The 122,532-nt window shown below is 33.4% G+C and overlaps 3 protein-coding genes and 1 pseudogene across 3 annotated transcripts; 2 read left to right on the top strand and 2 right to left on the bottom strand.

Moving 5' to 3' along the window:
* Positions 1-9,114: 9,114 nt before the first annotated feature.
* On the top strand, positions 9,115-22,895 carry LOC145265744 (S-crystallin SL20-1-like). Its single transcript, XM_080121798.1, has 7 exons — positions 9,115-9,289; positions 11,918-12,013; positions 15,806-15,921; positions 17,642-17,678; positions 17,712-17,746; positions 21,302-21,409; positions 22,731-22,895. The coding sequence occupies exons 1-7, from the start codon at positions 9,157-9,159 to the stop codon at positions 22,893-22,895; spliced, it is 690 nt and encodes a 229-aa protein (XP_079977924.1). The 5' UTR covers positions 9,115-9,156.
* A 19,867-nt stretch (positions 22,896-42,762) lies between these two features.
* LOC145265743 (S-crystallin SL20-1-like) lies at positions 42,763-60,308 on the top strand. Its single transcript, XM_080121797.1, has 6 exons — positions 42,763-42,946; positions 50,392-50,487; positions 52,309-52,424; positions 56,852-56,878; positions 57,667-57,774; positions 60,003-60,308. The coding sequence occupies exons 1-6, from the start codon at positions 42,814-42,816 to the stop codon at positions 60,165-60,167; spliced, it is 645 nt and encodes a 214-aa protein (XP_079977923.1). The 5' UTR covers positions 42,763-42,813; the 3' UTR covers positions 60,168-60,308.
* A 4,945-nt stretch (positions 60,309-65,253) lies between these two features.
* On the bottom strand, positions 65,254-95,608 carry LOC145265742 (S-crystallin SL20-1-like). Its single transcript, XM_080121796.1, has 6 exons — positions 95,476-95,608; positions 87,752-87,847; positions 80,774-80,889; positions 80,685-80,717; positions 68,727-68,834; positions 65,254-65,463 (listed from the first exon to the last, which is right to left on the bottom strand). Exons 1-6 carry the CDS (start codon positions 95,606-95,608, stop codon positions 65,299-65,301), a joined length of 651 nt encoding a protein of 216 aa, XP_079977922.1. The 3' UTR covers positions 65,254-65,298.
* LOC145265874 (U2 spliceosomal RNA) lies at positions 87,325-87,462 on the bottom strand (annotated as a pseudogene).
* Positions 95,609-122,532: the final 26,924 nt, after the last annotated feature.

Raw genomic sequence — 122,532 nt, 5'->3', positions numbered from 1 at the left:
CCCAATATATCCAGATTCCTATGCGATCGTGTCTTTTGCGGTACTCTCCTTGGGCCAGTCCACTACACCCTGCTGGAAGTGTTGTGTTGTTGTATCATAAAAGGGACCGTGGGTGATCGTCTAGTTGTTCTGTCTATTTGTTCATATGCTGTACTGTGTGTGTGTGTGTGTGTGTGTGTGTGTGTGTGTGTGTGTGGCACATGTATTTTTCAACATACCTTCGCGCGTCGCCGATGTTGATATATCTGGAATCATCTCGTGTCTTGGAGGGAGGCTGGTACTTGTTTTGGAGACCAAGATTCAATCACTCCAAGACAAGGAATTGGTGTTATAGTTTATTTTACTTTCCAGATGTCTCGCAGAAGGATGGAAAGTGAATCTCTGGCTTGTGTGGTACACGTCAGCGCCCCCCCCCCCCCAGTGAAAGGGAAAGAGGCGTCTGGTGAAGCCGTCCGTCACCATCCAAGTTCAAACCAAATCTCAACGATTCAATTAATCTGATCACGCGACTCACACGCAATCCGATCAGCTGATCCTGACTTCCGATGAACGTGTCTCACTATAATTTACACACCTCCCCTCCCCCTCTCTCTTTCGATCCATTCTCTAACATAAGGTGCTCAATTGACTCTGAGGTCTTATCACAAATCCGGCATTCTGCAGCAACTTCCTCTCCTAGAACCACTTTTTATAACAATCGTGTTCCTAATGCCTGCCCTTGTGCTGCACAAACAAAAGTTTCAGTACTCTTAGCCAGATACCGAGCTCTAAGCCATGATCTTTCATCAGCCACTTCTGCTATATCCTGGAAGAACCTTCCATACATTTTCTTCCTAGCCAGTCTCTTTGCCCTTCCTCTATCCATACGTTTCACATAATAAGCCTTGGTCTCACCTACCTCCACTTCATTGGCCACAACCTTAAGCATCCACTTAATAATAATAATAATAATAATAATAATAATAATAATAATAATAATAATAATAATAATAGTAATAATAATAATAATAATAATAATAATCTGGAAAATAAAGAAGTTAAAGATAACACCACTAATAGTAGGAGCGCAAGGAACGATACCGAAAAACTTTGAAAAAAGAACGGGAGAAATTGGAATCAGATGGTCGAGAAGATACAACGAATTTCCATAATGAAACTGCAGAAATATTAAGAAAACCTTTTAATGTGGAGACCAATATCACACATAAACTACACACAAACACAGAACCGGTCACAGATGCAAAACACAAAGAAACACCACATGGAATCATGAAAACTGAAATTGCATAATTAAAAAATTCTGATCTTTTTTCTCTGTGTCACCATAAACAGGCACCACACCAAATAATGAGGGTCAAGGACGATGGAAAGACCGAGGAGAGAAAACAATAGTCAGACCTTTGCTGTAAGAGTGAAAAGAGGACTGGGAGGTTGGGGAGTGTTACTGTCACAAAAATTCCAGTGATGACCAATGGCCGCCGCCAACGAGAAATCAATGGTAAGTGACTGTTGCGATACCGTAAATTCTTTTGCAAAGGTTATCGAAAGAAGTTGAAAGCACTGGAAATCTGGACAGACTTGTTGTCAGTCAGATCCTAGGGAACACCACATTGTTCTCAAAGAGCAATCTTTGGTGATGACTTGTTGGACTACTTTTTGTGAGCAAATTATAATAATAAGGTTCTCAATACTAAAAGATGTTTTAATGATGAAATAATATTTCTTAAAAACCAAATCAGGCTGTCTGAAGATATTGGCTTCCTGAGACGAAATGCGCCTAACATCGATGCTTTTTGTTTTTCTACTTCCTTTTGAAAAACCAAAACCAAAAACAACAATCCACCTTTTCCCCTTTTCTTTATCCCTATTTCCTCATTCTCCTTCCAGTCCCCCCACTTCCTGACTGGTTTTCTATCTTAAAATGTACCAAACATTAATACTGTAACCCTTTCCCCTCTCTTATTACAGAACTCATTCATGTTCTGCAGGGCAGAAAGCAAAAACAATAAAATCCACTATAAAGCAGCCAAACCAAACCAAGCACTACAAACAAGCGACTGAAGATACAAAACGTTTGAAGATAAAAACCTTCTACAAAATAACTGGATGTCACATGAATACTATTTCCACAATAGCTGGAGTCGGCATTCCGAAAAATGATATGCCGTTAATAAAACAAGCAAACCAAACCATACGCGACGGAACCTCACGAGATCGGTATAGTTTTGAAACTCAAAGTCTTCGACGACAAATATCGAAAAATTGGCCGTAAATATTAATTTATTCACCTTCAACTACGCAGTTTTGTATAAGGAGGGGTCGCTTTTTTATCGATATTTTCGCGTCGTCATCTCAGTTGAATTGACTTCTGGTTGCGCCATGGACGAATCGGCTAAGACGTTAGTTTGTTTTTCCTCCTTCGCATTACGGGTTCGCGCCTGCCTGCTTACTACCACTTTTTTTTAGCAACACCCCTAACTAATAAATCTGATAGGTCCTGAATTGGCATCTAGGCTTCAGCCTCTGTCCCATCGACGAAATGTTGCATCCCTCTGCTTGTTCTAAGTATTTTAATGGTGAATGCTCTGGCGAACTGCAGACACTTGTGCCCCCACGACGTAGACGCCCCCGACAAACCTGACAGGCAGCTAAATCCCACCCGCACACATTAGAGATCCCTAGATATAAAATATCTTTCTATTCCAGTAGTTTCTTCCCCAGAACGGCTAGACGCTGGAATACCATTCCGGGTCCCTGCTTCCTCAACTGTACTGGCACGCAGAAGTTCAAATGTAACGTGAACCGACATCTTGCTGCCAAAATCCCTACATAGTACCCCAGTAGTTGTTGACCCTGATAGTAGCCCCCTACACCAAAGTGGTAATTTGCCTTGTTTGGGATGAAAATGTAAAAAAAAAAATTAAAATTAAAAAAGCTACCCGGGCTGCCTACTGTTGTATTGACCCCCACCCCCGTTACTACCACTTTTTTCGAGGTTCCTTACACATCTACACACTCCCGGGAAACGCTGGAGACGCCGTTAGTATAATATAATCGCCCACAAAAAAAAACAAGAAATACCTAAAATAAACAAAATAAGACATTATCAATGAAATATCTAAAAAAAATGTACTAATGTCTCTAATAATAAATATTCCAAGAATAAAAATGTATAAATAATATAACAGGGTTAATAAAATATAAATAATGTCTACTTATATATGAAATCACTTTAACTGTGTACGTGCGTGTGTGCGTACACGCGTATGTGTTCCCTACTGAATCGTACACGGTTGGGCTGTGTTTTTTTTTTAATTTCACACAAATGTACATTGTGTGTCTGGCAGAATGCTTATATAATTTTTTTTCTTTTACTGAATGTTCTCGATAGATATCAAAAATCAATACTCGAAAAATCAGGTTAAGGAACAGTCACATTTTGACCAAAGTTAACACTTTCATGGAGCCTTATATCAAAATTCAATTTTGGAACAGTAGGTTCTTTGATATATTAGGAGTGTGTTCGAAATAAATGTTTCTATTTAGAGTATAAATGAGCCATACTACTTAACTTTTGCATTTTAAATTTCAGTTCAAGCCATTATATATAAAAATAATTTTTATAAAATTAAAAGTAGGTTTTCTACAGTACAATGTAGACTACAATATATTGTAGACTAAATCACTGCAGGTGGGTACGTGAAGCTTCTTTCCATAGCATCGTAGCAGGCCCCAACAAGGGCAAACAATCAATAAATTTGGTTGAAAAAATGGGACATTTTAGCGATGTCGATAATAATAAAAGTATTTGAAAGTTTGAAACATTCTTTAATCCTTATTCAGTCACGGGCAACGTCAGGTTACCCTAATAGTATAATATGAAATAAATAATCAAATATAATAAAATATAATAATAAAATAAAATATGAGAGTATAATATGAAATTAATAATCGAATACAATAAAATATAATAATAAAATAAAATATAATAGTATAATATAAAATAAATAACCTAATAAAAATATAACATTACAATAAAATATAATAGTATAATATAAAATAAATAATCTAATAGGATAAAATATAATAATAAAATAAAATATAATAGTATAATATGAAATAAATAATCTAATATAAAAATATAATAATAAAATAAAATATAATAGTATAATATAAAAAATAATCTAATATAATAAAATGTAATAATAAATAAAATTATAATAGTATAATATGAAATAAATAATCTAATATAATAAAATATAATAATAAAACAAAATATAATAGTATAATATGAAAAAAAATTTAATATAATAAAATGTAATAATAAAATAAAATATAATAGTATAATATAAAATAAATAATCTAATATAATAAAATCTAATAATAAAATAAAATATAATAGTATAATATAAAAAAAAAATCTAATATAATAAAATGTAATAATAAAGTAAAATATAATAGTATAATATAAAAAAAAATCTAATATAATAAAATGTAATAATAAAGTAAAATATAATAGTATAATATAAAATAAATAATCTAACATAATAAAATGTAATAATACAATAAAATATAATAGTATAATATAAAATAAATAATCTAATATAATAAAATATAATAATAAAATAAAATATAATAGTAAAATATAAAATAAATAACCTAATATAAAATTATAATAATAAAATAAAATATAATAGTATAATATGAAATAAATAATCTAATATAATAAAATATAATAATAAAATAAAATATAATAGTATAATATAAAATAAATAATCTAATATAATAAAATATAATAATAAAATAAAATATAATAGTATAATATAAAATAAATAATCTAATATAATAAACTATAATAATAAAATGAAATATAATAGTAGAATATAAAATAAATAATCTAATAAAATAAAATGTAATAATAAAGTAAAATATAATAGTATAATATAAAAAAATTATCTAATATAATAAAATGTAATAATAAAACAAAATATAATAGTATAATATAAAAACAATAATCTAATATAATAAAATGTAATAACAAAACAAAATATTATAGTATAATATAAAAAACAACAATCTAATATAATAAAATACAATAATAAAATAAAATATAATAGTATAATATGAAAAAAATAATCTAATATAATACAATGTAATAATAAAATAAAATATAATAGTATAATATAAAAACAATAATCTAATATAATAAAATATAATAATAAAATAAAATATAATAGTATAATATAAACAAAATAATCTAATATAATAAAATGTAATAATAAAATAAAATAAAATAGTATAATATGAAATAAATAATCTAATATAATAAAATACATTAATAAAACAAAATATAATAGTATGATATAAAATAAATAATCTAATATAATAAAATATAATAATAAAATAAAATATAATAGTATAATATAAAATAAATAATCTAATATAATAAAATATAATAATAAAATAAAATATAATAGTATAATATGAAATAAATAATCTAATATAATAAACTATAATAATAAAATGAAATATAATAGTATAATATAAAATAAATAATCTAATATAATAAAATGTAATAATAAAGTAAAATATAATAGTATAATATAAAAAAAATTATCTAATATAACAAAATGTAATAATAAAACAAAATATAATAGTATAATATAAAAACAATAATCTAATATAATAAAATGTAATAATAAAATAAAATATAATAGTATAATATAAAAACAATAATCTAATATAATAAAATATAATAATAAAATAAAATATAATAGTATAATACGAAATAAATAATCTAATATAATAAAATGAAATAATAAAATAAAAAATAATAGTATAATATGAAATAAATAATCTAATATAATACAATGTAATAATAAAATAAAATATAATAGTATAATATGAAATAAATAATCTAATATAATAAAATGTAATAATAAAGTAAAATATAATAGTATAATATAAAAACAATAATCTAATATAATAAAATGTAATAATAAAATTAAATATAATAGTATAATATGAAATAAATAATCTAATATAATAAAATATAATAATAAAATAAAATATAATAGTATAATATGAAATAAATACTCTAATATAATAAAATATAATAAAAAAATAAAATATAATAGTATAATATGAAAAAAATAATCTAATATAATAAAATGCAATAATAAAATAAAATATAATAGTATAATATAAAAAAATAATCTAATATAATAAAATATAATAATAAAATAAAATATAATAGTATAATATGAAAAACATAATCTAATATAATAAAATGTAATAATACAAAAATATAATAATGTAATATAAAAACAATAATCTAATATAATAAAATATAATAATAAAATAAAATATAATAGTATAATATAAAATAAATAATCTAATATAATAAAATGTAATAATAAAGTAAAAAAATAGTATAATATAAAAACAATAATCTAATATAATAAAATGTAATAATAAAAAATATAATAGTATAATATGAAATAAATAATCTAATATAATAAAATGTAATAATAAAGTAAAATATAATAGTATAATATAAAAACAATAATCTAATATAATAAAATGTAATAATAACATAAAATACAATAGTATAATATAAAAACAATAATCTAATTTAATAAAATGCAATAATAAAATAAAATATAATAGTTTAATATAAAATAAATAATCTAATATAATAAAATATAATAATGAAATAAAATATAATAGTATAATATGAAATAAATAATCTAATATAATAAAATGCAATGATAAAATAAAATATAATAGTATAATATAAAATAAATAATCTAATATAATAAAATATAATAATAAAGTAAAATATAATAGTATAATATAAAAACAATAATCAAATATTATAAAATGTAATAATAAAATTAAATATAATAGTATAATATACAATAAATAATCTAATATAATAAAATGTAATAATAAAGTAAAAAATAATAGTATAATATAAAAACAATAATCTAATATAATAAAATGTAATAATAAAAACATATAATAGTATAATATGAAATAAATAATCTAATATAATAAAATGTAATAATAAAGTAAAATATAATAGTATGATATAAAAACAATAATCTAATATAATACAATATAATAATAAAATAAAATATAATAGTATAATATGAAATAAATAATCTAATATAATAAAATATAATAATAAAAAAATATGAGAGTATAATATAAAATAAATAATCTAATACAATCAAATATAATAATAAAATAAAATATAATAGTATAATATAAAATAAATAATCTAATATAAAAATATAATAATAATATGAAATATGATAGTATAATATAAAATAAATAACCTAATATAAAACATATAATAATGAAATATAATATAAAATAATAATATAAACAATCTTATAGATAGACTATAATAATAAAATAAAATATAATAGTATAATATAAAATAAATAATCTAATATAATAAATGTAATAATATAATAAATATAATAGTATAATATAAAATAAATAATCTAATATAATAAAATGTGATAATAAAAAAATATAATAGTATAATATAAAATAAATTATCTAATATAATAAAATATAATAATAAAAAAAATATAATAGTATAATATAAAAAAATAATCAAATATAATAAAATGCTATAATACAATAAAATATAATAGTAAAATATGAAATAAATAATCTAATATAATAAAATGTAATAATAAAAAAATATAATAGTATAATATAAAATAAATAATCTAATATAATCAAATGTAATAATAAAAAAATATAATAGTATAATATGAAAAAAATAATCAAATATAATAAAATGTAATGATAAAATAAAATAAAATATAATAGTATAATATAAAAACAATAATCTAATATAATAAAATGTAATAATAAAATAAAATATAATAGTATAATATAAAATAAATAATCAAATATAATAAAATGTAATAATAAAGTAAAATATAATAGTATAATATAAAATAAATAATCTAATATAATAAAATGTAATAATAAAATAAAATATAATAGTATAATATAAAATAAATAATCTAATATAATAAAATGTAATAATAAAATAAAATATAATAGTATAATATGAAATAAATAATCTGATATAATAAAATGTAATAATAAAATAAAATATAATAGTATAATATGAAATAAATAATCTAATATAATAAAATGTAATAATAAAATATAATAGTATAATATGTAATAAATAATCTAATATTATAAAATGCAATAATAAAATAAAATATAATAGTATAATATGAAATAAATAATCTAATATAATAAAATATAATAATAAAATAAAATATAATAGTATAATATTAAATAAGTAATGTAATATAATAAAATGTAATAATATAATAAAATATAATAGTATAATATGAAATAGATAATCTAATATAATAAAATATAATAATAAAATAAAATATGATAGTATAATATAAAATAAATAATCTAATATAATAAAATGTAATAATAAAATAAAATATAATAGTATAATATGAAATAGATAATCTAATATAATAAAATATAATAATAAAATAAAATATGATAGTATAATATAAAATAAATAATCTGGTATAATAAAATATGATAATAAAATAAATATAATAGTATAATATAAAATAAATATTCCAATATAATAAAATGTGAATAATAAAATAAATAAAATATATATATTATAATCACGTTCAAAATAATAACTTAATAAAGCACTATTAATAAAAATCTCAATGATAATCAACTAATTTAAACTTAAGTCGGGCAAATTCTTTTTTACACTGTTTTCCAGCACTGCAATTTAATTAATCTTTTGAAGTCCGACATCTTCTAGTTTTACTTATTCAGTTTTAATTAAACTCGCGATTTTTACACTCTATGGACAGACAAAAAGGCTTTCTTAATTGCCACGTTTATACATTGTTCTCAATTGCAGTATTACACAATTAACGTCTACAGTGCAATAGGCAATTGGAGAACATTGAATTGGCGTCCTTGGACGGAAGCAACATGTGTAACGAGCCTGTTAACCTGTGACTCAAAAATCAGTATAAATTCAACGGTGTTTCTTCGCTTTGCATTCAGACGAGAATCAAAGTCAAATCCAAACGTTTACCTCCGTGAAGCACCAACAACTCTCTTACCATGCCTAACTACACTCTGTACTACTTCAATGGCCGCGGCCGTGCCGAGATCCTTCGTATGATGATGGCCGCTGCAGGCGTCAAATACATGGACAAGAGGTTCGAATTCAACGAATGGGACAAATACAGGAACGGTAAGATTATTTTTATTCTCCACCTCGCTCACACACCCTTTCTCTCTCTCTCTCTCTCTCTCTCTCTCTCTTTGATTCTTATATAAGGCAGTCACCACTTATCAAGGTCAAAAGGCAACTCAAGGATAAGAGTTAATGTATTATGGTGATAGTTTAGCAAGGTGTAAATTGGGTAAAATTGTTATTATTTAAGGGAATTGCTCAAGAAGAACTTGCTTACATTAGACTTGAAACCTAGCATATCGTAATCGGTCGGGAAGCAGCTAATGGAAGATTGTTTCCCATGCGAGCAGCTCTTTCTAACAAAGAAACTTTGTTCATGGAATATCCGCTTAGAATTTGGCAGAGATAGAGTGATTCTCGATATGGTAAGTATATGATGTTGGATGTCTGTCCGTCGAAACGCCGAGAATCATCTAATCGTCTTGAAGGGATGATATATGATTCGCGTTGAATCATGGGTTACAAAATCTCTGACCACTCCTCTCCTGAGTCGACACTGTTTGACTCCAGCGGCAAGGAGATATTCAGGGCGACTGGTAGCAATGTTGAGACAAACGCAAACCATTCAGTATCTACTATTCTCGAATGACCACACATTGTAGAACTGACCATGCTCAATAATGCTTAACCTGACCAACATCATTATATGCAATAGAAATAGAATACATTTTTCTGTTTGACACCATTGCTGTTCGCTTTCCTGACATATATAAAGCCTTTATTTCTCATCTTGTCTATAGCCATGCATGGTAGCCTCATCGATTAGCTCATTTGGAATTAAAGTTGAATGTGACTTGTTTTTTCTCCAGGTGGTTAGCTGGACGAAGAGGTATTATTGAATAAATGATATTTATATTTCATTTAGCCAACGTATTGACGTTTTCTTTTATATAAAAGAAACCTCGCTTAGAGTAAGAATAAAAAAGTGATAGGGAGAAAGGAAGAACCGCAAAAAAAAAACGAGAATAGAAAAATAGATAGACGGATAGGAAGATAGACGTCTTAAACAATATGATTTACACATTGGTCTCGGACAACAACGAGTAGCTATGTTAGAATATTATAACCCACAAGAATATAAAATATATGACATAATATGATAAAATTCCAACATAATGAATTGTTTGTAATATATTTAATTATTCCATAAATTTTGCATTGTTCTCAAATATAATTCTTACTTGTTTTATGTTAATTTGGTTCGTTCTCAGAATTCAAAGCAGTATTTTTCTATAATGATAATGAAGAATCATATTTTCTCTGAGTATTTAATAAATACAGGTTTATGTCATCTGATATATAAACAGATATATGCCTGTCTGCCTGTCTGCCTGTCTGTGGGTCTGGCAGTCTGTCTATATATTTTCAAACTCTATCTCCACCGAAATTAAAAGTGGCAGAGCGACGCTAGAGACTTCAACTGTCATTTTATAGTTCTTTAGCCGATTAAATATTTTATTAAGGGGTCAAAATGGGTCAAAATTGAAAAAAAAAAAACTTTAAAAACTTGTACATTTATCTTTATTTATTATTAGTTTATATTTAATTTTTAATTTTTAATCACTTTATATGCGTGTCACGTCGGTACAGTGATAACGTCACCAGCTTTGAATGCTACAGTTTCGGTTCTAGTTGATGGCATCTAAATACATTTAATTACTTTTGAAATCACGACTATAATAATATATACGAAATCGGGACAAATTTAAATATCCTATTAAAGCGTTATTTACGCCCGGGCAAATCCAGGCGCCGCCCACCGTAGTGTATTGTTAAACTAGAAAAATAGATTTATTTATCTCCGTTGGTTTTCATAATGGTGCCGATAATGGCGGCAATATAACAACTAAAAGTTGATTTTTTAATGAATGTTGGATAGATGACGGGAACGCCCAAAAATATGTAACGCAGGTGCACACTTAATGACAGCGATTTACGATTGCTGAGCGATAACGTCAATCTACATTCTAATCGAGAGTTGGTGGTCATGGAAAATGACCTAAAACGGAAACAATGGGACGTCCTACATTTTAACCTGGATTGGAATTACTAAAAATACAAAACAATAAAACAAGAATGTCAATATAAGAGCAACACATTAATCAACACACAGATAGACGTAGAACACAGAATAGCGTGGGTATTCCGTCGTCAAACAACCACATTTATTTCACATATCGTTCGTTTTCTCTCTTTCTCTCTCCTACGTTAACTTCGAAGCGATAAGAGTAAAAATAAATTGTATTGTTTTAATTTAAATGTTTCACTGTTGTGAATTTAATAACCAACCGAGGAAAAAGAAGAACAAACTATGTGTATATGATTTCGCACGCATTTGACAAAAGTGCGACCAAAAATTATATAGATTTTCTAAAAACATAAGGCAACGTTTATCCGACTAACATTAAAACAAAATTACTGGATGGATTATCGTAAATTTTGGTGAACAATATTTATTTTCTCTAACAAGTACATAACCCGTTTTTTGTAATATTCAATGCAGGTGTGACGATGAGGACGCCCATTTTTTATCGGATCAATTCATTCGTACACCGCCGAGTACATACAGGTTTTATGTTATATTTTTTATATCACTCATCGATTTACTGCGTTTCTCTTTTACAGATATGCCCTGCATGCGCGTGCCCGTCTTGGAGATGGACGGTGGCATGAAGATGCCTGAGACCATGGCTATTGCCAGGTATTTGGCCCGTGAACACAGTGAGTATTTTAAACATTTTTATTAACGTTTTATGCAGTTTAATATTTTTTAAATATTCTAATTAAAAGCAAACTTCAAGTTAGTGGATGCATTTGAAGTCAATCAATTCTTTCTACAAAATGATTTTTATACACATGAATACTCTTCTATAAGAGCCTCTGGATTCATTTCCCCAATAGTTAGACAATTGTATTACGTAAACGTGCGGTGCCAAGTAAGTAAATATCGTAATTCGTGGCAGTTGTAGCCCCAGAATCACGACGTGCACTTCTGTAACGTACTTTTTCTAACTATACTACTCTGTTTGTCTTGATCATTACTAGACTGTATTACCACAACACTTCTGTAATTCAACATATTTTGTACAAAAACCTTGATTGCTTTACTTCTCCATCAGTTTGGAGCCATTAATATCTTACTGGAAACGTATTTTCGTGGTCTAATTATATACTATTATAAGAGACAATAGGAAATAAACCCTAGGAATGCAGCAATGTCAGCAGAGAACTGCAAGCACTCAAATGACGCCGCTCTTCTCGGCATATATGTATTCTAGCTAATTGTCGCTGAGATGAGTGAAGCGATCGGCTACACAACTCGCGATTCCTAAAAAAACATGGGTGTTTACTGACGCGCAACCAATTGGCATCGTGAATTAAATTGCAATTACAAGTGGCTCTTTAACGCAATAATAGTGAAAACAACGTGAACCTGCAAGAGCAAGTCTGTCAAAACATCATGACATCGAATGAAACTTTCTGATACTTACATAATGGTTTTCAAACATGATATTTTATTATAGAACTTTTATTTGCTGTTATCTTTTTGAAGTGTTCTGAAGTGTTACATTTGACAGTTTCTCCTTATATATATATATATATATATATATATATATATATATATATATATATATATATATATATATATATATTGAAAATGGTCAATCTTGTCTGCTTTGTTTTTACTTCCGATTTCTGATATTCACTTCGCTGGATAATTAGACATTGTCACCTGGAAAAGAAATCCATTTTTAACATATGAAAAACGATAATCAAGGACCATGCCTTGCTTTTGACCGTTGTCATGTCTACAGACAGAAATCAGGTGTCAAGCCAACAGACATTTTAGATTATAATGGAACGTCTAATTTTTATTATATGTTTCGAATGGGCACATATATCACTCAACGATATATATTCGTTCACTGGCAGGATGATTAGCTGTATCACATTTCTTCAGTGCGGTTAGACTACCACCACTACTTAGTAATGATCGAACATTAAAAAAATGTAGCTGATAGCCTGCAGCTCTATCTATTCGGCCATGAAAGAAGCGGTCGTAAATGATATCTGCAATATTCCTTATATAAAGATCAACTCGCCGTGCTCAATTTATTTAAAAAGAGCATTGCATTACACCAAGATGCAGGAGCAGGCATAAACCAACGATAGTACTCGACTCGAATAGAGTGGTTTCTATAGTCATCGACATATAGACTGTCTCGCAGTACTCGATTACGTATATAAGAGCATATAGAAGAGTATATATAAGAGCATACAAGAGTATATATATATAGTCATCCACATACATCACTGTATCGCTGTATCACCGCTCATCAGTGCGGCTAGACAGGCAACTACCTCCAGCCAAGATCAAAACCCGACCACCCAAACGACAGTCAAGGCTTCTTATTATTATGCTATTCGGCTGCTGCTGTGCGTGTAGTGAATTAACGATGTTCGTACATAGTCCAAAATGCCTAAAACGGCGAGATCTGACGTTGCCCGCAACTGAATGAGCGGCAATGAATTTTTCACACACACCCTTTATTTTATTATCATCGAAATTGATGAAATAGCACATTTTAAAACCGAATCGATTGATTGCTCGCTCTAGTCGGGGACTAACCGAGGCGCAGTGAAAGGAAGCTTCACGTGCCTCCCGGTCTACAGTACAGTGTACTTTACATTGCACTTAATTAACATACTGTTGATTTTATAAAATTATTTTATATATAATGGCTTAAAGTAAAGTTTAAAATTCCAAAATTAAGTATCATACTTTAATTGTGCTCTAAAAAAAACATTCATTGCAAACGCGCCTCTATTATATCTAAGAACCTACTGTTGCTTTTATATGCCTGGCCTTACTGGTTGTACGATTATATTGGCTTAAATTTCAGATTAAAATACAAAATTTAAATATCATAGTTCAATTGTGCTTTCAACAGAAACAGTTCGAACGTTCCCCGTTTTATATCAAACCAACTGCTGTTGATTATATATGTCGAGCCTTTCTGCTTGTGTTATAATAAAACATATCAAATACACTTATAAGAGAAGACTTTGGTAAAAATCGGCTGTTCCTTCTTTCATCCAATTATTTCGATTATCGATACATATTGAAGATATTTCGAAACAAAACCTATCTAAGAAAACTGCCAGTTAAAAAAAGTGCAGTCGTATACAACGTTCCCAAAATCTGCCCAGCAGTTTTCGAGTCTGTAAGGAAAACTTCCCTTTACATATAATCCCTATATATATATATATATATATATATATATATATATATATATATATCCTCTTACACACACACTATTTTTAGTTACTATATTTACCCCATCTTACGGTGTTATTTATAATCTTATTGGATTATATACATGTGTATTATTTACTGTACTGTGTTTTGTTACTAATTTTTAATGTCGTATTCCGGGATTCTACTGTACGTGTACAGGATTTCAATTGCCATTAGAGTTACTGTATAAGGCTCTACTCTTATCTATTGGATAAGAAGCCGCATTTGTCACCGGACAATCTATAAAAACACCGTTTGGCCAAATTTTCATATCCATTTTGTCTTGTTCGAACGCGTTTTTTTTTCCGGTTGTTGATGATGATATTACGCGTAATAAACAGTCGCCATATGATATGTGATATAAGAAATTTTATTTGATTTATTTATTGAGAACATAATTTATTTGTCTTAATGTTATTTGTGTGTAATTTGAACCAGACTTTATTCAGCGTATTATCTGCTTTCCTCGGAACATGACGTTATGCGCTCGGGTTTATATAGTAATGTGATGTAAGACGTCGGTCAGCCAATCAAAGCACTGCAAAGTAGCAGACAAACTTTTCGAAACAAAAAAAGGAAGGAAATAAAATTCATTAAGCAGCACCCGCTTGTAACAGTCCTTTTCTGAAAACTGTAACCAAAAAAATGAATATCTCCAGTTTGGAAAAATAGTTGATGACAACGAAACAAGCCGTCTCATATTGTCAAGAAAAAAATTAATTGCTGAAAAAAAATCACAAGACAAAACTCAGCTTTAGCTGTAAAGAAAAAAAGGTATCTTTATTTGTTACACAAAAACATTTTAAAAAACTAAAAAAAAAAACTTTGCATATCTGCTTTGTTTTGGACATTTTCGTTGGTCATAAAAAGAAATTACAGTAAAACAAAACTTATTATATTACGAAAAAATAAAGCAAAAATCTTGTTACGGTAGGTTGTTTTTTTCTTGGTTTATTTATTTTTTTATTTTACTTTGTTCATTTCTTCTGTTCAAATTATTATATTTACATGTTTCCTTTATGTTTTTATGCAGCGTTTGTTACGCTTTCATAAGCGGCGAAGCTCGGCGGTTAACGGCGTGTTCCGAGTAACGCCGATCGGACGTTGAGTTACGCCAGGTTCAAATTATGCACAAGTACCTTTTTAATAAGTGACATATAATTTATAGCTTGTTTATTAAAGTAATTGTAAATTTCTCATTGTCTATCCATTAGATTTCTACCCCAAGAGCAGCATGGACATGATGAGGTGTGACTACATCGCTGATTGCTTCTATGAAATCATGCACGATTACATGAGGTACTACCATTGGAAGAATGGACGTTTCAGGGTGAGTACTTTTAAATTTATTTTACTTATTGGTAAAAATGTTACGGCTGAGTTACCTGTTTCGTTTGATTAAAAACATAAGTACCGAATTGAGATAACGTTCCCTCCCTCTGATTGATTTGTAGTCATCGACATACAGTCCTGTTTCGTTGTATCACAACTCATCAGTGCCGCTAGACTAGCATCTCTCCAAAACCAAGGATTGAACCTAGAACCGTCGTGTTGACAGTCGGCAATTCTCCCACTCGGCCATGGAATCGACGCCCGTAAATAACTCGTTGGAATGTCTATTTAAATAGACACCCGACACCACTTTTATAGTGCTCAAATCGCCTGTTCGTAAACAAACAACGAGCTTAGCATTTTCAGTCAATTAAGTAGCGGGTGATATATATATATATATATATATATATATATATATATATATATATATATATATATAATCTTAGTCATTCAATGAATTTAAACATTTATGACGTGAAATGTTTAAATTTCAAATCAAAAGATTTTTATTATTCTATGTAAGACAAAGAATACATATGAAATATTATAACTCCTTATCCTATGGGATTTCGATGTCTACCATCTCTTCAGAGGAGAAAATATTAGCAAATGGTTATAATTGTTTACGCCTTATTTGTTTAAGTCAGTTAGACATGGGAAATCACAATTAAAAGTTGCTTAAGTATTTAAATGTCATAGAGTAAGGGAAGCCAATCAAAAGGATATAAAAATTCGCATCCAAAATGTACGGGAAAATCCGGAGTGAATGTCTTTGATAGCAGTGTGTTAAAATGATTTTTATATTCATTGAATGACGAAAATTTGATTTATTTACTCTCTCTTGTATATCGAGCAATTTTTCTTTAGATGGGATGGTACTTATAGATTATTACTGCCAATAATATTTGTAAGACTTATAAACACAGGTGTCCATACCAGTTGATTGTTAGATAATATATATATATACAGTTTTGAAAATAATAAGCGGAAGTTTCTCAAGAGCTCTTTCGGCTATCATCTCATCAGGAGAACATAGATAGAGTACAAAATAATATTGTGTCGAAAATAAAGAGTTCTAATGGTGAACTTATTAAATGTGCCAAAAGTACGGGGACACTAAAATAAATTTATTAACGTTTAAAAAACGATTAAAATATTGGCACAATCTTTTCTCCCGTTTTTTTTTCTCCCTCGTTGTGCCAATATATATATATACACACACACACACACACACACACACACACACACACACACACACACACACACACACACGCACACACGCACACACACACATATATATATTTATATTTATATAGATATAAAATTTAATTGCAGAAATTCGCCTCTGGACAATATTAGCGTAGGTTTGCAATAACAAATGTCACATACAAATTTTATTTCTAAACTATTATCCACCATCTTATGGAATTGTAGAATGCCGTTTCATACATATTTATTCGTTATAGTAAAATCCTACAATCCATTCTAGAAGCGCCACCAGCACTTTCGTCACGATCTACAGAGGAAGTAGTTCGATGACACCCAAATCCTTCTTTTTATTTTGAAATCACCACACTATAATAATATGTACGAAATCTGGACAAATTAAAATGTCATATGTCAGCATATTTTACGACCTGGACAAAGCCGGGCGCCTACTCCGCAAGTAAATTCATAAATCATAGATTTTTCTTAAATGGGTTTTTTATTCGTTTCAGTTTGGTAACAATGGAATGATGTCTTCCGACATGGGAGGTAACTCCGGAATGATGTCCTCTAACATGGGAGGTAACAGCGGCGATATGATGAGCTCTAACTACGATGTAAGTATACGTTTGGATTTTTGTATTTAATTAGTTTAGATAGAATTAACCCTTCTCTCCGACAAAGATATTTGACCTCAGCAGTTACATCCCCCGCCTATAAAATAAAACCTTCAATCTGAAAGGTTATAAACTAGTGTGGTTAGAACCCGTCGGTATGTTCATGTCGGAGTACATCAGGTCACCCGCAATAAACCAATCTTTATCAAAAGTATACCTGGGATACTGTGTCCTTTTGACTCCGATTAAATTGTTTAATCTGGATGGTGTTTGTAGCAAAGATATGAATCAGAAATATTTACACTTTCGTTTAAGAAAGTGCTCCCTACTCGGCGGTGTACCCTGAAAATCTAGCCACTCAGTATTTTATGTTTTAACCGTATGATAGCATATAATTTATTTTATTTCTTTCTATTTAATTAAATTAAAAAATAATTACTTGTAACAATAAAACAGGTATCCATTTTCGACAAAAATGCATTCATCATAACAGTAAATTTCTAATGCAAATTTTCCAACTTTTGAACAAATTTACTTTTATAAATATGGACGTTAAAAACATTCATTCGAGTATTTGAACAAAAGGAAACATCCCATTACCCTTTTTTTATTTTTTTCCTATTCATAACAATAATAAATAATAAAAAATGACGCTAGTGAGGTTTATTATATACTCAACATAATTGTGTTCATCCAGGACAGTTCCGTCTGCACAAGGTAAGATTTAACGGAGCCACTTTCTTCCCATGTTATTTATTACTTTTTAAAATTTTCTTTGAAATTTTTAACTGCGAAGTGTAACTATTTTTATTTCTCAATAATTCTTCCTACAAATAAACAGATTTCAAAGAATCGAATCAATTTTCACATTTTGTCAGGTGTTGGCTTACATATGTTTTAAATATAGAATTCACAGGGGTAAGATTTTTAAGGTAAACCGCCGGGTGGGGAACTCTTTTATTAGGAGAGTTTGGCGTATATTGGGCAGCATGTCCTTTTGCACAGGTTCCTGGTAACAAATACATATAGGAGTTAAAATTAAAAGGCATGTGAATCAATCGATTTACGTCATCGTATAGCTTTGAGAGTTTTGACGCTTCTACACTATTGGGACGGTTTCAAAAATCGTAATACTGAATTTCAAATGAAAACAATGGTATCGACGTATTCCTCGTATTCCTAAGATGATTATATTAAAAAAATTATGAAACTCGATACGGTAGAAAATGATTTATTAAAGTAAATAAAACAAAGAATTTGATGAAAACGATCGTAAGAGACCAGATAGTTCAAAAAGGATGAATTTTCCGTTTTGATTCAAGCAAGATGTCGGCAATTTTTCATCTGCTGCCATGATTAAAAAATTGTTTTGTTTAATAATTCAGTAATATTCAGGTAATTTCGACTACAGAATTTGGAAGCTACCAATGTAATATATTAGAATTGACAAAAAATAAGTTTAAACCATTTGTTTTTATCTGAAAACTCAATTAATAGACTGAAATAATATCGTGCCAGTTCTGTAGAAGCGCCAGAATTTTGGACTTTAGTAACGTTAACATACAATAGAATTGCGTTGGAGAAATATTTGTAATAAGCCAAAGCCATCAGAAGCAATCTCACTAGACTTTATTCTATCTACACTTCAATTTCTGGTTCCTCTTTATAAAAAGTGTTAATACGACCCAGCTTCAAATAATTTCGCTTTTTTACTGTTTGACTTACGCTAAACACAATTTCCATGAACGCAGTTTCTTTCCAATAACTTTCTCAGGCATGTAAGTAAGGTTCAGTTTCATAAATATTATAACATGATCATCTTCAAATGAAATGGCAACAATGACTTGCAATACACCCTTATTGGGGGGGCGGTGGCGAAGGGGTTGGCTGTGGCGAAAGGGTTAACGACAGGGATTAAACACCTGGGCGTTTCAAATTTAAATCCAGTTCGTTTCATAGCAAAACACTTAAACCAACACTTGACTTTGTGTCTAGCCTACTAAAGAATAGGTAAATAAAATAAACCCTTGTCACCAATTGACATCGCATACATCATTTCATTCATCGCATACATCATTTCCAATTCTCATTCTTCATCACTCTACCGAAATTCTTTTCCTCTTCTATCCCGACGGTCACCGCATGTTGGAGCATAGCAACTAACGAGTGGACGTCCTTTGTAAGGTCGCATGAGATAGTTAGACATGAACGATTTTACCGTTAAAGACGAAGCTCTTCTGTGTAAAGGAATATTGCAACGCTCTTCTTCGTCAATGTTGCCGGTTGCTTTAGTATGTTAATAGGTATATACATTGTGATATGCGGTTATATTTGGGGTAGTAAATCCCTTTCTTATTTGAGGATTTTTGTAAAGGTTCAGAAGTGTATCCGTTATTTAATTGGTCCCAACTTTTCGTATCTGCAATATTTCTCTCACTGACCTGAGGTTCTTTTCTATAACTATAGGCATGTGTTCTTCAGAATTCTTTGATCTGTTCTTTACTTCCTTTGTTACAGCTCCTCTGACACGTTGGTCTAGCAGATACCTCATTGTAATACACTTATACTATTCTCTTTCTGCTGACTGTTTTCCTCCTAATTACAGCAATGACTAAGATTAATAAACATCCCTTGTCTCTGCAAAATCATATTTCGTTCTTGCTGTCATTTGACATCAAGTGACGTCAAGCCTTGCCGAGAACTATTTCCATAAAAAATAATAAAATAAAATTAATAATTCGCCATAGACGACAACTGGTAGGTTCCTTTAAAATTGGCATTCGAGATGTAGGGGCCAGCGCCATTATGTTGTTGGGTTACTTCATTTACTCTTTATTCTTACCGTTTAATTCTGAATATTTTGCAAATGTTATTTTTGTTAGTGTTTTGTATAACTTATGAACGAACCTACAATTAAACACGAAATATACATGAATTAAACATGTACCATTTAGAAAAACACAGGATTATAGTAAAATTTGTCTCCTAATTTTTACTTCCGGTTTCTACTCCGCAGATTGGACAACAATAATAAACAAAATATGTTTTGTTCATTGATTATCTTTCTATCAGTTAGTGTGAAAGCTACCCTTTCCCATGTGTAATTCTCCAGTCAAATAGATAGCAGGAACTGCAAGTAAAAAAAAAACAGTCAATCTTGACTATAACCAACACATTTATATTTGTTACAATGACAACTATAATATATTTGAAAAAATGTGACTCTTTTGTCCATCTTTTGAGAATCGATTATTTTAATCAGTAAAGAATGAGTTTGCAAAGTTGTATAATTTGAAAATAGGCATGATAACATCTAAAATAAGCTTATTTTTGCTCGTTATAGACCCCCTCTCTCTATTTCTTCCTCTCTCTCTATTTATTCCCCTCTCTCTCTCTCCTTCTCTCTCTCTCGTTCTATTTCTCAACCTCTCTCTCTCTCTCTCTCTCTCTCTCTCTCTCTCTCTCTCTCGCTGCCTCTATTTCTCCCCTCTTTTGTCTCTCTCTATCTGTTTTAATTTAAGGTATATCATAATAAACCATTTTTTCCAATTCCAGAACTACCTGCAATGGAGGTACATGAACACCTTCAACCGTATCATGCCGTTCATGGAAAGAACACTGAGCATGCGCGATGGTGGTAACAAATTCTTCATGGGTGACCAGGTAGGTGTTTTGTTATTCTCTACATTAAAAAAGTCCATAGACTTGTGAATCCATAAGTTTGATGTAGCTTCTGATGTACATGTTCCAACAGGACTCTTACCTTCTCATATATTAGTTTGGAAAATAAATGAGTTTATTTTATATAATTCTTAAATGAGTCAAAGAAATACTGTAACACTCCAGATATCGTTGTTTCCGAGATATATCCTTAATCTCGATATGTATTTCTTCAACTCTGACTGACGCATATTCTCATTATACTCCTAACCATAACAATAACCTACTCTCTGTTTTTATCACCCGTATTATTTATGTGTCAAGTAAGAGTTTACCATATTTGAATTCCGAGAATAGACTAGTAAATAAAGGAATACATAAAAACTTTTGTTATTTGTTATTGACATTCATTAGGTCTGGTTCAAAAAGTAATTTCCAATTCTTTTAACGTGCAGCTATTTACTCCCTTAGAGAATCTGATTTATTTACTAATAAGGTAGACGGAGTCGGGGGACACTACCCTATTCCAGTGTTGACTCATCTCACTGCTATCATCACTAGGTTACAACATTTCCTAGAAAACCTAAATTCATGCTAGTCTGCTCGTAAATATTAAAATAGTTACATTTTTAAACAGAGGGCAATCATGGCAGTGAGCATTTATTATTTACGGTGGCAAATACCCACGAAAAATAATCACGTTAAAAGATGGGTTCGGCGATTTCAAAGTGGGGCGGAGATGTGAGTAACAAAATGCGTTGCAGACTCTCGTGCACAGCCACAACCTCATCGCTCAAATATTTGCATTTAAAATTGTACGTACTGTGTATGAAAATAAATCTCGGGTACAAAACCTCGCCAGTTTTAATGGTAGTTCTCCCGTCTTCGTAGCTCATCTTTTTTTAGTTAAAAATTCAGATGCATTACTTCTAGAACGACACTCGTAAATACAAATGTTGTTTCGATTTCAACTACCAATAACCTAGCTGGCCATTGTCCCGGCATTTCCCGGGAAAGTAGATTACGTCAAGAAATTACATACTCCACCTTGAACGAATCGGCGCGGTCGCATTAATGTAACTCAGATTGTGTGTACTAAAAAATGGTGTTTACTTTAACAGGATAATTTCCTTATTGAATATTAATGTCAAAATGAAACCTGTTCTTAACATGTAAACCATTGTCTATTTCCAAGTAACGCTTTACAAGACGAAATACTTCGTCGAATCCTATGGTAATTTTATTTAAGCGAGAAAACTGAGCTAACTTTATTATATATATATATATATATATATATATATAACTTTTATGCTTCTCTTTATAGATGATGTGGTGTGATATGATGTGCCATGCCTGCCTGGAGAACCCCTACATGGAGAACCAGTCCATGTTCAGCAGCTACCCCAAACTGATGGCCCTGAGGACCCGCGTTTCCAGTCACCCGAAGATTTCTTCTTACTTGAAGAGCCGTTCCAACACCAACTGGTAGATAACGGATCCCACTTTCACGAAATCATCCATTGAATATGGAACAAATACAAATGCGAGGAATTGATTATATGACTGAGATTTCGGAATACATTGAACTAAAATTGTATTTTTGAAAATATTTAATAAAAGTATTCTATCATGAAATATTTTTTTCTTTGAAATTTTTTTTGAGGACTTTATGCTTCCTTAGCTGTTTCTACTCGGGATTGCTCAGAAGTCGTTTTCCTTTAAATTTTTAACAATTTTTTAGCGTTTTTATTAGAGTATATATATATATATATATATATATATATATATATATATATATATATATATATATACACTCTAATAAAAACGCTAAAAAATTGTTATATATATATATATATATATATATATATATAGTTTGTCGAAGATGTTGATTGTGTATTGTCCAGTTCAGTGGGTAGCGCCCGTACACGCGCAAATATATAGTATTAGTAGTAATCCACTTTTTAGAAGCACAGAGAAAATGAAATTCAAAGTATTTAGTTAGAAAGAACGATCACGTGCGGACATGTATTTATATTAAAGAAACAAATATTTATTTATTTATTTAAAGTTCATATTTTCGGCTTATAACAACGCCCTCATCAAACAAACCCTGCCAAACGACATCATGGCAAGAAAGAAAAAAAACAATGAAAAAAAATGTATTGTATTGTTTTTTTTAATTTATACATATATATATATATATATATATATATATATATATATATATAAACTTTAATAATATTTTTTACCACTAAAACCCTTTGTTACATATGTCTGGAGTAGGTACTGAAAGTCTGTCATAGATAAATTAAATGACATCATTCGAATTAAGGATAAGATTATTTGGCTTCGAGCCAAAATAGAATTTCTCAAGTCCTGTTTAAACTATTATGTCACCCCGAGGTATATTTCTAGGCGTATTGTCAAAATTAAAGCTATAAATATTATTAACTTGGAACGTGATTCTTAGCAAAGATGAGTGTGTGAACTTTGAACTCATTCTTATTTAAACTGTTGCCAGCTGTCGCCGTTCATGGGCCTCTGACTCTGCCCTTTTTGAACGTCCTTGGAGAAAGGACAAAGAATCATTTTAGTACAAATATATACAGGAAGCCGACATTAAAAGGCCTTAATATAAGTTGGGATTCTATTACTCCTATCAAGAGAAAAATCAGTTTGATGAAGACTTTGGTCCACCGTGCCCTCATGATTAGCTGGACTAGCAAAATTGATAAGAATGAAAGAAAATAACTTATATCCTTGCGAAAAATGGTTCCCCTGAGAGTATAATCTCTAAGCATATTCGCCAAGCTCTGGCAGAATTTATCACCAACCCTTTCTTTGGCCCGGCTAAGTGTCTAGTTTATCTGAAACTCCCTTATATCGGTTCTATAAGTAAAAGGTATGTCGATAAGATTACTTCGGTTATATCCCACTGTTTCTATGCGGTGCAGCCTCGTGTGGTGTTCGGCACTAAAACTGCCTTCCCAGCTTTTAAGAAAGATCCACTTCCCACACAATAAAATGGTTTAGTTGTATATCAATTTAAATGTCAGTGTGATGCTGACTATGTGGGTCGTACGTTTCAACGTCTGGGAGTCAGATTGGCACAGCGTGTACCTGCGTGTTTTCAAAAGTCCCGGCGGTCTAGAAAAAACATTCTTGAATTCATCCGGACGTTCAAAGAACACATCCGGGCATTTACAGAGCACATCCGAGTGCTGACCAATTCATGAGTCATCAATTTTTGCGCACTTGTATAACAATAAAGCATATAGTGAAGTGTATTCGGATGGCTGTTTTTGCATTGTCCACAAGGCTAGTTCCAGACAGCAGTTTAATATTTTGGAGGCCGTAAGTGTAGCAGACCATACGCCGTAAGTGAGCAGACCATCTGTAGGGAAAAGAAGTTGTTGCATAAATAAGATCTGTTTAAAGAGCTCTAATAGCTCTAATTTCTTCAGACCAGAAAAAAATAAATGCCTACAGTGCGTCAATTTTCCTTGTTCCACTTATTTGCAGACAAGTCAATTTTTTCGAGTTCTGAAATATGGACGATATATAATGAGTTATTCATTCATTCGTGTAGTCTTATTTTGATTTTGTTTCATCCCTCCCGCTCGCCTCCATTTCAATTATGTGCACATTGTTTTATTTTCATGGCTACCGCCGTCATCTCTTGAAAAATGTCGGTCGGAAGGTTTTCGAGGTTCTTTTTTTTCAGTCGAATAGTCTGTTGGCTATATTTTCCTGTATGTTTCTTTTTAGTTCCCCCCAATTGATCTTCCTCATAATTCTAATAATAACTCCACTTATTCTTTTTAGAATTTTCATGAAATTTTGTACCACTAAAAATCTTTGTATATATATACATATATATATATATATATATATCATATGATTGCTAAAATTCCCCTGTTGACCAAAGTAACATAGGTTTTCAACAACACATGCCACACACACATTTATTATGTCTAAACTATTATCCACCATCTTATGTACCTGTAGAACCACGTTTTCAACACATTTTTTCGTTATAATAAAATACTGCATTACATTCTAGGAGGAACACCACCACTATCGCCAACATCTTTAGAGTGAGCAATTCGTATTTCCCCCCTGATTCTTATGTCCTCCCATCGCATTTAGTCATTACCGGGAAGAAACACATACATTATTACTGTACTGACCTTGCACTCTTCATAATTGGATAACAAACTCATGTACAAATCATTAATTTTTAATTCCCCAAACCAATTTTTCCCTTCTGAAATTCCCTCATTTCTCATTGTCTGAGGCCTGACAAACAGGTTATTACAGATTACAATACTTATTAATATACTTATCGCACTATCTGTAAAACACGTGTTAACAGCGGGTAGATGAAAATAAGACGTTAAATTTTTCTGCGTTTTTCTTTATTTTTACTTTAAAAAATATATTAAAAATGAAAAAATATTATAGTAGCCCTCACCTTTCCTTATGTCTTATATGTCGTAATAAAATAAAATACATATACGTTTAAAAACATGTCTCGTATCTCCAATGCTTATCTCCAGCAACCCTCTGTTATTGAGGTTACCATTGTAGAATCGCGTAAAAAAATTCTTGCTGGAATCAATGTTAGGTACAATAACGCCCATTGTTAGTTTGTTTTTGTTTTCATTTTTGAAGATTTACACTTTGAATTAAGGGAGACAATTTAAAGAATTTTTTAAATTTTGCCAGAAAATTTATTTGGAAACGTTTAAGTTTCGCGTAATTGATTGCTAAAAGCAGAGCAAACACTAAATAAACAATTTAATCGCACATTGTACAATAGTAATTATCGGAACATTTATTGAATTAAAATAAAAAAAATGTTTGGTTTCGTAAAAGCATTTGGGTATTTTTAAATGTATGGATTTTTTTTTTGCTTGTTTGGTTTGTTTTTTGCTTCAAACGAACTTTTTAATAAAAAAGCTTTCTAAGAAAAGAAAATACTTAAATATTTGAAATGTTTACTCAAATGTAAATGTATGATTTAAAAATACGATTTTTTCCATAAAACTCAATTTTCGTAATAATAAAAAGGGCATTAAAATTTATGAATAGTTTAAAACAGTCATTGGAAAAATTTTAGACTAATATTTATTCAAAACGAGAGCACAAAAACGTCACATGCAAAAAGAGTATCCTCTAAAAATAACGTTTTATCTCGTTGATGTGTAACGGACTAAGAGCGAAAAAGTAGGCTCCGACTAGAATTCATGTTGTTTGCGTAACTTTCGTTACGTGCACCTCTTTGATCTCCTAAAACTTTTATATATACTACTATAGTAGTATATATAAAAGTTTTACCACAAAAATGTAAATACAAATAAGCAGATTAGAAATTACATATTGTGATTTTTTAAGCAAGGACATTTTATTGGTGCAATGCATTGACGAATAACATTTTATCAGCTTTATGTCATTAAAGCTATTCTGGTCAAATGCACAAGGGAACCTGGCCTTTAATTTATATATAAGTTTAAATGTTGTTTACTCAATACTTAGTAACAGTAAAATAATGCTTGAAATTTTACATGTTAGACTGTGAATGCTTCGGTTTAAGTGATATGATTGGTTGAACAATATTTCACATTATGCTAAGGAAAGATTTTTATATAAGCACCTCAAAATACAATATAGTCTTACATATTATTTTTATTAGAATCCTTTGAGATGAGTAATTTGTGTATTTATTTATTTGCGGGTTGTTATCCTCATCTTCATAGTCGTTCTTTCACTACGTTTCGGACAAGTTAGGGCCCGTGACGTAGGCGTTGAATATCTACTTTTTCAAGTGAGCATTCTTTGAAGATAGCGGTTTCAATCTTACCCAAAGCAGGCCAGAGGTTTAGTTGGTCAAAACTTGGTGAGACTATAACAACTACGGAGGCAGTAATTACTGGGGATAGAGTTATGAGACTCGGCCAGAGGATAAGTCGGCCGAAACGTTGTGAAAAATGAGGATAACATTCCGTAAATGAATACATATGACATATGGGACTTTATTACAGCATGCTCATGGTCGGCGAAAAAAGCAGACGTAAATTATTATGAAAACAATCAAACAAACGACTTAATTATCATGAAAACAACCAAACAAACGACTGTGACATTATTATTTTACTGTGATGTTATTATTTTACTTAACATCGATCTTGCGAGTCAGAGTAAAAAAAAATAACAGACTTCAAAATGAAGGGAGGGATATCCTATCTTTCCTACAACATCATACAAATTATGCGCCTTCAGTATTTCTGCACTCTATTGTTAATTTCATAGCAGATGCTCAACTGAGCTCTAATCTTCTACTTTTAAACATTCACACTAAAAACTCGTTTTCTGCAACCACTATAAATTTTTCTTTCCTTTTTTTTTTTTTTTTTTTTGCAGAGTCCAAAACAATCACCAATATTGAGTGGGCCCTGTTCTATCTCTCTTTTAATAGTAGATGCTCCATTGAATTCTAATCTATGATTCGCTCACTGAAATATAGTTTTTAAAAAACTCGTCTAACTACAACCACTGTCAATAATTTCTATTTCTCCCTGTGTGCCTAAAATTAAATAAAGCTTCCACTAACAGACTTTTTTTTCTTAAAACTACTCGCATGTAAAACGCTATAATACCTTTCTTATCACCAGCTGCCAATCCTATACTTGTTTTCAAGTTTCATGCAAACAATTTTTTATTAAGCTGTCCTTTTAAATAACAAATTTTGATCAAGTTCCTATATCGTTTCAAATCATTACCGTGAAAGACATTAACTTTTATTCCTAAGTGATGTTTCAAGATTTTTTAATAATAAAAGAAAACACCCAGTAAGAACTTTTTCTTTTTTTGGTCTCTCGACAAAAGGAACCTGTAAATTCACCCTTGTCCGTTCGTCCGGTCGTCTGTTCGCATATTCGTCCGTTCGTCTGTTCGCAGTTTTCTAATTAACTACACCTTGGATTTTTTTTTTGAAATTTTGCACAAACATTAAACATGATATGAGTAAAAAAAAGTGACTGAACGGATTTTCCGGGAAAACTACGGTTTCCACCCCCTAAGGGTGCCTTTCAGGTTAAAATGGCTAAAATTGACACTTTTGTGCTTATTAAAAGAAAATGATGCCTTGGATTTTTATAAAACTTTCTGAAAAGATCTAACTGATTTCTATATAATTGTGTTTGTCTATACTTCGCAATAACTCTTGAGTGTGCCCCAGAGGCTCTTTTGGGGACTATTTTACCATATTTGTCCAAAGTTTTCTGTGTGTGTCTATTTAGTAGTTTTGTACGGCGCTGAATTCAAATTTAAATATGTTAAGGCCTTGAGGAGTTTTGGGGTTAAACGGGGGTGCAAATGATAGACTTTATTTCTTTTTTTGCATGGTGCAGAACTCACATTTACAAGGCCTAAAAGTGCACCGTTTGTTCACCTTCACCAGGATTTGACGTACCCTGAGGACTTTTAGGGTTAAATGGGGGGGTAAATGCTGAATTTAGTCATTTTTTATGCGTCGTTCACTGTGCACTCACGGGGGACCATTTTACGCCTTCTTTTAAGCATATAGAATTTGTTATTAAGACCAATGTTAGAGATTACAGTCGAGTATTCGAATCTTCTGTAATGCATTAATTAGTTTCCTGTTGTTATGTTTTGAACAATTTTTTTTACAAGGGAATCATCAATTATCAAGGCCCAGATGCCACGCGTGAATAAGAGTTAAAGCGCGTACTGTGGTAAAAAAGACAATATCAAAGAAATCGTTAGAATGTAAATTTGGTAAAATTGAATTACTTAAGGGGAACGACTCATCAAGAAGTTGTTTACATTGGACTTGAAGACGGCCATATTATAGTCAGCTGGAAAGCAGGTAAACGGAAGAGAATACCACAGGTGCGCAGTTCTAAGAAAGAAGCTTTTTTTCATGGAATCTACGTTTAGGTTTTGGCAGAAATAAAGAGAGGGGGAAATTATAGATAGTGGTATCAGACAAACGAGTGTTACTCGTGAATGTTTGGCGAGGTGGGACCATAGATTGGGGCTCAGACGAGCACTTGCTATGAGAATAACGATAAATCAGAGACAGGTTCGCAAAAGATTGTAAGGAGTTGAATAGATTTTTTAAAACTTGCAACCAAGTAAAAATAAAGCCCAATTGTTGGCTGATTGTATCGGCCGAAATTATGATTACTTCCAACAGATACGATGGTAAGGAGAGAAAGAGAAAGGTGTCCGGTTATATTAAGATTAGCATTTTGTTATACCAATTTAATTTCTGAATTTTTAGTTTTGATTTCAAATAATGCATTTTCAAATAAGTTTTCGTTATAATACCTTTACTTTATATATTATTTTAAAGAGCCTTTTTCACTCGATCCAATCTTTTAAATAACAATCGTTTTAAAACAGTTATGTCTCCTTTTCAGAACGTTGAATACAATATGGAAAAAGTACATTCGCGCAATTTTCTTATTTTAATTCAAGCTAGGCCGAAAAGCTGCTGAAATAGCTCGCAATATGAACAAAGCGTTTAGCCCATGAACCACTAATGAACGTACAGCACAATGGTGGTTTTAGAAATTTCGTGGCGGCGACGAGAGTCTTGAAGATGATGAGCGTAGTCGTCGGTCATTGGATGTTATCACTGATCAATTAAGTCAGTCGAAGTTAATCTACGCCCAACTGTTCAAGAATTTGCTTCTAAATTAGACGAAACGTATACGACGATTTCAAACCACTTAAGAGGGATTGGAAAGACAAGAAAACATAAGTGGGTTCCTCATGAAGTGAAGGCCAACCAAAAGAAACGCCATTAGGAAGTGTCAGATTCCCTTCTTTTACGCATCAAGAACGACTCGTTTCTCGAGAGGGTTGTGACTTGCGATGAGAAGTGGGTTCTTTACAACCATCGACGCTCAGCTCAGTGGTTAGACGCCGACGAAGCTCCACGGCACTTCCTGTAACCAGAATTTCACCAAAAGAACGTTATGCTGACTATTTGGTGGTCGGCGATCGGTCTCATTCATTACAATCTTTTGAATGCGGGCGAAACCAGTACGTCAGAGCAGTTCTGTTGACAAATTGATTAAAAGCACCAGAAATATCGACAACAACAGCCAGTTTTAGTTAGTAGAAATAGTGCAATTCCTCTCCATGACAATGCTCGACTGCACGTAGATAAACCGACCCTGAAGGAGTTGAACGAAGTGAATACAAAACTCTGCTTCATCTGCCATACTCTCCCAACTTCTCACCCACCGACTTCGACTTTTTCAAGCATTTCGATAACGTTCTACGTGGGAAATGCTTTAAAAACGCTTTAAACGACTTCATCGCCACCGGAACCCAAGATTTTTATGTTACTAATATAAATACACTTGTTTCGCGGTGGCAAAAGTGTGTTAACTTAGATGGTGCTGGTATCGATTAGTAAATTTTTGTTTGAGCCGAGATATGTTCGTCTGAATTTAAAAGTCAAAAATCGCAAGAACTTTCTTATCAACCTGATAAAACATATCCTGCTTATACAGGAAGTTAGATCCAAATTTCGATCGAGTATATGCGCTGTTCAATAATCTAATTATTTATTTATAAATTTCATTTTCATCAATTGTTTAATCAATTTCTTTATTAAAGTGACGTCATTATTTCCGTTAGTTGTCGTGGGCGTGTGTGACGGTCTCCTGTCAAACTGAGAACAAATACGTTTAAATACATTTCAATTAATATTGATATTAGCTAACGCAACCAAAAATATTTAACTGTGCTACGTGATAATTTTTGACAAAGTAACAAATTACCTTCTTGCTTCGGGCAAAAGACAAATATACAACAGTCGATGCAATTTTCTTCTTTTAATTATAACTTGTAAAATTAAGATTCTGAAGCTTGAGAATTGTGGAATTCATTTTCCTTTGGAATATATTTAATCTTATCCACCACATGTTTTATTTTACTTCAGTCGAAGTTCTCAGAAATCAAGGGGCCCACAACCTGAGACTAAGACTTGAAGTCTATATGAGATACATAGATATTCGAATGTTCCACTTAAGTTCTTTATTTCTCAAACACTGAGTTAGTAAAGAAGTTAAGAACATAATTTTACTCTCCCCAATTAACCATTTTCATACGTGGTTGTATATCTTTTATTTTGGTCTCTTGGTATTACTGGATTCCAGGACAAGAATTTATCTAGTCTGGTGGAGTATCCAGCTTCGTGCTATTACATGAGGTAACATCACTTGGGGAACGTGCACCATTCCTCGGAAAAGCTAATGTGGGTTAGCCATAGTGAGGAGATTTTATTTGGGCAGCGAATACTATGTGATTTTGAATATTTGGTCAAGGTTTACTTCTAGGAAAAAAGTATCCTCATGCCAAGTTGTTCTGACAAACCCCTGTACAGAGAGACCTTAGACACTCGAGGACAGTGTCTAATAGGCATTCAAGTTCTCTTCTGTTTCGGAAATTGATCGTCTTGTGAGTTGCAAAGTCAAAATGGAGAGAGATAACACAAAGAAAGAGACAGAAAGAAACGATACTTATTTTATACATAATACATAATCCAATGATTGCCAGACTTGTAATATATTTCACGTCTGTATTTTTATTCATATTCACTAAATTCTTATCATCCATCACGTTTTATTCTTTCTGTCTCTCGTTCTCTCTCCTCTCTCTCTCTCTCTCATTTTCTGTCAGTGTGTCTGTTTGTCTCTTTCTCTCTCTCTCTCTCTCGTCCTTTTTTTCTCACTCTCTCTCTCTCTTTCTATGCTAACACGTCTGACATAATATTTAGATCCCTAGATGTAAGAAGTCCTTCTAATCTAATAGTTTCTTCCCCAGAACAACTAAACTTTGGAACTCCCGTCTCAACTGTACTGACATGCAGAAGTTCAAGTGTAATGTGAACGGATATCTCGCTGCTTAACTCTCTACATAGTATTCCTGTAACGTATGTCCCCGATAGTAGTCCCATACATCAAGCATTGTGCTTTGTTTGGGGTGAAAATGGAATAAATAAAAAATAAAAATAAAATAAAAATGAATATCGCTTCCGATTCTCACAAACTCAGCTTATCTTCTGGAATAGCAATCCCGTATCCCCAGCCTGTGCTCCTCGATCGAGGACATATCCTCTTTGTGTAGCGTGACTGTTACATCTTAATTGTGCTGTTACATTTCAACTACCGGACTCGGACGCTGTCTGAGACTTCGTCGCAAAGAAACAGATAAAAAAAAAGGAAAGAAATAAAAATTCGACTCGGCATTTTTAAAATGCAAATGAAATGCGTTTATTCGTGAGACTTTCAAAATAACGCATTTCATTATCTTCCAAAGTCTTTTCACACACGTTTTACAACGCTCTGCCGTACAGCATGTGCTTTTTAAAAGTCTCTCTCCATGCCATCTCACGCAAGCGAATTCACGTCCGTCTTCCTCGGTCGCACTTTTTTTCTGCTTCACCATATATTATATTTTTCCCCTTTCTCCCATTCTTCTCGTGAGGTCAACAAGTGTACACTTGCCAATTTACATAACGCTAAAGCTGCTGCTGCTGCCAATAGTTTCGCTAGTAAGCTATCTTATGACTGCTGCTGATTTTGTTCGTCAACAATCGGTTACAGTAAGAGCGCACCGCTTCGTTACATTTATAAAGCTAGACGCATCCGTATGAATATAATTGAATTCAAGTTTAAATAAGAAAACGTAGTCATCAGTATTTAACAGTGTTCAGTAAAAGCTTGCTTGATGAGGATAAAAATAAATATATCCCAGTCCATAAAACTTTCTTCTGTATTGATAAAAATGTAAAAATGGTGAAGCTTTTTGATTATTTAAACTTAACCAAATTAACCGACGTTTTCAGTTATATAATCACCTTTATTTTATACTAGCATTTCAGCCTGGGGTTGCCCGGGTGTTTGGAGGTGTATATTGACCAAAAAAAAAAGTGGTAGTAGGAAGGTAGACTCGAACCCGTACCGCGAAGGAAGAAAAAGAATGGGGGAAAACGTGACGTCTTTGCTGTTACGACCACCGCCAATCCGGAAGTGGCGTAGGTTAAAATTAAGGCTAGGCAATCGAAAAAGGGGATGACTTTCGACAATATCGGCGAAAAAAGCGACCCCTCCCTGTAGAAAAGTGCCCAATTGAGTGTGAAGAAATTAATGTTTTTAGTCAATTTTTCGATATTTGTCGTCCGAAAGGTAGAGCTAAAAACGATACTGATCTTGTGAACGTCCGTCGCCTCTGTCAATTTTTTTAGGCAGACATGCAAACATACATACACCCTTTATGTAAGATTTCAAATGTTTAGACCAGAAATTGTCTGAGTAATTTGGAAGAGACCGTGGCGGTCAGTTATTTTTATGACGAATTAACATTTATTGTTTTAGGCCCAGTTATTAAGTTAGATCTATGCCCAAGGAACCTATATCAAAAATTTCAAGTGTTTAGACCTAAAATTTTCGGAGGAGTTTGGTAGAGTTTTCAAAGGTCAAATCGTTGAATTTTTACCCTTAACAGATAAGTTTCTACCCGCAAACGGATTACATAGTTTTTCCCAAATCTCCATACCCTATATATAAAATGTCGAATCTGTATACTTAAAATTGACAGAGTTATTGCGTTGGAAAATGTATATAGACACACACAGACATAGAGAAACGTTCACTTATATATATATACAAGCATTTCAGCTCGGCGTTGCCCGGATGTTTGGATGTGTATGTTGAGCTATCAAAAAAAAAAAATTGTAGTAGGAAGGCAGGCTCGAACCCGTACCGCGAAGGAGGAAAAGAACCGGAAAAAACTAATGTTTTGCTGTTACGTACACCGCCAAATCGAAAGTGACGTAGGTTTAAATTAAGGCTAGACAATCGAAAGGAGTGGATAAAAATATCGGCGAACAAAGGGACCCCCATGTAGAAAAGTGCCCAGCTGAAGGTGAAGATATCCATGTTTTTAGCCAATTATTCGGTATTTGTCGTTTGAAAGGTCCAGCTTAAAAACGATACTGATCTTGTACAAATCCGTCGCCTCTCTCGAAAGTTTAGGCAGACATGCACACCTATATGCATACACACATTTATATATTGGTAACAAAATTTTTCGATCAAACCGATTAAAAAGCTTTTCCTATCTCTTAATACCCTTTCTGTAAAATTTGAAATGTTTAGACCAGAAAGTGTCTGAGTAATTTGGTAGAGACCGCAGAGTTCATTTTTTTTAAATATGACCTTTATTATGACCCCTTAACATGTATTGTTTGGGGCCCAAATCAAGTTATTAAGATAAATCCATGTCCACGGAACCTATATCTTAAATTTCAAGTCTTTATAACCAAAATTAGCAAAGGTGTTTGGTAGAGTTCTCAAAGGTCAAATCGTTGGACTTTGACCCCTTAACAGTAAAATCTCTGGCTGAAAACGGATTACAAAGATTTTCCCAAATCTCAGTACACGGTATATCAAACTTCTAGTCTATAGACTGAAAATTAACAGAGCTATTACGTAGGGAAATGTACACAGAGAGACAGACACACAGACAGACACGTTCACTTTTAATATATACTAGCATTTCAGCCCGGCGTTGCCCGGGTGTTTGGAGGTGTATGCTGAGCAAAAAACAAAAAACAAAAACAAAAGAAAGCGTCAATTCTTTTAATTTTGACCCCTATTATTACCATTTAACGTGTATTATTTTGGGCTCAAATCAAGTTATAAAGTTACATCCATGTCTAAGGAATCTGTATCTAAAATTTTAAGTGTTTAGACTTAAAATTATCGGAGTTTGTTAAAGTTCTCAAAGGTCAACTCGTTAAACTTCGACTGCTTAACAGCCAAATTTCTGGCCGAAAAAAACCGATCAGATCGATTTTCTCAAATCTCAGGACCCTTTTTATCAAATTTCGAGTCTGTAGACTAAAAATTGATAGATATATAGATTATATTATTTACTAGCATTTCAGCCGGGCGTTTCGTGGATATGTGAATGTGTGTGCTGAGCAAAATCAAAACAAAAAAGTGGTAGTATAAAGGCAGGCTCGAACCCGTACCGCGAAGGAGGAAAAGAACAGGGGAAAAAAACCTGAAGGCTTTTCCGGTTACGACGACCGCCAAACAGGAAGTTTAAATTAAGGCTAGACAATCGAAAGGAGAGGATAACTTTAAAAGATATTGGCGACAAAAGCGACCCCGCTCTGTAGAAAAGTGCTTAGTTAAAGGTGAAGATATAACCGTTTTTAGCAAATTTTTCGATATTTATCGTATGAATGTCCGACTTTAAAACAATACTGATCTTAAGAAAATCCGTCGCCTCTACCGAAAGTGTTGGGCAGACATGCAAACATACATTTATATATGGGTAACTAAAACTTTTCAACCCAAACCGATGAAAAAGCTTGCGCTATTTCTGAATACCCTTTATGTAAAATGTCAAATGTTTAGACCAGAAATTGCTGACTAATTTGGTAGAGGCCGTAGAGGTAATTATTTTTTAATTTCACCCCTATTATGACCCCTTAACATTTATTGTTTTGGGCTCAAATCAAGTTATTAAGTTAGATCCATGTCCAAGGAACCTATATCTAAAACTTTAAGTGTGTAGATCCAAATTGTCGGAGGAGTTTTGTAGAGTTCTTAAAGGTAAAATCGTTGAACTTTGACCCCTTATTCGCGAAATTTCTGGCCAATAACCGATCACATCGATTTTCCCAAACCTCAGTACACTGTATATCAAATTTCCAGTCTGTAGACTAAATAATTGACAGAGTTATTGCGTAGAGAAATGTACACACACACACACACACGCACTTTCACTTTTATAGATATATAGACTAGGATTTAAGCCCGGCGTTGCTCGGGTGTTTTGAAGTGTATGCTGAGCAAAAAAAAAAAAAAAAAAGGTCAATTTTTTTTATTTTGACCCTATTATGACCCCTTAAAATATATTGCTTTTGGTTCAAATCAAGTTATTAAGTTAGATTCATGTCCAAGGAACCTATATCTAAAATTTCAAGTGTTTAGACTCCAAATTGTCGGAGGGGTCAGGAAGAGTTCTCAAAGGTCAAATTGATGAACTTTGACCCCTTAATCGCCAAACCTCTGGCCGACAATCGATGTGATCGATTTTCCCAGACCTCATTACCCAGTATATCAAATTTCGAATCTGTAGACTTAATATTGACAGAGTTGTTGAGTAGGGAAATGTACACACACAGACAGACACACAGATACACGGACAGACAGATACACAGGCTCGTTCACTTTTATATATAGATAGAGATTATATACTAGCATTTCAACCCGGCGTTTCCCGGGTGTTTGGATGTGTGTGCTGAGCAAAACAAAAAAAAAGTGGTAATAGAAAGGTATGCTCGAATGCGTACCGCGAAGGACGAAAAGAACGGGGGAAACCCCTTTGTCGTTGCGACTACCGCCAAACAGGAAGTGGCGTAGGTTTAAATTAAGCAAAGACAATAGTAAGGATAGGGTGACTTTCAAAAATATTGGCGAAAAAAGCGACCCCCCCTGTTGAAAAGTGCCGAGTTAAAGGTGAAGATATTAAGTTTTTTAGCCAATTTATCGATTTTTGTCGTCTGACAGGTCAAACTTCCAAACGATGCTGATCTTGGTAATATCCGGGTCCTTTGCCGAAAGTTTTAGGCAGACATGCAAACATACATACATACATACATACATACATACATGCATACATACATGCATACATACATACATTTATATATTGGTAACTACAAATTTTCGACCCAAATCGATTAAAAACTTCTCCTTTATGTCAAATTTCAAATGTAATTTGGTAGAAACCGCAGAGGTCAATTTTTTTAAATTTTGACCCCTACTATAACCCATTAACATTTATTGGTTGGGGCTCGAATCAAGTTATCAGGTTAGATCCATGTCCAAGGAACCTATATCTAAAATTTAAAATGTTTAAACCCAAAATTGTCGGAGGAGTTTGGTAGAGTTCTGAAACGTCAATTTTAATAGCCAAATCTCTGACTGAAAAAGAATTACACAGATTTTCCCAAATCTCAGTACAGTGCATATCAAATTTCGAATCTGTAGACTTTAAATTCACAAATTGTTGCCTAGGGAAATGCACACAGACACACAGACACACAGACACACACACATACACACACATACAGGTTCACTTTTATAGATATACTAGCATGGGTTCCCGGCGTTGCCCGGGTGTTTGGAGGTGTACGTTGAACGAATAAAGGGAGAAAAACGGTCAATTTTATTTATTGTTTTGGGCTTAAGTCCAGTTATTAAGTTAGATCCATGTCCAAGGAACCTACATCTAAATGTTCAAGTGTTTAGACAGAAAATTGTCGGAGGAGTTTGATAGAGTTCTCAAAGGTCAAATCGTTGAACTTTGACCCCTTAATCGCAAAATTTCTGGTCGAAAACCGATCACATAGATTTTCCTAAATCTCAGTACCCTGTATATCAAATTTCCAGTCTGAAGACTAAAAATTGACAGAGTATTGCGTAGGGAAATGTACACAGACGCACACACAGACACACAGACACGTTCACTTATATATATATATATATGTATATATATATATATATATATATATATATATATATAAATAGAGAGAGAGAGAGACTAAACAAAATATGTACGTATACATGAATATATATGGAAACAATTGTGTTTTTACTATAAACTTTTTACGCAAATATTATACAATATCTGCATGAATATAATTACACGTGATAGTTAACTAAAGATGTCCATCCCATAAGAAACCAAAAAACTCATAGAGAATTAATTAAAATGAATGTTTAAAAGAATATGCAAATTAGCTACATCTTTTGCTAGTGAATGCAATCCCACAACCCATACAAAAGGAAATTGTATTTTCTTTTAAAATAAATATAAAAGAGGTTTCTTTTTTTCTGTTGTTCTTGGCCTTCGGACCGGGATCAAAATGTAGTATCTGTTCTGCAGATGCTGCACTTAAGATAATTTGTACCAGTCAACAGAGGGGAAACCCTCTATACTGGGGCAATTATTATTTTTGGTAACCAGAGTGCCCCCTTTTTGCCTACTTTTAGGGGATCTGAGTTTTACCCCACATTAAAAATGGCCTTGTGCCTAATTTGCTTTGGTGGGGGAAATTAGTGATAGTGTTTTCTGCTAGAAAGGTGTTTCTTGTGAAAATTTGGCGAGGGGGACCATAGAATGCAGCTCAGCCGAGCACTTTCCATGAAAATAAAGATAAAGCAGAGACAAACTCGCAACATCTCTTCTGTGAGAAAGAGTTTGCAGGTAAGAGAAAAGGACATCTACGGAGTCTTTTTTTAACTCTATCAAGGCAGGATAAGTCTTTTCTAGCAGCTTCTGCCAAAATGTGGTAACAGTACTCCATCCTAAGACGTAATTGGTTCTTATATAGATAGAGAATTGCATCACCAGTGAGATATCTACTGGATCGATAGAAGGAACCGACCATCTTTCCGGCGGCTTTGGCAACGGATTTAATGTATGTGTTCCATTTAAGATCATGAGTAGAGGTCAAGCCCAGAAGCTTGTTAAAACATGAGGCCTCCCCATGACGAGAGCCATTCATTTCAATTGATGCCAGATGGAGATCAGAGCGTTTAAGATGTAAAGATAAAAGCTTGGTTTTAGATGCATTAAAAGTAACAAGCCACCTCTTTCCCCATTGTACAACGTGTTCAAGATCAGAAGAGAGAGAATCAGAGAGAACTTGGTCGATTACGGTCTTACATGTGCTATCATAGATAGTAGTGTCATCAGCATAGATGTCTACGAAGGATGTGATTTGGAAGATCATTAATGTAGATCAGGAAGCGAGCTGGACCCAGGATGGACCCCTAAGGGATTCCAGCATTAATACTGAGAGCTTCTGATTTCTGCCCAACTGCTTCCTGATTGAATACAACATAGTAACTTTCAAATCCAATGTAAACAAGTTCTTGTTAAGCCGTCCCCATCAATAATCAAATTCTACACAATTTACACCATTAATGATTACTACATTCATTAACCGTAATCCTCGAGTGACCTTCAGGCCTTGATAAGTAGTGACTACCAAGTAAAAAAAATCAGATAACTCGGTTTTAGTATAAATTGTCATGAAATGATTAGAAAAGAATTTATGTATATATGTCTATATAGCATCAAAAGTTCGCTTGTAGTAAGTCAGATTTGGTGTGATCAGAGAAAACGGGGCTATAACTTTTTCCTCCTAATTTTGATTATTTCTTTTAAAAAAATGTGTCTGGTTTAAATTCCAAGAACGATATCATTGTTCTGTCTGCAAAAAGACTTCGTATCCACTAGATATTGTGTGGCATATTCCATAAACTATGTCTGCGTTCTATATGTGGCTATACGCTTATAGATAAAGTCCCAAAGTATAATTATTTTTATAGTAAGATTAGAGGTATCGAGGCATTCCATTATCCAGACATAGCTTTACTGTTTTGGCCACATTGTCAGAATGAGTGATGAACTACTACTCTTATGAGCCTATCAGAGAGAAATGATTTATTAATTGAGACATTTCCAGCTATACCGTAGCTTGACATCTTGTAAAGTAAACCTTTATGCCATACCCTATCAAAGGCTGTTGATATGTCAAGAGAAATTGCCCTAGAAAAGAAGCCTCTGTCGAGAGATTCGCTAATCCTATGAGATATAACTGTCAGCACATCTGCTGTAGATCTAGCAGAACGGAAACCATATTGCGTGTCACTAAGAAGGTTATTTTTGCTGAGATGGTTTATTACTTCTCTATTTAACAGAGATTCAAGCAGCTTACTCATAACGCACTGTGAGGGTAATGAGCAGTCACCTGAATTCTTAAATACAGGGCATATTGATGAGATTTTCCAGGGTTACGGGAAGCAACTCTCCTTAAGACAACGTTTAAACAGTTTTGTAAGTCTGGGCGCAAGTTATGGTTAAAGTCTTTCGAGTACTATAATTGGAATACCGTCAGGGCCGGTTGCTTTACTGGAATCAAGGTTTTTAATTAGCTTGGCAACATCACGTACAGATATTTGTATATTACACAGCATGTTTTCTGACACAGGAGGAAATATTGGAGGTTGGCAGCCTTGGTCGCAAGGGTTAGAATCAGCTGCAAAATTCTTGGCAAAGAGTTTGGCTTTGTCTGATGCTGACGAGATTATCTCAGGTCCATATATGAGAGTTGGGATGGAGCACACGCTTCTGTTCAGGATTCTGTTAGGTTTTTGTTGGAATTTTTTCGAGCGTATGAAACGGTTTATACCTACAATTAACCATTATGTCAGGTCTGATACTATAGAGGACACATCCTTTTTAAACATGGAACGCAGAGATAGATTTGATATAAAAGTTCGTAAGCTATCCCAGTCAGCCATAGAGTATCGATATACTGTACGATGGAGAGGTACATCTGGGGACTTATTACATTTCATTTTTATCTTAACTGATACAACTGAGTGATCGGAAGATCCAAGTGGAGACAAAACAGAAGCTGACCACAGTTTAGGGTAAGTTGTGAGAAAGATGTTAAACTAGAATCAAGAATTTACGCTGGTTAAGACATCCATCTACGGCACTGAAGCATCTGAGGTGTATGGGTATATATATATATATATATATATATATATATATATATATAATATAAAGCTGAATATCTGTGTGTGTGTGCGTGTGTGTCTGGTCACGATTAGGCTCCTATATGGTTGACTATTTTAAAACACTGATTACATATAATGGTAGAAGATGTATTGAGACACAGGAATGGGTATGTCTGATCTGGCAGATCGGTGGTTCATTAAAATTGTGGGGTCTGCGTTCGCGCCTGGTCCACAAAGTATGGAAATAAAAAATTAAAAATTAAAAAAAAAACATTTACAATGTTTTTGATAAAGATGTACATAAGAACCTTTTGATAAGTATGTTTTAACTTAAATATGGATGGTATAATAAAATTGTGGGGTCTGCGTTTGCGCCTGGCCTCCATAGAATGGAAATAGGCACACAGTTTAATAAAGACTTTTTATATCTATCTGCGTAAGTATACTATGATAATTATGTTTCAGTTTGAAGAAATATGGTATAATAAAATTATGGGGTGTTCGTTCGCACCTGACCTCCATAGAATGGAAATATGGCACAAAGTTTAACAAGTTTTTTTTTAACATAGATCCACAGAATATTGTGATAAGTGTTTCAGTATGGACAGGTATGGTATAATAAATTATGGGGTTTATCTATTTTATTTTTACTTTCATCATATTTTGCTTTGGTTTTGATACCCCCACATTCGAAGCTATCTCTTTACAACCTTTCCTTTTCATAAACTATCATTTCTGTAGGCTGTTTTTGAACCCAGTCAACGACAAGTACTTTTGCTAGTATATATATATATATATATATATATATATATATATATGGGGGGGGGCAGAGAAACATCCGGAGATCATGACCTCCCTTGATTGTAAGGAGTTATTTTTTATTTTATGAAAAATATTTCTTGTAATTTAAAATATCCCCCATGTATTTATGCACCTTGTGAAACTCTAGGTGACTACGAACGTACATTTCAGCGAGAACCGTTAACGCGCGATCGCGCGTAACGTTAATGAGAACGGTGAAATGGCACAAAAAGTCTCAGGGTCCAGGGGTTAATAGTATGCACACGGTAAATTTGCGATGAGTTTGAACATTAGATCCGTTGTCAGCGACCCCGAAAATCCGTAAAAACCAAATTTTATTGGCCGGTGTTCTGTTGTAGTTAAAGTAAACATTTACCAACATGCGAGAACGTCAGAAAATGTCTGAAGTAATCAAACAGTACGAGTCCAAAATAGGGTTGATATGCCGTAAAACATCAGGCAAACCAAACACGAATTATCCACTAATGAGTGATGACACATTTTAAGTACTTTCGTTTCATTACCTTTTTAATTCATGCAAATCGTAGCTTAGATAATAAAAACAAAGCAAATACCATTTCAACTAAAAAAGAATAATAGCCAGACCCAACTTAACTATTCGCACTAATACTACAAACAAAAAAGCTGTTTTACACTTTTTGAGGTCGTTCCAACATTCGAGCATTGTATTTGACCATTGAAGCCAATGCACTCCAAATTACACATCTCACTTTCAACGGACCTCCCATTCCAAATACAACTCTTAAATCGTACTTTGAGACACTAGACTAATCACTTGCATTGTTTATTTTTCTATTATTCGAAATAGTTTATTGTTTGTTGATTCAGTATAAAGCCAGTGACTTCGTTTCTTCCGTATCATTCGAGCCGGAGAGCGTCTTGCCCGATCTAACTAGAATCAAGAATTTTGTCCGTTCTGCATTGACCAGCATGCCTAATTACACTCTCTACTACTTCAATGGCCGTGGCCGTGCCGAGATCCTTCGTATGATGTTCGCCGCTGCTGGCGTCAAATACACGGACAAAAGGTTTGAATTCAACGAATGGGACAAATACAGGAACGGTAAGAAATTTAGTCGAGATATAAAAATTACACACGTTTAACGTGAACGTATTTGTTATAATAAAAATAGAGTGTATTTTACAATCTACAGAGATTTGACAAGGTGGCCAAAATATAAATATATAAAAAATAAATGTGATCCAAGCTAATCGACTTGTTTACCTAACTGGAAAAAATAGTACTTTTACTTATTTTAAAACGTTTATTCAGTTCGAAAAAATCTAGTATTAAGGTAAATGTATAAAGTTTAGATAATGACGTAAAAATAAAAAAATATACAAAACGCTTTTAGAAACCCACCCGATATATGTTAATGTGATATATATTTGGTAAGTTTCTAACAGTGTTTTGCTTTATTTTTAAATGATTTTCAAGATTTAAAATATTTAGGTGTTAATTCACGGTGATTTATCTTGTTCTTATGTAACGATCGACATTATATATTTTTCAATTTGAATAAACGTTTTAAAGTGGGAAATCACTAAAAAAATTTCCAGATAGGTAGAAAAGTAACCTATGCTTTGATGAAATTTATTTGTTATATACTTTAATGTTTGACCACATTTTTGCATCCCTGTGAATTGTAAAACATACACTAAAAGTTATCTACGTATACACCAATTACGATCAACCAACAAATTTCACTTGAAAGAACGAACGTGTAATTTATTGGTTGATTGTGTGTTGTTTTTTTGTTTGTTTGTTTGTTTTTTTTATTGCGGGTAGATAAAACAAACGCCGATGCGAGTTATAATTTCATTTGCGTCCAGGCTAATTTTTATATATAAAAATATCTTCATTTCTTCATTCTTCTGAGCATTGTTCCCATCTTGAGGGTTATTTTCACAACGTTTAGGTCGATGTAACCTCCGATCTTCTTCCAGTATATTCTGTCGAACTCAGGAGACATTTTGTTGAATTTTTCTGTTGAATTCGGAATACCTTCTGTCGAACTCGACAAACAGCACAGAATTTCAAACGATACCTTTTTATTAAATCCACGAGAGTGGAGGTAGAATGTTCTTGTTCCGTCAGTCATAACTGCGTAAAAGTTCTAAACAATACAAAATTGCATTTTTAGTGTCGTCCACACTGATGATAAGACCTTAAACCTCCGGAAACATGTAACTTATAACCGAATTTAGCCAAGTATCGTATCCATTACGTCACGGCGTAGTGGCTAAAGTAATCAGTAAAATTCAGTTTTAAGTTACACTTTTACGAAACGAGAGCATGCTACCCCCGTGGATTAAATAAAGTGTTCGATTCCAAATTACGTGCAGATTCCCGAGTTCGACAGAAATATTATCGAGTTCGACAGAAAGAGTCTCTAGTTGTACTATGCACACTTAAAGAAGGTTGGAGGTTACATCGGCCGAAACGGTATGAAAATAAAACTTAAGATGAGAAGAAAGAAAATAATACGAATAGTCAACCGTCATCTAAAAAAAAAAAATAGAAACATTATAAGATTAATTGATTGCGATTGTCGGACTTACTTCTTCATATTGGTTGTTATCGTCACAACGTTTCGGCCGTTTTGCCCTCCGGCCTTCATCAGGTGTTTTGTATCGAACTGGGGAACGGTTTGTTAGGAGTCTCAAATCAAACCCTTTATTATTATTACAGGGGTACCGTGTTCGGACTCCAGCTAGGCTCTGGGACATAGTTGCTGAGTCTCTGTTTTGAACGTTACTTTTTACTGCCTTCGTTTAGGATTGAACTCAGCACCTTTGGGTAACTGTAAACATTTGATACAACGTCTAGGACCACTCGGCCATATGTCATTAGGACAGATATAAGATTAACTTTTAGATTAAAATGCATGCTACATGTTGGCCAATCTCCGGTTAGACTTTTACTTCAGTTGAAGTTCTCAGAAATCAAGGAACACTAAATGAGATACATAGATATTCGAATGTTCCATTTAATTTCTTTCTCGGCCAAACACTGAGAACATCATTTTCCTCTCACAGATTAACCATTTTCATATCTTGTAGTATATCTTTTATGTGGATCTATTGGTCTTACTGAATTCAAGGACAATAATTTATCTAGTCTGGATGAGTATCCAGCTTCGTGCTGTTACTGGAGGTAACATCACTTGGAGAAAGTGTCCAATTCCTCTTAAAAGCTAATGTAAGTAAGCCATAGTGAGAAGATCATGCCAGGTTGTTCTGACAAACACCTTTAAAGAGAGACATTCGAGGGAAGTGTCTAGTAGGCGTTCAAGTTCTCTCTAGTAGGCATTCAAGTTCTCTACAGCAGGCCTTGCGTACTAGCATGACAAATAGGAAGCGAGGTATTTGTTTGTAACGCCACACGACGATATCCCCTATTTCTGACTATTTCTGTCAGGTGGAACGATAAAATTGTCGCCCTATTTTAAAACTTTATTGAAAAAATCAATTGAGGTAACTTGATTGTGTAGTGGAGCTGACATCTATTCAATGTAGCCACATTCAGTCTCACTCACCGCCTAGATACGATGATTAAATAGTTTCAAGAAAAAATGCACGTATAAACCCGGAACTCCAACATCAAACGTAGACCCCTACTACTATGTCTCCTTCTCCAACATCAGAGGTCTACGTTCTAACCTTGCAGAGGTTGAAGTCCAATTACAGGAGACTAAACCAGACCTTTTATTTGTAAGCGAAACTGGCATTCGACAGACTATTTCCCTAAATGCGTTCGTAATTAAAGGATACTCTAACTTAAATTCTAAATCTGACCCTCCAGAACGCTATGGGCATGGAATATGTGCCTATATTAAACATGGCTTTCCATGTGGTAGGGACATCTCCAGAGAAGATCCTAACTTACCCTATATCTGCTTCCGGGTTGCACTAGCTCATACTACTGCATTTATATTTACTCTCTATCGTCCCCACAGCAGCGGAGTTACTATCTTTAAAAGCATGCCCTGTATTTTAAGAATTCAGGTGATAAGTCATCTCCCTCTCAGTACATACCAATAAGCCTCCTGTGTATTATGAGTAAGTTGCTGGAATCCATATTGAATAGAGAAATAGTCAACCACCTCAGCAGAAATAATCTTCTTAGTGACACACACTATGGCTTCCGTTCTGCAAGATCTACCGCAGATGTGCTAACAGTTATATCTCACAGGATTAGTGAATCTCTTGACAAAGGCTTCCTTTCTAGGGAAATTGCTCTTGACAATTCAAAGGCCTTCGACAAGGTATGGCAGAAGGGCCTACTTCACAAGATTTCCAGCTACGGCATAACTGGAAATGTTTTCTCAATCATTAAATCCTTTATCTCCGATAGGCTCATAAGAGTAGTGGTCGATGGACAAAAATAAGAGGCCTGCAGTATTAATGCTGGAGTCCCTCAAGGGTCAATCCTGGTCTCAACTCTCTTCCTGATCTACATCAATGACCTCCCTAAACACGTACTTAAATCATTCGTTGACATCTATGCTGATGACACGACCATCTACGGCAACACATCAAAGGCTGTAAATGACAAAGTTCTCTCTGATTCTCTCTCCTCTGATCTCGAGCGCGTGGTTCAGTGGGGGAAGTCGTGGCTAGTTACCTTTAATGCATCTAAAACCGAGCTCCTATCTTTACATCATCAACGCTCTGATCCCCATCTGGCATCAATTGAAATGGATGGCTCTCGTCTGGGAGAAGCCCCATGTTTTGACAAGCTTCTGGGTTTGTCCTTTACTCCTGATCTGAAATGGACACGTACATCAAGTATGTTGCCAAGGTCGTTGGAAAGATGGTGGGATCCTTCTACCAACTCCAGAAGATGTCTCACTACTGATGCAATTCTCTATCTATGTAAAAGCCAAGTGCGTCCAAGGATGGAATACTGTTGCCATATCTGGGCAGGAGCTGCTAAAACAGTCTATCCTGCCTTGATAGAGTACAAAAGAGACTTCGTGGCTTAATGGGGGATGCCCTTTTCTCTACCCTGCAACCTCTCTCCTACAGAAGAGACGTTGCGAGCCTATCCTTGTTTTATCGTTATTTCCATGGCAGGTGCTCGTCGGAACTCCAATCTCTGGTCCCCCTCGCCAATCTTTTACAAAAAACACCCGTCTAGAATCCACTGTGAAAAATTTTCCCCACTCTTTATCTGTGCCTAAATCAAAACGTGGATTCCATGAACAAAGCTTCTTTCTTAGAATTGCACGCCTGTGGAACTCTGTTCCGTCTGCCTGCTTCCCACCTGACTACAACTTGGATGTCTTCAAGTCCAACGTTTACAAATTCCTAATGAACCGCCCTCTTAAGTAAACACTTCATCAAATCTCCACACTAACGTACTGTACTTGCAATAACCCTTATCCCTGAGTGGCTTCCGGTCCTTTATAAGTGGTGACCACCGTGTAAAAAAAAAAAAGAAAAAAAAAGCATATCTGAGAAAATTGACCAAGTTCCATCAGCTCATCCTTCAGCTTACATTCACGTATGTGGAGACTTCAATGTTTACAATGTGGAATGGTTGCCCACTCAAACAAGGCCGATGATGAGGGGAGGTTCTGTCATGATTTCTCCATTGCTTATGACCTTACTCAGATTGTTCACGAACCTACCCGTGTGTCCGACAATGACGGCCAGTATGCGAGTCTCCTAGACCTTTTTCTCACAATTTGCCCTGAACTATGTTCAGTTTCTGTTCTTTCTCCTCTTGATCTTCCGACGACTCAGTTGTATCAATTAAGAAAAAAATGAAATGTAATATGTCCTCAGACGTACCTCTCCATCGTACAGTATATCAATACACTATGGCTGACTGGGATAGTTTCCGTACATTTATATCGGATCTAACTTTGCGTTCCATGTTTAAAAAGGATGTGCTCTGTATAGTATCAGACATGGCAGAATGGTTAATTGTAGGTATAGACAGTTTTATACCCTCAAAAAGTTCCAGTAAAAACCTAATGACCAGCCATGGTTCTCTCCGGAATGTGCTGCTGCCATTGCGCACAGAAATCACTTTTTCCATTGCTTCCAAAGTAATAGATGTATGGAAACAAAAGCCGTTTTCAGGAATGCCAGCAACCATTGTAAGAAAGTAATAAAGAACGCAAGAGTATGCTCAGTCTGTCAAGTCGAAAGTAGCTGAGCAGCGGCTTGGTTCCCACCAGTTTCCGTAAATAAAAAAAACAAAATCCTGAACAGAAGCGTGTGCTCTATCCCCACTATCATCAATGGACCTGAGTTAATCTCGTCAGCATCAGACAAAGCCAAACTCTTTGCCAAGAATTTTGCAGCTAATTTTACCCTTTGCGACCAAGGCCTCAACACCCAATAGTTCCTCCTGTATCAGAAACACACTATGTGATATACAAATATCTGTTTGTGATGTTGCGAAGCTAATCAAAAACCTTGATTCCAGTAAAGCAACCGGCTCTGACGGTATTCCAATTATAGTACTTAAAAGTCTTCAACCAGAACTAACGCCCATACTTACAAAACTGTTTAAACGTTGTCTTAAGGAGAATCGATTTCCATCACCCTGGACAATCTCATCAGTATGCACTCTAGTTAAGAATTTAGGTGATCGCTCATCCCCCTCTCAATACAGTCCAATAAGTCTTCTGTGCGTCATGAGTAAGGTGCTGGAATCTGTGTTAAATAGAGAAGTAATCAACCATCTTAGCAAAAATAACCTTCTTAGTGACAGACAATATGGTTTCCGTTCTGCTAGATCTACAGCAGATGTGCTTACAGTTATATCTCATAGGCTGAGCGAATCTCTCGACAGAGGCAACCTTTCTACGGCAATTGCTCTTGACATATCAAAGGCCTTTGATAGGGTATGGCATAAAGATTTACTTCACAAGATCTCCAGCTACGGTATAGCTGGAAATGTCTTCTCAATTATTAAATCATTTCTCTCTGATAAGCTCATAAGAGTAGTAGTTGATTGGCAAAAATCAAAAGCTCACAGTATTAATTCTGGAGTCCCTCAGGAGTCCATCCTGGGCCAAACTCTTTTTATGATTTATATTAATGATCTTCCTAATCCTATCCTTACATCATTCGTAGACATTTTTGCTGATGAAACTACCATCTATTGTAGCACATCTAAGACAGTAAACGACCAAGTTCTCTCCGATTCTCTCTCCTCTGACCTTGATCACGTTCTACAATGGGGAAAGAGGTGACTTGTTACTTTTAATGCATCTAAAACCAAGCTTCATTCTTTATATCATCAACGTTCTGATTCCCCTTCTGGCATCAATTAAAATGAATAGCTTTCGTCTTGGAGAGTCCTCAAGTTTTGACAAGCTTCTGGGCTTGACCGTTACTCTTGACCTTAAGTGGAATAGGTACATCAAATCTGTTTCCAAGGCCGCTGGAAAAATGGTCGAATCCTTCTATCGATCCAGTAGATATCTCATTGCTGATGCAATTCTCTATCTATATAAGAGTCAGGTACGTCCAAAGATGGAATACTGATGCCACATCTGTGCTGGAGCTGCTAAAAAGGGCCTTCCTGCCTTGATAGTGTTTAAAATAGACTTCGTGGCCTCGCGGGTGATGTCCTCTTTTCTTCGCTGCAACCCCCCATCTCACAGAAGAGATGTTGCGAGTGTGTCTTTGATTTATCGTTATTTTCATGAAAAGTGTTCGACTAAGCTTCAATCTATGCCCCCCTCGCCAAACTTTCACAAAAAACACTCGTCTAGCTGAAAACAATATCAATAATTCCTCCCACTCTTTATCTGTGCCTAAACCTAAACGTATATTCCATGATCAAAGCTTCTTTCTTAGAACTGCACGCCTGTGGAATTGTCTTCCGTTTTCTCTCCTTTCCAGCTGTCTATAATATGGTTGTCTTCAAGTCCAACGTGAACAAGTTTCTGATGAGCCGTTCCACTTAAGTTAACAAATTTATCGAACTTCCATTACTATTGATTACTATATTGTCCTTTTGACTACTCTACACTCTTTAACCCTTATACTTGAGTGGGATCTCGGCCTTGATAAGTGGTGACGCCTATAGAAAAAAGATACGGGTATAAAGACTTTAAGAAATGACGTTATTTAAAATATAAATCTCTCTTTGCGCATGTGCAGAAATTACTCATTGATTTAACTTACACCTGGAAAGTTCCATGTATTTCAATTTTGATTCGATAGCAGTTGTTTTTACCGGCTGAAAACCGGATCGAATTTGTTTCACAGTTCAAAATTATCTATATATAAAGATTCAGGTGTAGATTAAAGATTGATACCGTAGGTTGGTAGAGACGGTACCTTACACAGGCAAACAAAGTCATTTATATATACATACATATATACGAGTATATATATATATATATGTGTGTGTGTGTGTGTGTGTGTGTGTGTGTGTGCATGTGTGTATGTATGTATGTATGTATGTATGTATGTATGTTTATGTCTGTGCGTGTGTGCCCACGTGTAAATTATTCATATCTACGATCTTACTTTCAGATATGCCCGGTATGCGTGTCCCCTGTTTGGAGATGGACGGTGGCATGAGGATGCCTGAAACCATGGCCATTGCCAGATACTTGGCTCGCGAATTCGGTAAGTAGCAATCTGATATATTAGTCCATTACTATACATTTATTTTTAAAATTATATATATTTAATGTGTAATATTCGCATCTTGAACATCAATAATATTCGCATATTGAACATCAGTAATATTTTCCAAACCTTAAAAAAACATAATTATGTTAAAAAAGGCAATTATAAAAATACCTTGGATATATTTATGTTATTTAAGGATGTCCGATCAATTTTGTTGTAAAGTAAACTCATTTAAATGGCATATATTGCTTCGTATTTTTTTTGTTTTTCGGACTATTGTTCTCATCTTTGGCTGTGTTCTTACGACATTTTGGACGATGTAAACGTCATCCTCCTCCGAGAGACTTGCCGAAGAAGGTAATGTTATTACCAAACTCGGGGATCTGAACAAAATTTCGAACGTGATCAGTGGCTCAGCTGAGAAAATGCTTGGTGATAATCAGTTCTATGTAACAGCTTACTTAGTGCGTATGATACTAAGAATGCGGTCAGCTAAGACTTCAACACGGTCGTTGCCGAAGGGACGACATCAAATGCCTCCGTAGATTAAATAAAGTCTTCTGTTCGACATTATGTTCTGATTCCTGGGTTTGAAATGGAGATACCTAAATTCGACATGGCCTACATAAAAAGGTTCGAGGTTACATCGGCCGAAATGATATAATGCTACGAGTAATGAGAATTCAATTCATATGGATTCGAGTTAAACGATTCATTTAATATTTTTCGGTTGGGTTCCCGAATTTGACGTAATATTGTCGAGTTCAAAAATATCAACATGAATAACATCGGAGGTTTCACCGGTTCAAACCTTAAAAATTCGATATAAATATTTTTTTAAATACGACTAGAAAGTTTCCAATTTAAAAAGACACAACTGAAGAAAATTAAAGCTTACATCGGCTGAAACGCTGTCGGAATAATATAAAATATGATAATAATAGTCCGAATGATTGAAATAATATAAATCGTCAATACTCATTTGAAAACTTCCTACACAAAACCAAGGTATTAATATCACAACAATATATGTGCATTGAAAGTCCGTGTATATGACACTCCGGATATGTGGCCTCCATACATGAGGTGGTTTGTAGCATTTTCTACATTAAACTTTCGAATTGAATCGATGAAACTAAAAGCATTCTATGTTTGAATATTTTTTAAGAACACCAAATTTTTTTGTTTTTTTTTTCTTTTAAAAGAGATTCTTTTAAACAGGGAGATATATAAATCAAACTTTCGCCCAGATTTCGTTTTGTTAATCTTTTAATCTCCTAGAAGATGTAAGTATCTCTCTGCGTAATCTTCCATTGAGTTGTTAAATGGGCAGTTTTACATTGTTTACAAGTGCAAATCGCAGCTCACATGACAATGTTATCATAAATGGGATGGCACTTTTTTTGTAAAATATCGTTGATTGAATATTATTGCTTTTAAAGAAAACAAAACAATATAAGTTTTTTTTTTCTTTAAAAGATATGTTTATTTATCTTGAAAGAATATAAATCAAACTCTCTCTTCAAACCGGGCTTTTACCAGTTAACAACCTAATAGACTATTTTTACATCTCCAAGTAGAAAAAAAATAATCAATAAAAAAAAATCGCTTGATAAAGCCCTGGCTGGGGCGAAAGCTAGTCTACTATATTTAAAGGTAAATAAACATATCTTTAAAAAAAAAAACACTTATATATATTTTTCTGTTTTTCTTAAAAATGTTAATCTATATACATTAACGATATTCAACAAAAAAGTGCTTTACTATTTCTGATGACATGTTTGTTTTGACTTTCACGTATTTTCTAATAAATAGGTTTTTACGGCAAAAACAATATGGACATGTTCAGGATTGACTACATCTCTGATTGCTTCTATGAAATCATGCACGATTACATGAGGTACTTCCATGAGAAGAATGGTCGCTTTAGGGTAAGTATTCAAAAAGTTGGATCGGACTTTTTATTTATCATATATTAATACGAAATGTTTATGTAATAACTGTTTTTGGTACAGCAGTATTGCTTCCCACAAAGGCTTCAACAAATGATAACTGAAGCCAGGCTCGGTTTCAGGACAAAAACATCATTTAGTATTTCACTTCGTTGGACTGTCCTCATTCTATTAGATTGCTATATCCACTCTGATGCGGATAAAGCCTTCCTACTATTTTAATAATTTGAACTATTTTCACTTTTAGTGCTATTTTCACAAGGTTCTGGTCGCTGTAACCTCCGACCTTCTTCCGGTATGCCTTGTTAAACTCTGAAATATTTCCGTCGAACTTAGAAAATGCACAGATTTTCGAGCTGAACACTGTATTTAATCTATGAGCGTAGCATACACTCGTTCCGTCAGCCATAACTAAGTAGAATTTTAGTGTCGCCCGCACTAAGGATTGTACCTTCAGCTGTCAGAAGAGCGTATCTTACAGAAAAAAATTACCAAATGCTTTATTCACTACGCCACTAGTTCTTGCAGCAACTTAAACTTTGTTAAAAAATAACACTCAAGATGAGAACAGTATTTTAAATAATCAAAATAATTCAAATTATTAACCTTGATCTAAAAGGTCATCTTGAATGTTCTTTATGCAATTTTTGTCACAGAGAGAAAGACTAATAAATGAAATGTATTGTTAAAACTTTTGGCATCTCCTTTTTGTACTTAAAACCAAACAACATTTCCATGAACAGAGTTTCTTTCCAATATTATGTGACAAGGAATAATTTGCCCGGTGAACTAATTCGCACAAAAGAATTAAAAAATAAAAAATAATAATGATAATGTCATTAATCAAATTCCGTCTGTGTTTCTTTACAATCTCACGTCAGCTGATATTGGGGTTTGATTATGAATGCCCTGGAAAAGTAACTCTTTATTAATGTTTAGTTTAAAAATGTGCAAGCAAATAAATGATTTGCGGCGATTTTAAATGATAACTCGTAAATTGAACTCATTAATAATAAAAAAAAAATTAAATTAAATGATGAGATATACCTGGGCTTGAATATGAAACAACACCTCACATCTCCCGATAAAAGCCTACAGTCGTCCGACATTAGAAATATCTTAACAAACAATACTAAAATTCGATACCTTTACAACTACACACGACGACTAAAATTACTAGAAGCGATACAGCCCTTTTTAACCGGATCTCATTTAACACCGGGACAAATATATTAACAGTATTGAATAACTAACAAAAAACTAAATAAATAAACTATGAAATAGAAAAATCGAAATTAAAAATAAAAATAATTCGTCCCTAACCTTCCTGTGCCCACCTTTGTAAGCAATTATAACCACACCAAGCCTCAAAGAAAAAGAAACAGATAACAACAACAATCGCTCCTGATGATAATCGGATGCGCCGATAGAAAGCACTTGAGAAGAATATGGCTGAACAACAAGTTTTGGGCGTCATTTTATATAACATGCCAGCTGAAATTAAAAAGACCGCTCGGCGAATGGAAAAGATATCAAGAAAAATAGGAAATAAATAACTTTGTTCTGTTCTATCAGACGTGCACGAATAATAACTTGCTGCCAAAATATACATCTGCAGTCGAATACTCTAGCACTGAGTTATATCTTCAAACGACAATAGTTCCGTTTTCTTTAAGAACAAATCATTTACTGAGAATTTGATCCTCCTTGATTTCCTGAGAATTATCTCCCTTGACCGGGGTAAACGAAAACTATTCTGCTGTATCTTTTTTCATCTATTAGAAAGAAAGACGATTTTAAGGATCGGATTATTTTCGATTTTCGATACTTATCGGAATATTTTCTGTACAAAACATATCTAAGAACACTTCCAGACATATGAATAACCTTTGCAAAAGATAGGCTCAACTGTTTCGGAATCTATGAGGAAAGAAATTGACACACACACAAAGTGACTTTTATATAATAGCAGAGATAGAGATTGTGACGATTAGAAAAAATGTTATACTTTGGATCACTTATTCCGTGCAGAATGGGTTGTTTGCATCAAGAAAAGGGTGAGTGTTCAAGTTAAAATAATACAAAATAAAACCATAGAATATATACGAGGGGCATTCCAAAAGTAATGCAGCCTATATTTGAACTAAATAAAAAGGTTGAAGAGTTACGAAGACGAGGTTGGTTGCATTAAAACCAGCGACATTTTGTGCTCCAATTTATTTATTATTCTTTTTTTACATAGTCATAACAAATTTCAATGCACTTTTGCCATGTAGGGTGGTGATTACTTTGTCCCTCACATCTCTGTCACCACTCTGAAATAAACAAACTCGTCCCCCTACGGTGCCATCACCTGCATCTGCTTCGTGAACATTCAACAGGCACCGATGAATGTTAAGAGGTCAATTTTTTTTCTGTATGGAAATATCCAATGACGTGTATCTGCTTCTGATGCGCGTTCATGGTTTCTTATTGTAAATATCTGCAATAGAGAGATGGAACATTTAGTTCATGAATGCATGAGTTCAGTCATCATAACAATACAGTTTCACTCCCATCTAATTCAATCGGACTAATTAAAAAAATAGGAGGAATTACTTTTGAAACACTCCTCATATATCCGTGTGTATTTGTGCAGCATTTATTTTCTTTGAAACATGTTTAGTTAAATCACTACTGAACGAACTATTTGGGTAAAATATAAAAAATAGACGCCTTTACTTTTGGAACGGCTCTCGTATGTATGTATGTATGTATGTATGTATGTATGTATGTATGTATGTATGTATGTATGTATGTCCTCGCCAAAGAGCGAATGAACTCTTTTTCTGGGTCAACGGCCAACTAGCACCGTGTATATTTGTGTGTGTGTATATGTGTATTGGGGTGTAGAGGGCTCCCGTAAGCCGTGGTGAAGGCAACCTTTCTAGGAGAAGCAAACCTCTGATTTAAAAAACCATAAAGCGGGAGACCAGTACCCGCATTAAGCTGGTCTGCAGTTTAATTTGTTGCTGGCTATCTTGCTCTTGCTTGTTGCTGGATCTCAACATTTTGAACCGAAAGAGAGACTTAGCTGTCGTACAAAGCTAAGACTCTGTAACATCATCTTTGTATAGATACTCCCTCAGGCATTTGGGCTCATGGCTTTTAAATGTCAGAGGGAGTGGCACTCGTCTGACAAGACGTTGCAATCATCATGTATGTATGTGTGGGTGTGTATTTGTGTGTGTTCATCATTTTCTTACAAAAATATATTTCGTTAAATACGACAGATAAGTTATGTCTGTCCTACTTTTATTTATATATCACAGAATGAAATGTGTTCTGTGATTGTGTTCTGTTATAAAAATATGTTAAAATTGCTTCCGATTAGCTACCTCTACTATTTATATAAAAGTAACGTTCTTTGTATGTGTGTGTGTGTAAGCAGGTTCCCTACGTACTCAAAAACGGCTGGGTCGATTTTTATGAAATTTCACACGAAAGTATTGTTTGTGTCGGCCAGTGTTGTAAGATATATATTGTATCGGAATATCTTCAACAATAACGACAATCGATAATCGAAATAATCCGATGAGATATTGAATAAAGTTAACACCTTACACAGCCTAACATCGCACATGCATTTGATAAGTTTTATTACCACACAAGCAGAAAGACCCGACATATAAAATAAACAGCAAGTTCTTCGATATGACAAGAGCACTTTCGAAATGAATGTTTCTATTTAAAGCAGACTTGCACCATGATACTTAACCTTTTCATTTTAAACTTAAATTTAAGCCATTACCAACGCACATGCAGTAAGGCAAGGCATGTCAAATCAACAGTATGTTCTTTATTATGATAAGGGCGCGTTCGAAATAAACGTGTCTGTTTAGAGCACAATTGAAGCATGATACTTAACTTTTACATTTTAAACTTTAATTTAAGCTATTATATATAAAAATTATTTCATGAAATCAACAGTAAGTTCTCTACAATGCAATGTAGACTAAAATGTATTGTGAACTAAGTTACTGTAGGGGGGATGTGAAGCTTTCTCCCGTTGCATCGCGATGGGTTCCCAACCAAATCAATCAATCTCTTTGATTGAAAAATGGACGATTTCACCAAATTTCGATGGCAATAAGATATGGGAATATGAAATATGCGTTGATCATCATTTAAACCCGGACAACGGCGAGTCTCCCTACTAGCTATTTATAATTATTTGTACTAATTTTTCATCTTTCGTTATGCATTTTTTTCTTAATATAACGATTTTTTTTTATTTTTCTTGCATACTTCTGTATATCCTTTTGTTTTTACAGACTTCCATGATGAGCAGTTCTGGTGTCTCGAGTCCTAGTAGTTCCTGTTCTGGCATGTCGAGTCCTAGTATGATGAGCCCTGACATGAATAAGGGAGATATGATGTCATCAAATAATAGCGTAAGAAATATTTGTTTTCCAACTCATAGTCCTGGTTATTTGTGTTCAACAAATAAGCTACGAGGAAATAGACACGATGCGATTTTGTATGGTATGACTTCTGTTTGCGCTTGAGAGACAACGGATACCCTCTGTAAGGGTGAATGCCCATGTGAAACAAGTGTTGAGTATTCGCCAAACATCTGAATCTGTAGTGCTTGATTCTAGTGGAAAGGAAAAGTCGAGGACGACTGGAAACAATGAGATAAGCAGAGAGTATCTAAGACTCATTTAGTACTAACCAATCTCAACGTTCTTTAACTTCAGCGATCAAAGGTTAACTGATGTGTCATGATTATGCATATACGGGGATAGACGAATCATGTATTGGAGGGAAGGAGTAAAATCCAAATTATGGAATTAAAAAGATATTAAATCGAAAGGCATATGATGTCTTATTTTAAAATATACAGTTTAAATAGAGAAGAGATATAAAAAAAGGTAGATAACTTTATATGAACTTGAAAAAAACATAAGCAAACCAGTCTTTCATGGCCAGTTCAAATCATGAAATTGCGATTCAGATTTCTGGGTGAGGTTATTGTTTGTTCTTTTAATAAACACGTCTATATTTATATTTTTAACCTTTCGAATTTGAAAAGTTTTTATGAATCTTTTCTTTGCTATGAATATATATGTGTGTGTGTTAGAGTGTGTGTGTGTGTATTCTAATATAATAATTGCCTATATGTGTGTGTGTGTGTGTGCATATATATATATATATTTATAAATGCCATTTTCCTTTTCAGAATTATATGCAGTGGAGATATATGAACACCTGTAATAGGGTCCTTCCTTTCTTGGAAAGAACTTTGAGCATGCGCAACGGGGGAAGCCACTTCTTCATGGGAGATCAGGTAAGAATCGATTATTGTATGAAATATTTATACTTTACATTTTGAAATCATTTCTGACTCTCGAATCAACATGTGTGAGAATATTACAGAAAAATTGAAAAGATGATTTAATAATTTGCAAGACACATTATAAATTAATCATGGTGATGCAATTAATAACGATATCCATAGAACAAACTAGAATAGTTAGGTTATAAAATTCGGAATCACTCCCTTCTCTGTCGGAGTTTAGCCTCTATTGCGTGACGTCACTAAACCGGCAAAAACTCGAGCACCCACCTGGTAATTATTTTTCAAAGACTAAAGAAAGGCAAAAAATAATAGATTTTAAAAGGTATTTTTGAAGGCTTACAATGCAGTAGTTATGAGCGAATAAATAAATAAATAATTCAATAATTCAATAATTTTTTTATGTTATTTTTTTATTTATATTTATTTATTTGTCTTCCTTAATGGTATTTTTTTTTACACAGTGGTCACCACTTATCAAGGCCCGGAAGCCACTCAGGCATAAGGGTTATTGCAAGTACAGTACGTTAGTGTAGAGATTTGATGCAGTGTTTACTTAAGGGGGCGGTTCATTAGGAATTTGTTTACGTTGAACTTGAAGACATCCAAGTTGTATTCAGGTGGGAAGCAGGCAGACGGACGGAGCAGATAAATAAATAAATAAATGAATAAATAAATAATTCAATATTTTTTATATTATTTCTTAATTTATATATACTTATTTATCTACCTGATTTTATTTCAACTGTGGATGGTACTTATTCCAAAGGTTCTGGACATGACTGAATTAATTAAGCTTTGAGCATTTGGATTTAAAATTTAAAAAAAAAAAATTAAATATAATTTTACAAAAACATTTTAGAAAACAACAGCGAGTTATAACCATATAAAATAGAATTTAGAATTATGTCCCTTTAATCAGAAAATCTATAGACACGTATAAAAAAAAAAAAGAATTATTTCCCCTGAAAATGTAACGGAACTAATCTTTGAACGTTTGGATTTAAAATCAAAGCAAAACAGCCACTTTACAATTTGCAGGCTACAGAGAGGATTTATTTCTCCACTGATGATGAGTTATTACCCGAAAGGACCTTTGGAATAAGTACCATCCACAGTTGAAATAAAATCAGGTAGATAAATAAATATATATAAATTAAAAAATAATATAAAAAATATTGAATTATTTATTTATTCATTTATTTATTTATCTGCTCATAACGACGGTACAATTGTGCATTGTAAGCCTTCAAAAATACCGTTTATTCTTTAACAATGCTTCAAGCAAACCAAGCCATACTTAATAGATTTTATCTTTTCTGTTAGCATTTTAAATGTTCTGTTAGTTACTTCAACTCTTTGCGAACCATCAAATATTGACACTTAAGCAGCCAGAAGGGAGGCAACCGTTCCTTTTTAGTTTTTAAAGCCTTCGGATTTAAATTTTACTTGGAATCAAGTTTTAATTACACAAGGGGGATCCTTGATCTCTTAAAATAGTGTTTCTCAACCGTGAGGGAGGGGGTATGGTCCCCGAGGGGGGGCACGAGCCTTCAATCGAGAAACTATAAAATGACGCCGGAAATTGTAATTCAAAATACAGAAACTTGCAATGAATAAATTAAGTGACAAGACTCCAGCCACGAAAAGAAAAATCATTTATTTTTATTTACAGTGGAACTTCTAGATAAGAAATTAATTGGTTCCGGCTTGGATTTCGTATCTTTAAATGTTTGGAGAAACTGGAATCTTAGGAAGATATCTATCATTCCAGTTTGTATAGGAGCAACTGAACTCATGAAAAAGAATATAAAAAATTACCTGACACCAGATGAACAAAGTGCAATAGAGATTTAAACAATTGCAGTTAAAGGAACGGTTAGAATCTTTAAAATATCTCTCGGTTAGAACACTTGAGTTAGCAGATAGAATGTTTGACATCTGGTGGGATGCTCCATGCCCAGCTTCATCAAACTGATAATAATTTTTTTTTAATGTTATTGTATTTATGAATTCTATATAGGACTAGCAGGGCTACTCAGTTTAACCCAGCGCCATAGAAAAATATAATTGAAACAACGTTTTATTTTTATATTAAAACTTCTATCTCGGACACCTCTCTTGCTAGCTTTCTTTCCAATGTTCCATTTCATCTCTCCCAGTTCTCTCAACAAGAAGTAAACGGGCTTTACTAACTATAAATCGATGTTTTATTGCAGATGATGTGGTGTGATATGATGTGCTATTGTTGCCTTGAGAACCCTTACATGGAAAACCAATCTATGTTCAGCAAGTATCCCAAGCTCATTGCTCTGAGGACTCGTGTTGCTGCTCACCCTAAAATTTGTGGTTACCTCAAGGGCAGATCTAACAGTTTGTGGTAGAGTGACGGATAATAAACGGACCTTCTTTGGAGCTGCGAAACAGAGTTATACTAATGAATTATAGCATTGAAAAATGATAATGATTTTGTCTGTATGTTGTTGTTTTTTTTTCATTTGAAACTATAAAATAATAAAAATAATTTGTAAAGAAAGTTTTTTTTTATTTCTGATGAGTTCTTATTTTGTCGTGTTATTTCAAAGAAACACATTTAAGAAATGGATTCAGGTATACAATATACACCGTGTTAGGTGAGTCATTGAGGAGTAAAAGTTAAGCTGACGTGCTAAGTGTATAACGTCAGCTAAACAAAGCCCCGTGTTGCACGTAGTGAAAAAATAGTGAAACCATTTCCTCTGGCTAGCGAATCATATTTGAGATTTGAGGCACGGATTTAAAAATATTGTTAAAATATACACAACTATAATTTTTTTTTAAATTAGAAAAATGTGGGGTACAAATCACCCCTATTTGAGAACTAGTCCTATGAATTCAGAGACAAAACGGAGACATTCATATCATATTTAACTGCATGCTACGAACACGTTTCTCTAATACCACTTTAGTGGCTCCTTTATTATTTATGAGACATACATATTATATTTATACACTTAACACTACTTGTGGTTTCTTTCATTTGTGACCCCTAGCACGGGTCTACAACAAAAAACAAATAATATATGAAATGATTAAAATATTTTAATTGTTCTGACACTTTCCACGTTAAAACAACTTATTAATAGTAAAAGATGTGGTGTTATTGCCATACTATTGACGTCCCTCCCTTAAATGTAATTACGTAAAAGATAATAACAAAAACAGAGGAAATGAATTTATGAACAGAACAATGGAGAGAAAATTGTTCACAAATACACACAAAAGGTAGCTGACATAGGATTGCCTATTAAGTTGTGGCAGATGATTAAAACAAAGAGCCAGATATAGATGTTTATTAGTTTTGCGTGAGTTTACGACAGTTGGGGAGGGTTTGCGGACAGTTTTGGGTTTGTGACAGTTGACGACAGTAAGAGTTGAGGAGAGTTGCGAGTTGGATATAGTTGAAGGCAGTTTGTGGCTAGGAACAAATAGGGAAATGACTTGATACACCTACTGACGAGCATTACTTTAGCAGACGATTAATATTTGAACTTTTGCCCTGTGATTTTCACAGGAATAAAAAAGCTGTATTATACCAAGGTATCTAAACTGTGAAAAAGATCACTATATCAACGAGTCAAACGAGCTGGAAAAAGAGATACAGAGAATAGATCACAAAACTCTGAAGAACACAATATTATTCATAGGAATGGCTGATGCTATCAACATCACGTAAGAAAGTGTGTGCAGAGAAGAGAAATGTTGATCCAACTATTACCATCTAGGGACAAGAATGCCAGTAAATATCACGATTAGGTAGTTGCTAGTAATAATAGATCAGACTTCCGGTAGAAATCGCGTATTTAAGTGAAGCTACATTGAAGTAATTTTATGACGTTTGGTAACACTGTCAATATGAATTAAAGAAACAATCGTTTTTATTGATAAGACAACAAACAATATATTGTACCTATTTACTATGCCTCCCCACGGGACAGAGTTAGACACCAGGGTCGTTTTTTTCACGTGGAGAAAAGGTACAAAAATAAACATTGTCTCAGTCGTGGAGGATTTCTCCTCCACCGAAAGAGAACAAGAAATAGAAGTGCAGCATCTGAAGAACAGATGGTATTTATTTGCTCCCCCACTGAGCAAATTAGGCACAAGGCCGTTTTTAATGTGAGGTAAAAACCAGCTCCCCTAAAAGTAGACAAAAAGGGGGCACTCTGGTTACCAAAAATAATAATTGTCCCAGTATAGAGGGCTTCCCCTCCACTGACTGGTACAAATTATCTTAAGTGCAGCATCTGTCGGAACAGATGGTATTTATTTGCTCCCCCACTGAGCAACTTAGGCACAAGGCCGTTTTTAATGTGAGGTAAAAACCAGCTCCCCTAAAAGTAGGCAAAAAGGGGGCACTCTGGTTACCAAAAATAATAATTGTCCCAGTATAGAGGGTTTCCCCTCCATTGACTGGTACAAACCATCTCAAGTGTAGTATCTGTCGGAACAGATACTACACTTTGATCTTGTCCCGAGGGCCAAGTAAGAACTATATATATAAGAATATATTGTAATTCATTTTATTTTAAATGTTTATTTTCTTTCTGGAATTTATCATCAATCACTTAGATGGAAAAATATTCACTAGCCCAATTATGGAAAGAGTTATTACGAATCATCACAATTAAAGAGACTGCGTTATCACATCGTCACACATCGCTTATTTGTTTTGCGAAACATTACACCTTCGGGCCAAGATCACAGTGTAGTATCTGTTCGGGTGTTACATTTCACCTTTTCTGCCCTCTTTCCAGGCTGAGGCAACTGTTTGTTATTTTTTTCATATCGAGAGTGTCAATTTTTGAGGAACTTTGCTTACACCTGAGAAAAAATTTAAATGGTTTACTTTTTACGAAAAAACCGAACTGCATTCCGATGGATTTAATTTCATTAACAATGATTTTACTAGTATTTAAATCATTTTTAAAGTACTTCCCACCATTACATTTAATATTTCAATTATTAATTTAAGTTTGGAATTCTTTTTTAAATCATATTCAACTTGAACAAGGCAAATTTCCATCAGACGTAAGTTGCTACTGTGAATTAGGGACCACACTTACGAAAACAATTTAAGTTTGAAGTTTAGCAGAGAGATCTCTGCTCACATTACACTTAAATTACAGTCAGGGAAACTAAAATTAAAAATATTCGAGGGAAAGCTCTCCGTGATCAGAGAACCTCTAACTGTGAAGACCTGGAGTTTAGCTGGGTTAATTACGTCACTTGAGCACTAATGGCAGGGGTTCGTCAAATTATATTCTATTAAAGTACTTGTAAAACTAGTACAGAGATGTAAGATTACGACGATAGTAGAGGAATTGGAGATTGGTTGACTGTGCGGGGCTTATTTAATTGGAGCCTCTTTTGGGGGAATTTTACCTAAATAGAGGGACTAGTAGTTGGTGCACAGGCCTATACGCGCATACCCAAATTGTGGGATTGTACAGATATGACACAGTCATGTGTGTGTGTTTCAATTAATAATTTCAATAAATAAATAAAGCGCGAGTAACGGCAAGATCAAAAAACACAAACACACGAAAACGTGTCTGCTTGATATGGTATACAAGCTATAATAATACAATTTCAATCTTACCCTTATCCTCGATCTTATCTATCTGGGCCTTGATAGGTGGTGATTCCTTTAAAAAAAATCAAGAAATAAAAATAAAGATGGGTTTTTACAATAAAACTAAATGGTTTGAATATATAATTATAAATCAAATAGTTGGTTTGGTTTGGATGTTTTTGTTTTACGGCATACCAACCCTTTTTCATGTTATTTAATACCGAATCCAATGATTTTGAAGAAAATTTTTTTAATAGAATATGTTTTTTTTTTTTTTTTTTTCAAGTCGGTTTCTATTTAACCCATAGTTGGGACCCTTACAGGTACTACCACTCCGGGTTAGAGTGGACCTGGGAGCAATGGCAATTAATGGGTGGCTCCACACTCTCCAAAACCCGCAAGCTGGGGACTCACCATTGGATATAGTTTAAGGTCATATCCAGGAATCAAATAGGTTGATGTCAAGATGAAATTACTTATTTTATACTAACGTAAAAAGCAAAAAAATGCTAAATTACGTTCAAACACAAATTGATTTTAAAAATATAAAAGAAAGAGGCAGGCAATGTAAAGTCTTAATTGGAGATTATACTTTTATTTCTGGTTATTTGGGATTTTTTTTGTTTTTATTTGTATTAATTTTCCAATTTCTAAAACTAAATTCCAATTTCTAAAACTACTATCATATTCTCGAATTTTATTGAAATACCAAACGTTGCTGCTTTTTATTTAAAGGTGACTGTTTAAAAACTTTGCTGCTCTTTATTTAAAAGGTGACTGTTTAAAAAATATTTTATATAATTAGTAGTTTGTACTGAACAAGTATTTATAAGGTATGAAGAAAAATGAGTTAATTAAGCGGTTCCAAATCACTCAGCAATTATATTCAGACAAAGATGCTGGGTTGCCCAGTGGATAAATAGTGAAATGTTAGTCCTTCTCTTGTTGTATCCAGAGTTCCTTCTGCTCACCGACCGCGATGAAGTGTTAATGTGTTTTCAACAAAGAAGAGTGTGTCAATAAACAAGTCAAATCCTTAAAATAAAATGAGAACCCCCCCAATAATTTAATGCAAACAAAACTAGTGTAAATATATTAAAATTTAGGTTGATCCTTAAATCACCACTGTTTGATATTTATGACGTATTGATGGCGTCATTAATATAAAATAATAAGAAACTTAGGCGATAATGAGAAACACAAACCCACGAGAATTGTCACATTGAAAGGACGAACATTCTAGAAGAATTCCTGTCATTTGGATTATTCGGACAATAGCTCTACGGTTTTATTTTCACGCCATTTTGCTCCATATAGCCGACTATCTTCAGGTGTATATTATCAAATTCGGGAATCTTTCTTTAAGACCCCGTGGTGTAGTAGATAAAGTGATAGTAAAATTAAATTTTTAGTTACACTCTTCTGGAGGTTGAAGACAACTAAAATGACAATTGTGACTAACTTAGGACTTCGATCCAGCCATGGCTGAAAGAATAAGAACATTATACCACCGTGGATTAAACAAAAATATCCGTTCGAAATTCCATGCAGATTCCCGAGTTCAACAAGATTTACAAGATTGAAGATAAAATAATACATCGACTTAAACGGTGTAAAAATGACACTCAAGATGAGAATAGTAGTCAGAACAATTTAAATAAAACGAATTATCAATCCTCATCTAAAAAACACACAAGATAGAAGAATCCAATTTAAATTCAATAAAGATAAAGACGAATTTTAAGAGTCATTTTATTTATAATTGTTGGTATCATTGAGTTTAATTAAATACAAATCGTTTGATGACGTCATAAACAAATGTCGACTATTGAAACCGTTATTAGGTGGCCGTCATAGAACATGATTTTCCCAAATCCTTTGGATTCCGCACGGAGATTGAATTACCACATTGTATTGCAACGCCTCTTAAGGTACATCGAAATCTTTGGATGGCTTGCCACACGGTTTCTTAACGAGACCATCTTTGGATAATTGGAAAGCAAGTTACTGTTTTCCATAAGCGGGTTTTCCAGGCAACAGTAGCACATAATGTCGCAGAGCATCATCTGAAAGAAAAGAGGAAAAATATTAATCTATTAAGTTGCAAAATTATCGAATTGTTTTTACTATTGAGTTCAAATTCTGTGCAGTGACTAAAAATGGGTAAGAATACACACATTAAAAGAAAAAGTATTATTTTCATTAATCGGACTACTGTTCTCATCTTGAGTATCATTTTTCCAACGTTTTGGACAATGTAACACCCGACCTTCTTCAGGTGTATCTTGTCGAACTCGGGAATGTTTCTATCGAGCTTGGAAATTTGGGCGGAATTTCGAAAGGAATCCATTATTTACTTCACATTTATGAAAATAACACTCAAGATGAGAACAGTAATCCGATGAATCCTAATAATACGAATAACTAATCCTCATAAAAAAATTTAGAAACGTAAAAGGAAAAACTTGTTTATTTTATTTCGAAAAAATATGATAATAAGCAAATATGATAAGCAAATTAGACAATAACTTTCCACCTGGAAGTAAATTCGGCAGAATAATTAACAAAAACACTGTTAAGATATCGTTCTCTACAGCATCAAACTTAACAAGAAGCATAATAGGATCAAATAAAGTCAAAATAGAAAAAATGGAGAAGACAACTAATAATGGTAACACTGTAAATAATAACGCAAGCAGTTGTAACTGTAGAATTCCAGCATCATGCCCGTTAAATGGAGAATGTCTAATATCGGACATAGTGTACAGATGCAATGTGGTTACGGACGCTGGTACTGAAACATACCTTGGATCAACTGGTTGCAAGTTTAAGCAGCGTTATAGTAACCATGTTGCATCATTTAAAATAATTAGAAATAATGGGAATAATATTGATAGAACCAACCAAACTTATAACCAAATAAAGATCAACCTGAATAAAAATATGAAAATTAAAAACGATACTGCCCTTGGGGAAAGGGTCAGAGATCTCATAAGTAAAAACATAAAGTATGAACTAAAATGGTCCATTATAGGGAAAGCAAGAAAATACTATCCATCAAAATCAGGTAGGTGCGGCTTATGCATACTAGAATCTTATCATATTTTAATGACAAACGACAAATTACTGAACTCACGCAAAGAAATCATCCAAGGATGTCTGCATAAAAATAAATTCCTGTTATCTAAACTTAATCCAGACTAAATAAAAATAGGCTTGATGCAAAGTATTCTATAAAAAAATAAAAAAACTAAGACCAGAGATAATGTAAAATTAAATTATAATGATAATAGATAATGAGGAATACCCACAATAAATGAATAATTATAATACAAGATAGAATTACAGAAACACCTAACTTGGTTTAATGTAGCAGTTAAAATTCCTAGTGAACTTAGAGCTTATATAATTTTTAAATCCTTCTTTCATCACATTGTTTTTAGAAGTGATTTAGATCTAAAGGTTTTTTTAGACGTAAAAAAGAAAGTTTTTATTGTTTTACTAAGTTTAATATAATCTCCCGTTTTTTTTAAAAACGCAAAAACATGTTGTTTGTGTCAGTTCCTTAATTCATTATTATAAGCGTTAGCTTCATACTTCTCCAAATTACTCATTTATCACATTTTATTTTTTACATGTAAATATTATCAAGTTTTAATTAGACGTAAATAACGAAGTTTTTATTGTTTTACTAACTTTCACATAATCCCCCATCTTTTTTAAACCTCAAATCCATGTTTAATTGTACATATTCTATCCTGGATCCTGAATTCAGGGTTGGATCGATTTCTCATTCGTTCCTCGAACCCGTGAAATCTAAATAAAAGCTAAAATTAAATTAGAATATCCTTAAAAAGTGAGACTAATTTAAAATAGTGCCCCCAAAATAGACTAAAAACAAAGTAATTAGAAGATGTTCTTGACTGTAAGTGTTGTACGAAACTAAAAACTAAGTATAAATATGAGCTCCATTTAATATGGAGGGAAAAATAAACGTGTTCACAACGGATTGAAAAACTAGTTGGGAATAGTTGCAAGCGTCTCTGAGGAGTGACTAGATGGAAGATTTACAGTTCTATGGACGACAGGTAATTGTCCATCCTTTCACGAAACAGCTGTAAGAGCTTAACGCCAAAATAGGTGAATTTCTATTCATATAGGTTGTGATTTTATTCAATTGATGTATATATATATATATATATATATATATATATATATATATATATATATATATATATATATATACATATTCCAGGTTAAAAATATCCAAAACTAAAAACCATTGGATTTAAACGAGTTTGTTTATAGTTTAAAAAAATAAAGCAAGGTATTTTTTCTTTAACGTAATTTTGTCTTACTAAATTGAAAATAATAATAATAATAATAATAATAATAATAATAATAATAATATATATATATATATATATATATATATATATATATATATATATATATATATTTGGATTCATGGGACTACTATACTCATCTTCAGTGTCATTTTCACAACGTTCTGGGCAATGTAACCTCTTACCATCTCAAGATGAATCTAGTCGAATTCGAGAATATTTCTATATAACTTGAAATTTTGGCCGGAATTTCGAGATGTATATATATATATATATATATATATATATATATATATATATATATATATATATATATATATATATATATGTATATATATAAAAGTGAAAGTGTCTGTGTGTCTATCTGTGTGCCTGTTTACATTTCCCTACGCAATAACTCTGTCAATTTTGAGCCTACAGATTCGAAATTTGATATACAGGGTACTGAGATTTGGGAAATTTGATGTTATTGATTTTCGGACAGAAATTTGGCGATTTAGCGGTAAAAGTTCAACGATTTGATCTTTGAGAACTCTACCAAACTCCTCCTACAATTTTGGGTCTAAACACGTGAAATTTTAGATATAGGTTCCTTGGACATGGATCTAATTTAATAACTTTATTTGAGCTCTAAACAATACATTTTAAGGGGTTATAATAGGGGTCAAAATTGACCGTTTTCTTTTGTTTATTTTTGCTCAACAAACACCTCAGAACACCTGGGCAACGCCGGGCACCCATGCTAGTATATATATATATATATATATATATATATATATATATATATATATATATATATATATATATATATATACCAGGTCAAAGATATCCAAAAGTAAAAACCATTGAATTTAAAGGAGTTTGTTTTTAGTGTTAAAAAAGAGCAGGGTATTATTTTCTTTAGTGATCTATGGAAACTTAACTTATTAGGTTAATATTTTAACGGTAGGCTCTATTAAAGCATTCAGAAGACGGTTATTTACCTGATCGCCCATATAATACATGCAACCTTCATTCCGCATTTCCAACGATCTTTCAAGAAACGGTAAAATCCGACGGCAACTCTCCATGTACCTCATCTGCATATCGGTCTGAAAGAATAAAAAATATTCACGAAAATAAATCAGGATTTTCTTGAGACGTAATACCAACACATATGCTCCCGAGCTAGCTATTACAAGCCGATCGTAATGTTTCCGTGGTATTCTCTTTTGTCGTCTCCTCTGTCGGTATCACGGTCTCTCAAGCCAATACGCATGGATTCTAAAAAATAAAAAATTAAATAAAACAAAACAGAAAAAACACAAACTCCGACACATTCTGAAAGTACTATTTGCACTCGGGATGCGTGTGACACCATCAACAACCATCTATATTATCAGGTCGACAGCTTTCAAGGCCATGTTCCTTAATTACCGTCAGCTCGTCTCGATCTGCTCCGAATCACACACTGCGATGAACTCCGAGCTACAACCTGCATTTCACTGTCTCAAACCTAGAAAAAATGCCCTCCACTTTAACTTTCTCAACCGTCTCAACCCCAAGATTGTTTATAAACTGTTAGTAACTGTCGCAAACTGTTATTAACTGTCGTAAACTATCAATAACTGTCGCAAGACATTTTACAACTCCTAAAGCTAACTGACCGATATACTGACCGATCTTTTGTTCTTGATTAACAATCCTATTTAAGCTGTTTTTTGTGTTTCTTGATGAGTAACTTCCTCTACCACTGTTTTACTGACAAACTTATACCTTCTTTGTTTTGGTTATATTTTTTATTTCCTAACAATTATAGGGGCGTCGATTATATCACAAATGATTTGAAAAAATATATCACATCGATATTATCACATATACCGGAGGTGCAATATGAATTTACTTTGTTGAGTTGTGTGTATGCATTCGTGTGTACAGTTATTAAAACGGTATACACATTCTTCATAGCTATGCCATGTGATATGCTGAAGTTTTGTGTTTCTCGAATCTTAAGACTTGAGCAAAAGATGGATAAATAAAGACGTGAACAGAGATATATTTGTTTTAATTGGATTATTCTGACGAAAGTTTTTCTCTTACGTACTATTTTTCAACATTTCTCTCGATGTGATCTTATATCTTGTTGAAATACGAACTCATGCTATCGAAATTGAGAATCAACACGGAATTTCGAAGGTAACTATTTATTTAATTGACGTATTTAGCATGCTCTTGTTTCGACAGTCATGACCAGAATAAATTTAAATTACGCCTGTACAGAAGTCCACATCAATAGGGAAGTTGTGAAAATAAAACTCAAGATCAGAACAGCAGTCTGAACAATCCAAATAACATGAATTGTCAATCCCTATTTAAAAATATAAAAAGAGAACTAGGTTTGTTTTGGCGTCAATTTCTGAACAAAATTCCTTCAACACAAATATATATATTTTCTTAGTTGTTTAATTGGTTGTCTTCAAGTCCAATGTTAACAAATTCCTAATGAACCGCCCCCTTAAGTAAACATTTCAGCAAATCTCCTCACTAACGTAATGTACTTGCAATAACCATTATCCCTGAGTGGCTTCCGGGCCTTGATAAGTGGTGATCACTGTGTAAAAAAAAAAAATGACACTCAAGATGAGAACAGTAGTCCGAAAATCAAAATAACCCTCATCTCAAAAATTCAGAAACGTAAAGTTTTAACTGTCATAAAATACATCTTTAATGTTTCCACGTTATTCACCAAATAATACGGACGAAAAAAATGTATTACACTTGTGGACTCAAACCACGAAACAGTAAATAACCACGTTCTGTTGTTGTTGTTGTTGTTGTTGTTGTTGTTGTTGTTGTTGTTGTTGTTGGCTAAGTGCGAGTGATACAAATGTGAATAGTTGATATGAGCAATAGCAGGAAAGAGTAGGGAATTCATTAAGAAACCAAAGTAACAGATAAACAATAAAACACAGACATGTGTAAACATATGGCAGTATAGAAAGTGAAAATAAAAAAACATAAAACAACATTTCAAAGTAAAACTACATACCCAGCTATATTCCATCGACGGCGTGCTGGCACTTGAACTAATACAAGAACTCATTTTGGCGCCCATACAACTCAACGTGGATCCATGGTGATGCTGTTTGATGAAGAAAAACAGATCCAATTTTATTATGCAATTACAAAGATAATCATTTTGTAATCATGTAAAAATGATTCCATATGATTTAAAAGTATATCAGTGGCCAGACAGTAGATAACCAAGCAAAAAAAAATCTGGTGCAAAATTCATCTCAAAGCAGCAAAAGTGAAGTTAGTCTACCAGAACACTATATATATATATATATATATATATATATATATATATATATACAAATGCAGTCAAATTTGGGCCTATTTTATTGGGTTTAAAATGTAAATTATGTGTTGCCAATTGCCATAAAATTTTAACCATAGAATAGTAGAATGATCTTCAAAAAGCCTACATATTTTCATGTAGTTTCGTCACACAGAACCAATTATATAGGCATTTCAATATTCAATTTGGCTACGAGCATATATCTATCTATCTATCTATAATATAAAGCTGAATGTGTGTGTGTCTGGTCACGAATAGGCTCCTATATGGTTGACTATCTAAAAAAAAACTGATTATATATAATGATACAAGATGTATCGAGACAAAGGAATCGGTATGTTTGATCCTGTGGAACGGTGGTTCATTAAAATTGTGGGCTCTGCGTTCGCGCATGGTCCACAAAGTATGGAAATAAAAAAATTTAAAATTGAAATAAAAAACGTTTGCAAGTGTTTTTGATATAGATGTACATTAGAATACTTTGATACGTATGTTTTAACTTAAATAGGGATGGTATAATAAAATCGTGGTGTCTGCGTTCGCGCCTGGCCTCCATAGAATGGAAATAAGCACAAACTTCAATAAAGACTTTTCATATCTACCTGCGTAAGTATATTTTGATAATTATGTTTCCGTTTGAAGAAATATGGTATAATAAAATTAAGGGGTGTTCGTTCGCCCTTGACCTCCATAGAATGGAAGTATGTCACGAAGTTTAACAAGTTTTTTTTTTTAATATAGATCCACAGAATATTGTGATAAGTGTTTCAGTGTGGACAGCTATGGTGTAATAAATTATGGGGTTTATCTATTTTATTTTTACTTTCATCATATTTTGCTTTGGTTTTGATACCCCTAAATTCGAAGTTATCTCTTTACAAGCCTTCTTTTTCATAACCTATCATACTTTCATAAATCAGAGTCCATTTTATGTAGGCTGTTTTTGAACCCAGTCAACGATATATAATATATAGGTATATATATATATATATATATATATATATATATATATATATATATAGAGAGAGAGAGAGAGAGAGAGAGAGAGAGAGAGAGAGAGGGAAATGCCACCTTTATGCCAATTTTATACATTCGCCATCTCGCGACTATTGATCAGAATTTAACAAATGAAACTCATTGGGAAGCTTATGACCTAGTTGTGTAGTGGTCAATCTGATATTTGCCCTTAAGGGCGCACATTATTGTTATAAAAAGTGGGGGATCACTTTTCCATATAAACATTACGTAAAATGAGAACCCACTTTATGGCCACGTTTTCGGGTCTCTTATTTATTTAGGGGTGGTGTTTATTGTGTCCTATTAGACCAGCACAAAACTTATTTAAAAAGAACTTAAAAATCAATAAGTTTTCAGGTGTGCTAAAAACGAATAATTCTCCGGAAAAAGTTACTTCTGAGTAATGTTTAGTTTTTAATTATGCAAAGGAAAAAATTGCGGTGATTTTAAATGGTACCTCCTCTTTTATCATAAACTGAACATATTAATAGGAAAAAATTAAAATAAAATGGTGTAATACATCCGTGTTTGAACACGGGATCTTTCGATTCATAGTCGAAGGGTTTACTGCTGAGCTATATCTCCTGATGTAAAAAGTCTGTTTCTTTTTGTTGTTTTTTTTTTAAAGAATAAATCATTTGCTAAGATTTTATTATCTCCCTTGTCGGTGTAACGTATAAATACCCCTTTTTAAAATTCTTTTTTATATTTATACGAAAAAACTATTTTTAAGATCGGATTTTTCGATTTTCAATACTTATCGAATAAATTTCTGTACAAAACATATGTAAGAACACGGTCACACATAGAAATTACCTTTGTGTGAAATTTGGAAAGTATAAGCCTAGCCGCTTTGGAACTTATAAGGAAGGAAATCACATACACACATATATATATATATATATATATATATATATATATATATATATATATATATATATAGTGGAAATAGTAATTAATAAAAACTGAAGCAAGTGCTCAATACTGTTGTAGAGCAAATATGCGTTTTATTCTTTATTACCGTATCTTTCTGTTAAGTTACATTATTGTTTCAGATACCCGGCCGTTTTTTGTGGCAGAAATGTTTTTTTTTACAGAAATGTTCGTTATTATGGGATGAAAGAGTGAAAGAGTGAATCACTCTTTCACTCTTTCATCCCATAATAACGAACATTTTTGTAAAAGTCTGAGGAAGCTACATACGGCCAAAAAAAACGGCCAAGTAGCTGAAACAATAATGTAACTGAACAGAAAGATACGGTAATAAAAAATAAAACGCATATATATATATATATATATATATATATATATATATATATATATACAAAATGTCTTCCATATGATTCCAGACTTATTGTACAAGCTTTTACAATTATCATAGACGCTTATAAATTCAGTATGTTAATTCTATACATCTTATTAGATGACTGATCAATATTTATATATTAAGCAGGGATTTGAATACACCTTACTAAAGCCTGATTGTCACTTTAGAAGAATGATTCGGAATAAATTTCTATTTCAAATTTGAAAAATGGCATACAAACGTATGGAATGCTTCAGACGGCTTTTGGACTATCTCGAGTAAATCAAGCACCAGTTTTTGAGTGGTATAAAAGTTTCAAGGAAGACAAGGAGTCTGTGAGAGATGGTGAGAGGTCTGGGAAGAGTAAGGAAGTAGGAACACTAGATTTGATTGGCCAAATAAAGAATTTCATTGATAAGGACCGTCGTGCGCCTATACTGACAATTTATAATGTGCACGTTTATAATACATTTGGGATTGTCAGCAATAACATAATTTGATGAAATCATAGATTTCTCTTTTAATTAAAGTGCTTGCCTTACATTTTTTTTGTAAATGTCGGTTAGACAATGCATATTGCTAAATAGTTTTATTCACAAGACCGTTTTTATTCGCATATTTCTAATTTAATTAAAACATTTTATTCACAATGTTTTGTTTTATTAATCTTGAATATTTATAAAAAAATTTTAAAAATACGTCATTTTATTAAAATGCATATTATCTAAGCAAAATCTAGAAACAAACGAATAGAAATACTTTAAATAAAACAGGTTGTGAAACGTGGTGACACACAATTGACAACATTATTAGAAAATGAATTATTACATGTGTTTGTATTAAAATTTTGAAAAACGAATATTTTATCATTTAAGTATTGAACGTTTTAAAAAGTGTGTTCAACATGATTTATTTTTAGAATATGTTTTTTTATTAAACTTTTATAAATAGTGTTTAAAATGAATTATTAAACATATTTTTGATATTGTTTGTTTAAAAATGAATTATAAAACCATGATTTTACGTATTGGATTTTAGAATAGAATTTTAAAATATACTATTTAAAAATATTTTTTAAATATAAGATTTGTAAAGGGGGTCTAAAAATGAATCATTGAAAAAATTAATATTGTATTTAATATTATATTTTTGATTTAAAATAAGTAAGAAAATTCGTAAATCAAAAATAAAATAGCAGTGTTAAAAGACAAATGTGTCCTTTTAGTTGCTTTTTCTTCTTCTGGGGTACCTCAACTATATTTGCGTCCGATTTATAAAATAGCAGTGTAAATGCGGTAGATTCTACTTTAGTTTTAGGATTTTTGCCAAAATGCATGAGTAACTTGATCCAAACAAATGAGTAATGCTTCCGATGTGGTTGTTAGTGTGAGGTTTAATGGTTAACATTGTGCAAAAAAAAGAGGGAAAATACAAATAAATGTGTAAAGAAATCGCAGAAAACGATTTCGCATTGTTTCAAATAGCTTTGTTCTTTGAATTAATTGCCTCTCTTTTAATTGGAGTGTCCGTTTTCTTTTGTGCGAATTTTGATAGACAATCCCAGCTATTTGGACGTCGTACGTAGTTATTATGTCCGTTTGTCTAAATAATGCGTTACGCATTTTTTTTTTTATAGAAACCAAATTATTGTCACAGATAATGGTTCTTGTAGGAGCTTCAAAATTCTCCTTCATAGATGTTTATTTTATCTTTTTTTATATTTTACTTCAAACACTTGATCTCTATATTAGATACGAAGATATTCGAATATTCTATTGCAGTTCTATTTTATCTTTCAAACGTTAAGTTAGTAAAAACCTTAGGAATATTTAATATCCTCTTACTGATTCACTAGTTAACAACGTTTTAGTATTATTGTGGCAGTGGAAAGGTCACTAAAGAAACACTAACGCGGAGATGAGTTAGAAAATGTAAAATATATTCAAACAAAAAAAAATATGTACAAAGAGCAACGGTCGTAGTAAGTACTGCCAAAATGGCGGACTACGAAAGTAGACTGGCCAGTATTTACCATTCTCTCACCGCAGGAGGATGTGACCAACGCCGTAAGGTTAGAAAATTGACCAGCGGTTCAAGAGGAGGAGCACTTCAGAAAACAAGCGATAAATTTGCTCCTCTTAAAAGTTAGGAGGCAATGTCTGAAAGGGCGGACCCCCAAGGGTTACACAAAACATTTTGTATCAGTTAGACAGCAGTTTCTGTTGGACAGATTGTCGAGGTCGGAACCTCGACTAACGTGGATGGCGAAAGTACACTGACGACATGAAGAGTCGTCAGAAGCAGAGATGTGTCACCAAATTCACTCATGCAGCAAAAATTGAACGGATCAACATGCACCGTCGTCTGTTGAATATTTATGAATCGGATTATGTTAGCACAGGTAGGAGAAGGGTTCGTGGATTTCAGAGTGACACACGTATTCTATCTATTTTCTCTTCGTGAGATTAGAGTCAATGTCGGGCGTTATTAAAATTTTAAACTAAAACCTTGGAGAAATGCACGTTGGTCTACAAAAATGTCTTGGCAGTTCTGTCGGCATTATTTCGAGTGCCTCGGACGATTAGCAATATATTTACTATGATGGGAGGATCCCAATATTTTTCTCAATCTCTTTTTATATTTCCAATTCCATATATAATTTCTGATTCTCTATAAAATTACCGATTCCATATATAACTACTAATTCCGATTCTAAAATGTCCTCTCCAGAAAATGGAATTTTATTTGAGAGTAAGTGATTTTCTTTCAAATGTTCTTTATATATTTGTTAACACTCTGAATGTTTCCCCTTATATATCGTATCCAAGATTTTGATAAAATCGTTATATAAATTGTCGCCCTAGAAAAAACAGCATGATTCCACTTCCGTTTGATGAAAACCAGTTTTGTTGTTGTTGTTGTTGTTGCAGACAATCTACTAAGTTGGTAGTTGTATATACCAAGAGCGATAAGAGTTTTCTATCATGTCTGAAAGTGACACAATGTTTACCGAGCGAGATCGGAGATGCGCCTCTGTGCTACTCATGCTCTCTACTGATCCAGGTTATGACAACAAGGACATTGCCAACACCCTCAAAAGTCATTGCTAGATTGCCACAAATAACAGGGACGTACACAGGGTGATAAAAATTATGGTTATTGCCTTTGGTGTGGTTTCAAGTGAGAGCCACATCATGCCATGTCACATTTTCGAAGTCAGCTTGAACGTCAACACAAAAGTGTATCTGAATGTACTGGAGAGTGTAGTGATCTCCTTGTGCTGTTAGGTGGCAAGTAGCAGACCCTGTGTGAGGCAGAACGACTCGGCGCCGGCCCTCAAGTCCAAATAGATATAGTCAGCTTAAAAAGGCATGCTACGATTTTGTACTCTTCTCACACTGTTCCCCTTATCTACCGACCTAAACCCACTTGACTACTTCGTTAGGTCATACGTTGAAAACATCACCAACAGGCTCTCCCACAACACCAAAACCATTCTGATCGCCACCATCCATCGAGTATTCGCCAAGCTCCCGCTAGCGCTTGTGGAAAAGGCATGCATTCAGTTCCGGGCCTGTAACGAAGCGGTTATTGGGGCTGAATGTAGCTTTTTTTTCTTTTCTTTTTTTACACAGGCACCACCACGTAATTAAGGCCAAGCGGCCACTCGAGGATAAGGGTTAAAGAGTGTACAATAGAAATTGGACAATATAGTAATCATTAGTAATGGAAATTCAGTAAATTTGTTAACTTATATGGAACGGCTCATCAAGAACTTGTGTACGTTAGACTTGAAGACAACCATATTGTAGTCAGCTGGAAAGCAGGAAAACGGAAGACAATTCCACAGGCGTGCAGTTCTAAGTAAGAAGCTTTGCTCATGGAATCTATGTTTAGGTTTAGGCACAGATTAAGAGTGGGGGGAATTATTGATAGTGTTTTCAACTAGACGAGTGTTTCTTGTGAAAGTTTGGCGAGGGGAGGACAATAGACTTAAGCTCATTCGAACACTTTCCATGAAAATAACGATACATCAAAGACAAACTCGCAACATCTCTTCTGTGAGATAGAGGCTGCAGGGAAGAGAAAAGGACGTCTCCTACGAGGCTACGAAGTCTATTTTGAACTCTATCAAGGCAGGACAAGTTCTTTCTAGCAGCTCCTGCCCAGATGTGGCAACAGTATTCCATGTTTGGACATACCTGGCTATTATATAGATAGAGAATTGCATCAGCAGTGAGATATCTACTGGATCGATAGAAAGATCCCACCATTTTTCCAGCGACCTTGGCAGCAGATTTGATGTACATGTTCCATTTAAGATCAGAAGTAACGGAAGCTTGTCAAAACTTGAGGCCTCCTGAAGAGAAGAGCGATTTATTTCAATTGATGCCAGATGTGGATAAAACTGTTGATGATGTAAAGACAAAAGCTTGGTTTTAAATGCATTAAAAGTAACCAGCCACTCCTTTCCCCATTGTACCACGCATTCAAGATGTGCTACCAAAAATGATAGTGTCATCAGCATAAAGCTCTACAAATGATGTAAGCATGTGATTTGGAATATAATTAATGTAGATCAGGAAAAGACTTGGGCCGAGGATGGACCCCATAGGGACTCCAGCATTCATACCGTGAGCTTCTGATTTTTGCCCCTCTTATGAACCTATCAGAAAGAAATGATTTAATAATTGAGAAGACATTTCCAGCTATGCCATAGCTAGAGATCTTGTGAAGTAAATCTTTATGACATACCCTATCAAAGGCTTTAGATATGTCAAGAGCAATTGCCCTAGAAAGGTTGCCTCCGTCGAGAGATTTGCTAATCCTATGAGATATAACTGTAAGCACATCTGCTGTAGATCTAGTAGAACGGAAACCATATTGAGTGTCACTAAGGTTATTTTTGTTGAGATGGTTGATTACTTCTCTATTTAACACAGATTCCAGCAACTTACTTATGACGCACAGGAGACTTATTGGCCTGTACTGAGCGGGGGATGAGTGATACCTGAATTCTTAAATACAGGGCATACTGATGAGATTTTCCAGGGAGATGGGAAGCAATTCTCCTAAAGACAACGTTTAAACAGTTTTTTAAGTATCGGCGCTAGTTCTGGTTGAAGTTTTTGGAATACTATAATTAGAATACCGTAAGGGCCAGTTGCTTTACTGGAATCAAGGTTTTTGATTAGCTTGGCAACATCATGTACAGATATATGTATATCACATAGCATGTTTTCTGATACAGGAGGAAATATTTGGGGTTGGCGGCCTTGGTCGCAAAGGGTAGAATTAGCTGAAAAATTATTGGCAAAGAGATTGGCTTTGTCTGATGCTGGCGCGATTACCACAGGTCCATTGATGATAGTTGGGATAGAGCACACGCTTCTGTTCAGGATCTGTTTGCTAGTTGCCAAAACTGGTGGGAACCAAGCCGCTGATCAGCTACTTTGGATTTGACCGACTGAGCATACAACTCTCTTGCGTTCTTTATTACTCTCTTACAATGGTTGCTGGCAGTCATGAAAGCGGCTTTGGTTTCCATACATCTATTACGTTGGAAGCAGTGGAAAAAGTGATTTCCGTGCGCAATGGCAGCAGCACATTCTGAAGAGAACCACTGCCGGCTGTTAGGTTTTTGCTAAAACTTTTTCGAGGCTATGAAACCGTCTATACCTACAATTAACCATTCTGTCAGGTCTGATACTATAGAGGACACATCCGTGTTAAACATGGAAGGCAGAGGTAGGTCCGATATAAATGTACGGAAGCTATTCCAGTCAGTCTTAGTGTATCGATATACTGTACGATGGATTGGTACGTCTGGGGACTTATTACATTTCATTTTTATCTTAATTGATACAACAGAGTGGTCGGAAGATCAAGAGGAGACAGAACAGAAACTGAACATAGTTCAGGGCAAGTTGTGAGAAAAATGTCTAGTAGACTCGCATACATAAGCAATGGAGAAATCATGACAGAACCTCCCCTCATTATCAGTCATGTTTAGGTTGGTCTACCATTCCACGTTGTGAACATTGAAGTCTCCACATACATGAATGTATGCTGAAGGATAAAGCAGAAAGGACTTGGTCAATTTTCTCAGATATGCTTTTAAAGATAGTAACTCCGCTGTTGTGGGGGCGATAGAGAGTAAATATAAATGCCGTAGTGTGAGCTAATGCAACCCGGAAGCATATATAGGGTGATTTAGGATCTTGTCTGGAGATGTCCCTACCACATGGAAAGCCATCTTTAATATAGGCACATATTCCATGCCCATGGCGGTCTTGGGGGTAAGATTTAGAAGTTAAGTTAGAGTATCCTTTAATTTCAAACACTTCTAGTGAAATAGCCTGTCCAATGCCAGTTTCGCTTAAAAATAAAAGTCTGGTTTAGTCTCCTCTAATTGGGCTTCAACCTCTGCAAGGTTAGAACGTAGACCCCTGATGTTGGAGAAGGAGACATGGTAGTAGGGGTCTACGTTGGAAGTTGGAGAACCGGATTTAATCGTGTATTTTTTCTTGAAACTTGTAATGATGGAATTTTGGAATTTGTGGACTAGGTCGTCAGATTTGCTTAGAGCAGGACAGAGAGGGGAAACTAAGAGAGAAAAAGAAACGAAGAATTTCTTTTGTAGAACATGATAAGGTAAAGTGGTAACAATTACCCACCAATATGGCATCGAGAGGCCCCACCAGAAGCTACTGCCTTGTCCAGAATCCATTCACCAAATGGCAATACAGCAACCCCAGATTACGTCAGCCCAGATGAAACGTTTATTTCCAGCACCCTTACAAGTGACATGACTAGAAGGATAGACATAGAAACAGAAAATTTCCGCCATCTCTGCCAACTGTTCTCGCAAAATACTGACAATCTAGAAAACAGCTACATAAACTAGATGCAATCTCTACTATATAATCTTATTCCTCAATAGATTTTTTCAATAAAAGTTTTAAAATAAAGTTCTAGTGTTGTTTTCTTTAAGACGATAAATTTATCGTGCTCCCCGGTAGATTACATTGGAGCCAGCTATAGAACATTTAGTTTTAAAACCAGCATATTTATCTTTAAATGAATTAAATTATTTTTGAAAATCGGAAGTTCCGCTAAAATTTTAATACCGATAAAGTTCTGATTTTTTAATTCCCAATTTAGATTCCGAATAATTATTTAAACACCGCACTAACCCCTTTTTAGGGAAGCGGTAAAGCCGGGGAATGTAAACATTCTAGTATTGAACATAAGCATAACTCCAACAGCAGCAGCAACGTTGATATCAGACTGAATAACAAGGTCGTCACTCTTCCGGTTATCCTATAAAATTATGTTGTAAAGTAGAGATCGTCAATTGGACTTACCCTAAATCGTCCGTTCTTCCAATGGAAGTACCTCATGTAATCGTGCATGATTTCATAGAAGCAATCGCAGATGTAATCAATTCGAAACATTTCCATATTGGTTCTACCATAAAAACCTGAAATTATTCATAAAAATAAAACGATTGAAATCGCAAGTTGATAGATGACAGTTATCTATAGTGAATGCTCTGATGGGTTAGTTCTCCCTGGAATATTATAGTACATCTTCCCAGGTGTTAGTACTCCCAGGAGTATAATAGGAAAATGCAAACGCCCCTAAATAAAACTTTTCGCATATAAACAAATTTCCGGCCGACGATTGATGATTTGTAATTTGGCTTATGTGTACGCGCAAATACATACAACATATATTTAAAAACTCAAATGAGGAAATAAAGAAAAAATTAAAGAATTTATCGAACGTATAAACAAATATTTTCAAGAAAAATGGTGTAAAAGAGATTAATGCTGTTTGAGGTTAATCTAGCTTTTACGCGGTGTAAATAATAACCAAGTTTGAGAAATAATAATATATTACTTTGGTCAGAATTTTAGATCAGAAAATCAATATTTACCAACATTCCAGTTCAATTGGCTTGTTTCAGGAAATCCTTTCGACCGGATTTCATCCCAGGAAAAAATGGTTAGACTCATAAATATTTAAAGGGTCCATCCAAAAGTGCGTTCCCTCTCAGAACTGATTTAATAACTGAAGTTTTGAGGCTATAAATAGTAATTGTGTATGGAACATTCTAGAATTTCTAAAATGGAATGCTGCAACTTGGGACATTCTCCAGACCTCGGAGAAAAACACTTTTCGTTTCTATTTTTTTTCAATTCTCCAGGATCTATTTATTTTCTAATTGTAATTTAATAGAGTTTAATGGTAAAAATTCTATATTATTGCATATTATCTATTTTATTATTGGAAGTATTTTATATTGGTATGTATTATAATATTAATATTATATGTTTATATTTATATATTTATTTTATATTTATATATTTTATATTATTATTTGTGCAAGAAATTGTAATTTATTCATATTTTAAATAATGAAATATTCTTTCATAACAGATTATTCGGACTATTGGTCTCATCTTGAGTGCTATATGTTTCGGTCGATGTTATCTCCGACATTCCTCCGGTATATCTTGTCACACTCGGGAATCTTTCCGTCAAACTCAAAAATCTGAACGGAATTTCAAATGGAACACTTCATTGAATTTACGGGGTAGAATGTTCATATTCCGCCAGCCTTCAGAGGGCAGAATTTCTTATTATCGCCCGCACTGAAGATTGAAACTCTTCAATCCAAAAGAGTGACACTTACAACTAAATTTTCTTAGTACTTTACCCGTTACGTCACGCGCTGTTGCGCGTGAATAAAGTATTTAGTGAAATTCAGCAGTAAGTAACACACTTCCGGGGGTTGAAATGTCAAGTCTCAATGCAGGCGATACCAATTTTTTGACAAAAAGATTCCCAAGATAAAACTCACGACAATCGGAGGTTATATCGCCCGAAAAGTAGCGAGAATATCACCCAGGAAGAGAATAGTAATAAAAAATATGCAACAAAGTTTATTTAAATGCGTTATTCATGTGCAGCTGTAAATAAAACACAACATGCGATTTTCATGCATCTATATTGGTTAATTTATCAACAATAACTTCACCAGTACATGCAAATAGATCTACCGAACCGGTGTTATCTGGTAGTAAAATAAACATCTTTACTTGTTTATTATTTGTTTGGGGCGTTTTACGCCATATCAACCCTGTTTCTGTTTATTTATCCATTTCGGTAAAAGGTTTATCTTTCAAGTTCTTGATATCTTCAATTTTTATTCGTGCTTTAGTTGTTTTGTTTTATGGCATATAAATGACTGAATTTCCAAAACAGTAAAGATTTATTTACGCGACAAAATATTTATATTTTCAAATATTTATTTATAGTGCTTGGTTTGGTTGTTTTGTTTTACAGTATATCATCCATTCGTCGTTACTTAATACCGAATCCGATCATTTTGGTAAAACATTTTATGAGTTAAATTATTCATACATGATGCATCGTTTCATTGTTTGGTTTTATGGCATAACAACTATTTTTGTGTTATTTAATACGTAATGCGTATCATGCAATTATATTTCAAATGTTCATGCGTCTAATTCTTTATGTCTTAAAATATTTATTTTTTTGTGTTTTCTTTAGTTATTTTTATTTTACGGTATATCAACACTTTTCTATTATTTCGACTCTTCGGACTACTGTTCTCCTCTTGAGTGCCATTTTCAAAACGTTTCGGTCGATGTAACCTCCCACCTTCTTCCGGTATATCTTGTCGAACTCGAGAATGTTTCTATCTAACGGCAATTTGGACGGAATCACGAACGTACCCTTTTTTTACATGAAGGTAACCACTTATCAAGGCTCTGAAGCCACTCGGGGATAAGGATTATTGCGTGTACAGTAACCAATGGGACAGTATCGTAGTAATCGTTAGTATTGGAGATTTGATAAAGTGTCTTATTAAAGCGGGCGGTTTATCAGGAATTTGTTTATGTTGGACTTGAAGTTGTAGTCAGCTGGGAAAGAGACAAACTGAAAAGAATTCCACAGGCGTACACTTCTTAGAAAGAAGCTTTGTTCATGGAATCTACGTTTTGATTTAGGCACACATATAGAGTGGGCAAAATTACTGACAGTTGTTTCAGCTAGACGGGTGTTTTCTGTGAAAGATTGGCGAGGGGACAAGAGATTGGAGCTCGAGTTAGCACTTGCCATGGAAATAACGATAAAACAAAGACAGGCTCGCAACGTCTCTTCTGTGGGAGAGGAGTTTTAGGGAAACGAAAAGGACATCCCCCACTAATCCACGAAGTCTATTTAGTACTCTGTCAAGGCAGGATAGGCTGTTTTTAGCAGCTCCAGCCCAGATGTGGCAGCAGTTCTCCATCCTTGGACGTACTTGACTTTTATACAGATAGAGAATAGCATCAGTAGTGAGATATATTCTGGAGCGGTAGAAGGATCCCACCATCCTTCCCAGCACCACCCTTTATTTACTCCACGGGGCAGCATGGAACAATCAATTGTAAAAGTGATATTCTTTCTGAACGTTACAGGTTTAATTCTGAGTATAAGCGACTGAAACAATACAATTGCGAATTACTTAGGACCTCTATCCAGGCATGGCTGATAGATTGAGAGCATGTTACCTCCGTAAATAAAGAGTTCTGTTCGAAATTACCTCCAATTCCCGGTATTATTATTATCGTCACTATGATCAGTATTATTATTATTTCCACTATTATTATTTTTACAATTATAAATATTATTATTATCAATATCATTATTATTACAAAAATAAATGCTATTATCACTATTATTAATATTATCGCTATTATCACTATAATTAGTACTAGCGGGACCTGTGGAAATTCCACAAAAGCATTTTTCATATGTAATATATTGTTGCTGGGCATGCTGTGAGCGTTATGTTCAGCATGAATGAAGGCACAATCATATTATTTTAGTTTTTTTTATTAAAACTGTACTGCCCCCTTACTAAAATAATAACTTTGATATATTTCCTGGGCTGATTATTTCATTGCAAACACATCGGTCAATTAACTCACATTTTATCATTTTTCATAATTATATCGCACACCTTACTAAAATAATTACTTTTCTATATTGTCTAAACATATTATTTCATTACAAACACACACATCAATCAACTCACATTTCATCATTTTTCATAATTTTTGGATATGTTACTAATTTCGACAATATTTTTTAGAATTTAAACCAACGTTGTCGCCCAACCTTACTAAAATAATAACTTTGATACATTTGCTGGGATGATTTTTCATTACAAACACACTCATCTATTAATCTCCATTTCATCATTTTTTCATAATTCTTGAGTATGTTACTAATTTCGACAATCATTCTTCATAATTTATACCTCCATTACCGCCCCCTTCTTAATAAAATAATAACTTTTAAATATTGTCTGGGCTTATTATTTCATTAAAAACACACTAATGCATGAAATCACAGTTAATCATTTTTCATAATTCTTAGATATATTACTTATTTCGACAATCATTGTTCATAATTTTAAACCACATTTTCACCCTTCCCTTTTTACGAAACATTAACTTTGATATATTGTCTAGGCTGATGATATCCTTACAAACACACCTATGAATTAACTAATATTTCATAATTTTTTCATAATTCTTGGATATGTTACTAATTTCGACAATAATTTTTCATAATTAAAGCCCTCCTAATCTACTTCCCCTTTACTTATATAATAACTGTGATATATTGTCGAGGCTGATTATTTTATTATAAACACATCAATCAATTAAATCACATTTCATTTTTCGTAATTCTTCGATCTGTTACTAATATCGACAATAATCTTTTATAATTTAAACCGTCCTCGTCGCCCTCTCTTGCTAAAAACATTAGTTTGATATATTGTCTGGTCTGATTATTTCATAAAAAAAACACAACTATCAATTAACTCTCACTTCATCATTTTTCTTAATTCTTGGATATATTACTCATTTCGACAATTATTTTAAATATTTTAACCTACATTATCACCCCCCACTACTAAAATATTAACTTTGATATATTTTCTGGGATGATTATTTCATTTCAAACACACCAATCAATGAACTAACATTTCGTCATTTTTCATAATTCTTGGATATGTTACTAATGTCGACAATTATTTTACATCCTTTTAGCCCACATCATCGCCCCACTTACTAAAATAATAACTTTGATATATTGTCTGGTCTGATAACATATTATCATTTTTCATAATTCTTGGCTATGTTACTAATTTCAACAATTAATGTCATAATTTAAACCATCCTTATCGCCCTCTCTTACTAACATAATTACTTTGATATATTTCCTGGGCTGATTATTTTATTATTAACACACAATCGGTTAACTCACATTTAATCTTTGTTCATAATCCTGGATATGTTACTAATTTCGATAATAATTTTTATAATTAAAAACCCACATTATGCCTCTCCCTCCTACTTATATAATATGTTTGATATATTGTCTGGGCTTATTATATCATTACAAACACACCAATCAAGTAACTCACATTTCATCATTTTCATAATTCTTGGATATGTTACTAATTTCGACAATAATTTTCATAACTTAAACTCACTATGTCGCCCCCTTACTTAAATAATAACTTTGATATATTGCCTGGGTTGATTATTTCATTACAAACAAATCAATCAATTCTGGGTATTCTCATAGTATATATGTTTCACCTATCTTATCCAATCTCGGGTGACGCCGCATATTCTGCTAATATATATCGTTCACCTATCTCATTCGATTCCGGTCGACGCTGGGTATTTTGCTACTATATGTTTTCTACTTATCTCATTAATTACTGGGCGACGCTTTCTGATAGTATATATTTGTAAATCTCATTCAATCCGGGACTGACTTCATGCCCGCCACCCCACTGTTGAAAATATACATTAAATAAAGTAATGGTTTAATCGTAATCTGTTTCAGACATTTCCGGGACTGACTTTATATCCCCAACCCACTGCTAAAAATATACATGAAATCATGTAATGTCTAAATAGTAAAATGTTTCAGCCATTTCTGGAACTGACTTATAATCCCCACCCCACTGTCGGAAATATACATGAAATAAAGTAATATATAAATCGTAAATTTTTTCAACCATTTCCGGGACCGACTTTTTATCTCCCATCCTTCTGTTAAAAATATACATTAAATAATGCCCAAAACGTAAATGGTTGCAGCCATTTCCGGAACCGACTTCATATTTCCCACCCCAATGTTAATAATATACATTTAATAAAGTAATGTGTAATGCGTAAACGGTTTCACCCATTTTCGGGACTGATTTAATATCCCCCACCCCACTATTAAAAATATACATGAAATAAAGTAATGTTTTCGTAAACGTTTTGAGTAATTTCCGGGACTGACTTCATATACCGTAACCCACTGCTTAAAATATACTTGAAATAAAGAAATATTTAAATCATAAACTGTTTCAGCAGCTTTTCGAAAGTAATACATAAAACATTAACACGGTTAGAGATTAGGCAACCATTACTTCCACGTGAATTTCTAAGTGTAGTATCAGTTTCAGCATTCCAGTGACTTGAATCCCCCCTTTTTTGGTCTTGGTTAATGGAGGAGAAATCCTTCATTACTGATACAATTTTTATTTTTGTTATTGACCAGAGCGCCCCTTTTGGGGGAGCTGGTTTCTCCCTAAATTTATAACCGACCTCATGTCCAATTCCGCCCTAGTGCGGAGGCAAGTAAACAAAAAGAATAATCAGAACGGACATTTTCCAGGGCATTTTATAATTAATCAGAAGTGGCATTTCCAGGGCATTTTGTAATTAAGTCAGAAATAACTTTTTCCAGTTACTTTTTTAATATTAAAACAGTGTTACATTACACATAGTACCTATTCAAAATGCCTCCCCACGGGACAGATGTAGGGTCGTTTTTTAACGTGGAGAAAAAATGTCTTAGTCGTAAAGGATTTCTCTTCCACTGAGAGAGAAGAAATTGAGATGTAGCACCTGAAGAACAGATACTACACTTTGATCTTAGCCAAAGGCCAAGAAAGACGAATCATTTTTATTAGCTTTGCCTCAACAGCGACATCATTTTTTTCACCTTTTCACGATTATTTGGAATATTCCACTTTCCTTTTTTTACGGATGCACAGCATGATAACGGACGGAGCGATAAGCGTAATAATATAATGATTATTATTATTATTATTATTATTATTATTATTATTATTATTATTATTATTATTATTATTATTATTATTGCTTTTAGTATCATTACTAAAACTTAAAAGAAATGAAATGTCCATAGGTTATCCTCGTTTCGAAGAGTGTTGTTCCACTTACCAAATTCTCGCGCCAAATATCTTGAAATGGACATGCTTTCTGGCATTTTGTATCTGTTATCTATCTCGAGGACAGGAACACCCATGCAAGGCATATCTGAAAAGGTAAATAAACAATTATAGTTTACCGTTATTATTGTTTTATCTCATTTTCTGTATAATATTTTTGTGTGATATTTTGTGTATAATATTTGTATTTTATATAAACTGAGTCTCAACAGGTTTGCGAACATATACAAGTATTTACGGATAATATCAAGATAAGGCTTGAAACCAGTTTGTGTAAAGAATTAAAATATATACCACTTCAAAGTCAAGAACTAGCAAATGAAATGTCTGGTACGGGTGGATTCACAAAACAGTGATTATTCCCCTTCTGTCAGAAAGGTCACTTATAGAATGTCAAAACTAACAGGGCGTGAAAGTTGAGAGGTTGCCGAAAGTAAACCGAAAGTGTATTTAGTTCTTCTTAAAATTATTTCCAAAACTAGTATTTTCCTTAATTTTTTAACATTGAATTTATGACTCATAAGTTTTTTTTCAAATCTCTTAGCATATTTTTTCTGTTATATTAGTTGTCAGTTTATTTCATTTTCTTCTTCTTCTTCTTCTTCTTCTTCTTCTTATTATTATTATTATTGTTGTGGTTGTTGTTGTTGTAATTATTATTATTATTATTGTTATTATTATTATTATTATTATTATTATTATTAATTATACTACTGTTATTATTGTAATTATAAATGTTATTGTATATTTATAATATAATAATTTTATATAATTATTTTATTTACGTTTATTATTTTATACTAATCATTATACCTACGTTTACATAATGCAATTTTACAATTGTAAAATCATTAATGTTATTTTTAATTTTGATTTTATGAATATATATTTTGGATTTTATAATAATAAATATTTTTAATTTTTTAATTTTTATAAATATATTTTTTGAGATGATGTATTCTTGAGTTTTTCTTTTAAATTCATTAATTGTGAGGTTGATCTTTTAATTTATTTTTGACTAAAATGTTCATATTTTAAAAAAAAACAGGTTTTAATTGTTTTTTTATATATACTTGAAATTCTTGTATTATTTTTCTCTTTTTATTTTAGATTCGACAACTTTGTGTACTCTTTAAAAAGGCATAGTAATCAATATACCTTATATATATATGTGTGTGTGTGTGTGTGTGCATGTGTGTGCACGTGTATGTATATATATATATGTATATGTATGTATGCATATATATACGTATATACATGTATATATGCATGCATATACATATATATATGTATATATATGTCTATATATATATTTAGTAATGTGATTGATAATTTTAAAATCAAATTATAATTAAATTAAAAATCCGTTTCATAAGAAGGAACAACAACAAAATCAATAATTTGTACGATCGTTTTGGAAAACAGTCTTTTTATTGTGGTAGACATCAAGTTACGGACAATAATTTTTACATAAAGTGTTTTTAACAAACAGAGTTTCCTCATCAGCAAATATTGGGAAGGGGTTTTATTATATGTAAAAGGCACAATAAATAAACCTAGGATTAAAAGTAAGGCAGATGTATCTGGAAAAAATTAAAATAAAGGTATGGATTTAACTTGATAAGAAAATTAATATGGGTTAAAGATAGAAATAAAATAGAGTAAAATTATAAATATTAATTTGGTTTAAGTACAATATTATAATAGTATTTTTCGATAAAACTCATAGACACATACACATATATATACATATATGTATACACACATACACATATACATATATACATATACACATACACATATACATAAATACACATATATATATAAATACACACATATATACATATACAAACATATACATATATATACATAAAATATACATACAAATATTTACCTTTTAATTTCTCGCCTTTTGAAATCAGGAACTATGGTCAAAGTACTCATATAGATGCTTGTTATAGCTTTTCAGCTTATGAAATGATAACTTTTCGGAAGGAACGCTTGTGGAATATTTTATATCTGTTAGCATACTTTTGATTAAAGAACGCCAAGATTTAAAATTCGAAAGAAAGGGAAGGCTAATGTTATTTGTATAATTAAATAATGCAAGGGGGATAATTAGTCATATTTTTTTAAATTAAAGAATGCAAGGGAGATAATTAGTCTAACCTAATTTATTACAGAATAATAAAAAATATTATAATCTATTTTTATTAATAAGTAATTTTTAATGATTTAAGGTGGTGTATATTTATTAAATTCAAACCAACGTTTAGGACTGCATGTGAAGATTAGTTCCTCTCTTGAATTTAATAGGGTGGTTGTATTTTTTATATCTTCATATTTCAAAATTTTTAGGGACTCTTTTGTACATAGTGCACAGAATTTATCTCCTGGTTTATATGGTTTGCAAGATTCAATTACTTGCCATTTCAACTTGAAAGAAATATTGTTATTCTTGAGTTGCCAAATATACTTGGATAGAGTAGTTTGGTTTGACAGGGAGTTATTTTTAAAAGAATATTTGTGCGTTGAAATTCTATGTTTTATTAGGCCAGATGTGGAACCAAAATATATTGCCTCTTGTTTATTGTGATTATTTTCCGTTAGGTCTGGAGCTGGATTATTATATGGTGGGTTGGTTTGTAATTGATTGGTAGATTGGTTAAAGTTGGTGTCATTATTTAATCTGGTGGTTGAGTTATGGCTGTTAATAGATTCATGTAGATTTGGGGGTTTCGATACTGTGCAGCTATAGATTACATTTTTTATTTTACATGAGCCTTTTAGGGGACATTTATTTTTTCTTCTACAGTTACAGTCTGCTATATTTTGTATAATTGTATTTTGTAGCTTATTAATTTTTTTACTATTAGAACTAATTATTTTTTGATGGGGGTTAGGCATAGTAGAGTAAGAGACTTTGATTGTATTCTTATTGAAATTTTTATTATATCTATGGGGGCTTTAAAGTTCCTATCTAATATTTTTAAAAATTCTCTGGCTATGTTTGTCTCTAGGTTTTTGGAATGTGGAGGGTTGAACCATAGGGTCTCCTTATGTCTATTCTTACGTTTACGGGTTTTGGTTTGTTGTTTATTTGTATTATTATCTAATATTTGTGGTTTCGTTTTATCTTTTTTGTCTCTTGGTCATTCTTCTTAACTCGTATACGGGAAGACATTGTCATATTATATGTTATTACGCTCTTACTAGGTTTATTTTCAATGCAGTTTATGTTTCTATCATTTTTATGTGTGAATTTAATTTGCGAATTGTATCCGGAGTTTTTAAGGGCTTCATTGTAATATTTTTCATTTTTGATAAATATGGATTTAGTAGAAGACAGTCTAGAAATTCTTAAAGCGATATTGGGAACTATTGATTTTAATATTGATTTAGGGTTGTTTGATTCATTGTGGACATATAGTAGAGATTGGTCAGGTTTATGATAGGGTTCAAAGGTAGAATTCTCAAGATTTAAGGTTATGTCTAAGAAATTAACAATTTATATATATATATATATATATATATATATATATATATATAGAGAGAGAGAGAGAGAGAGAGAGAGAGAGAAAAAAAAGAGAGAGATTACTATGATTATTTTTAATAACTAGAGACACTACTATTTCATCCTTTCGGAAATCATCAGTGCAGGAAGTAAATTGCCGGTCAAGAAATTCAAATTTGGCCACAAAAACATGTCAAACTCATTAGAAAGAAAAAAAAAACACCCGGCCAGCCAACACCGCGGAGATGATATAGTTGAAAAAAAGGAAGGTCAAAACTGAGCAAATGACATTTCATCTAGAACTGCGTATGTGGGCTAAAGTGGCCGACTTTTTATTTAAACGTAAAGTGCTCAACAATAAGAATCCAGTTCGTAAAGGGTTAGACATAACTATCATTATAATAATATTAAATACCTAGACACACTTTTGTTTCATTCTTTCGGGAATTGTGTGTGTGTGCGTGTGTGTGTGTATGTAAGATTAGTTTATGGAATATTGGATAAGCATGCTAATATTATAATAGATGATAATATCAATCTAATATATAAAAAAACTATATGTCTGTCAGTCTGCCTCCATATTTATTTTCTCACATGCACGATATTTTCAAACCCGATCTCCTCAGTCTCAGAGCGGCGCGAGGGGCCTCACAACATTGAATTTTTTACGGACCGTTATTTTCTGGATGGTTACCTTGTTTAAATAGTTTTTAAGGGTTAAAAATTGGTCAAAATTGAAAAGAAAAACGTTATACATTTTGTACATTAATCTTAGCTTATTTTTAATGTTTAATTTTTAATGAGTTCATATGTGTGTGTCGTTGGTACAGTGGTAACGACACCAGCTTTTAATGCTACAGTTTTGCTTTCGGTTTCAATTCTAGCTGATGGCATCCTAATACTTTTTGTTACTTTTGAAATCACGACTTTATAATCACATATCTGAAATCTGGACAAATTCAAATATGATATTTTAGTGTATTTTACGACCGGGCGACGCCGTCTCTCTCACTAGTACTGACATAAATACGTAATTAAATCTGCATCAAGATGTTTATGTGTCTTTATTCGATCATATGCACTTGTTATAACAAATCGATCAAAATGTATTTTTACTTATATGTTTTGTCGTCCAATTTATACTACAGAAATATGCTGACTTGTTTTTTTACTCTAACATCAACTAATTTTCAAGTTGGCTAACATCTTTACTTTATATATACTCCTACATATATATATATATATATATACACGTTTTATTTTTTATTACTGTATCTTTCTGTTAAGTTACATTATTGTTTCAGCTACTCGGCCGTTTTTTTGGCCGCCTGTAGCTTCCTCAGACTTTTTACAGAAAGTCTATGAGGTAAATTTCTGTAAAGGTCTGAGGAAGATACGGACGGCCAAAAATACGGCCGAGTAGCTGAAGCAATAATGTAACTTAACAGAAAGATACGGTAATAAAAATAAAAAATAAAACTCGTATTTGCTCTACAACAGTATTGAGCACTTTCTTCGGGTTTTTATTATTTACCATTTCTACTACCTATATATATATATATGTATATATATATATTTATATATAATGTAAAGTATATTTATTCAAATTTCATTTTGAATAAATTACTTTTAAAAACAAAAATTTATTGTTTGAACCAAAAAATACAATGTTTAAATTAATTTCTTTAATCCATTTAGTCTATGAGGTAAAATCCTAGCAAAATAGTAATATTGGTTTTATATTATTTTGCTAACTAGCACATACAGAGAATATATATATATATATATATATATATATATATATATATATACACACATATATATACATATATATATGTGTGTGTGTGTGTGTATTTGTGTGCGATTAAAGAGGACGATGATATTTTTTTGTTATTGTTCAAATTATTGTATTGACTAGGCAATACTTTGTCTGTTTGCAATTTATAGTGTTCTTTTTCTCCACCATCTTAAGCGATTGTCTTAAAGTTATTACTATTTCTGGTTATTGTTTAAGGTGGTATTTTTTTATTATTTTGTCTTGGTGAAAGTAACAAGTCTTCATAATAAATATATAATAAATAAAACTTAATTACAAAACATTGTGACTCGTCGTTTAATCTGCAATTTGGAAATATTTTACAAGTGTGGTTACAGGCACACACACGCGCACGCGCACACGCATCTATGCAGAGGTATTATTATTTTACGCATTTACTTAAAATTTAATATTTACAACAAATTTAATACGTCTATTTTCAGTATTTACTTCGACGATAACCTGGGGAATCGCCACGAGGACGAAATATGGAATAGTCTGTGTACCTTAGTTGCCAGACATATTTTCAAAACTTACTATATATATATATATATATATATATATATATATATATATATATATACACGCGTGTATTTACTACCACATTTTATGATACGGTAAATTTCTAACGAGTAAAATTAATTACATAATAGAATAATTTTACGCCACTTTTTGTCCCCCGCTCAAAGATTAAAATACCAATATGATGTCACTAATCCTTATATGTAGAATCCTTATTCACATTTTAAGTAAACGGCCTGTTTTTTCGGAATGTGCCGAGTGCTGATAAAATGTTGTACCGATAGAAAAAAATGAAAACAATTTGATAGAAATAAAATATTATCGTAAGGTAATTTCAATGATATAAAAATCCAAATAATATAAATGCCAAAAAAAGAACAACAAAAACAATCAACTTTCATGAATAAGTTTTTCTTGTTTGCAAAATAATTTTTAGAAAAAAATGAAAATTTTATTTCATTTTTATTGATAGCTTTTGTTCTTTTAGTAAGAAATATGTTTGTTTTTTTATTAATTTTCTAATTTTTCTTAGAAAGGTTCTCGTTTAAAACTTTTCTTGGTATTTGTGGAGCAGGGATACGAAAACATATTTTTCGTTCCTTCCAAAATGTTTCTTGTTCTTGTACTCCGTTTTTTTTTTTTTTTTCGTCTTGTTCAGGTTCATAGGTAGGCTAAGCTTTCTAACAGTCAGATACGACTAGGATTCCCGGCAGAGTATATGTCTTTACTATGGGACAGATTAGCGTTTCGCTCCAGATCTGCGGAGTATTTTTAAAGAATTACTGCTAGCAGATGTCTCGTGGAATTTTTTTCAGGGTGTGTTCCGAAGCGATGGCACCCTCGCTTTAAATTAACGTGTATTAAAATATTGATTATTTTTCCTTTTTTAATTATTACATTTTTTTGCATGATTAAAATTAATATTTTCTTCAAACAGTGCATTTGTATTGTTGCCGAGTAGAGCGATTTTCATTTCGCCATATTCTGGCGGTTTATGCAAGCTGCTGGAATACGCGGAAGCAACATTAACGGAACCCCCCCCCAGACCATTCACTGCATTTGTACAGAAATTTTGATCCAAGTCAATTACGTGATTTTGATTTCATAAAATAAAAGTAGTGTTAACTTTGTTTAAGTGTGGTTTAATGACTATGAATAAACTTTAATATAAATAAGAAATGTTTTAATTTTCAATGTAGTGTTGTGTCAAGATTCTGACCATTTTAAATAATTAAAATGCTCCAAATAATTTTATATTTTCTTGTCTAATAAATATTGCTACAATTTCATAAAAATCGAAATCAGAAATATACGATGACTCAATCTGTACCCCCTTTGCTTAAAACAACATAAAACTAAATATATCCCACATCATGACACCGCACACTAAATTGCCGTGTTTCAGAATGCAAAATCATCAGTTAATTAGTTAACGAGTGAACGATGTACACGTACAAATAATAATACATTGAATAACAAGAATATAGAGCCAGCAAAAATGGTGTATATATATATATATATATATATATATATATATATATATATATATATATATTTCTTATTATTTAATTATTTAATAACTATTATAGTAAATAATTATATATATATATATATATATATTATTTTAAAAATATAATTATCCATTGACACGTGTTTCGTCGTCTACGACTCACCAGAGTGGTCAAAGAGAAAATTATTCCCAACTCGCATTTAGGTAAAAATGCACTTTATTTCGAACTCGCATTTAGGTAAAAATGCATTTTCGTATAAGTAATTTAATTCATTCAAAAGGTATCGCTAACAAAAACAAATAAAAACATAATTATATATATATATATATATATATATATATATATACACGTACCTTTCCTGTAACGGTCCCATTCATTGAACTCGAACCTCTTGTCCGTGTACTGCACACCGGCTGCAGCGAATAGCATCCTGCACGCCTCCGCCCGACCGCGCCCATTAAAATAATATAAAGTGTATGAAGGCATGTTATTTAGGTATATAAAGAAAGTACCCGATGTAGGTAAATTAAAAACGAGAAACGGCGCCCGTTTGATCGGAGTGACGCGTACAACAATAACTGTCCACCCTTGCGGTCGCCACGGGTTTTATACCGTCCTCCACGTCACACGTAATCACAGGTTGCGCTTTATGGCCTTGCTAATGGGAGCCAGATTCAAGGACAAACGATTTATGATTCTAATATGTCATTCTCTTTTGTTTCTTGATCAGGAATTCTTTTGTTTTGCGGAGAAAAATTAAAGTTCGCAAAAAAAAAAAAAAAAAAAAATGGTTCATATCTTAGAAATTGGTTCGAATACAAAATGAATGTTTTCTGAAACTGTTATTTTTGCGTCTGCGTTTTCATTAAGTCTAATGAGGTAATTGCGCAGCGCTCTCCTCGGAATTGGTGAATTGCTTAAACGAGGGAATACAAAGAATAAAGAATGTCTTAGATCAAGCTTTTTAAGATCATTTAATGCTATTTGTATTTGGTCTGTGACCTTTAAGGTCGGAGATTAAAGCATTTTAATTTAGAAACCATTATTATACTAAATGGGAGTCAATCAACGTCTGTTGCTATAAAGCTTTTTCTAATGCTTCAAAAAGGCAAACCTGTAACATTTTCATAAACAGACATTAAACGAACAAAACGTTCGTATACATCGACTCCAACAAACGCGAACATGTGCACATGTGCGTTATCGCCAGTGAGCAATGAAGGAACAATGATTAAACAAAGACTTATTACATACGTCCGCGATCGCTGGTGTTCATTCTTTTTATCGCCTTTTTTCCACGTGTGAACCGCTGTAACAAAGCGCGAATGGGTGCGTGTGAGAAATCAGCAGCTGCTGAAGTATAGCTGGCTAGCAAATATATTAACAGCTGTTAAAGCACGTATGATAGTTAGGAAGTGTTCACGAGCTTGTGTCGCAAAAAAAAGGGAGAGAAAAATACACCACGTGGTCAGGGGAGAAGCAAGTTGCGCGCCGGAGAAGATAGACGTGTGAATACGAGGGCGAGAAAGTGCTGGCTAATGACCAGCCTAAGTGGTGAAGAAAAAGAATTTTAAAAAGTACATAGGTGTGCGAAAGACTTTTGCACGATAATGAAATACGTGATTTTTGAAGAGTCATGAATAAATGTTTTTCATTTGCAATAATAAAAAAAGGTTCTTATTCGGATTTTTATTTCTTTTTTTTTTAATTTGTTTGTTCCTTTGCGACGGTGACAGACAGCGATTTGGTCCGAGATGTATTGAATATTGTGGTCATATTTGAGCTGGCAAATCTTTATCTGATTTCAGTGTGATTAATAAGACGCAGAAACGTATCAGAAATTTGATTGGCGCCATTCTTTTTCCTTCACAAACATCTTTCTCACAGACGTGATGTTTTAAGTCCAGTATTTTTATAAATACTAATATCGTATGTGTTCTTCGTTATGGTCTGAACCATTCCCTGTTCCTTTTTTCCAGCTTATTTGACTCATTGCATAAGTGGTCTTCATCAATTTGATGTTTTTATACCTCATTGGAATACAGCTTTCAGTTGGAATATCTTCTTTCCAAAATTCTGCTGCAGTATGGAACCTTCTCCAAACTGAATATTTTCCTCCTTTTCGTCGCTCCAAGACTAAGGCTAATAACAATCTCCTGTCTTTGTGATAATAACTTTTCATTCTTATTTTCTGAATCCACCAAGTGGCTTCACGCATTGTCTCGAATGATTTCTATTAGAAATATAACCTTTTTGTTTTTAATTTCTCTAAAAGTGTCAAAATCGTCCAGAACGTTCGGTATGTGTCATTGGACATTTGCAAATCGTTGCTTCAATATTTGATTCGGATGCTCATTTAGGTTGCTGACGTGTTGTCATTTTAGTTTATATTGCTGGAATAACATTTATTAACATATCTATCCTGTATTTTTGTATTGAACACTTATCAAAACTTGAAGGCCACTCGATGATAATTATTAATGGATGTTTTCAAGATTAAAGTTAATAACGATCTTCTTTGCAATAATTATCGTCTGTTCATGTTTGCTAATACACCAAATAATTTCACGCTGTAACATATCTGCTAACATTGGGATTTCTACTTAAAAAATTAATAAATAATAGAAGGAATTTCTTACTTGAAAAATAAAAAAAGTTATATGAAGAAGACATTATAATTGGATTTATTTAGTCAGGTTTCTATGTGAACTCTTTTTTCTTTCATTGTTTTCTTTTATGACCTTGGCACCGGTTTTAATAAAATTTTTGGAAAGAATTTTATTGAAGGTATGTAATGAAGCTGCGTAAAGGAATGCAAATGACCAAGCCGGTTGCGCGAAGTGATCTCACCGCAGAGACAAAAAGAGCACATTTGAACGGAGAAACGGTTTCCAGAGAAGTACATGATCAAGATGTATTCGGAGAAGCAGAAGTATTTTAGACGTGTTCAGAGAAAGAGGAGTTTTTAAATATGTAGTTGGAAACATCAGATATAAAGATCTTTTTTTTTTAAGAACGTCGAGTGTTTTTATGTTTTTCTTTTGCCTAGCGACGGAGTACGAATTTCAACGAGGGTTATATAGAGTACATGTCATATTAACCTAGCGCCAAACAGAAATAGTCCTAATGTAATTTGCGTGATTGAAGTAAGGGTGCAGGAGTTAGCTGCGTAGACAAAACGCGCTAGAAATGCAAGTGTTAAATGATAAAGTATAAATGATCACGTAGTCGGGGAGCAAACAAAGTTTTTTACTGATAAGACTGGCGCGACAATGCAGAAATTCGAGTGAATATTTCCTCGGGGATGTGCCCGTTTGTTGCTCTTTTAAAATCTATGTAAGAAAATTAGGAAGGGATTAACGTGGTCTTATTCTCATATACGTGGTCTTACTCTGAATAAAACATTTGAACGCCAACAAACTTTCATTTCTTTTCGGGTTTTAATTTTCTAATCGTTTTGTTTTTATCGGGATGTGGCATCCTACTGAAAGCTAGAAATTCTCCCACTATTTCACTCACACCAAGCGAAAGATATTTGTTAAGTTTTAACCGCTCCTTTGAGTACAATTGTTTTTATTTCTCTTGCACTTTGTTCACTGGGTATATTCGACAGGTTGTTTTTTTTATTCTTTTTCCTGAGTCAGAGAGGTCTGAAGAGTAAAGACACAGTTAAAAAGTAAGATCCACCTTACACCGCGATTCTTTATTTTCTATTTAACTCAACACGCATCTGTTAATACAGCGTAAGCATTACAGGGTAGAACGATTACTTAATCGTCCCAAAGACAGGAGATTGTATTAAGCTTAGTCTTGAAACGAGGAAAAAGAGGAAAAGATTCAGTTTGGAGAAGGTTTCATACTGCAGCAGAATTTTGGAAAGAAGATACTCCAACAGAAAGCTGTTTTCCAATGAGATATCAAAACATTAAATTGATGAAGACCACTTATACAATGAGTCAAATAAGCTGGAACAAATGAACAGGGAATAGCTCAGATAATTCCGAAGAACACATGCCATATTAGTATTTATAAAAAGACTAGACTTAAAACATCACGCCTGTGAGAAAGATGCTTGCAGTGAAGGAAAAAGAGTGGCGCCACTCAAATTTCTAATACGTTTCTGCATTTTATTAATCACTGAAATCGGATAAAGATTTGACAGTTCAAATATGACAACAGTATTCAATACATGATTTTGTAAATACAGTAGAACCCCGGTTATTAAAAATAAGTAAAAATAGAATGCAGTTTATAATACACATGTATATAATCAAATAATATTATAAGTAACAACGTAGGGCGAGGAAAATAACGTAACCAGAGGCTGGAAAAATATCGTATTTTACATCGTAACCTGAAAAAAACGTAAATTAAGGCCACCGTATCCCGGGGTTCTCTTGTACTTGTATATAATAATAATAATAATAATAATAATAATAATAATAATAATTCAAGTACCTATAATAGTAAGAGCACTTGGAACAATTCCGAAAAACTTTGACAAAAGAATGGAAGAAATTTGAATCAGAGGAATGACTGGAAAGATACAACGAATAATAATAATGAAAACAGTTGAAATATTAAGGAAAATCCTTGGATTCGGGGACTAATCCACATGAGCCACACGTGCGGGTCAGACGAACTGCTGCAGAAACAAAACATGAAGAAGCGTTACATGAAACCAAGGACATACAAGATATAAGTTCTCAATCCCTCCCCTATCCTCTCCCCATTCCCTCTAATTACCCAATCACCGCCTTCCTCCAACAAAAGAATGATTACAAATAGCCAAGAAGAGTTAAGGATGATGGAAAGACCGAGGAGAGAACACTGACCAGACTTGCGCTGAACAAGTGCAAAGAGAACTGGGACCTTGGAGAGGCTTATTGCCACTCAAATTTCAGTGGAGACCAAATGGCCGCTGCTAGCGAGAAATCGATGTTGGGCGGCTGCTGCGATAGTGCAAATTCGTTTGCAAATGTTCTCAGAAGAGGTGGAGAGCACTGGAAAACTTGTTGTCACTCAGCTTCCATTGGCTATTTTCAAGAAGATATCCTTTATGACCTGTGTGAAAGCTCATTGTCAGCCAATAATAATAATAATAATAATAATAATAATAATAATAATAATAATAATAATAATAATAATAACAATAATAATAATAATAATAATAATAATAATCCCAAAACTTTTTTTAAAAGAATGGGAGAAATTGGAATCAAAGGAATGACTGAAAAAATACAGCGAACAACAATCATCAAAACATCTGAAATATAAAAAAAAAACCCTTTGAATGTGGAAACTAACACACAGGAGCGACAAGTGGGGGCCAGACAAACTGCTGCAAAGGCAAAACATGAAACACTACATGGCACCAAGAACACTGAAACCGCATATCTATAAGTACTCTAACCCAACCCTACCTCGATTGTCACATCAGCTCCATCCGCAAAAAAGCGAGACCAAATAACCAAGGAGACTCAAGGAGGAAGGAAAGACCAATGAACTGACCAGATCTCAGCATAATAAGTGCAAAGAGAACTGGGAACGTAGGGAGGCTTAATGCCACTCAAATCCCAGCAAAGGCCAATAGCTACTGCCAACGAGAAATCAATGGCAGGCAGCCGATGGGATGATGCAAATTTATTTGCAAATTGTATTCACGGGGGAGGAAGTAGTGGAAACCTTGAGACTTGTTGTCACTCAGATTCCAGTGAACACCACAGGCTGTTTTCAAGGAAAGATCTCTGAGGACCTGTGTGAAAGTTCCTTGTGAGCCAATAATAATAAACTTATAAAAAAAAAGAAGAAAGAAGAATCATTAAGAGACAAGGGGTATGGAAGGACCGAGAAGGGAAAGCACCGTCCAGACCTCTACTGGATGAATGCACAAAGTGCCGAGACATTAGGAGGCTACGTGCTACCAAAATTTCACTGCAAACTAATGGTCGTTGCCAGCGATAAATCAATTACAGACAATTGATGCGCTAGCGTAAAGTCGTTTTTTTACTTGAGTCACCACTTATCAAAGTCTGAAGTCCACATGAGCATAAACGAATGTAAGATGGTAGCGTAGTAATCGTTAATGGTGTACATTGAGTAGAATTTGATTATTTCTGAGGACGGCTCAACAAGAGCTGGTTTTGAAGGCCGCCATGTTGTATCCAAGCGGGAAGCAGACCATTTGCAAATGTTGTTTACAAATGCTATCTATTTCGAAGAGACTTTTTGTCACACAAGCTCGAGGAAGCACCACCAGCTCTTAATCAGTGACTCTTCTCTGGTAATAACCTGTGTAAGAACTGCTAGCGAATAGAAAATAATTATCTTTGTTTGCATTTCGAGAAAGAGTGGCTATTTTTTCAGCTAATTGGCATAAAGTTTTACATACCGTTAACACCTATGTAAACTGGATAGCACAATAATAAGTAGCTTTATTTCTTTATTATTGTAACGTGATAAATCTGAGGGAGTAATTTGCCCTTATTGGGGAGCCGGGTATGCTAAGATAGCTTTAACCGATACCGGGTAACAGCAGAAATCCCGAAGATTAAAAATAGAGGATATAAATATATATTTTATTTCATAGTAAAAATAGATTCATTTGCTTATTGTTTGGAAGTCAGAGAGATATATTTTGTATTCAAAATTGACGACAGAAATCTGTGAATAATAACATTGACATTGTCTAGCCTCGAGGAACTTAGAGCCAGATGTCGGACGGACAGTTAGTGACCTTAGGGTCATGACAATATTTAATATTGACTTTAATCTCGGATTGCAAAATTAGTGATGGGGCCGAAATGTACACTCACAAAATTTGGGGTTTCCCGAATTTCGTGGCGTAATTTGATTGGCTTGGAGATTTTCCACCCCGACCACACACCTTAGTATATAGTGTTAGTGCCGCGCAAATTTCGTCAGTTTCGAGGCAGTTTCCAGCTAGAGTTTGTGCGCGAAACTCGAAGTAGCTACACCGTTCCCTGAAGACGTGACCCTTCCTTCAAACCCGTCTGACACTGTCTGTGAAGAGAAAAGAGATTTTAGACTTTTAAAAAACTTACTAAGAACTGAACGATATTTGTAAAAACATTTTGTAAATAATTTCGTGACTTAATTCTCGTAGAATAGAATTTACCGTGTCTGTTTTTCTTTTGCCTGTGGCTTCGAAATTCGCTTTCAGCATACAGGATTCAATGTAACGACGATCGGAGCCGAAGTTTCCAAGGCAACAGGGGTCCTAGCGAACTTCATAAGAGGGGATGTTAGATTATTCACAAGTATAATATAGGTAATGAAGCAAAAGACACGACATAGCACTGAGTCAACAAAAAAAAACAGATGTTGAGAGGTTCAATGCAGCCATGGATGGACTGCATTGCCCTTATGTCTTTCAGGATGGATTCCACCCTTCATACAAAGCTATGTTCTAGCAGGTTGCTCTGCGTTGCTCGGTCGTAAAAACACAATTTTCTATCAATTATTACTTTATACCCAATATATAGTAATCATTTAAAATATATTAACAAATTATAACTTGTGTGCTATCAGTACAATCAAAACAAGAGATTTGAAAGTTTCCAGACTTTTTTGTAAAGGCAATTAAACTGGTAGAAATTTTAAAATGCAGTCTGTTATTTCACTGTTATTTGACTGACCAATTTTGATGATTTTAGGTTAAACATACCAGCTAAAGCAGGAATTGGAATACACTCTACTAAAGCCTGATTGTCACAGCTGATGAATTTCAAAAATTCAATCTAGACTTTAGAATAACGATATGCAATAAAATTCTGTAATCAACTTAGAAAAAATGTCACAGTGACGTATGGAATGATTCAGACTGCTTTTGGACTATCTTGCATGAATCGAACATCATTTTTGACTGGTATAAGAGATTCAAGGAAGGCAGTGAGAGATGAAGAGAAGTGTAGTGATTAAGGAAGTCAGAACACCAGGCTTGAATAGACAAATATAGAATGTTATAGATAAAGATCATCGTGCGTATATATAGAAAATAAGCGCACAGTTTGATGTCAGTGTGGGAACTGTACACACAATTATTATTAAAGAGGCTGAAAGTTAGCGTGAATGTACTAGTTCACGACGTTATCCTTGTCACTCTCACAATAGTCTAGACCAATGTTTCTCAACCTTTTTTTAATTATGACTTTTTTTTCTTTTTAATGTATTTTCGTGAACCCTTATAGCTTATTTTATTTTTCAGTAATGCAAAGAAACTAAAGAACATATATCAACAGTTTATCTTGAAGGAAGACTGAACCGATATTAAGGTTACATGTAGCATGGGGGTCCACATAGCCTTGGTTGAGAAGCATTTGTCTACACCGTCCTCCTTGTGACTTTTGGTTATGCCCTAAGCTCAAGGGTCACTTTAGAGGCTGCCGTGATGAGACATGTAAGGAGACGAATAATGTTGTGTTGGGGGTCATCGATACGCCCATACAAGGGGATTTCTATCAGGCCTTCCAGAAGTTAAAACGGCATAACAAGAGCAATACATCCGGAGGAGGTTAATTCAAAGAGGACTGGAGTTTCATTATGTACTATCAATAAATGTGCCCATAGGAAAAAGTCTAGAAACTTAATGAAGGCACCTGGTATATCCCCCAGCGTTATTGTATTTATTTGCTTCCCCACCAAAGCAAATTAGGCGCAAGGCCGTTTTTAATGTGGGGTAAAAACCAGCTACTCTAAAAGTAGTCAAATAGGGGGCACTCTCGTTACCAAAAATAATAATTGTCCCAGTATAGAGGGGTTCTCCTCCATTGACTTGTACAAATTATCTTAAGTGCAGTATCTGCAGATCAGATGGTATTTATTTGCTCCCCCACCGAGCAAATTAGGCACAAGGCCGATTTTTAATGTGAGGAATGAAGGGAGGGGGAAGGGAAAAAGGGGACCAGCTCCCGAGAGGTGGGAAATGGGAGCTGGTTAAAGGTCAGGCATGTGGGGTTGCCCCCACATCTGGTCTTTGCTAGTCATAGCTTGCAGCATCTGCCGGAACAGATGGTATTCATTTGCTCCCCCACCGAGCAAATTAGGCACAAGGCCGATTTTTAATGTGAGGAGTGAAGGGGAAATGGGGACCAACTCCCCGGGGAGTAGGGGAGTTGGATAGTGACAATTGGTATGAAGGGTTGCCCCTACATTGACCAAGGTCTTATATGTGAGGTTGCCCACACATATGGTCTTTGCTTGCAGTATCTGCCGGACAGATACTACACTTTGATCCCGGACCGAAGGCCAAGAATTGATTCAAACCGGTAAAAGTATGCGCATGGGCAAAACACACATAACGCCTACCAAGTTCCAATTTGTCAATTTTGTTTCTCGGTTAAAAATCTAATCTCTCTCTCTCTCTCTCTCTCTCTCTCTATATATATATATATATATATATATATATATATATATATATATATATATATATATATATATATACATATTTCATACGGATTTTTAATGTGTGTTCTTAAAGATTTTTTTTTTTAATTTCTATCTCTTTTCCTTCTTTCTCCATTTTATCATCCATGTTTCCCATCTGTTCCTTTTTTTTATTATTTGTCTTTCTTTAATGATCCCCATTATTTTATATTAGCTAATATTTTTTTTATATTACCTACATATATACTACCCTTCGGATTTACTCTTATAGTTTTTTTTATTATTTTTTATCATATTATCCTATTCCTTCATTCTCATTTTACATTTAAAGATTATTACGCCACATTTAATATATATTTACATTTCGTAAAATTCTGGTCTTCTCATCTTCTGATGAAAAGCATTTAGCTTCGAAATGCCATAGTGTAAAGAGATTTCTTGTTTAAAATTGTCCCCGTTTACTTTTCCCTATTGTTCTAATGATATAATAAAGTCATGGTACTAATGCACTTATGCTACCGCACTATTTAAAAAATATTTTAAAGTTAAATTATACTTTTACGATACCTTTGTATTAAATTGTTAGGTGAAAGTACAGATTAGTTATAACAAAACGCCTTCCCTCTCCATACTAAGAATGGTTTTCTAAATAACAACATTTTTAACATAGTTTCATAAATGCATAAGTTCAAAATTCTAGTATGACTTTATTTCTTATCTTATATATATATATATATATATATATATATATATATATATATATATATATATATATATATATATATATATATATATATATATATATATATATATATATATATCCGAGTCCATGGTCGAGTGGGAGAACTGTTGACTGTCAACACGACGGTTCTAGGTTCAATCCTTGGCTTGGGAGAGATGCTAGTCTAGCGGCACTGAGGAGTTGTGATACAACGAAACAGGACTGGATGTCGATGATTACAAATATATTTAAGCCCCCCTCTTTGGGTAGAGCACTGTCGTAAGTAATCTCACCCGCTACTTAATTGGCTGAAAATGCGAGCTCGTTGTTTGTTTATTTACGAACTGGCGATTTGAGCACTATAAAAGTGGTGGTGGGTGTCTATTTAAATAGATATTCCGACGAGTTATTTACGGGCGTCGATTGGGAGAACTGCCGACTGTCAACATGACGGTTCTAGGTTCAATCCTTGGCTTGGGAGAGTTGCTAGTCTAGCGGCACTGATGAGTTGTGATACAACGAAACAGGACTGTATGTCGATGACTACAAATATATATATATATATATATATATATATATATATATATATATATATATATATATATATATATATATATATATAGTCCTGGACTTCCGCTCCGTTGGCTGTTATGACTCTTGTGGGCTGCGACGTTGTTTGGCTGTGGAAAGTATTATATATAATTTCTGATATTCTGAGAAAAAATATATACATATATATCTCAAAAAGTCTATATTTAAAATTCTAATATGTTGTCTATTTACCGTTTTTTTCTTTCAGCGTGTTAAAACGTTCAATTCTTGACAGCACCTGTTTTTAGCGCACACCCAATCATATAAACAGCATGTTAATTTTTTATTATTTTCTGCACTGACCTACTAGAAGAATAGGAACTTATAAACTTTAAACTAAAATAAAAGAATATGGGCTCTATTATCTAACTCCCCCCCCCCAAAAAAAACAAATCGGAAGGTTTGTTGCAATTGTGTTTTGTGATATAAATGCCATCCTTAGAACATTCAAATTTGCTTCGAATAGATATATTTCACCTAATCAAAATTTCCTTATATATTTTTTACTATATTAAATTATGTCAAATAAATTTACCTATTTATATTTGTTTTTATGAATATATACGTTATAACTAATTATTCAATAGCAAGTATGCTATTATATTTGGACTAATCAATGATGGTCTTATTAATATACATTTCAACACCCTCATTGTTCAGTATTTTCTTTTAATCTTTCCCTTTTGTTTTTCTAAAAAAGGAACTAGTAAGCCTAATTAAATGTGTGCTGTTATATATTAGATAAGGCATATATATATATATTAGATTTGTACTCTTATATATTAGATAAGGCAAAATTAATCTATTCGAAGCAAATTGCAATTACCTCCTTTTATGTTTCTTATGTCATCCTTACCCCCCCCTAAAAATTGAATTTGCAATATTTTTGTGCTTGTTTTTTTATGAAATGGGTAGGTAAATGTACAAAATGGTCTCCTAAAAATTAATTAAATTTATCGTTATTTTATGTTTCAATGTAATTCCTTCCTACCAAAAATAACATTGTATTTGTCATGTTTTGCCCCCCCCCCCTGTTCAAACTGGAAAAATGCTAGAGGTTACATGTCTCGTTAAACGCTTGGTGGCCAAAAAGTGGGCGCTCATTTAATGTTAAATTTATATAGAAAAGTGATCCCGCACTCTAAACTCTTTTTTTTTTTTTCAAAATTTCTTTTCATATTATTTATAAAGGCTGTTTAAATGTATTAGGTAAAAAGGAAAGTAGATCTTTATTTTTAGAGGATTAAACGACGCTGGGTCACGTCGTAAAAATTACCTTTTTTAATTGGAAAGTTAAGTTTGTAATCGATGAGATTAACGTGAAAATAGACAAAAGGTGTAAATTGTGGAATTTAGAGAGGGCAGTAGATCTTCATTTTTCTTATTTTTAGTTGTTGAACGACGCTAGGTGACATCGGAAAATTCATCGATTCTCTTTATCCGTTTAAAGAATAATAAAAACAAACAAATGAAATCTTTTCAGCTTTTTCGTAAGTGTTTTTATTTGTTTGAATATTAACAAAAACCATAAAGGCCAAACATTTTTCTATCTACACGGAATTGTTTTTCCAGATAGAAACTTATCAAGATTACCAAATTATTTTATTTTGTGAGAGTTTTTTTTATGTCTAGAAGTTTCTAGGGGAAAATAACTCTAATAAAACTTCTTTAAAAAATCGATGTTAGAAATAATAATTCCAAATGAATTAAATTAAATATATTATTAATATAATTGTTGTTTAAAGTTTATTAAATAATAATTGTAAATAGAACACTTAACACAAGCCTCTTGTTAAAATCATTAACTAAGATACCGTTATTTAGTAAAATCAATTTTTCTTAATGTTATATGTACATGAGGTGATTCTTTCATTGTATCTTTTGCAAGAATCATACTATGTATAAAAATCATAGATATGATATAGAATCATATATGATATAGAATAATACTATATATATAGAAATAACTGAAAGAATGAACTAAGAAAGGCATTGTGTATATTAATCAAATTGTGAACACACAAACAGAGAGGAATACGAATTTATATATATATATATATATATATATATATATATATGTATAAAAGATAAATTATTTTATAAAAGAAGTGTATAATATAAGAACGTAATATATGTAATCATCCATGGAAAAGCTACTTTCCTATATCACAACTCTTTAATGTTACTAGACAAACTGATGATTCAATCTCTGATTGAAACACGGTTGTTTCTCTAGGTCAACACTTTTATCTTGTCAAATATAATGCTTTTGCGTAACAGAATATAGTTAACAATTTGCATTATTGATACGGCCGATTTAAATTTCCATGAAAAAGTGATTTCCCGCAAAGAATATCGAAACAACAGAGAATTTGCGATTGGTTACTTTTAATAAAGTTTATACCCCAACTTCTTTGTCATGATTAAAATAAATGTTGTCTTTTATAAAGATGCTTCCTGCTTTGACAAGTTTCTAGGACTGACGTTCACTGTAAACGTGAAGTAGAATACGTTTTTTTACTTGAGGGTCACCACTTATTAAGGTTTTGGGGGCCACTCAAGTACAAGGGTTCCAATTACATGGTTTAGGTGGAATGCAGTATCGGGATTGAACTTTCTATTACAATTCCGATGCTCATCTCTCAAATACACAGACACAACAAAACATTGAACTTTACTGAAATTAAACAATTCAAGGAGAGAAGAAAATATATGTCGGATTTTCTTTCCCTTATTTTGCCCCTTAATAATCACATGTTCTTGACAAAGGGAAAGAATTGCTGAGTTGAAATCTGTACATCTAACACTAATCGTTTCTTAATTTTTGACCTTGAAGTAGTAATTTTAACGTCATATGGCTTGATGCATTGTCCGAGGTGATTTCCATTTTAAAAATACGGGATCTGGGGTTTAATAGTAGTAAAAATGATCACATCTGTCTCGAACAACCTATACTTATTTTTTGGCACTTTTATTCATACATGTCATTATTTGCTATTTTTTAAAAATAATTTGAAATGTTGTTGGAAAGCCAAAATTCCATTCAGCTTTGTTTAGTTTACTGTCTGACATGTTATAAATTAACAACAATATAATTATCTCTAAATGCTTTTGGAATATTGCCAATAATTAAAATTCTTATTATTTCGAGGGAATCTGAAAAATATAACAATAGATAAATTCAATGGAAACACTTAAACATATCTATTACAAATAAAGAGTCGGTATCTGCTTGGAGCCTAAACTATACTTCTACTTCTATTACAAATCTTATAATATCATGACTAACTGAGATTTAGTATCTGGAGCCGAAACTATACTATGACGAAGTGCCTTCAATAAGTTTCCAGACTTTTTTGTACGGGCATTTAAAATTATCAGAGACTCTTAAAAATTCAGTCTGTTGTTGCTGTTCATGAGATGACTGACCAATTTTTTTATGATTTCAAGGTAAAGCAAAAAGCAACAGCAGGAATTGGAATACACCCTACTAAAGCCTGATTGTAACAGCTGGTGAATTTCAAAAATACAATCTGGACACAATATGCAATAAAATTCTGTTTTAAACTTGGAAAAATGACACAGAAACATATGGAATGCTTCAGACTGCTTTTGACTATCTTGCATGAATCAGGAATCAGTTTTTGACTTACACAGAAGATTCAAAGAAAACACGGAGTCTGTGAGAGATGATGAAAAGTGCGGAACACCAGAGTTGATTAGTTTAATAAAGAATTTCATGGATAACGACCGTCGTGTGTCTGCAGAGATAAGATGTGCAGAGTTTGATGGCAGTGTGGCACCTGTCCACACAATTATTCGCGAGAAACTGAAGATGCGGAAGATTTACGCGAATGCACGAGTCAATGTCACATAGTAATTGACCAAGATAAGCATCAAGGCAGTTTCTCACCCTCCCTAAACTGTAAACCTTGCGCCCTGTGACTTTTGGTTATTACTTAAGCTCAACGAAAACCTTAACGGTTGTTGTTATGAAATATTTGGAATATGAAAGAGGCTGCACCGAGGGTCACTGATACGATCACACAAGTGGACTTAAATGAGGTCTTACAAAAGCTGTTGGAACGGTACGGTTGCATTGCAGTCGGAGGGGATTACTTCAAAGGGGACTAGGCTTTCATGTGCGTACTATCAATAAAAGTGGCCAGGCGAAAAATATCTGGAAACTTTTCTGGTGCTTATTTAAAATTACAATTATTGAAGAAAAACAAGATTCACTTGTTGCAATCGGCGAAGAAGATCTGCCAAATAACGGCCATGTCCTCAGCCAGCTGGACGTGTTGTGTTAATGATGGCATTTAGCGGACATTTCCAGTAATTCTACTCACTTTGTGCGTCGGCTTAATCAGCGGCTGTTATCGCAATGACAGGCGGACACAGAAACCAACGATCATTAGTTGTTCTTTTCTGTTTTCTCACAAACTAGTGACTGACCATAATTTTCAGCTGTAAATATACTTTAATATTCAAGATGAATGAACAAACGTTAAATATGCATTAGCTCCTGGGTTTATTTTTTTTTTTAATATATAAAATTATTTTAAATATTTCAATAAGACTTTAAGGTTAAAAATTAATTCATACTATTACAACTTTTTAAGTGTATCTATTACTCTCACTGTGCATATGCCACATAATCATGTTCTCTTTAAACCACCAAAGTTAAGCAACAATCAGTACTAGATGGATGACCTTTTGAGAATAGTAGGCGCTGTATGTAGGAGGGGTGTATTTATTTGCTTCTCCACTGAGTAAATAAGGCACAAGGCCATTTTTATGTGGAGAGAGGGGGGAGAAGGAAGGGAAAAGGGGGCCAGCTCCCGAGAGGTGGGAAATAATGAGCTGGATAGTGAGAGCCTGCTGGTATATAGGGTTACCCCTACATGGACCGGAAGATTGCCACATGGACAATGGTATTTGATTACAGCATCTGCCGAAACAGGGTATTTATTTGCTTCTCCGCTGAGTACATTAGGCACAAGGACGATTTTTAATGTGGAGAGAGGGGAGAGGGGGAGGGAAAAGGGGACCAGCTCCCGATAGGTGGGAAATGGAAGCTGGATAGTGACAATTGGTATGAAGGGTTTCCCCTACATAGGCCAAGGTCTGATATGTGGGGTTACCTCCACATATGGTCTTTGCTTGCACCCTCACCGAGCAAATTATGCACAAGGCCGATTTTTAAAGCGATGAGTGAAGGGGGAATGGGGACCAACTCCCTGGGGAGTAGGGGAGCTAGATAGTGACAATTGGTATGAAGGGTTGCCTCTACATTGACCAAGGTCTTATATATGGGGTTGGTATTTATTTGCTCCCCCACCGAGAAAATTAGGCACAAGGCCGATTTTTAATGTGAGGAGTGAAGGGGAAATGACGACCAGCTCCCCGGGAAGTAGGGGAGCAAGATAGTGACAATTGGTATGAAGGGTTACCCCTACATTGACCAAGGTCTTATATGTGGGGTTGCCCTCCCCACATATGCCCTTTGCTTGCAGTTTCTGCCGGAACAGGTGCTGCACTTTGATCTTGGACCGAAGGCCACATACGTCCCGCTGTATGTAGGAAGGTGTCGACAGCTTCAGTCGTGAAATGCAAAACCCTAACGTTATCATCTGTCCCGACAGTGATAGAGAAGAGGTTGGGGAGCAGTTAGGAATTTGATATTTCCATGTAGCTTGTACTTTTGGAGGAAATTAGTTCAGTCTACCTCGAGTGAGAGCCGCTTTGGTTCGAAATTCCTCATATACAGTATCTTACTCGCGCTATTAGTTTATTTTCTGTATAACTACACATGCGTATGATGTTTTCTGTCTCTTTAACGTTCCCCCCTCGCCTATCTCTCTATTCTTTCTAACGCTTTCTGTTTTAACATTAAGATATGTAATCTAATTAGCCAAAATAAATATATACTTGTTAATTATATATCTGTGAGATTGAGAATGTGTGTGAGGACACTTCCCAATCTATATATTCAACGAATATTTGATTTACAGACTTAACATCTGGTATAGGGTATCCAGATATATGGAAAACTTTTTAGTCAGTTTTCATCAAAAAAAAAAAAAGAAAAAAGGCTGCTAAGAGGCCAGCATAGAACAATTAGTACGTGGGGGTAATTGGATTTTTATCTGTTTCCAACTGTTTCACGACTGCGCATGCATTGTCGTGAAACATAACAGCTTCTTTATGTTAAACATAAGAATAGTTTAAAAACAGGTTGTAAGGGTCGTGTCAACTGGTTTAATGGTAATCAAACTTGACTTATTATCTTTAGGTCTTGGTTTCAATCTCAGGTCGAGTAATTTCTTTTTTTTGTTTTACTTACAAGACGTGAACTGTTTGGGAAAAAAAAACCATAAAACTTGCATGCACATGTGTCAGTTTCTTTCTGTTTTTACTTCATTTTGTTTAAAGGAATTTAACATTACATTTAATACCTACGATATTTCTGTGTATAATAAATGAGAATATACTATTTATGCGTAGTTTTAGTCTCATCTTGTTATCCTTCGCTGCCAAACACTCGACTCCTGTCTTTTCAGCCTCGGTCTTTTTATAACGTACATTTAGGGCTGTTAATTCATTGATATGCAAATTAATACATATCTAACTACATACGAGGTGCCTTCAATAAGTTTCCAGACTTTTTTCGTATAAACTCTTTTATTAATAGTGCACACATGAAACTCCAGTCCCTTTCGAAGTAATTTCCTTCGGCTGTAATGCATTTGTATAGCGTTCTAACTTCTGGAATGCCCCATGAGAATCCGTTTTGTGTGAGCGTATCAATGACCGTCGTCATGACTCATTGACTCATGACGGCAGCCTCTATAGTTTTCCTTGAGCTTAGGGAATAACCAAAAGTCAAAAGCAGTAAGGTATGTAATATGGAGAGGGTGAGAAATTGTTTTGATGCTCATCTTGATAAAATAATCTGGGACAATGATTGAATTGTGGAGGGGTATGTATGTATGTATGTATGTGTGTGTCAGGTCATGTCATATGTTACTGGTACCATTTAACCCAGTACTACCTGCCTCATGGTCGGGTCACCGGCGACTAAACTGGTTCCCCCACCGGACTTGTTTGGTGAGGAGGGTGGCTAGTCTCGCTGGAGGATTAAAAACAAGACCTTCCAAAGGGCGAATGAACTCTTTTTCTGAGTCAACGGCCAACTAGCACCGTGTATATTTGTGTGTGTGTGTGTGTGTGTGTATGTGTATTGGGGTGGAGAGGGCTCCCGTAAGCCGTGGTGAAGGCAACCTTCTAGGAGAAGCAAATCTCTGATTGAAAAAAACCATAAAACGGGAGACCAGTACCCGCATTAAGCTGGTCTGCAGTTTAATTTGTCGCTGGCTATCTTGCTCTTGCTTGTTGCTGGATCTCAACATTTTGAACCGAGAGAGAAACTTAGCTGTCGTACAAAGCTAAGACTCTGTAACATCATCTTTGTATAGATACTACCTCAGGCATTTGGGATCATGGATTTTAAATGTCTGAGGGAGTGGCACTCGTCTGACAAGACGTTGCAATCATCATGTATGTATGTATAGGTCCGGCATATAAAATAAAAGGGAATCTCTTTGATATGACAGACGCGTTGAAAATGAATGTTTAAGTTTAGTGCACAACTGAACCATGATACTTGAGATTTGCATTTTAAGTTTTAATTCAATCAATTATATAAAAAATAAGTTTATAAAACCAACAGTAAATTTTCTACAGTGCAATGTGATCTATAATATATTTTGCATTTAGTTACTGGCGGGAAACCTATGAAGCTTTCTCCCGATGCAGCCCGGTATGTCCCGAGCTACAGCAGAGAATTTGATTTAAAAAAAAAATGGGCGATTTCACCGATTTGAAGGCAACAAAATATCAGAGATGAAATATCTGCTGATCCGTATTCGATCCCAGGCAACGGCGGGTCCCCCTTCTAGTATATATATATATATATATATATATATATATATATATATATATATATATATATATAAGGCTGAACGTCTGTGTGTGTGTGGGGGGGGTCTGGTCACGAATAGGCTCCTATATGGTTGAATATTTAAAAACCTGATTACATTCAGGAATGGGTATGTTTGATCTGGCAGAACGGTGGTTCATCAAAATTGTGGGGTATGTGTTCGCGCCTGGCCTCCAAAGTATAGAAATAAAAATGAAAATAAAAAAACGTTTTCAAGGTTTTTTTTTTATATAGATGCACATAAGAATACTTGATAAGTGTGTTTCAACTAAAATAGTGATGGTATAATAAAATTGTGGGGGTCTGCGTTCGAGCCTATACTCCATGAAAATATGGCACAAACTTTAACAAAGACTTTTCGTATCTATCTGCGTAAGTATACTTTGATAATTATGATTCAGTTTTAAGTAATATGGTAGAATAAAATTATTGGGTGTTTGTTCGCGCCTAACCTCCATAGAATGTAAATATGTCACAAAGTTTAACAAGGGTTTTTAAAAGGGGATGAGGGTCCACAATAACATCTTAACTTTAATCTTAATTCACGTTAGCTTTTATTTATTTTTTTAGTTCAATCATATTGTGTCGAATAAATTCACCTAATAAATTCACGTTCTTATTGAAGTGAAAGCCAAAAAAAGTCGAAACTTTAGACAATTCTCGGCACAATTTTGCATAACTGTTTTTTTCCTTCTCCATTTGAACGTGGCACTCTTTCGAAAATAGATAAATAGATAAATAATAAAAAAAACAACGTTACTTGTTATCGTGTCAAAAGAAGGAAAAAAATCCTGCTCACGTGATTACGTATCATTTTAAAAACATTTGCATAACCTTTTTATTTTTATTTATATATTTTTTTAAGCTTTTTTTTTGTCAGTATGCTAGAAGTAATTCAGTTGATTACAACCCTTTCTGCGTGTTCTTTACAATACAATAGTACAACCCTGAATTCGACGGCGCAATACTACACTGTTTAATACTGTAAAAGTGAAACGAAGCTGTTCTACTTGAAAAGGGCGTCATTTTCTTCTTATTCATATTTATATATATTCTTTGTTTAAAAAAACTAAAGTAATTACGTGTTTACTTTTTTAATATTCCATTTTGCTGTTTCGAATTTATTACTACAGTAAGTAAAACTTCATTATTTTTCAAAACTGTTTTTGTTTCTTTGTTTTTCGATATTTCGTCGATATTATTAAGTAAGAGTGTTTAGCAGAAAAAGCAAACGACTACCCGAAAAAATAAATATACAAGAAATAAATGTTACCATAGTCAATAAAAATTAAATTCATGTTTTTTTTGTTTTGAAATATTTTTAATGCTCTTTACTTGAAAAATTTCAGTGAACCGAAATTAAAACGAAATTTGAGGCGATAACTACTTAAATGAATTTTTATATAAACTACACATGCCATAATCGAATATTAATCAAGCACAAAATAACAGAAAACATTAAAATATGTTTATAAATATTCCTTACGTTGATAGACCTCTCTTAAATTGTTAACACAGAATGCTCAGGTGCCCCTCCTTCAAATTGAAAACGGGGCTCTCCATTTAAAAGTCGCTGCCATTTTGATTTTTTTAAAACCGGTTCGTGAATTAAAAAAAAATTTACAAACTACTTAAAAATACAAACCAATGAACTTTTCTACCATAAAAGTAACTTTTATTGACTATGGTAACATTTATTTCTTGTATATTTTTATTATTATATATTTTTTTTTTCTCTTTGTAAGGAAACATCATTTTGTTGGTCACTCTTGGCTACGAATGGAAACAAAGTTGATATAAAAAAATATATTTTTGCGAAAATTATCTTTACTTTAATCATATTTTGCTTAGGGTAAAATTTTTGAGTATCAAAACCTCTCTTTACAACCCCCACCTGTTCATAACCTATCATACTTTCATCAATCACAGTCCATTTTCAGTAGGCTGTTTTTGAACCTAGTCAACGATGGGTACTTCTGCTAGTATATATATATATATATATATATATATATATATATATATATATATATATAATTTATTTTATTGTGTATTCTGTTAGTAATTTTTACTATTAGGTATATTATATTTTACTTGTTCTTCGGACATTGTCTTGCAGTCTCAAAATAGATGGTGTTTACACGAGAAATCGTTTTTCTTTAAACATTAGTTGACATGTTTTTAATATTTCCTTTTATTGGTGGCGCTTAATTTCCTTTTTTATCGACCACTATCGTTTTATAAAACGCCACAAAAATAACCGTCAAGGAGGATTTCTCCTTCACTGAAATCAGCAGGTTTTAAGATTAAGCTGCTTTTTACGCTTTCTTTGTTAATGGAGTTTCATTTCTTAATTTATCGGTCACTTAATAAAAATAAACAAAAATATTCTAGTCTAATAGAATTTCTTTTTCAAATCAACAGTATGTTTTTGATAAGACAGGGGCGCGTTTGAAATTACTGTTACCTGTCCTTTACAATTTATACTTTCATTCAAGCAACTAAGAGCCAGGTAGTCCAAGGATGGAGTATTGCTGTCATATCTGAACAGGAGCTGCTAGGAAGAAACTTGACAAAGTTCAGAATAGACTTCGTACCCTAGTGGGGATGCCCTTTTCTCTTCACTGTAACCTCTTTCTCACAGCAGAGACGTTGCTAGCCTGTCTCTGTTTTATCGCTATTTTCATAGCAAGTGCTTCTGTGAGCAACAATCTATGGTCCCCCTTCGCCAAACATTTACGAGAAACACTCGTTTGGCTGTAAACACCATCAATAATTTCTCCCATTATTTATCTATGCCTAAACCTAAACGCAGATTCCATGAACAACGCTTGTTTCCAAGAACTGCACGCCAGTGGAACTCTCTTCTGTTTACCTGCCTTCCAGCTGACTTAATATGACCGTCTCCAAGTCCAATGTAAACAAGTTCTTGATGAGCCGTTTCCCTTAAGTAATCCATTTTACCAAATTTACACTTCTAACGATTTCTATGATGTTGTCCTTTTGACCACTGTACGCCCTTTAACGCTTATCCTCGGGTGGCTTCTGGGCCTTGATATGTGGTGATTTCTTTCTAAGAAAACAGCTATATAAGAAAAACAACTGTATAAAATTAACAACAGTTTTTTTTTCGACAGTGCAATGTAAACTACAATGTATTTGTGGACTAAATCATTGCGGGAAGGCACGTGAAGGTTTTTTTTTGGGGGGGGGCAGCCTGGTGGGTCCCCTACTAAGGTAGACAATCAACCGATTTGATTAAAATTTGATTTCACCGATTCCGATGACCATAGAAGGTATTAAAAGTGTCTAAAATTCGTAATTCCTCATTCACACCCGGGCAACGTTAGATCTCCCTGCTAGTTTAAAGATAAAGCTGTGTTAGATGGCTTCTTTTCTGTCAGCAACATGCTTATATACGAGAAGACTCAATTAGCAATTTCTCTTGTGCCTAAATAATACTTTTAATGCAATGGACGCTTTTGCAGACTGAATTTAATTATTAGTTTTACGTATAAAATGAGCAATTCGACAAATTAGCAATTGTGTTCATAGCACGCATGCGCATACACCTACACACCTTTTGAATATTGACCAGACGCTGCACCCACTTGTCTACTTTCTCTATATGGAGGGCTTTGTAAGGATAACCTGATTTGGTTGAGTTGGTTTGTGTTGTTTTGTTTTACGGCATATCAAACCTTTTAAGGTAATTTACTGTCAAATCCGGTTATTTTGATAAACGTTTTGACGATTCAAGTTCTTTATATTTTTAAATATTTAATTATGGAGTTTGAGTTAATGTGTTTGTTTTACAGCATGCCAAACCTATTTAGGTTATTTAATGCCGATTCTGGTCATGTTAGTAAAAAAATTTAAAATTAAAGTTCTTTATATCTTCAAATATTTATTTATGATGTTTGGTTTGGTTGCTTTGTTTTACTACGTTTCAAGCATTTTCGAGTTTATTTTACATAAGAATCACTACTTATCAAGGCCTTAAGGCCACTCGAGGATAAGGGTTATCGATTGTATAGTAACCAATGGGATAATATAGTAGTAGTCGTTATTAATGGAAATTTGGTAGATTGGATTACTTATGGGGGGGGGCGGTTCATCAAGAATTTGTTTATGTTGGACTTGAAGACAACCAAGTTGTAGTAAGCCGGGAAACAGGCAAACGGAAGTGAGTCTCACAGGCGTGCAGTTCTAAGAAAGAAGCATTGTTCATGGAATCTACGTTTTGATTTAGGCGCAGTTAAAGAATGGGGAAAGTTATTGACAGTGGTTTCAGATAGATGAGTGTTTTTCGAGAAAGGTTGGCGAGGAGAGACCAGTGATTGGAACTCAGACGAGCACTTGCCGTGGAAATGACGATAAAAAAGACAGTTTCGCAACGTCACTTCTGTGGGAAATGGGTTGCATGGAAGAAAAATGAGCATCCCAAACTAAGTGACGAAGTCTATTTTGTACTTTTTAAAGGCAGGATAAGCTGCTGCTAGCAGCTCCTACCCAGATGTGTCAATAGTAATCCATCTCTGGACGTCCTTGGCTTTTATATAAATAGAGAATTGCATCAGTAGTGAGATAACTACTGGAGCGGTAGAAAGATACCACCATTCTTCCAGCGACCTTGGACACAGATTTGATGTACGTGTTCCATTTCAGATCGGGAATAAAGGTCAAGCCCAGAAGCTTGTCAAAACATGAAGCTTCTCCAAGACGAGAGCCCTCCATTTCAATTGGTATAAGATGAGGATGAGAGCGTTGAGGGTGTAAAGATAGGAGCTTGTTTTATTTTTGTATCAAAAGTAACCAGCTACCTCTTCCTCCGCGGATCTGGTAATTTTGGACAGCGTTTCTGTGCTTCAAGTTCTTTATATCTTCAAAGATTTATTTGTAGAGTTTTGTTCGGTTTTGGCATTTTGTTTTATAGCATATTTACTTTTTTTGCGTCATTTAATGCTGAATGTAGAATTTTAAAAAAAATATGCTTCAAGCTTGTAATATTTTACAATTATTTTTTCATGGTGTTTGGATATTGTGGTTGGTTTTACAGCATACCAACCATTTGCAGGCTATTTAATGCTAATTCTATTCATTTTAGTTAAAAATAAAACGTTATGCATTAAGTTCTTTATATCTTCAAATATGTATTTATGGTGTTTGGTTTGGTTGTTTTGTAAAAGAAAATGTGTTGCTTTTGATGTTTGTTTTGAAGAATATGATTTTTGCAAAGTGAAAAGGAAGGGGAATAATAACATTAATGCTCAGTACATTTGAGGTGAGAAATCGGTATTTTTACTCAACCAGATCTGGTAGCATCGGCGCAATCTGGCATGATAATATTTTATCTTCTACAAGAAAACCCTGACCAAATATTATAAAAAAGCATTCGAATCCAATGTTAAAATGTTAATTAACAAATACAGCTATCGGCATTGCCAGAAATAACCCGAAATAAGAACAAGAACTTACCTCCTGGGTAGTTTCTCCGTTTTGGTTTTGTCTTGCTAAATTAATGTGGGCTAATTTAGCTGGCTTTTCAGTTTATGTTGTTATGCCGTTTATAGACATGCTAGTTGGAGAAAAGAAACATGAATTAACAGTGTGATAATTAAGCAATCGTTCAACTTCCATTAACTGGCATAATAATTTTTATAAAGACGTATAACTCCCACAAACTCCAGAGAGTTCATATTTTTTCGTCAATCCCATGATCGATTAGACGATTAAAAAAAAAACTAAACGTAAGTTCAAAATAGAGGAGCCATAAATGTATTGCCGGTCGGTCCAAACATCTTCTTAGCAACTGACTGTAGAGTCAATTTCTGCCAAAGGTGCAATCTCTGTCTTCCGGTGGAAGTAATAATATTAAGCAATCAGAAGTCCCGTGTTATTTGTGACAGCTATTACTTCACGAATAATAGTGTATCTTCTCTAATTCAGGTTGATTCTAATAACAGCATTTAGCGGAGTACTTCACCAGACTAGATTAATTTTTTCACCGGAATCTGATAAGAAAAATAGACTGCACGTAGTATACTTGTCCGTTATAGTAGCTAATGTATTCTTAATTTCCGGCGTGCCGCGACTGAACGAGGTAACGAGGCAAATACGTTCCTTCACTTTTATTGTTCTCCGGTATTTTTTATTGTGAAGCGATTTATTGAAATAAAATTTAAGAAAAGGACATTATTGAAACGTATACAATAAAAATTAACAAAATTATGCAGACATTATGAATAAATATATATTTATGAATGTACCAAAATAAAATTATCGAAATCAAAATAACAAAATTACAAGCATCCTAAAAAACGTATCGAATCTCGTAATGTTAATTTATTTATTGCGGACTATTATTCTCATCTCTATTAGTTGTTGTTTTACGATGTTTCGACCAACTATTCCTCTGGCCTTCGTCAGGTGGTAACCGCGACGGATAGGAACTTCGAATCCCCTAACTGCATTCACTGCAATCACTGCCATCCGTAGTTTTGTCATCTCACCACGTTTTGGCCAAGTAAACCTCTGGCCGGCTTTGAGTAGAATTGAAACCGCTATCTTCAGACGATGCTCATCTTGAACCGAAAAGATTCAACGTCTCTATCATCTGCGCCACGGGCCCTGATGGTTGGAGTTTTTGATCTCATAAATCCACGTTTATTTATTATCTGATCTTCCATGGTCGGGTCCGTACCGAATGGTATATATATTATTTTATTTGGAATTCATTATTAAGATGAGTTTTATTTATATTAATTTATTTATTGCGGACTATTATTCTCATCTTTATTAGTTGTTGTTTCACGACGTTTCGACCAACTATTCCTCTGGATTTCGTCAGGTGGTAACCGCGACTGATAGGAACTTCGAATCTCCTAACTGCATTCTCAGCAATCACTGCCATCCGTAGTTGTTGTCGTCTCACCACGTTTTGGCCAAGTAAGCCTCTGATGCGCATTGTCTGCGGTTTCAAGTTAGGAAGTATGTTAGGTGACTATAACCAATTCGTCTATCGTGGAGAGGAAAATTAATGTTCTTTATTTATTTTATTTTTTATTTTTGCTAAATCAACGTTTGTGACGTAAAGAGCAGTTTAATGAAATACTCGAGTATCAATGTATGCTATATAGTGATAAAGTGCTCGCCCCAACAATGGATCCTTTGGTTTCATACAACTTTCGCTGCAGACTAATTGAACGAAACACTAACATGTAGGTACTTATGAAGAATATTTACGTGATATTATCGAAATTTTCCGGACAATTTACATAAAACACCGAAAGATACCGAAACACTGAACCACTGAAAAGCAGCAGTCAAATAAAAAATAAATAAATAAATAAATAAAATAATGCAAAATTATTAAAAAAAGGTTGTTAACTATTTTTCGTTTATTATTATTATTATTCAAATAAAAAACATAAGAAAAAAACATAAAAAAATAAATACTGTTTTTCGTTGGCTTTCCGAATACATAGATATTTATTCATGAAACTTACATTACAATGAGTGTTTTTCGTTCTTTATAAACTAAATTCCTATGCCTTGCTACTCGATATTCAGGTAGAGCAAGTGTATTGTTTGTTGCTTGCCCGAGGTGCACCTACCGGAGAATGCCGACGGAATGCCCAAGCAATTTTTGCTAGGTCAGAGTGTAACTTCCCTGTGGTGCGCTGGCTTGAACTTCCCATCTTCTGACCTTGTGTCACATCTTGTGGGCAGCAAGTAAATATCTACCCTGTGGTATCGTGTTCCATGGAAATACATTTTTTCATGGAAATTCCATTAGTTTAAGGTATACAAAAGGAGAAAAAAGATATTACTTAGTTGTTATAACTAGATGTGTTCTTTTTATAAATGTTTTACAAGGGGGAACGCACAGATTAGAACTCAGTTGATCACCTACTGAAAATTAACGGTAAGCACGAGAAAGGTTTCTCCTGTTAAATAGGGACTGTTAAAAAGAGAAAACGGCATCTCCCACTAGATTTTTAAGTTGGTTTTGTACTCTATAAATCTAGGAAAGAATGTTATGAGTGGAATCTCCTCAGGTGTGGTAACGCTACTATATTTTATGACGTATTTGACTCATATACACGCAGAGGATTGCGTCAGAAGTGAGATAATTTCTGGAGCAGTAGAAAGATGCAAGCATTTTGCAAGTGGCCTTAGCAACATATGTGAATTTAATGGTTACCCGTTGTCTTTGAGTTTTAATACGTTCTCTAAATACAACAGACAAAATTGCACACCCGGTTTAATTAAGGGTGTGCACACAGCTTGAACGCGTCATCGAATGGATCAAACACGCAGTGCACCTCATGACGTATACACATTTGTGCACATCTGCACACAATTACATTTGCACATTGATACACACGTGACAAAAATGTACCCAAGCACAGTTTACAGGTAATTCTTTAATTGGTAACAATTACAAAGAAAAGAAAATAGACTTACACGTCAATGGAGTTATATACTTGAGGACAACTTTCATTCTCTCTCTCTCTCTCTCTCTCTCTCTCTCTCTCCCTTTCTCTCTTTCTCTCTCTCTCTCTCTCATGCACACACTCACTCACTCACTCATCATTCACTTGCTCTCTTTTTTCTCTCTGTCTTACACACAGGCACACACTATCTTTCTCTCTCTATTTCTTTCTAACGAGGCCAATTTCAAAGTTCCAT

The sequence above is a fragment of the Euprymna scolopes genome, chromosome 40, assembly GCF_053919585.1.
Source record: "Euprymna scolopes isolate OS-2025 chromosome 40, ASM5391958v1, whole genome shotgun sequence".
NCBI classification, from domain to species: domain Eukaryota; kingdom Metazoa; phylum Mollusca; class Cephalopoda; order Sepiida; family Sepiolidae; genus Euprymna; species Euprymna scolopes.
This window is presented reverse-complemented; position numbering and strand designations above follow the sequence as displayed.

Bases quoted from the DNA above. Each gene is read 5' to 3' on its own strand.
- LOC145265744 (XM_080121798.1), top strand. From the start codon at position 9,157: ATGCCTAACTACACTCTGTACTACTTCAATGGCCGCGGCCGTGCCGAG. The intron at 15,922-17,641 runs GTGAGTACTTTT...TATTCGTTTCAG, and splicing joins GGAAGAATGGACGTTTCAGG to TTTGGTAACAATGGAATGAT. The intron at 17,747-21,301 runs GTAAGTATACGT...TTCCAATTCCAG, and splicing joins TGATGAGCTCTAACTACGAT to AACTACCTGCAATGGAGGTA.
- LOC145265743 (XM_080121797.1), top strand. From the start codon at position 42,814: ATGCCTAATTACACTCTCTACTACTTCAATGGCCGTGGCCGTGCCGAG. The intron at 50,488-52,308 runs GTAAGTAGCAAT...TCTAATAAATAG, and splicing joins ATACTTGGCTCGCGAATTCG to GTTTTTACGGCAAAAACAAT. The intron at 52,425-56,851 runs GTAAGTATTCAA...GACATGAATAAG, and splicing joins AGAAGAATGGTCGCTTTAGG to GGAGATATGATGTCATCAAA.
- LOC145265742 (XM_080121796.1), bottom strand. From the start codon at position 95,608: ATGCCTTCATACACTTTATATTATTTTAATGGGCGCGGTCGGGCGGAG. The intron at 87,848-95,475 runs GTACGTGTATAT...TTACCTTTTCAG, and splicing joins ATGGGACCGTTACAGGAAAG to ATATGCCTTGCATGGGTGTT. The intron at 68,835-80,684 runs GTTGCTGCTGCT...TTATTCTTTCAG, and splicing joins TTATTCAGTCTGATATCAAC to ACCGATATGCAGATGAGGTA.